Source organism: Pinus tabuliformis, chromosome 4_2, assembly GCF_031772625.1.
Source record: "Pinus tabuliformis cultivar Carrire ecotype Pingquan chromosome 4_2, CPIR1, whole genome shotgun sequence".
Classification (NCBI taxonomy): Eukaryota; Viridiplantae; Streptophyta; class Pinopsida; order Pinales; family Pinaceae; genus Pinus; species Pinus tabuliformis.
The window spans coordinates 293,871,349-294,015,527 of NC_142304.1; the positions used below are offsets into that span (position 1 = coordinate 293,871,349).

The window sequence follows — 144,179 nt, forward strand, 5'->3', positions numbered from 1 at the left end:
TTGACTGCAGAAAAAAAAAAAAAAAGGGCATCCAAGGGCCATCAAGATGCCCTTTATGCCGGCAAGCGGAAGAAAACATACAACATTTATTCCAAGAGCATGAATTTTCAAAGGAACGTTGGAAGCAGCTAATACAGCCATTGGAAATTAACTTAAACTTCGAAAAACCATTGCCGGAATTTCTTGGAACACTTGAGAAAGCTTACCCTTATGTAGCAAAAAAAAAAAGCCACGATTATAAGAATATGGAAATGTATACCAACAGTGCTATGTTGGCAAATATGGTTGGCTCGAAACAAGAGCATATTCAAAAATCAAAGCCCAAGAATTGGGAAAACTCTATCCAAAACTTGGGGAATGACTTTCGAAATTCTCAACGCAAAAGGAACTGCACCAACAGATTATAGCATTCTCCAACAAGAGGAAAGGGATTGGCTCAGCAAGGCCATAATAGACAACAATGGGTAGAAAGGTCAGAGAAAAGAAAATACAAAAAAAAATAAATGGAAATTAAGAATGACGGAAGAGGAGTTGGAAAGCTGGAAGAAAACTCAGAATAGACACTATATGTATTTTGATGGAGCCTCTAAGAACAATCCGGGAAAAGCTGGAGCTAGTGGAATAATTTATGATCCAAATGGGGGGAAATAACCACTTACGAGTGCGGATTGGGACAAATGTCAAATAATCAGGCAGAAGCATACAGTTTATTGATGGGAACAAGGCTGATTCAAAAAAAAGGAATTCAAAATCCTATCATTATAGGAGACTCAGCCATCATAGTTGAGATAATGGCTCGAAACAGGAACCCAAACAACAAGTTTATGAGCCAAATCATCCAAAGAACTAGAAGGAATTTAGCAGGATCTGGAAATGCAACCTTCAAACATGTCTTGAGGATGCATAATAAGCAAGCAGATCATCATGCAAATCAGGCTGTGGAGAAGGAAGAAGGAATTGTCAGAGAGAATCAGGAGGAATACTATCTCAGCGTGCCATAACTCCCATCGAAAAATGACAAGAATGAAGTTTTGGTATACAACAGGACAACGTAGAAGGAGTAAAGAGAAACATAAAGGAAGAGAATGTACAACACAACAAGGAATCCACAGCCATCGGGAAACCCAAAAAAACTCGGACAGTCAATGGAAAAATCATGACAGCGAGGAACAACACATGAAAGAGGTCAGTGATGGCAGCCCGGATCACAAGTTTCATGAGAAAAGCAGAGGCACTGGGAAAAATCGAGGCAGAAAATCTAGGGAGGACGATTGCCATCAAGTAGAATCCTCCAATTGCAGGCTCAGCAAAGGCGGAACGGGCTATAAAATAGCACAGGCTCAAGGGTCAGCAAGCAGCAACAGAAGGAAAGCTACAGCGGAAAAAATAAGAATCAAGGTGATAAGTATAGCAAGAGGAAAGAACAGTAAAATGGAGCTTAACCACATTGATAAGGCAGCAATGGACTATTATAAAAGCGAAGCCACCTGCAAACTGAAGGAACAATAAGAAGACGAATGAACAGCAGTATAAGGAACAACAACCAAAAGGAACAACAGCAGAATGAACAACAAGCAAAAAGAACATCAGCATAAGGAACAACAGCTGAAGGGACACTAGGCCGAAGGAACAACAGGCCGAAGGAACAACAACAGAAGGAACAACGCCAGAAGGAACAGCAAGCAAAAGGAACAACATGCTGAAGGAACAACAACAAGGAACAACAAGAAGAATGAACATCAGAAGAAGGAACAACAATAAGAAGGAACAACAGCATAAGGAACAACAGACGAAAGAAAAACAGACCAAAGGAACAGCAGGTCGATGGAACAATAGCAAGGAACATCAAGCAGAATGAACAACAGCACAAGGAACAACAAACTTACGGAACAACAAAATGCAAAACACAAGGAAAAGGCTATAGAATTGGTTCTCCCAGTTAACAAACCATAAATTTCTGTGAAATATGCTATGTAAATTTGTTTTCTTAGTGGGTCAATATGTTAAACAGTACTCTAGAATAGCTAAAAAAACTTCTGAACTTTTGATAACAAGCACAGGAGAAAGGTCTGTGTGCCTATCTTACTGCCCAGTCTATCATATCAGAACAACGGAATGTAAAAGGAGCTTGCTCCAAAACCTTTTTTTTTTGCTAATATAACAACTATCCGAACTTGTTAAAAAGAAAAAAAATGATCTCATCTTTTGTCAAAATGTACCTAGAAAACATAATAAAGGTCAATGGCTTCACCATAACCAATTGATGCATGGCAATCCCCTGCTTATCTAGCACCCAAAACTTATAAGTTTGACTGGCACAGGGTAGCACATAGCCCTACCAACAGTTTGACTCAACCCTGGGAATGTTGACTGTAACGGGTTTCAAAGATCATTTCATCTAGCAGTATGGAGTTCATTTGGCCCTCAAGAACTCTAGCTAAAGTCACCAATAAAGCCAAACTCATAACAGAGATGAGATAACCATTTTGATCAAGTTGATACTTGTAAAGTCAACACCCTTCTATGTTGTCGATATGGACTTCACGCATGTTTTAACCAAATGTCCGAATAAATTCAATTGAATTTAAATCGCATTATTCCTTGCTTGATTGAAGCAGACCTCAGCGCACTCTTGCTACAGAATATTGATCACTCAACAACCAATCAATCGCTTCACACTTACACGTCAAAACAATGTGCACTCCATCCATCAATACACAAAGTAATTTGATTGATATGGGTGACTCATCTCCCAAAAAAAAAGTCGACAACGATTATTTCGATCCTTGATTGGCTTTCGACGTGGCCACTCTGAATTAATTTCTACTATAATTGATCGAGCAATTATTTATGGGGAAATAGTCTTCAATAGAATTCAGCTCCTAGTTGTGAATAATGGGCTCCAATCTTTCCGTGGACTTCGTTAGATTGTGCCTTTGTACTTCTACAATTTTCTTGAACGTCAATAACTGAATTCTATTTGTGCACACGAACTTTGGAAATTTTTATTTTTGCCCCTTATAAATGTTGACGAAATATATTTATGCCGTAAAGCGTTTCCCTCTAAAATCAACTCCCCCATCTGCCTTTATGTCCTAATCCTAACCGTCATATCCATTTTTAGACGATTAAACAATGGTCTGTCATCTAATTTAATTAAAAAACCTTTTAAAACCCTTTAAGGTAAGATTATTTAATTAAAATTAATTTTCGTTACCCTACTCAGCCCGTTACCCTACGTAGGCCGTCCATCCTGTGTGCGAATAGCCGCGTTTGCTGCAGAGGAGGGCATTCTTTGCTACAGACGGGAAACCGCCCCTATCGCTTTGTCAGGGTAACAAATTTCCTTCACCTATGAATATTGGTCTGTGAGTCGACTTTTACCATGGCTTCTAATCAGTGATTTTCTTATTATTTCTTGCAGGGCATACAATAAGGTGGCCAAGGGTATGGTGTCCCTTCCTCTAGCCAGTCCAGGTCATGGCTCGCATCAAACTCTTAAAAGTAATGTACAGTTTGGGGTTTACGTGGTTCTTCCTTTTTGTTGTTCTATTCATTTTCTATTGTTTACGTATTGACCTCTAATCAAACCTTGTTTGGCCAGACTACTAGGTGCAGAGTAGGAGGCTTCTTGGAGATTGCTCAAGGTAAATTTTCAAAAATCGTCTTGATTAATTTTTGTGTTTCATTGGGGAATCTGTCTATCTTTTAATTTGAACCGAACCTAATTGAGTTTTTTTTTTATTGATTTCATACTCTTGTCCCCCGCAAATCCTCCTTCGGGCACCTGTAGCTTCAAGGCTAGGGTTCTTCACTTTGCAACTCGGTGTCAATGTCTTTCTACAGACCAAAAACTGTCCCTATCGCTTTGTTAGGGTAACGAATTTCCTTCACCTATTATGAAGATTGGTTTGTGAGTTGACTTTTACCATGGTTTCTAATCACTAATTTTGTTATTATTTCCCGTAAGGCATACAATAAGGTGGCCAAGGGTATGGCGTCCCTTCCTCTTTCCAGTCCAGGTCATGGCTCACATCAAACTCTTAAAGGTAATGTACAGTTTGGGGTTTACCTGGTTCTTCCTTTTTGTTGTTCTATTCATTTTTTACTTTTTACGTATTGTCCTCTAATCGAACCTCGTTTGGCTAGATTATTGTGTGCAGAGTAAGAGGCTTCTTGGAAATTGCTCAAGGTAAATTTTCAGAAATCGTCATGATTAATTTTTGTGTTTCATGGGGGAATCTGTCCATCTTTTAATTTGAACCGAACCTAATTGAGTTTTTTTTTTTTTGTAGATTGACTTCAGACTCCTGTCCCCTGTGAACCCTCTACTCTTGGTTCCTCTTGAAGCTCGTCTTCTAAATCTAACTTTTTCATTTATGCGTTATTCCCAAGCTCCAACTAAGCTTATATTTGTGTTTTCAATTAGTGACTACCGGGAAAGATTAATATAAGTTGTATTAGGGCTTTTAAATTTGTAATGCACATGGTAGGATAGATTATACTCGTGCCATCATAAGCGTATTGGCCCAATAGTTACTTTCGGTTAAGTCAGAAAAGTGACCTACCCTTGTACCCAGTTGCTCTTATAGAGATGTGCCAGTTGTGAACATGAAATAATAGGTTATTGGGGTAATGTTTTTCCAATTTGTTTATTGTTGTGACAATTTCATTTGTATGGGTCAAATCTTATTTGGCATTGGTATATATGTATAAGTGTGTTTTGAATAATTGTTTACAGAAATATTCCCTATTTTCCCCAATGGGACTGTTGTATCTAGTTATATATGATTGCATTTTATTTCTTGCCCTTTGGGACTATTGTATCTGGTTATATAGTAATGGGAAATTCTTTCTCCTCTTATTGAGTTGCCACTCCCATCGAGGCATTACCAATGTTCGTTAAACCAATAATTCTAAAATTGTACACCTTTATTCCACAAGCTAGTTTCCAAAACAAGTTTTGTTGCATCAAATCTGTAGGATCATGTGAGAATGATCATGACTGCGTGCCATAATTACTATTATTTTGATCTAGTTTTCTGGCAACTGAGAATTCTTCAAAGGCATTCATTTATCCATTTTTTCCTTTTGTCATATGAAAACTAGCCAAGCCTTATTTACCATTCTACAACTTTCGTAAATTTACCACCAGTTTTGCGGCATAAACTCAAACTTCATTTATATTTTATGTATTCGTTTCCCTTGCTGCCTTTATAAGTTGGTTGTAACTACAATCTTGTGCTATAATTTCTGAACGTAAACATGGCCTCCTCTTCATGATCATTCCTTGATTTCATGCCACTTAATTTTATTCTTTGCAATTTGTGGGGATCTCTCCTCGATTTGTTGTTTAGATTTGTATTGATTTGGTGATGTTTTTCCTCAGCAATTTTGTGTCACGATCATTGCCATCTTTTGTTTTTCACCCATCTTATAACACGATTCCTATGTTTTTTGTCAAACCATTTCAGGAGATATGTTGGCCTGGTCTCTGTTATCTCATGGCATTCCATCTCTACAATTTTAGGTACAACTACCCTTATGATCTCAGTTAATATCTTGTGAGCTTGGGCACTTTCTTATCACCGGCAGACCTATGTCATTTTTAGTTTCAATACCTATGGATTTTCATGTGATCTTGTGCTACCTTTTTACCTTGCAATCTGGTGCATATATGAATAACAGTAATATCATGATATTTGAGTAGGTATTCCTCTGTCATTGCCATTGAACCAGTGATTGGGATATCATCCTTATTTATTGGTTATTCGTGGTACTATTATTTCTGCAATCTTATTGATTTGTTGAGATTGTTTTTTATGTGTAATTTTATATCTATTACAAATTCCAAAAACATCCCAAAATTTGACAGTCAAAGAGATCAATATTGACCTCCTCCTCAAGATCAAATTCCAAGATATTCAGCAACAAAAGTTCAGCACTTTCGACCTGATCTCATAGCATACATGTCAATGCTTATGAGTTTCACCTAGGAAATCAATGGAAAAGTTTTCTTGGCTTGTAAAAGCAATACTAAGATATTCTTTAATGATTATAAACGATAGATTTAATAACATGCATTATGTCTTGTTTGTGTAAATGATTTGTATGTTTTATTTTATTACGCCGTAAGGCGTTTCCCTCTGGGAGAAACTCCCCCAGCTGCCCACCTGTCCTCACTGTGCACCATTCGATGTCTTGTTAGACGATTGAATTACACTCCTCCGTTGATTTGAAATACACCCACATCTGGCGATTGTGACCGGCTAGAAACTTGTGAAGACCACCGACGGTTGTAACTGCCTCTGGATTCATCTTGCCCAGCGGTTATAACTGGTTATGGATTCATCTTGCACAGCGGTGTTATGGATTCATCTTTCCCAATGATGATATAGTAGCAGCAAAGAAGCGAATCTGTTGTAAATTACAGTAACAAAAGAACGAGCGTCGTTCATGTCTCTACTCTTCAGGGATATATATGTATATATCTCTTTGTTGTCTTTTCTTGTGAATGCCCTCAGGTATATATCTGTATACACTATATATCTCTTTGTTGTCTTTTCTTGTGAATTCCCCCAATGAAGAAATGGCCCCTGGTAAATAGGCTGAAAGAAAAATTAAAATTACTAAGGAATCTGACCGGAGAGTTGGTTTGATTCAAGTAACCTCAAGCAATACTGAGGAATCTGACCGGAGAGATGGTTCGATTCAAGTAACGTCAAGCTTCCAATCTCACGATGAAGAGATCTTGATAGATGTTCCAGCTTAGATCTAACCCATATATTATGAGATTTTCTGTCAAGCTTTCACCACTCCAAAGAAATGGTCATGCTCAGTTTATTTCTGGCCAGGTATAGTTCACTGAATTGTCTGCAATTATGCTTCTTGTGAGTGCGTTTACACTCAAATTTAATTTCGCAACCGTCAGAAGGTGACCAATTTAATTTCGCAATCGTCAGAAGGTGACCAACAATAGCTGATATGCTTCCTTTGAACGACTTTCCGCTGAGATTTGAAACCTCCAAATTAATTAAATTTCCTATTTCTAGAGGAAGCGTTTCAATGAGATTATTTAGGCTCATATCCAGCTTTCCAAGTTTTCTCAACACTCTTATTTTGGGAAGAATCGCGCCGTAGAGATTATTGTCTGCAAGAAGGAGATTAGTAATCCAATGTGCAGAACTTAGAGATGTTATTTAGTATGAAGGTTGTGAAGAGGTTGTTCTGCAACCAGACGCATTGTAGTGAGACGCCTTCTTGTAGAAGGCGGGTGATGTTCCCCTCGAGCGATTGCCACTGTATTACCCCTAAGGAATGGATCCATTCAATCCGATGGAATACGATTCGAGATACTCTGCGAGAAGGCATAGGACTAGCGGTTGTTATTGCAGAAAAACAACATTGTCATATTGGGAACATGGCCAAGTCCAGTAGGCAGCCGACCTTCGAATTTTTTACTGGTGAGAAACAACACCAACGCCAATGACAACGCCAAATTGTGTTTTAAATTTGATTGACAGACTTTGTCTTGTGTTTTAAATTTGATTGACGGACTTTGTCATGTACTTGGATGTGGTTGTGTGCTTGCAAATTAAAATTGAGAAAGACGCAGTCATAGTCATTGGCTACCCAATCCCTTCTGCCACATATGATCGTGTCTTGATTGGATCTAATTGCGTCTCTCAACGAACCTGTCAACAATTTCGTGTTTCTTGAAGCGCAGACTTGGTCACTAAAACGAAATATTTTCATTTTGCCATTTTTGTCAGCGTTTTTAGTTGGAATCTTGTTGCATGTTCAATGTTTTAAAATGGTTCAAATCAACAATCTTAAATTATGGTTTTTAATTAAATATTATGGTTTTTATATTGAAAATTTGAATATGTTTTTTGGTTGGTAACATAATTTTTAAGATGACTAACAAGCTTCGTATTGAGTACTGGTTATTTTAAGTATCTAAATCGTCATTTTTTTCTTTTTATATAATATTTTTTAATTATTTAAAATTTAAGTAAGTTTTAAATTATTTAAAATTTAAGTAAGTTTTAAAAAAAATTGTAATTATAAATTTTTAAATATGTAAAATTTAATGGAAAATTTAAAACTTGTCTTTTTAAATGGTTGAATATGTAAAAATTTAAATATGATTTTTTTGAGTTGAAAATTTAAATTTAAATATGAATTTTATATAAAAGTAAATTTATTTTTTGTATTTAAAAATTAATATTTTTATTGATTATAACAGTTATATTTATTAATTAGTGTAGTTGTATAAATGTAATGGTTATTAAAGATGAAGACAATGAAAGAGGTGGTACACTAAGGGGATGAAAAGTATGATAAAATTTTACTTCCATTTGCTATGTCACTCTTTCCTACCCTCCCGATTTTATGGCATAAAAATATACTCAAATGTATATTATATTCTTTTTAATTATTTCAAACATTATAAAATTAATAAAAATATTATTATTACCTTTATATTATTATTATCTGTTTTTCACCTTCTCAATTCTATCACATTATTTATTACCTCTCTTTCACCTTCTCAATTCTATCACATTATTCAAAAATGTCTTCATCATTGAATTAAAGAATTAAATAGGATTAATATAAATTAAATAGAATTATAGTATTTTCAAACTTAAGAAAAATACCAGTTTTTCATTTTATAGTTTTTCAACATTTTTATTCTGAATACAAACTCTCATTGAGCATTTAATTTTCCATTTGATGCCCATACCAAATACAATTTTCACCATTTTTAATTTTCTAAAAATGGTAAGCCTAATCAATGTTGGATTCTTTCATTGGATTCTTTTTGTACCCCTGAAATGAAGTGATTGAATTCATTTAATGAAATAGATTCAATTCATTTAATGAAATAGATGGAATTATTTCCATCATCTTCTATGGGTTTTCTTTTCATAGATGGAATTATTTCCATCATCTTCTATGGATTTTCTTTTCTACTCCAGAAATGACCATCAAATTCATTTATGAAATAGATGGAATTATTTTTCTTTTCTACTCCAAAAATGACCATGAAATTCATTTAATGAAATAGTCATATTCATTTAATGAAATAGTTGCGATTATTTTTCAACCACCTTCTAAAGCTTCTAGGTTTTGCACAAATTCAATAGTGCTTGGCAACATTGAAAGCAATTGGTTGACCTAAATGCAGAAATTCAATAGTGCTTGGCAACATTGAAAGCAATTGGTTGACCTAAAACCCTTGGTGGCTGGGTTTCCTTTTGGAAGTTCTTTGTAGACATTTGAAGTCTATTGTAGAGTTTCGCAGAGGGCTTTTTTCTTATGTGTGGATTTAGAAGAAAATATCCTTATAAGAAATGAAATTTATGGCCACTTCGGGATATTCTTATTCTAGGTGATGATGATGATATTGAACCCCAACTAACACTGGAAAAAAAAATGGCATTCAAAGAGCCAGAAAAAGAACAAGCACATGTATCCCTTGTTCTAGCCAATGAAGCAGATTGCATTGAGAAAATTTTGTCCCGGTCTCCGACCAAGGAGGCAGACTTGAAAGACCAAGAAGATTGTGAATTTGATGGGGTATTAGGGTCTCCTGCAAAAGGAGAAACCTTTGATGTTCAAGATTGTCCTTGAGCACCCCTTAACTATAATCTTAAGTTGGACAAGACTGTAAAGAATCAAACTCGCATAAAAGAGAAAATGCATCTCCTTACTCTAGGATGGAGATTTGAGTTCAATTCTGGGTGTCATGATGTTCATTATATCTCCTGGTCAGAATTACTATTCTCTTTTACAAGCATGTTCGGCATGGAAGAAGCAACAAAAGATTCATAGAGTAATAGATGGAAATCATGACGGTGATGTGGAGGGGCTAACAATTCAAGAAAATGCTTTTGGGGGTGTTTCTTCATTTCCTCCTCTGTAGAAAAGTCGGGCATGGGCTGCAAGAAACATGTCTTCAAATTTTGTATGTCCAAAGAATTCAAGGAGAGTCTATAGTTCTAGGGAAGTAGTAAAACATGAAAACAACAATAATGAAATTGTTGTGGATGCTTTGAAACTGACACAAGACTAAAGCAATGGGTATTTAGGAGACAGAAGATGCATAGCTATGTCAATAAGAGGAAATTAAATTTCTGAGGTTTACTGGGCTCAAAGACTTCACTAATTTGTCTGGGACCTTCATTTTGCATGGTTTGGATGAATTGTTTGGTCCAAAGCTTGTGGTAATGATTATAATATATTGTTGTTGCAAAATGTGTGGAATTTGATCATTCACCTTTATTATACGCACAACTACGCTAGGGTATCTATTGCCTGTATGTGAACAAGGGAGTTTATTATCCTTCCTTTCTTCTTGTAATGTGAATCTACAACATATAGGAGGTTGTTTAGAGTATTTATGGTTGCTAACTAGAGTTTTGCCCTATTTTATTGAATTATGTCTACAATTCTTGTTACTTTACTCTGCAATTTTAAGGGAGACCTGCAATTTTAAGGGAGACTCGCTAGCTCAAGATTTTCTATATAATTATACATGAATTGAATTGGATGTGAGGATTGAAGTTTTTAGACCATTTTTTGTTTGATTATATGAGAAATTGCTTTGAGAAACATTGCCCGAGATAGGAAGTTGTGGTGTATAACATGAGCTATTTTGGCTTACACGTTAGGGGTTGTGGTGGAGAACATGAGTTGTATTTGGCTTATAAGTTGTGGTGTATAACCTGAGCTATTTTGGCTTACATGATAGGGGTTGTGGTGGAGAACATGAGTTGTATTTGGCTTATGTGCTGCATCAAAGGGGTTTCTATTATGTCAAAATCGTCCGGGACTTGCTCCTAGCTTCATCCCTTTTGAAATATGCCACTTTGGTTGAATTTTATATTGTTAATGTTAAAAACTCGGTGGAATTCACAGACCCTTCTGTGGATCTGATTCCTCATTACATCTTAAAATAAACATCGACACAAGAAAACCATCGCATTCAATCAAGGATCCATACCTACATTCACCAACAATCCATTTCCAAATTTTCAGGCTAGTCAATTTCCTAAAAGGGCATAAAACAAAACTAAAGTTGCAAGTACAATGTTGAAATTGCTAAGCATTCCCTCAATTGACATATTACAACCCAAATCAATAGGATAGTGAAAGAGGAGTTCACTTTACTTTTAACACCATGTTATTTCTCTCACTGGAATTGTAACATATCACATCTCTCTTCATCTATGCTCTTTCTCCATATGTTATTGCCTTACGACATTCCTTTGCAACATTTGGTGCAATTGCTAGTATGTTTTATTTTAATATGATATTTTATATGTTTTATCTTTATGTGTATATAGGGAGTGTGTAAATGGTTTGGGGCAATTATTTATTAAAGAATGTATAGATAGAATATTAAATGATTAAAATAATTTTTTTTTGCACCTCTATGTTTTTCACTACATCATCAAGGACTGCAGTTGCTTCATGCAACACACCATCTATAGGCAACATACTATCTTTATAGAAGGAATTCAACACATGTATATAAATATGAGTGCATTTCCCAGATGGCCTCCTCTTGATGATCATTCCTTGATTTCATGGCACTTAATTTTATTCTTTGCAATTTGTGGGGATCTCTCCTCAATTTGTTTTTGTTTAGATTTGTAATGATTTGGTGATGTTTTTCCTCATCAATTTTGTGTCATGATCATTGCCATCTTTTGTTTTTCACCCATCATATAACACGATTCCTATGTTTTTGTTAAACCGTCGCTGGAGATATGTTGGCCTAGTCTTTTTTATCTTGTGGTGTTCCATCTCTACAATTTTAGGTACACTACCCTTATGATCTCAGTTAATATCTCGTGAGCTTGGGCACTTTCTTATCACTCACAGACCTACGTCATTTTTAGTTTCAATACCTATGGATTTTCATGTGATATTGTGCTACCTTTTTACCTTGCAATCTAGTGCATATATGAATAACAATAATATCATGATATTTGAGCGGGTATTGCTCTGTCAATGCCATTGAACCAGTGATTGAGATATCATCCTTATTTATTGGTTATTCGTGGTACTATTTTTTCTGGAATCTTATTGATTTGTTGAGATTTCTTTTTATGAGTAATCTTATATCTATTACAAATTCCAAAAACATCCCAAAATTTGAGAGTCGAAGAGATCAATATTGACCACCTCAAGGTCAAAAGCCAAGATATTCAGCAACAAAAGTTCAGCACTTTCGACCTGATCTCATAGCATACATGTCAATGCTTATGAGTTTCACTTAGGAAATCAATGGAAAAGTTTTATTGGCTTGTAAAAACAATACCAAGATATTCTTTAATGATTATAAACGATAGATTTAATAACATATGTTATGTTTTATTTGTGTAAATGGTTTGTATGTTTTATTTTAATATGATATTTTATATGTTTTATCTTTATGTGTATATAGGGAGTGTGTAAATGCCAAATGGTTTGGGGAAATTATTTATAAAATAATGTATATATAGAATATTAAATGATTATTATTTTATTTTATTTTTTTTCAAATGGTGCAACTATTATGTATATGAGGAAATTGTAATAAAACAATAAGTTTTAGTGATATATATCAATGAAATTGTGATTGTTATGTAATTGCGGAAGACTTTTTATTTCAATTTAAGGTGGATGAGGATTTGTTTCCCTTTGGGACTATTGTATCTGGTTATGCAGAATACACAGATGGAGATTTCAATAATGTTGCGTTGTTTAGCATCAGCATGATTTAGGATTGTTTGTGCACCTCTCTGTTTTTCACTACATCATCAAGGACTGCAGTTGCTTCATGCAACATCCCCTATATAGGCAACATACTCTCTTTATATAGGGAATTCAACATGTGTATAGATAGCAATATGAGTGCATTTCCCACTTTGTACATTCCATCTAGGTGTTTTTAACAATAATCAGTGTACCAACAATACAAGATTTTTGAGAAACATTCAAACTGTGGAACTCAAAATGATTGCTTCTTAATATGTCTATATCATTTTCATGCCATGGATCTGATAATAAGAGTGAGCGATTGGGTCTCTGAAAATCTGATGTTGGTGTTGTTGGAATGCTCTGATGTGTACGAGAAAATCAAGGGAGAGAAGAGATTCCAATAGTGCCATCTATATGGAAGAGGCTTCGTGAGGAGATATTGGAGTTGGTCTTAGCCAGATTGCCACTAAAGAGCATCCTAAGATTGAAAACATAATCCTCTCTGTTTTTCACTACATCATCAAGCACTGCAATTGCTTCATGCAACATGCCCTATATAGGCAACATACTCTCTTTATAGAGGGAATTCAACATGTGTATAGATAGAAATATGAGTGCATTTCCCACTTTGTACATTCCATCCAGGTGTTTTTAACAATAATCAGTGTACCAACTATACAAGATTTTTTAGAAACATTCAAACTGTGGAACTCAAAATGCTTGCTTCTCAATATGTCTATATCATTTTCATGCCATGGATCTGATAAGAAGAGTGAGCGATTGGGTCTCCGAAAATCTGATGTTGGTGTTGTTGGAATGCTCTGATGTGTACAAGAAAATCAAGGGAGAGAAGAGATTCCAATGGTGCCATCTGTATGGGAGAGGCTTCGTGAGGAGATATTGGAGTTGGTCTTAGCCAGATTGTCACTGAAGAGCATCCTAAGATTGAAAACAGACTGTCACAAGTGGAACAAATTGCCATTGAGCAAGAGGTTTGCCAGACTTCATTCTATGTTCCAAGCCCCGAGTTTCAAGAAATGTGTTCTTGTTTGATGTCCTTGATGGTGAATGCAGAGCGAGCTGTTGATAATGGAAGCACCAAGAAAGGGGGAACCCATTCTTCATTTTATGCAAATCTGGCATCTGAAAGTAATGGAACAGGAAAGGGGAGCTCCAAATCTGACTAGGAACGTCGCAAGGGAATTCCATGGACCGAGGAAGAACACTGGTAAAAATTTAAGCCCTGGATGCCTTTTCTCTCTAATAATTTTATTTTCAGCAATAACTGTATAGACCAATGGTATTCACTTGGCTTCAGTCCATTCAACAGTTTGTTCCTCTATTTTTATCTAATATATCGATATATTAAATTACTGTGACAACTCTATATTGATTTGGGTTTGTGTTTTTTTGGGCTTTTTAGAGCTTCAAAGTTTATAGTTGTTTAGGATTCTTTATCATTAGTTTATTGATCTTACCTACAAATTTCCTCTAGGTTCTATTCTTGTGGGCCTGTTATTAGTATAAGGAAAAACATTTTGTTGCAGGTTTTCTACCTTTATTCTCTGTGAAAAGGAAATACAGATTTATATTCGTTTGGGTTTTGTTGATGTTATTGTTTTCTTTTCTTCTAAAAACACTATTTTTATTATGTTATAATTGAACCCTTATATTCACTTGAAGTTGGGTCTCTTTCACAATTTTTTTGACTGCCACTGTGGGTTTATGCCCTAGGGTCCTCTAAGGGTTGAGTATAGGAGAAGTTATTATTTATAAATTATAGTCCAATCGAGTTTTGGATTTTTCCTGCAAAGAGTGATTGCACGAGGCTTCGGCGGTGGGCTATTAATGAGAATATTTTTAATTGGCGGGATGTGGATATGAGCTTGATATCTTAATTGATTCCATTTCCGACATGAAAATAATCGATGGTTTTCCTTATGATGAATATTTTGAAACTTTTTAGAAGGCTAATGCTTCCGTTTCTCCTATCTGGTTAATTTCTTGAGGCCCCTTCCTACAAATTCAATAAACAAATTTCAGGCCACCTAACTTAGGTTGTGATAGCTGATAATTAAAATAAAAAATTGTTGCCAAAGTAAAGACTCTTAAAGTAGGTTTGAGGCACTCTAAGAGCCTGCATACATTAGCTGGAGTTGATCAAATGGCTCCTCACATATTGGCATTCCCCCAACCCATAAACTTGTGTGGTGAACATATTATTGCGCTAAGCAACCTTAAAGTTTCCCTTGAAACTTAATATAACAGTTAGTGGAAAATAATCCTTATCTACTTGAATATTTCATGTATCTCCATTTGGGAAATGAACATTGAGGGCTCGAGAGTTTTCTGTTATTGAGCTTAATGAATGCTTGAGAGTTGACATCCTCAATCTCACTAAATAGAGAATGAGAAGTAAAAGGAATCTGTGCAAAACCATGTATCCTAGCCACACCTAACACTGGGATCAACCCCCTGTTCCCCTGCTGCTAGGCATATAGTACAGGGTTGTCAGACATCTGTCAATGTTGTAATCCATTTTTTGTTTTCATTGATGTCTCCGGTGGTATTGGACTAGTGAGAAATGGTTCAAAAATGCTGACATATGAGAACTAGTTGAAATCGACTTTGTTTAAGATGGAGGAATGTTTGGGAAAAAGTAGGACATCAAATACTCTACCTTGGCTGATTTTAATGATAATGTGTGTATCTTTTCTGATGCAGGATGTTCTTGCTTGGTCTGGAAAAATTTGGCAAAGGTGACTAGAGGAGCATCTCAAGGAATTTTGTTATTTCTCGAACTCCCACACAGGTGGCTAGTCATGCACAAAAGTATTTTATTCGGTTGAATTCGATGAACAGGGACAAAAGACGATCTAGCATTCATGATATTACTAGTGTGAATGGGAGTGATGTATCATCACCACAAGGACCTATAACTGGTCAAGGAAATCAATCTTCAAGACAATCTGCTAATCATGCTTCTCAGCCAAGGCTTCCTAGTGTATATGGAGCTACTGTTGGTCAACCCATTGTTGGGCCTATGGTTTCCATTGTTGGCACTCCTGTAATGCTTCCTCCGGGACATGCTCCTTATGTTGTTCCAGTTGCTTACCCTATGCCACAACCAACTATGCATAGATAACTAGAGAGAAGGAGTTGAGCACTTTGGACTGCAAAGCTTCATTTGATAATATGTTTGTTGTCATCGTATCAATAGGAAATGATGCATGTCAACTGATTTGCTAAATGTTGATCAGTTGGTGTATCATTGCTCAATATGCACCTTTTCCTGTGTGGTATGAAAGAGATCATTTTCTTCCTCCACTAAGATTGTCAAAGTGGAGGATGTTAATTTTCTTGCAAAGAATGATTTTGATGGGGATACATGTAAGAAAAAACTCGAGTTGTTATTCTTTTATTATTTCCTTTCTTTAGTCAAAATCAGAAAAGAGAAAGCCTCTGGATACAACTAGCAATATTATATGATAACTGTTACAATTTGGCACAGAATACACAAAGATGGAGATTTCAATAATGTTGCTTTGTTTAGCATCAACATGATTTAGGATGCTTTGTGCACCTCTCTATTTTTCACTACATCATCAAGGATTGTAGTTGCTTCATGCAACATGCCCTCTACATGCAACATACTCTCTTTATAGAGGGAATTCAACATGTGTATAGATAGCAATATCAGTGCATTTCCCACTTTGTACATTCCATCCAGGTGTTTTTAACAACAATCATTGTACCAACTATAGAAGATTTCTGAGAAACATTCAATCTGTGGAACTCAAAATGCTTGCTTCTCAATCTATCTATATCATTTTCATTTTCCTCAACAAAGGCTTCATCAGAATCTTCTCTATTGTAGTATACTACCCTGGCAAGCACAACCAAATTTGTTTTTTTATCATCTAAGTCAGTAAGAAAAGCTCTCCATATTCACAAATTTGTAGCCAAATGACCAACCTAAATTCCAAAACATTTATCCTCTGTGTTTCTATTTTGGGGGCAAAATGGATGCATATCTGGAACATATGCTTTCATCTCCAACGTATTGCTATCCTCATTCTTACCATCTGTATCTTCACATCTAGAATACAAAATTCAATGAGAATGATGATGAGAATGTGGGTAGGTGCCTAATAAGCATGTGTTATGTTTGAGCTATGATCATCATTAGCTCAAAATAAAAAACAAATGTAGCCATACTGTAGAAGGCCAATATAGTTGTAGCACTATGAGCTTTTATGATATTGGGAGGTTCCTTTGCCAATTTGATATTATGTGTCCCTCAAAGACATCTTACAATTGATCATAAGCCTTGAAAACTGAGCTGGTGCAAACTTGTGCAAAATCCAAACATATATACAAGTGTCATTAGAAATATTACGACGTTTCCTTTGCAGCGTCTGATGCAAATGCTAGTAAATATTTAGTCTCAAATTTTTAATAAAAAATCTTACTTGTTGATGATTGTGCAAGCGACCCCTTACAAGTGAAGAATCACTGGCCCCATTGGAATTAATTTTAGTCTTAGAATTTTAAATTTCAATGTGGTCCTTTAATTTTAAATAATAGCTAGGTAATAAACTCTAGGCATAATAATATTATTTTGCCCACGCATCGCCAATGCAGACGCGTCGTTCCTAAGCTATGACCCCGGAGTCTCGACCTTCAAATTTGATAATACGATCCTTCCATACAACGTGGCCCTCAATTAAGCGGCTACATGAGATGCATGGCTCAACATGAAGCTTGACTTTCTTCTTCGTGGCACCTCTCGTCTTCGATTTTTGCAACCATTCCTTTTAGTAATCGACCTTTAAACATTACAAAAATAATTATTGGTCATATAAATTTATGCACCCCTTTCTATTTAATAATTTGTTCAAATATAATTCGGGCCCCATTTTTTTATAATTTGGTTAAGTAATAAAATGCGGACCCTTAGAAAATTTACGCTGGATGCGCTTCTACATTAGCCAAATTTCAAATCATTATAGTGCCTACAAGAATTTGCTCAAAAATTTGTAGGATATTTGTGAGACAAATTTGCAAACAATGGTGATTTTGATAAATCTGGCCATAAAAGGCTTCTTCAACAATGATCTGGCACTTTAAAACTCTTGGGCTTGTTTCTTTTGAAATTGTCCTCCAAATTAAAGCCTGAGACTGGTAGGAGAACCAACTTTGATACCACTGTAATATCCCAAATGAGAAAATTTTGACTAATTTTGTAGAAATACAACTCAACCAAATTTATCCATAAAATTACCATGCATTCAACAAAACAATGCCATATAAAAATACGATCACTAAAATACGACAAAAAAACAATAAGGTGAACAAGAACAATCTCAACTTTTATTTTAATAGATAAACTGTGGTTACATGCATATACAACCAAAATAGCTGAGATGAAAGTTGGCCTCCAAGATAATCTGCTACACTGCACCGACCCTCCAAAATGACATGAACTGCATTGCTAAGCTCTCTTGTGAATTCTGGATGAATTCACCAAGAGGAGATGGGTACTCACCTAATCTCATTGAATCACCTGGGGGATTCCGTCCTAGGGCCACACATGAAGGAGAAAATCGAGTTCTCAAACCTCTCATACAAGAAGAAGATTGAAACCAAGATGTCCTCTAATGGCCTCCTCCTCCTCTTTTTATAGATATAAAGGACCCCTCTAGAAGCTCCTATTTTATTATTATTTTACACATTGAGCACATTTCCTCCAACAAAAAGTATATTTTTTAATGTGGGAAAATGGTAAATTGGCCACCATGCCTCTCGAGGCCACTAAGAATCACTTCTAACAATCCCATCCTATAGATCTTCTTGTCCCAGATCCAACGAGCTATTGCACTAGGGTGTTTCATCAAGTATTCCTCTCAGAATGCCACCTTAAGCGCAATTAATTAAGTTAGGCAGAATAATAACCTCGTTTGATGGGAATCATTAGAATGCAATGGAATGTGAAACAAGTTGTGCAAAAGCAATCCCGATGATGGAATATGGTAAGTGAACTCCTCTAGACCCCATAAAACATCTCCAAAAACCCTTGGGTTCATTGATGACGTAAACTTGAACCTGTGAACTGGGTGCCTCCAACCTTGAAAGTCCACCCTAACCATGCCACAAGGAACACCAGAAAAAGGAACATCAAAGAGGGATAGAGAGAGAGCGAGAGGTGTTCAACTTTTCAAAGTTGGTTTCCTTTTCTCATCAAATGGTGTGCGTGTGTAAATGTTCCATGTTTTAGCCTTTTTGAACGAAATTTGGTGGTATTGAATTTTCAGTAGTTTAATTTGCATTTTTGAATGCTTAAATGGATTTACTACCCTAACAAACCTCAGAAGATTCATATTGCATAGAATCAATGATTCAAATATGCAATTTCATCAAAATATAGGTATATTTTGAGCAAAATTAATAAGGAAATGTGTCCATAAAAAAACCAAAACATAGAACATTTAGATCACTGTTATATATATAGATGTTTTTTATTTTTTTTGTTTTATCATTAAATGATACACATGTAAAAAAAATTGTAAACAAAAAGTGTTGACTTTTTTTAAGAAATATAATTATATGTTGTATATATCTACCAGCAAGAATATAACACATATCTAACCAATCAAATTGATTTAATGAACGAACTTAATTCATATTCAATAGTGATTAAGAAAGTATTTGACTTTGAAAGTTTATTTCCTTTAATTTCCTTTCCTCATTAATGACATGTGTGTGAAAGAAAAATAAGTCAAATTAAATTATCTCAAAAAATTTAAAGGTGTGACAAGACAAATTAATTAAGCAAAGTCTTTCGGTAGAAATCACATAAGAGATTTTTTTTGGCCGATATGTTTCGAACCAACAAGTGATGAGAAATTTTTTGGTCGATGCATTTCGAACCAACCAATGTGGTTCTGGCCAAAAAATTTCTCTTATGTGATTTCTACCGAAAGACTTTTGCTTAATTCATTATGGACCACAGAAGCGTGAATATAGAAAGTCAAATTAATTTAAGCATATGCTAATATTATACTTCATTTGAAGTGGAAATTTGTAAAATATTAATGAGGATTATGTATGCCTAAATTTTAGAAATTACATACTTTGTTTTGTTAATGACATTTATTTATTTTTAATTATATATAAATTAAATTAAATTATGTATTATTATTACTTTTTTTAATAGAATATATGAAAATCTGAAAATAGTTGTATTCTATTTGTTATACATTTTGGAGTTTTTTTTATAGATTTTCTGGTCGAATTTGCTTAGAATTTAGTAGGGATTTGTTGGAATCACGAGTTTGAGTTGTGAATTCCCTACAATAAGAGTGCCTCAAAGGTATTTTAAGGTGTTGAACCTATATATGCAGTAAAAATTGCATTTTAAATAACATAAGATCACGATTTGACAAAAAAAAATAAAAAAAAATAAAAATAAAAATAAAAATAAAAAAATCATTAGATTAGGGCCAAAAACTCCAAAATGTATAATAACTAGATAACATCTTGAAAATATGATCAAAACTAATTATTTTTGCCTCCATTTATTTATTTATTACAAATTGTGTGGTTATTGCACTGTTGATGTGGTCATACAAACAACAATATGGACTGGGCATGTGGTGTCATTACTACTCCTAAAAAATGTTTTTCAATAGTTGCCATGAGAATGTGTCAAAGTTTTGAATTAATGACTGATGGTCCTATCGACAATTTACTTGAGGATTAGTGCAATGTCAAAGGATTGCATTGATGGTTGATGGTTTCGTCCATGATTTACTCGAAGATTGGCACAATGTTAAAGGATTTCCTTGACCGTTGACGGTCATATGGGCAATTTACTTGAGGAGTGGCACCGTGTCAAAAGATTACGTTGATGGTTGATCATCACATCAACAATTCATTTGAGGGTGGGTGTAGTGTCAAAGGATTGTACAGATGATTAATGGTCACATTGATGATGTAGGGAAAGGTAATTATCCTATGCGGATGCTAACATAACATGATATAGATGCGATATGGGCATGTTGAGCTATCTCGTGGTTATGTGGCAAGAGAGAGAAGGCTCTCGGTGTAAAATTTGGAGTGCCATAACATTGTTCTGGTAAGTTGGAAGTTGACAAAATATGGAAAGCTCTTGATGAAATCAATATGAGTATGGGCTCCTAATTGAATTTAGAGCTACATTGAGGATGGAATCTTGACTGCCACATCTTCTTAATGCCACTTGGGGGATTCAATAGGTTATATACATCATCACAATGGTGTATACAAAAACCAAGGAGCCGTGGTAAAAGTCCATGCACATTTAGCAATGTTTAACCTAAGTAGTTTGAATTGTTGTGCTAATAGTGGTCAAGGAGGCCATGAGGTTAAATCTACCTAGGTTCTTAAGGTCATGCAAAGATGTCTATTGAGCACATTTATCTCATAGACCATCCAAGGAATGTGAGAAATTACACACACTTATGGGATATACATATAGGGAGTGGGTTTTAGTGTGTGTGTGTGTCTATGCAGGTTTTCTCATCAAAATGTGTGCATGCATGCATAGCCTAAATGTTGTATTTTTGTTTGTTTGTTTGTTTGTTTGTTTTGTTTTGTTTTTTGTTTTTGTTTTTGTTTTTTTTTTAATTAAAATCTCGTAGTACGCTTTTTGGTGAGATTACAATTTTCAGTTGTTTAACTTGCATATTTGAATGCATAAATAGATTCAATGCCCTAAAAAACCCCTAAGGTACTAAGGTTGCATAGAATTAACAACTCAAATCCGTAATTCTGATAAGTTATGAACAAATGTTGGATAAAATTGATTAGAAAATATCACTAGAAAAAAGGCCAAAATATAAGACATTTAGACTATATGTATGTATATATATATGTGTGTATCAAGTGTGTGAAGGAAAGTGTTTGACATATAAGAGTTTGAATTTTCTCTCTCATTAAATGAATGCATGCTAAAAAAAATTGTAGAAGGGAGAGTGTTACTTTTAGAAGTTAGTTTCCTTCTTTTATATTTTTTCCAAATACAATTATTCATATGTATATGTCAAAAAAACTTAACATATATCTAAAACATCACAATCATTAGAAAGCTTTTGATGAGCATAATATAAATATTACGTCATAATTGACTTTAGAGCTACATTGAGGACGTAATCCTAGCTATTGGTTCCTCTTGATGTCACTCAGGGGGTTTTGAAAGATATGGACATCATCACAATAAGGCATACAAAAACCAAAATGCCATGATAGAAGTACACCATCCACATTCACTAGTGGTTAACCTAAACAATTTTAATGATCATGCTAAAGTTATAATGGTCAAAGAGCTCATAAGGTTAAATCTACTTGGGTCCTTGAGGTAAGGCAAACATGTCTATTGATCACATTTATCCTAGAGACTATTTAAGAAATGTAAGAAATCAAAGACACTTATATATATATATAGGGAGAGAGAGAGGTGTTTCTCAAAGTTGGTTTCCTTTTCTCATCAAAGTGTGTTTGGTTGTAGGCAAAATCTAAATGTTGTGTGTGCGTTGGCCTTTTTCTTCAATGAAAATTTAATCATACAATTTTTGGTGAGAGCACAATTTGTTGTTGTTTAAATTGATTTTTTGGACGCATAAATGGATTCAATGCCCTAAAAAACCTTGGGTACTCGGATTGTATAGAATCAACAACTCAAATATGCAATTCCAACAAATTATGCACATATTTCAAGTAAAATTTGTTGAAAAGTGTGCAACAAGAAATGCTTGTTGAGAATGCAACAAGATGATGGAGCTTAGTGGAAAGGAGTCGCCTTCACTAAGTGGGTCCGCAGGCAAATTATGGCGCAAAGTCTATTTTTAGACTATGTCTATTTTTAGACATATGGATCATGGTCTATGAGTTGCAGGATGCTGTTTATGGATGATTGGTCATGTTCGGAAAAATAGATGGACTTCTATTTTTGGATCATAGCAGGAGTGAACAGAGTCTATTTTTAGACTGCTAGTCAAAAATAGAGAAGTCAAATATTATTGTCTCATAATAATATTTAGACTATAAAATTTATCTTATCCTCTTGGAGCACTTTAGTTTGAGCTACAAATGTGGCACATGCAGCTATCAGAAGGAAATACGCTTTCTTTGTGGGTCAGTTGAGCTATTGCATGCAGGACATCAGTTAGAACTCATGTGGTTGAGTTCTGTGGAGTTGGATGAGCAATTAATGGAGTTGTGTTCAGTTTGACTTAGTTGAACTAGTTGTATTTAGTCTAACTGGCCAATAGACTAAGTGATGAGTTGTGTGAATTAGTTATTAATTAATTCACTAATTATTAACTCATAATGCAACTGAAGAATACATCAGTTAACTCAGTGCATGTACAGTTCAGTGGAGACAGGTGTTAGAGGTTGAGATTGCTATCAGTTGTGACTATAGTTGTGCATGAGACTTTGCACAAGCAATGTATTGAGTATGCCCATGAGAATGCCCAGTGATATAGCTTGTGCTCATGTGATTTCCAATGTGAGTGATTTTCCCAAGGTAAATAGAACTTGGAACGAGTTTGGATTCATTCATTCTCTTGCAGGATTGTGCAGTGGAGGCAGGCAAGCAACGGGGGAGATTTGGAGATTAGATCTGAGCTGTATTGTGTGTAACAGGTGGAGATAGTACTGAGTACTTGTGAGGAGTATTGTACTACGTTTGTTACATATTCTCAATCATTAATATACAGATAGTGTGGGGTTTTCAACTGTATGCTTTCCCTGGGTTACATATTGTGTTAATGTGTGCATGCGATTGATGTTTCATTGTTTTTAATGCTGCTAAATTGATGATCAACGTAGAGGAGGTTATGTATTATGCATGTATTCCGCAATAGTGTATAATCGGGATAATCTTTGTGAATATGTGTCATATTATTCAAAATTTCTACAAAATTGATTAGACAATATGTCTAGAGAATGGCCAAAATATATAATGTTTTGACTATATATATATATATATATATACAACTTGAGTGAGCCTAACAATTAGGAGCATGTGTTTCCTCCTAAAAGATCATAGGTTCAAAACTAGAGGGGGTGTAATATGTATGTCTTCATAGGCTTTATTTTTTATTTTTTTAACAAAGTCGGTTGCTATATTAATGACTGAAAAAAGAGGAGTCAGTTCTCCTGGAGTACAATATATACTTCTAGTGATTTGGATCAAAGGAGTTACAAAATGGGATCTCTCCTTGATCCTTTTTCTGCTTATTTTACCTCTAAATTACATATTGAAATAACCAAAATTTGCATTTGCATAACATCTTTAATCTATTTCTATGTGGCTTATTTGCCTTGCTGTGGATTCCTCCGGATTTGAGTCCGTTTCTATCTATTTGGCACTAGAAGAGCTAGGTGTTGCCTGATTCTTTTTGTCCATCATATACTGCAATATTGCTATGGATTCCTCAGCATGGCTACATCGGTTCGACAGATTTCTAAACTGCTCATGAAGAGAGGCAACCCTATGCAGAAAAAGATCTATCTCTGCTCTGTATTTGTCATTGATGGTGCGGTTTTGATCTTCCATTCTGGTCTCCAGGATCCTTAGCTGGTTCTCTAAGATGCGCTGTTGCGCCCTGACTTCCTCTAGTTCAGCTTGCAAGTCCGCACAGTGTAGGCAGTCCTCGGAGCGAGCCATGCTTGCTTCAGGGTTCTTGCGGTCCAAAACGCCTGCAATAGAAGAAAAAACAGAACACGAAGGAACACGAGCTTTCTTGAGAGCGCAGATAGTCAAACGGGAGCGGGGAGGAGCTGTCCAGAGAATCTGATTGACGCAAATGGAGTAGGAACAATTTCTAAAGGAAGAGCAATAGGTCGTTGAAGAAGACAAGACACAGAGGCCCTCAGAGAACAGATGCTCTCGGAGGCAGCAAGGAACAGAGCAATGAAGATGGAGATGTGAGGGATAATAAATAGGAGAAGATTGCATAAAGAGAAGGTGGGAAGAGAGCATGCCGATCACGCTGTGGAGATGGTGAATCTGCAAAAAGGACTGGAAAAAATCCTGAAAGACTCGAGGATCGGGTCCGAATAGACGTTTACCGGCTGGGATGTTGAAACTTTCAAAGCCTTTGAGTGTTTTGCGAGTTTCATATCTGTCCCAAATCTTAATACCATAAGTTGTCCTGCTGACGGTCCATATCTCATGATTCATCTCGATTCTGTCAGTGGTGCAGTGCTTGACGCTAAGGGGATGTGACTGAATCATGGCAAGGGTTGGAAGGACTCGCTGGAGTTACAGCTCAGGATACCGATAGATCTTTCACATGCTCTGTTGGCACGCTCATCGGCCTTCTTATTCAATTTACGGAGAATATGATAATATTGGATATCTTCCATTGCCTGATGAAGGATTTGGTTGCGCCTGTTTATTTGCTGAAGGAGAGTGTTTGGTGTGTTCTGCTGATGCACCATAAGGCGAATGACAACTGAGGAGTCCCCGAATACCTTCGCCTTTTTTATTCCTAGCTTGCTTAACTGGATTAGGCCCTGGAACAGAGCTAATGCTTCAGCTCTGTTGTTAGAGATCTTCCCGAGACCCCATTCATAATGGAGAATACATTCTCCATTGGCATTACAGATCAGCCCTCCTGCTCCGGCTAGACCCGGGTTTGACTTGGATGCCCCGTCGAAAAATAAGTGGAAGATGTTACAGTTGCATATCCAGTTAGCAAATTCTTCTTCTTTTAATCTCAGTTTCCAAGTGCTGGCTTCTCCTTTAGTCTGAGCCTCCCTCCTGCGGGCTTCCTGAGCATTGGGATTGTTCTCCAAGATGTAACTGATTAAGTTTCGCTCCTCTGTGCTATAATTTGCTGCATCAATCTTGCCGGTGGTGTTAATTGAGATCGTTTCCAGTGCAAGTGTTTTAGCTTTGTGGCAAATTTTACGTATGCTTGAGCCTTTATCCTGGAAGACTTTATGGTTTCGAGCTAGCCAGATGCGCCAAAGTAGAGTGTGTGGGAGGGTGTTCCATACTCTCTTCACCAAACTACTTCTTTTTTCTTTCCAGGGGCAGTCTTTCCTCCATTTATATATTGTCTCTGCTATAGTGCGCTGGGGTTCCCAATTTATATTTCCTATTGAGGCCATTTTCCCCCAACAGCCAACGACAACCGGACATTCTATGAATAAATGGTGCATCGTTTCCTCTGATTTGCAACAGTTCGGGCATCTGGATGGGCCAATAATGCCTCTTCTTCTTAGATTTTCAGCTGTTAGTATTTTACCTTTCAGTAAGAGCCAGATGAAGAATTTTATTTTTGGAGGAGCCTCTGTTCGCCATACTATTTTCCAGTGATTCCATAGGCTTATTTGATAGATGCTATTACAGAGGTATTGATGACCGGCTTTAACTGTATAGCTTGTTCCAGATGCATCCCATCGAAAACCATCCATTTCGCCTTCTTGGATGGGAGCCTTACTGTGAAGGAGCATCTTCAGATAGTTGAGGCTAGGTTCTAAAGCATTGGGAAGCTCAGGAAAATTCCAGCCAATCCAAACATGGGAGAGGGAATCCCATCTTGAGATTTGAGACAAATGGTATAGTCCTCTATTGTTAAGGCAATTTATAACAGGAATGGCCTCTGCGTTCGTGACCAGAGGTTGCTGCCCCAGAATTTTGTCTGTTCCAAACTTTATGCTGGTTCCCCCGCCAGGGACTTTCGAAATGTTTTGTTTCATAAATGGAAGAGCCTTCTTGCATAGTCTCCAGATTTTTGTGGATTCTCTGTTAGGGATGTTGGTGTCTAAGAGTTGTTGTCTTGGACAACTCAAGTATTTTATCTCCAACACCTTTTTCCACCACAGTGTAGGCCCTGTTATTAATCTCCATACAATTTTTGTGCCAAAGGCCAGATTTAAGAGCTTTGGTGATCTGATGCCAAGCCCGCCTCTGTCTTGGGTTTGGATTACATGCTTCCAGCTAACTAAATTGAACTTGTTCTTATCAGTCTTCCCCCCTTGCCAGAGGAAATGTCTAAGAGTAACTTCCAGTTTATGATGAAAAATAGTTGGGGCTTGATATAAAGAAAAGCGATAGATGGGGAGTGAAGCGATACCTGATTTAAGAAGAATAAGCCTGCCTGCTGGATTGAGCCACATTGTACCCCATTGCTGCACTTTCCTCTTAATCTTGTAAATGATTCCATTCCAGGTTTCGGCCTTCAAAGGCCCCAAACTCACAGGCATACCTAAATAGGAGAAGTGGGTCCATTCCAGGTTGCATGTGATGCCGAATATGCTTGCAATGCTGTGTATAACATGATTTGCAGTATTCCACCCATAGATGCAGCTTTTGAGCTGATTGACCTTGCCTCCGGAATACTCCATAAATTGGTCAAGGAGTTTCTTGAATCGCCTTGCTATTGTGGTGGATGCTCCCCCAATTAGCAAGGTATCATCAGCAAACTGAGAATGGTTAATGTTTTTTGCTCCATTCCCAAATTTGATGCCAGTTATGAGCCCCACTCTACGATTGTAATCTAAAGCTTGACTAAAGGATTCAACCATGAGAATGAACAGGTATGGAGATAGGGGGCAGCCCTGTCTTAGCCCCCGAGAGGATTGGAAAGCTTCACAAGGCCTCCCGTTGATCAGTGGGCCCAGAAATGCAAGCTACAATCATGTTGATGAAGGATGGCTCGAAGCCCATTCTGTTTAAAACAACAAAAAGGAAGGAGTGTCTTACTCTGTCAAAGGCATTTGCTAGGTCCAACTTTAAGACAAATCCTTTTTCTTTCTTAGATAAGCTTGAATGAATGGCTTCTTGGACAAGGAGGATGGAGTCGGTGATATGCCTATTGGGAAGGAAACCTCCTTGATTTTCAGAAATCAAGGAGGGAAGAAGAGGTTTGAGCCTGGATGCTAAGCTTTTGGATATAATTTTATAGGACGAGTTACATAAAGAAATGGGTCGGAATCTAGAAAAGGAGGAGGGGCGGTTTTCCTTGGGTATGAGGGCAAGATAAGTGGAGTTAGTGAATCCTCCTAACTTTCCTTTTCTTAGCACCCAACGGATCATCTTTATCATGTCCTTTTTTATCATAGTCCAATACTCCCTAAAGAAGCAGATGGGGAACCCATCCGGTCCTGGCGCCTTGTCGGGATGCAAGCTCCAGATTGCTGCCTTGACTTCCTCTTCCTCTATTTCTTTGTTGAGCTTGTTGTTCATCTCTCTAGTAACTCCTTTGGGCAGATGCTGGAGCAAATCAGAATAATCTTCTGCCTCTTTACTTTTAGTTAGTAGGTCCCTGTAATGTTTAGTGGCAGCTTTCTTTATGGTTTCCTGAGTGCTGTACTGATTTCCTTCACTATCCATGATTATGCTTACAGTATTCCTGAGCTTTCTAACAGTAGCTTGTTTGTGGAAGTAGGTTGTATTTTTATCTCCTGCTTGAAGCCATAGTTGCCTAGATTTTAGGCGCCATTTTATTTCTTCCTCCCTGTTAATATGGCTTAGTTGTGCATATAAGTTACTTTCATGCTCTTTGTTTTGCTGTGATAGTCCTTGTTCTTCTATTCTTAGCTGAACATCTTCTAGCTCTCTTTTGACTTTCTTTTTGTTCTCTTCTGGTTCCTGATAGCTGTCCCTAGCCCAATCTTTTAGTGCCTGTTTGACTCTTTTTAGCTTTGATTCCCAAATAAAGCTTGGTGAGCCTTCGACATGCTGGCTCCATGTCGTTTGGACAACTTCTCTAGCTGCTGGCATCCGATTCCAAAGAGGGCTGTATTTAAAGGGGATGGGACCAAGAGGGCAGTGATTTTGCAGAGTCAAAGTAATGGGGTAATGATCGGAAGCCGATGTGTTGAGAATATTAGCATATCCCGCTGAGAAAGAGGAGAGGAAAGCAATATTGATTAGAAATCTGTCTAATCTTTCCATTATGTTACCAATGTCGATCCTACGATTGCTCCAGGTGTATTTACGATTTTTGGGAATAACGTCAACTAAATCGTGCTCTTGAATGATGGTTTCTAAACGGCCTCTCGAGGGATCTGGAGTGAAAGTTCCTCCTCTTTTTTCATTGGTGTGAAGAATCAGATTGAAATCACCTGCAACTATGAGATTATTGTTTTGTTCCCCTTCTATGCTTCCCTTCAAATCGTCCCAAGAGATTTCTTTTTCTTCATAGGCTTTATTAGTCATATATGTGGATGAAATGATTTTTAAGGATTTGACCACTGTAAAATTATATATATATATATATGTGTGTGTGTGTGTGACTTTTAAAAACTGATCTTCCTTTTTCAATAAAAAATTGTCAAAATAATATTTTCACTACCTTTTTGTGTGTGGGGTTAATTGTAAGGTTAATTGTAACTAAAATCCAGCATAGATTTTTAAAAACTTGAGATTAAGTTTTCTAATCTGTAGAATTTGAGTGCCCTAGAGGGTTTTTCACGGTGCTGAATCCATCTATGCATTTAAAAATGCATTTTAAATAACAAAAAATCACATTCTCTCTTGAAATTATTTTGTCTAATTCTAGTAAAAAAATCTATTTCATTTATAAATTAAACTTGACCTCTCTCTATATATATAACTGCATTAAAAAAATCCTTAACATATATAAAAAAAAATCAAATTATAAATTTAAGTGAAGGAACTTGATTCACATCCCTAAGTTGATTTGACTCTAAAAAAACTTAACAGATATGGCACAAATCGAATTATTACGCATTCAATTTTGTTTAGACTATGTATTAGTTTGCCTTTGAACAAACATTTCCGCCACCTATCCATAGTTTAACATTAGGAATTCATTTTTTCTTATTTATTATTACTATTTAAATTTATTTATTTGTATGGTGATTGGTTGAGGTCTTATTCTGGGCTCTTTAGTAACTTCTATTTCTATTAGTTACTAATTTTTTTTGTTTTGTTTTTTTTTTTCTCTATTATTTCTATTTTCAAGAATTATAGTTTTTTCTCCATATTTTTAATTTTATTAAATTCCCTGACAATCAACCACACTTGCTAGTTCAAAAATAAATTTTGATGTGATTATCCCTAAAACCCTTCTCAATAAAAAAATTAATAATATATATATATATAAACAATATTAATTAATTATCCTTTTTAATTTTTAATAAAACCTTTATCTTTATTTTTTTAGTTTAATTAAACTATATTTAAGCTAAATCAAAAATACTAACTACTATGTAACTGTTGTTATGACAAGACAAAAACAATTTAATTCATATTCAATAAATTAAATTGAATAAGAAAATATTGCCTTTGAAAATTCATTTCCTTTATTTGTTTTTTTCTCATTAAATTATTAAGATAAGTATAAAAAGTGAACAACTTAACGGATCATTTTACGAGTCAAATTAAATTATCTGGAAATACCTAATAGAAATTAAAATTATCAAAAAATCTAAACACATATCATATCGACAAATTAAATTAATTTAAATAAATATTAATATTATATTTATTTAATGTGGAAATTAAATTAATTTAAATAAGTACAAACATTATATTTTATTTAAAGTGGAAAAGTTTAAAATACTTAGGAAGATTAAGTAGCTCCGATTTAAAGTTTAAACAATTTATTTTATAAATGATATTTGTTTTCCAAAATCACTTATCAAATAACTTAAATTATTAACAACTTTCCTCAACAAATATTATAAGTTAAATTAACTGTTAACACATTTCCTAAAAATATAAGAAAATTTTAAAATATGGTGAGAGCCCATTGTTCTTACCTCCATTTCTTTATGTATTATTACTGAAAATCAAAATTAGAAAATTTAAAAATATGATTAGAGCACATTGTTCTTACGTCTATTTCTTTTTATTTATTATTTTTAAAAATTGTGTTGTTATTACCTCCACCCTAAACTCAAAAAGTGTCGCAGAAGGAAGAAGAGTACAACATCACAAAAGGCCAAAGAGCAGGTTGAGGCTGCTCCCACTGAAATCTTTCGCCATTCGACTGTTAGAAAGCACAACGAAGCAGTCGTCAGCTTTTGAATACCAATTCCGTGTGCGATCGGAATCCTACCTGCCCCTGCATCCTTTGGGCATCTCGCGGAATAACAAGCCTCTGCTGGTTTGGGGTTCTTGGATGCAGAATTAGAAGACAGCGCCATGGAAACGGGCGCTGCGGCAGTAGACGGTCACATACAGGGAATTCTGACCCATGGCGGTCAGTATGTGCAGTATAATATCTTTGGGAACCTCTTCGAGGTCTTCTCCAAGTACATCCCCCCCATACGACCTATCGGCCGCGGCGCATATGGCATTGTCTGGTAAGTAAGCTCCCCGTACAATTCTCGGATGCTGTTTTTAAGGTTCGTTTTTTTATTTAGTTCCCGAAATTAAATGCTTATCCCTGTTCTGTTTCTGTTTGCCGATACTTGAGGTCACGTATTTAATGCTGATCTTTCTTAGACATATCGTGGCAAAATAAACCCTATCTCAATTTTGGTGTGAATTGAACCCGCGACTGCTTGCTTCGTCTTTTTTTCCCTTCTTAATGTTAGGGTTCAAAGCTTCTGTACTGTAAATATATGTTGAATATTGGATAAGAACGGTAAAACTGTTTTCATTGTTCCTTAGAACGGAGAACAAAATCTTTAGCTAGGCATATGCCACTATGGTTTTTTTTTTTTTGGTAAGCTTGCAGTAGCTACGTAGGTGAACAGTATTATGTATTCGATTAGTTCATATTATTTTTTTAAGAATCCTTGAAGAATTGCTGTGTGAGCATATAAATTTCGGCAAGTCGAGCAAGCAAGCCGTTTGACTTATTACGGCAAGTCTTATTACTATGATCACAGGCAATTGAATTAAGTATGGTTAAGTTCTACACCTGAATCATCTAGCACGACTAATTTACTTGCTGTCTATATTACAGTTAAAGTAATCATATGCGATTATTAACATAAAGTGACACTCATCTTAAACTTGCTCCATCGTTCCATTAACAACGTCTTTGCATAATCTTCATTGCAACTGCTAATTGTTGTGTTTATGCAACTTCCCCCCTGTAATTGTTATGGTTAGAAACGCATATGTGACGACTGCCGCACATTAATAAGAGGGTTAGCGGACCACTGACGCTCGAACAGCCAATCCTTCACACAAGTTTACTTAATAAAAATATGGTGTCTCATGATCAATTTTATTGCAGCTTTTGTAGTTTTTAAAGAGTTTGCTTAAGCACAACTTGATTTTGTCACTATCATTGTTTTCATATAACTTCATTTTGTTGGTTTCGTTTACAGCTCGGCAGTGAACTCGGAGACAAATGAGGAAGTTGCAATTAAGAAAATTGGCAATGCTTTTGATAACAGAATTGATGCAAAGAGGACTCTTCGCGAAATTAAGCTTCTATGCCATATGGAACATGAAAATGTACTTTCTTTACACAATACCATTCTTTAAGGTTTTCTGGTTTCTAAGTGTTTGTGTGTGTTTCAACGTTCGGGGTGGGCATGTGGGCATCTTTATATTGAATGGGACTTTACAAAAAAGAGTAGCATAAAAAAAGGAACAAAAATGGTTGTTTGTCAATTTTCTAATTGTAGATGTGTATATTTGAATTTGTGCATCCTCTGCTAATATGTGATTTAAAGGGAATCCTTTACTTTAGTCCTTTCGTTAAACTTGTGATTTGACTGCCTGTGTGCATGTTATTTATTTTGTAACTTGGTTTTTATCCATTAGAAGAATAATCCTTTTATTACTGGTATAAAATGTACTGAATGATGTGGTTTGCTAGCAATGGAAATGTAGCACTGCTTCCTAAACATCCATTGGAATGATATATAGTATATACTTACACATGCATGGTAAGTAAAAGGTATATTTGTCAATAGGGTCTAGCCCAAGTGGTTGTGAGGAATGTTGTCCTCCTCCCCACCTAGGTTCAATTCCTGAAAGTGACATGTTGAGTTTTTAACAAGTATATTGTTGTAATGGTATTGAGCCCTGCATTGATAACATTTCAAGCTTCTGTAGAATCCAGGTTACCTTGGGTACCATCCTTGTAATGAGGGGAAGTGCCCAGCAGATTTCCCCATGGGAAAGAATGTAAAAGGCATATTTATATTTCTATGTATTTACAAAATATAAGGACAGAGGAGTAATAGATTTTGGACCCTCCAAATGAGTTTGAGGGTCACATATACTCAAAACTTGATTGACAGTATCTGCCACAATTTCCCTCAATAAAATGGGCATAATCAAAATTTAAAATTTTAGCTTGGTTACTATCCTACTAAAGTATCATACTTAATGGCAAGATTATAACAGAAGCTGTCTAAATGCTGAGTGACCATAGTAGCATCAAATGGTTCAAATCAGTGGCCTTCAAGGACGGGAGGGGAAGTGTCCAGCAGATTTCCCCATGAAGTGTATTTCATTGGAAAGAATGTAAAAGGCATATTTATATTTCTGTGTATTCACAAAATAAAAGGACAGAGGAGTAATAGATTTTGGACCTTCCAAATGAGTTTGAGGGTCACATATACTCAAAACTTGATCGACAGTATCTGCCACAATTTCCCTCAACAAAATGGGCATAACCAAAATTGAAACTTTTAGCTTGGTTACTATCCTACTAAAGTATCATACTTAATGGCAAGATTATAACAGAAGCTGTCTAAATGCTGAGTGACCATAGCATCAAACGGTTCAAATCAGTGGCCTTCAAGGACGGGAGGGAGGTGCCGTATGGCCACATCAAGTTTGCAGATGCATCATGAAGCTCCAAGATTTTACATCTACCCCTTTCCATCGTTTATTATAAAAATATGATGAACGTTTTGCAAAAGGAACACCTGATCATGACTAGCTTGATCTCCTCTGGTATTCTTTTCTTGATTGGCAAATAGAGAGTGGCTTGCCAGTGTTCCCTGCAGAGCACTGTCATATTGATGGCCCAAATAGTCTCTTCCAGACTACCAGCAATGACAGACGTTCTAAAGAGCCTCCCTTCTAAAGCCCAGAAGCCTCTTTGTTGCAAAAGCACACTTCTTCCTTAATAAGAACGACTGATGTTAATAAACTAATTGACATAAGTAATCTATCTGATGAGCTTATTGACCCTTTTCGTCAATCGTTTATTTGTTAGCCAAACTGATTGACATAATTAATCTGACTGTATGACTGACAGACTTAATGGATGGGTAATATTTTTTTACAACTGACTGATTGAGTACCTGCAATTATGTGCTCCTTATCCTTGATTATTGTAACAATCCTCTCTCCTTGAATTGCTTTATCCGTAAACAATTGTCGTGTTGGGTGTTGTAAGATATATGGGCCTTCTTATGTTTCCTCTTATGGTGGTAGATCTTTCCTCTATCTGGTGGCAGTCCATAGGGCAGATCTTGCAATACATCTGCAAAGTCATCAATTGTTAAAATTGGCAACTAGGGCCAAACTCCATGTGGGTCATCTTATTAATGGCAGCTGATATTTTTCTTGGATCCCTCTCATCGAGAGGTGTAGGATTGATCTAAAGATCATCCGATTCCAATAAGTATTCATGGAGATATGAATTTATTAGTGTTATGGGACAATTCGTCAAGGTCGGCCAGCAACCAAATAAACCCCACTTGTGCTCAACATTTTAGTATAAATAGGAGAGGTCTTCAAGTCATTTAATACTCATCTCCTGTGATCTCACTCTCCACTTGTTTGGGTTTTTGGTGGAAGGGGAGGTTTACAGGAGATGCCTTCTATGCAGCCCTAAAGGAGAAGTCTTGGACATGCCCTAGCTGCAGTCAAGAAGGGCAGTGAAGTGTAAGCCCTCAACGCAGCCAAGGAAAGACTCTCTAGTCTAAAGGAGCTTCAACGCAAATCTAAGGAATCCTAGAGGGAGCCCTAGCCACAGTAAAGGAGGCCTTCACACAGTTGAAGGTAAAGCCCTAATATGCTGTCCCAAATGCCCTAGCGGCAGGTCATGAAGGGACCCTAATTTGCTGTCTCAAGAGACCCTCAAATGCAGCAAGAAGAGAACCTTGATCTGGTGTCTATGGAGCTCCTAATCCGCAATCCTTAAAGGTTCTAATACGCTGTCATAATGGAGACCCTAGGAGAAGAGTCCTATATGCTGGAAGTGCAGTAAGGAGATCTGGCCGCAGGCAAAATGGAGATGAATTACGCTGTCATAATGAAGCCCTCAAACAGTTAGGAAGAAATCTAAATGTAGGGCTAAAGGGAGATGCCCTAACTGCTGTTTCAAAGCACAGTCATAAGCCCTAAACGCTGTCAAGAAGAGGTGACCTTAATACGCAGTGAAGGGTGACAAAGAAGCCCTTGTTCGCTGTAATAAGGTGTCTTAAATACGCTACCATTAAAGGCCGCAATTCGCAATTGAGGATGACTGTTCTAGGAAGCTCTTACTTGCTGTTTCACAGCTAGAGGTGATCGCAGCTTTAGGAGGATGGTCATAGGCAATACTAACAGTTGGTTGCTGTCCAAAAAGAAGCCTTACACAATCACCTAGCTGCTGTTGCTGAAGGTGACAACAGGGCCATGTTTGGGTATGATATGCTGGGCAAAAGTATCCAATGAGGAGGAACTATGAGGCTGCTGCTTGAAGGTTGATTGGATCATTGTATGAAGGGACAAGGTTACAGTCAACTGCTGGGCTAGGCCGCAGGCCATAGCCAACCGTTGGAGGCCTCCTTAAGTGTTGCGTTCAGACCCTATAAGGCAGGGTATTGTTGGAGTAAATATGTGCAGGGAAGCTGCAGTCAATAGATGGACTGCGGGGTTGATTTAGAATGCTGTAGCTCACAGTGTTTGTGCTCTATTCAGTTTCCAGGTCTGCTACGAAACGCTTCAGTCCTTTCAACTAACACAAGTTGCCAGATGAGCAGACTTGACATGATCATTGAAGCAGCAAAGGAGGAAGAGCGTTATAGAAAGAAAGCTTCAGTGTTCTGGGCAATTGGTTGAGTTGCTCTGGGCCTATCATCTATTGCATTGTGTTATCTTCATGGTGAAGATCTCTGATGTTTGATCTCTTATCTTGTCAAGTCAAAGTGTTGACTTTTGATGTATATGTACTATCTCTCTGCTGAACTATTGAAGAACATATAAGAAGAATTGATCAAGGGTTTCCCCACATTGGGGTTTGTCGTTAGCTAGCGCCACATCTTGTGTCCTCTTGGCTTGGCTTGTCTTCTGTGATTTATGTTTATGTTCTATTTGCAGTTTACTTTAATGCTGATGTGATTGCTAATCTCGAAAAGATATTGAGCTAACTGTGAAAATTGAAATAAATTGCTCTAAACATAGAACATACCTAAAATTAACATGGTATCAGAGCTGAGGTGATGACAAAGCCCAAGCAAGAGTGGAAGAGCAATCATCGAAGGCAGTTGGGAAAGGACAAAAGGATCAATGGATTCCTCATCCCTTTTCTAATTCACCAAGGGTGAAGTCGAAGCAAAGAATATTATCAGAATGGTGCAGCGGAAGTTTTTAATGGCCTACCTGAAGATCACTTCTATGGGAAGTCTGGATCTAAGGGAGGAAGAAAAGGCAGATGCCTTGGTTGAAATAAGTTCTGCCATTATGCGAAGGAGTGTCCGAATGGCAGGGACACATCACTTGATGATGATAACAATCATTCCAGGGACATCTTCAATGATCAGAGGAATGACAGTGCAGGTCATCAAGGAAACGACCGACTCTTCAGAGAAAGCAAGGAACCCCAGGTATGAAGAATCAAACGTTGTTTCCGAGAAGATAAAGAAGTGTTATCTTGTATTGGCCCTCTCCTTCAGATTCTTTGGGAATCTGGCTTATTGATTTTAGTGCTTCAAGGCACTCCATCGGATAGAAGGGTGCTCTCTCTCTAATTTGGTAGAGATGGAAACATTCGTGGGATCATACTTGGAGCCGATGCCACCTATCTCGGAAAGGGTGTTACCCCTCAATTGAATGAGGGTAACTCGATTCATTTACATAATCTCTTTTATGTACCTGATCGCAAGAAGAACCTGGTGTCCATTTCGGCAATGGAAGTCAAAGGTTTCAGGGTGGCATTCATCGATGGAAAGGTACGTGTTTGAAAATAGAATTTTCAAAGATGCTTTTACTCGTGGGTTCAGGGTTGGCAATTTGTATCAAATTGCAGAAAGTCCATTGGGGACCATGTCAGTTGACACATAGCACCGGAGGTCTGTGAGTCAGATGATGACAAAGATGCCTGAATTCAAAAGGAGCATGAAGGTACATGTTTGAGATGTACCGAAGGAAAATCTTACAAGGGGACCATTCCCCTCATATAGCAGGTCCACAGGTTTGGAACAACCCGAGGAGGTTTGAGATTCATGATCAGGAATCTCATGTGTGCAGGTGGAAGAAAGCCCTCTATGGCTTGAAGCAAATCACCTCGGGTTTGATATGAGAGGATTGATAGCTGTCAGATGAAGTTGAGATTCACTAAGAGTGAAGCCGATCCAAACCATTGTTTGAAGGTTATGGATGATAGACCTCTCATACCAACACCTTCTGAGAACGACCTATTTCTGGCAGGTGCAAACCCTCTCACTTGCAGAAGTAAGAGGGAGTTGGATTTCGGATATGGAATGGTAAACTACAAGCCTGTGACTACCTTGAGGATCTTAACTTTCAGAAGTTATATGATGGTGATGCTGGACTAGATTTGGGACATGCCTCTGAGTTTCATAAACTCATTTGCATTGATGTTCTTGGTGAACTTCCGTTCGGATATATGTTTTGCAGCTAGCATGGTGAGCTCATATTTGGTTGAGCCTCACTGAATTGGTCCCGAGAATCTTCTGAGATATCTTCGGGGCACAATCTCTCATGGATTGAGATACACTGCCTAAAATATGAAGCTGCATGATTATTCGAATGCTGACTAGGCTAGCAGTGTGGAGGATCATTAGAGCACTTCCTAGTGCGGGTTCTTTTTGGGTTCTGCTTCGATATCATGGATGAGCAGGAAGCAGAAGTTGGTTGCTAGAAGCACCACCGAGACCAAATACATAGCCACGAGTATGATCTCGTATGAAGCTACTTGGTTGTGGAAGCTCTTCAGTGAGCTGTTTTTACACATGATGAATACCACCGTGATCCTCTGTGACAACCAAGGGGGGATTCGATTGTTGAGGAATCCCGTATTCGATGATTGCTCCAGCATATAGACATCAGATACTACCTTATCTGGGATATGGTAAGTCGATGAGCGAGGAGGCTCCATCGCATTGAGACTGATGTACAGGTTGCAGACATTTTGTCAAAGCCTTGGGGAAAGGTCAAATCTGTGACTTTCCTGAACGACTTGGAGTCGTTGAGAGACCTTCGTATAAGGGTCCTGCATGTTGCATGCATTGAGCTCTAGGAGCTCTGGGGGGCTTGGAGTAATTATTGGAGCAGCACACGACCATAGGGCGACTCACCCCTCCCCTAATGGTGCGCTGTGTACAGGTTGAATAGCTCAACCTTTCCTTGTGATACCCCGAGCGACTTTGGGACAGGATGATTTGTTCTCGTGTGAGCCAGGATGATTAGTTCTCCTGTAGGACAGAATGATTAGTTCTCCTGTCGAGGCATCCTACCCATGCAGTCTGAGACTCATGGGAAGTACCTCTCATCTGATCAATGAGTAGGGAAATGGGGTTAGGGACCATTAGTAGTACTATCGATGGACACATTGTTGTATCTACCGTACTCCTCATGCTAGGATGACCTCCATTGATCTGGGATCAGTATGAGTGGTTTGAGACACTCTCTTGTGATATTGATCTGGGATAAACGGAACTGACTTCGGGTCAGTAAGAGTGGCATGACACACTCTCCTCATATGAAACTGACTTCGGGTCAATATAGAATGGTATGAGACATTCTTTCTCAATTCTTCTTCTTCATGGTTCAGCAGAGCAGAGCTCAACAGAGCAGAGTTCAGCAGAGCAGAGCAGAGCAGTGCAAGGTACTGATAGCAGAGATAATACAATCAGACATATGGATCAGCTGATGGAGTTCTCCCTAGTTGAGAGGGAGTGTTAAAATTGGCAACTAGGGCCAAACTCCATGTGGGTCATCTTATTAATGGCAGCTGATTTTTTTCTTGGATCCCTCTCATCGAGAGGTGTAGGATTGATCTAAAGATCATCTGATTCCGATAAGTATTCATGGAGATATGAATTTATTAGTGTTATGGGACAATTCGTCAAGGTCAGCCAACAACCAAATAAACCCCACTTGTGCTCAACGTTTTAGTATAAATAGGAGAGGTCTTCAAGTCATTTAATACTCATCTCATGTGATCTCACTCTCCACTTGTTTGGGTTTTTGGTGGAAGGGGAGGTCTAGAGGAGATGCCTTCTATGCAGCCCAGCAACCAAATAAACCCCACTTGTGCTCAACGTTTTAGTATAAATAGGAGAGGTCTTCAAGTCATTTAATACTCATCTCTTGTGATCTCACTCTCCACTTGTTTGGGTTTTTGGTGGAAGGGGAGGTCTAGAGGAGATGACTTCTACGCAGCCCTAAAGGAGAAGTCTTGGACATGCCCTAGCCGCAGTCAAGAAGGGCAGTGAAGTGTAAGCCCTCAACGCAGCCAAGGAAAGGCTCTCTAGTCTAAGGGAGCTTCAACGCAAATCTAAGGAATCCTAGAGGGAGCCCTAGCCGCAGTAAAAGAGGCCTTCACACAGCTGAAGGTAAAGCCCTCATATGCTGTCCCAAATGCCCTAGCCGCAGGTCATGAAGGGACCCTAATTTGCTGTCTCAAGAGACCCTCAAACGCAGCAAGAAGAGAACCTTGATCTGGTGTCTATGGAGCTCCTAATCCGCAATCCTTAAAGGTTCTAATATGCTGTCATAATGGAGACTCTAGGAGAAGAGTCCTATACGCTGGAAGTGCAGTGAGGAGATCTGGCCGCAGGCAAAAGGGAGATGAATTACACTGTCATAATGAAGCCCTCAAACATTTAGGAAGAAATCTAAACATAGGGCTAAAGGGAGATGCCCTAACTGCTGTTTCAAAGCACAGTCATAAGCCCTAAACGCTGTCAAGAAGAGGTGACCTTAATACGCAGTGAAGGGTGACAAAGAAGCCCTTGTTCGCTGTAATAAGGTGTCTTAAATACGCTATCATTAAAGGCCTCAATCCGCAATTGAGGATGACTGTTCTAGGAAGCCCTTGTTGTTTCACAGCTAGAGATGATCCACGGCGTTAGGAGGATGGTCATAGGAAATACTAACAGTTGGTTGCTGTTCAGAAAGAAGCCTTACACAGTCACCTAGCTGCTGTTGCTGAAGGTGACAACAGGGCCATGTTTGGGTATGATATGCTGGGCAAAAGTATCCAATGAGGAGGAACTATGAGGCTGCTGCTTGAAGGCTGATTGGATCATTGTATGAAGGGACAAGGTTACAGTCAACTGCTGGGCTAGGCCGCAGGCCATAGCCAACAGTTGGAGGCCTTCTTAAGTGCTGCGTTCAGACCCTATAAGGCAGGGTATCGTTGGAGTAAATATGTGCAGGCAAGCTGCAGTCAATAGATGGACTGTGGGGTTGATTTAGAATGCTGTAGCTCACAGTGTTTGTGCTCTATTCAGTGTCCAGGTCTGCTATGAAATGCTTCAGTCCTTTCGACTTACACAAGTTGCCCGATGGGCAGACTTGACATGATCAGTGAAGCAACAAAGGAGGAAGAGTGTTATAGAAAGAAAGCTTCAGTATTCTGGGCAATTGGTTGAGTTGCTGCAGGCCTATCATCTGTTGCATTGTGTTATCTTCATGGTGAAGATCTTTGATGTCTGATCTCTTATCTTGTCATGTCAAAGTGTTGATTTCTGATGTATATGTACTATCTCCATCTGCTGAACTATTGAAGAACATATAAGAAGAATTGATCAAGGGTTTCCCCACATTGGGGTTTGTCCCTGGCTAGCGCCACATCTTGTGTCCTCTTGTCTTGGCTTGCCTTCTGCGATTTATGTTTATGTTCTATCTGCAGTTTACTTTAATGCCGATGTGATTGCTAATCTTGAAAAGATATTGAGCTAGCTGTGAAAATTGAAATAAATTGCTCTAAGCATAGAACATACCTAAAATTAACATCAATCCTCTGTTGCATTTCTTTTTCTATTTCTGTTTGCTGAATCTTAAACTTACCATCCAAGGCCTTCAAGGAATTACAGTTGAAAATGAAACATAGTTTGTTCTTAGCAAACTGTTTGGACATTTTGTTTGCTGAAATCAGTTTATAATAAGCTGCTGCCCTGCGTCAAATATTAGTGATGGATCCCTCAGATTCATGCAGAATTCATCCAGGGTCTTTACTCATTGAGCTCCTATGACCATATCTGCCCCTATTAAAGCCACAACATAAAAGTCAAAGCTTAACTAATAGCTGTCTAACTGCAAGTTCATCCCTTTTGTTCATCTCTTTGCGCTTCATACTTTCATTGCCCACTGATACTTGGAAATTTTGTAATGGGTCAACTTTTATGCCCATGGATGTCACCAATTTTGCCTCTATGAAGTTACGAGTGTTGCCTGAATCAATGGGGGTCACTACAGCTATACCCTTCACTTTTTTTTTTTTCCCCTCAGCATGGTATTGAGTTGTTGAAAATTGGCAGCTATGGGATGAATTTCCTTGAATAAAATTTCATTTCTGACATTTCTAAAGCGACTTTCTAAAAATAGAAAGTCATGTCTATATTTGCAATCATGACTTTTCCAAAATAGTAAATCACCTTCCATTAATTCGTAATCATGTATATGATGGAAAATCACTTGTCCTCAATCAATCTCAATTATTTAATTTTTAACTTAATCATCAATATTGTTATTATTATTACTATTATCCTCTTTATGATATTATTATATTATTATTAAAAGGAAATTCAAGTCTCTCAATCGTGTCATATGTAACTCCTCTTAATGAATGCATATGTTACTCTCTCTCTTTTAATGGATTCGTTCATCTCTTTCTTTAATGCTCTTATGCACCTTTTACAATCTCTTACACACTATAATGACTCGTCATAAAAAGATTCCTCTTACACCTCTTTAATGCATAAGTTACACTTCTCTTCTAAATGCATAAGTTACGCTCCTCTCCTTTAGGGCATAAGTTACACTCCTATTTTGGCATATGTAACTCCTCTGGAAGGCATAGGAGTTGTTCCCTCGTGAATTCAACCTTCTTGCTTTTCATATATGTTTGTGCCTCTCATCCTCACTTGATACACTTACTTGTGCTTGTGAAAGGAGAATTCAAACTTGAGGAAAAGAGAGTTTGAGAGTCTAGAAAGAGAGAGAGAGAGAGTCTTGAAGAGCAAGAACAAATCTTGGAGAGCCAAAGTGATTCAGTGTTTGCATCAGTTACTGCTATCAGAGATCTTTTTCAGATTTGGGTGAAATTCTTCATTCTCTCATTTTACTTTGTATCTTTGCTGAAAAATTGATTTCTAATAGAAGAAGAATCTGGTTGGGTTTTTCCCTTGTGGGTTTTGCCCTGATCATTGACTTAACTTCTCTGCATCCCATTGAGTTCTTGGTTGTCTTCCATTGTGCATATGGTTTATATCATTTATGTTCTATCTACAATTACTTAACTTATTTTGTAGCATAAAAAGGTTATGGATTTAAGTGATTGTAACAACATAGAACATCATAATTTCAACATGAGTAATTCCAAACATGGCAGCCAGAGAGATGGTGTTTTTCCTGGTCTTCTTCATCCACAATATTCTCTTCCATGGCTGTTAATTCCTCTTGATTGCTGTCAACTGCTTCATTTTCTTTTTCATTAACAATCTCAATCATATGAATCTATTTGGATGCCTTTGCATTTCTGTCTGCCCCAGTGTTGCGGGGGAGCGCCCCCCCCCTCGAATCCGCTCCCGAAGCGTGCTCCGGGTGGGAGCGGCTCGGGAGCGTGCTCCCTTAAAAAAATTTGCGCTCCCTGGTCTGTTAGGGAGTGACGCAGGGAGCGATCGCTCCGGCGCTCCCGGAGCGATTTTTAATGCCCGAGAGCGATCTCTCCCTGATCGCTCCCGGACATTAAAAATCGCGTGAGCGACTCGAGCCGGGCCGGGAGCGGTTCGGCGGAAAAAAATCCGCCGGACCCGAAAAAACAAAAAAATTTAGAATTTTTTTTTAGTTTTATAAGCCCAATGGGCCAAAAAAAATTCATTATAACTTCATTGAGCTTGAGTTTGGAGCTGGAGCAAGAGCAAAGGAGTGAAGAGCAAGTGCTGAGGAGCGAGGAGCAAGTGCCAAGGAGCGAGGAGCAAGCCTGCAGAGGTAAGTAACTTAGTAATTTAGTTAGTTTAGCTGGTTAGGTAGTTAATTTAGTTAATTTAATTTAGTTGTTTGAGTTTAAAGATCATGTATTTAAATTAAATTAATAAATTAAATTAATTAATCCCAATAAATTAAATTAATTTGCAGATTCAAGAATCAAAACCATACAAACATCAAACACCATGGACCTGGCGATATTTATTGGCATTTTCCTCTTCCTGGTCCCTTTTATGGTTATTATGGTGCTGGAGAGTAGGAAACGGAGGGGGCCCCAAACTGAAGAGGGGGGTGAAGAAGCCGAAGAAAGTCAAATGGGTGAAAACCCCGATGAGGAGGAGGTGGAGGAGGGTGAACATGACCCTCAAAAAACTAAACAAGACCAAACTCCATTGTGGAAATATGTTCACAGGGCTGAAACAGGGAGAGGGGTTGGAACCACTAAATTTCATTGCCCCCATTGCAACACTGATTACACAGGTTCATACACCCGTGCTAGAAGACACCTCTGCGGGAAAAGGCCATGGGATGGAGAGAAACAAATAGGAATCAAAACTTGTGCCGCGGTGTCAACAGCAGATAGAGCCAAATACATAAGGGAAGAGGAGGAAGCCCAATACAGAACAAAAAAATCAAGGGGTTTCTTTGAACCAAGCTCACAATCACAAAGAACTCCTTCAACATCCTCCCAAGGCAGTGGATATGGACATGGAGGCACAGGGTCATCATCTTTAAGGCGTAGAACCATATCAGATTTCCTTGATGAGGGGTGTAGGAATGATGTGGATTCAAAAGTTTACAGGTTTCTCTATGCATGTGGGATACCATTCAATGTTCTACGCTCACCTTATTGGCACGAAATGGTTTCTGCCATAAATGATGCTCCTAAAGGATACAAGAGCCCTGGGTATGACAAGGCAAGAATTGTTGGCCTTGATCATGAAAAAGCAAAAATATCACATTCTTTGAATAAAATGACAAGTTCTTGGACTGACAATGGGGTGTCCATTGTATCTGATGGATGGACAAATGTAAAAGGCAAGCCATTGATAAGTGTTCTTGCTGTGTCTGTTAGTGGTCCCATCTTTCTAGCTGCACATGATTACTCAGACAAGTTCAAAACCGCCATCAACATTGCAGAAGCATTACTTGAAACAATTGAGCGTATTGGTCCATACAATGTCATCCAAGTCATCACTGATAATGCTCCTAATTGTAAGGCAGCGGGAGCAATTATTGAGGATAAATACCCGAACATATTTTGGTCTGGATGTTTGGTTCACACATTGAACCTTTTGTTGCATGATATTGTCAAAAACAAAAATGAACAATACCAATGGATTGGTAATTTGTACAAGAAAGGAAAACAAATGATAAAATTTATTACAAATCATAGCAATACCCATGGCCTTTTCCGCAGTCACTCGAGATTGGAGTTGCTGAAGATTGCGAGGACTAGATTTGGTAGCTATTACCTCACCTTCAGGCGCCTTTTGAAGGTAAGAGAGGCATTAGCTAGCGTGGTATCAAGTCCACATTGGCAGGTGTTAAAGGAAAGGGCTACAAATGTAGCTGACATGGCAGGTTTTGAAATGGTGGAGGAGGCCGCTCTTGATGGGCAGTTTTGGACAACTGTGAGGCAGGTATTGGATTTCACCAAGCCAATTTATCACATGATTCGGTTTGCAGATACAGACAAACCAGTGATTGGCGAGGTGTATGAGCAAATGGATACCATGTTGGGGGAAATAAAAGACATTGTTCATAATAGAGATCCCAACTTGTACAAACTGATTCATGATTGTGTGTGTGAACGGTGGAATAGGCTTAACCTTCCACTACATTGCTTGGCGTATATCCTTACGCCAAAATACTACTCTACATCTTGGTTGGGCCAACCTGCAGCAGGGGGTGGGGTTAGGACCAAACCCCATTTAGATCAAGAGGTAACTAAAGGATATCTGGAAGCATTAGAAAAGTTGGTACCTGACAGGGAGGAATGTGCAGCTGTGCGCCTTGAAATAGGCAGATACTTCAGTGGCACTGGTTTGTATGGTAACTTCCATGCAATGGACGACAAAGATAAATTTGATTCTCTCACATGGTGGGAAACATATGGCGGCCACAGACTTCTGCCAAAAATGGCAAAAAAACTTCTTTCATAGGTTGTAAATTCTTCTTCTGCAGAGAGGTGTTGGAGCACCTACAGTTATATACATAATGTGAAAAGAAACAGACTCAATGAAAACCGAGCAGAAAGCTTGGTTTATGTGCACTACAACTTGAGGTTGTTGAGTCATTACTGTGATCGGGCTAATGAGGATCCCACATATAAAATTTGGGACAATCACCCAGAGGATGACAATTTGGAGGATGGCATTGTACATATTGAAGAACTAGAAGAGGAACTTGTAAGGGATGAAAATGAAGCAGCAGCCATGCCACCTCCACCTCCACCTCCACCATCCAGTAGCAGTGCTCGAGGTCCGAGTCTTGTTCCTTTGCTGTCGCCACCTCCATCTACACTCTCGCGTGGAGGTTCTAGTTCTGGTCGTCGGTCCGTGCGGGAGACTCCTAGAAGACCACCACGACCTGCTTATACTCCTGGAGACTCTCGTGGCAAGGGCCACATGTAGATTTACAGTTTACTTGTCTTTTTTAGTTTCTATTAGACTTTAGTTTTCATAACTGTTGAGTTTTGAGTCCTTGACTCTTGACTCTTGACTCTTTCATATCATTATGATATTTTTTGTAAACATTATATCTCTGTGACAATGAAAATATGAAGTTTGAAGTTGGGCCTTGGCAATTATAACTCATTGGTAATGATTGTGAATTATGAATATGATGCTTTGTGAAAGACTAAAGTTGTTTCATTTCATCTCATTATTCATGTTTCATTTTATAAGTTTTTAACATTTCATATCATGTTAACAGTTAGAAGTTAGGACTTAGAAATATCTTCGATATTACTTCTTGTAATGGTTAAACTTAGCTTACAAGTACAACTTTGGTGATCAATGATGATAAATGTTATTGAATTTTCAATTCTGAAAGCTTGAAGTTGAAACTTTAATATTGAATTTGATGAATCATGATTTATAAGACTCAATATGTTGCAGTTGTAATATGTATTTTACTAACTTGTGGACATGGTTGATGACGATTATAATTTCTAGATGATTGATGTGATATGGTTCAATGATCAATCTATGTTTTTTTATGTTTTTTATGTCTAATTCATCATTCTACATGTTTTTGTTGACATATATGTATCAAAAATTAAAAAATATAAAAAATATATATATTTTTAAAAAATCGCTCCCGGATTCGCTCCCAAACTGGGAGCTTTTGAAAATGGTCACTCCCCCTCCCGTTTTCGCTCCCGCTCCCGCTCCCGCTCCCCGCTCCCGCTCTCGCTCCCAAGTAACATGGGTCTGCCCCAAGGACCAGTTTTCTCTGCAAGTGCAGTAGAGCCCTTTTGAATGTAAATCATCAAGAAGATTAGGGCCCAAAAATTTGGCTTTTGATGGGCGAATATTTAACATTAGAGAGGAGTTGGGTTTTTCATTACATTTAGAGTCAACTTCTGCTGCTAAACTAGTTGTAAATGTAGCAATTTCTGTTTTCCCACCCCGGTTTTCAGTTTCTCCTTATTTCTCCCATATAGTTAAATGCCCTTTCCCATAACCATACATTTAACATGCTGGAAAAAATAAATATTGCTGAAAACACAAATTTTGGAAATTTTACAGAATGCTGGGAATTGCAGAAATAAAAATCAGCAGTAATAAACAGCCATTAAAACACATTTAAACACTGAGATTTTTGGTCAATGTGACCCTGGAAAAACCCCCTACAACTCTTGGGGAAAACCAGTTTGAGAGCTCTTCTTTATTTCTGAAAATTGCCTTTTTACAGTGAGAAATATTCAGCAAAAAATCAGCAAGCAAATTTACAACTTATCTCTTTTCCCATGCCTCAGCAAACTGGAAATTATAGCAAACAGGAGAGCAATAAATGCTGTACGGCCTCCTCGATTTTCGTGCCCACTTTCAGCATTAAATGCTGCTGTACGGACCTCGTTTTGCGTGCAAAAAAACAGAAAACTGCTCATTGATTTTTGTGCAAACCACTCCTCAAAAATCGTGCCAAAATCTGCCTTTCACTGTGTGCTGAATCGGCTGTACAAATCTGCTCAACTGCTGCCTTGGAATGTGTGCCAAGCTGCTGTCTCCTTCTCCTCCCTGCTCAGAAATCTCTCTTGCTCTCCTTCTCCCAATCTGCTCATGAAAGAATGAATGACCTTTTCCTCATTTTCTTCCTTTAATCTAATCCCAAGTGGCTTTTGGGTGATCCCTAAATCCAATTGCTGAAATAGATTGAGATCTAAGGCTGAGATTAAATGCTCATTTAAATCTCACTTTTTATTTTTTAATTCACCTCACTTTAATAAAGACCCACTTAGTCATTTATTTCCAAAGTCACTTTTCTTTTCTAATTTTTCATTGACTTTATAAAAGCCACTTTAAAATTAGACTTAGTAACTTTATCACTTAAAGTCACTTTTAAATTAGATTTAACTTTATAAAAATTATAAAGTTACTTTAGGAGAAAAATTAAATTCTTTTGGACACTTTTCCCTAGGCCAAAGATCAAAGCCTAAGGGAACCACCTGTCCTCCGGTACCAAATTTCAACAGTAAATTGATTGCTAACTTCTGAATAGGTCTCTGCCTGTTGAAGGGCCTCCTCCAAGGTAATAGGCTTCAAAGCCTTAACATACCCCTTAATGGACACCTTCAATCCATTGATATACACATGCTTGGGCGAAATTTTTTCTGCCAGCAAGCTGGTTTGATGAAATTCCGAGTAATATTCCACTAGGCCTTGACATTCCATGTTCTTGGAGGCTAAGAAGTAGTCTTCTTGGTTACAAGCCTTAAAATTATGATAAAACGTGGTCACAGGTTGGTCCCAGTTGGTTATTTTGGTTGGCCATCAACTTGCCTTCCATGCCCTCGTAGCTTTGTTACAGGCATCCAACCTAGGAATGGGAATCTTGTCCATCAGCCTCTGATTTATGTGAAGCCCTCTTTGGTTCATTTGATTGCCTTGGTTGTCTCCTCGTCTGCTATAATTATTAATTTCCTGCAAAAGGGTTTTCCTCATGATTGTGATGTCTAGCTTCATTCCTTTGATTACGAGATATTGTTCAATTATCTTCTTCACTGCTCCATTTCCTTCTTCCCTTCTGTCCAATATCAGGGTTTTCAGCGTTTGATTTATACACTTCATAATGTTCTTTAAATTCTCCAAGGGAGTTCATAGGACTTCTTCGCCAATAATATAATTTCTGGTTTCAGGCCAGCTGCGCATCAACAGCAATCTGACCATGCTATAACACATCCATGATGTGTCTTAAGCCTTCCAAAATTTCTCTTGAAACCCCTCAGACATGGATACCTTAGAACCTGTATTGTAAATCCTGTATAACTGACAGTTCTGGTGATTAACCAATACTGAAGCTTGGATGATCAGCTGGTGGTAAACAACAGTTGTCAAGGGATCCGTGGGCAAAACACATGCTTCCAATCTTGTCTTTTCAAGAACTTCTTGTAAGTATCTTGCCATAGTCCGCAGTCTCTGGCCCTTAATGATTTGATGGAGGATTCCTTCATACAAAAACATAGCAATTGCTCATATTCTAATTGCACAGCTACCATGTATGTACTGGATCACATGCTAGATCATATATCAAGTCTTTTGGAAGTGGTTTGCCCTGCATGTTTAAACCTTCAGGACCATGGATAATGAATACTGTATATTGTTGGAGTACTTTGTTCCTCATTGACCAGCAATGATGGTCCATGCTACAGCTCCACATCACCTTCACAAGCATTTTTGGGGATGAATTTTGGTGGCAAGTGTCCTTATGGGAAGTTGAGAATCCTAGAATCTCTGGGTTTGCAGACCCCTTTGCTTCCTTCAATACATCATAGCTAAAGTAAAGTCTGTAATGCAATGTAGCCATCTCAAAATTTTGAAGGTGCAATGCCCTCCACCTCTGTGTTTCACCATCATCCAAAAGAGGGATATGTCAATACCAGATTATTTATATGAAGAAAACTTTGTCAAAGGTATTTTAAACCACCGGTCTTCTTTTCCATATGCATCCCTCTGGCACTTCCTCTGCAGTGTGTAAGACTGATGTTACCTCCAACACAAATCTTCAGGTAATGTTTGAAATCAACAGCATCTTTGACCTCCATATTCAAGAGATTCTCCTCCATAATTAACAGATTAACTTTAAACTGAAAAAACAATAAAACTCTGCATTTCTGAGTGATTTTTTTGGAAAATTAAGCATTGCATTCTGTTCTGTGGTCCAAAAGTATTGCAGACATCTGCAAAATAAAGGGTGAAAAGCCACCTTCCAAAATCCTTGCATAAGGGGTAGTATGCTTGGTCTCGACTCTCCATCATTGAATGATTACAAAGTTCTGGGATGCTTAACCTGTTTATAGTATAAGCTGATAGCAATTTTGTTAAATTATGGTATGTTCTATGCTTAGAGCAGTGTACTTCTTTTCTTCTTATTAGCGACAGATTAGCAATCACATATACATTAAGTAAAGTGCAGATAGAACATTAAACGATCAACAGAAAACAAGCCAAGACAAGAGACACAAGATGTGGCGGCTAGCCATGGACAAACCCCAATGCGGAGAAACCCTTTGATCAAATCTTCTTTTATCTTCAATAGTTCAGCAGAGAGAAAATAGTACAAAATCAGAATTCTGTAATTTTATATCAGCAGCAACAAACCTTAGATTAGCAAAGTCAAACTTGGTCAAGCGAGTTGAAATTGACCTCCAATATGCTTTGTCAATTTCCGGTCAACTAGCCCTTGAACAGCCCCAAAGACATAGTCAAACCGCTGTTGACTGAAGTCAACCTGCTGCCTAAAACTAGGGCAGTCAACGCAAGTGAAACCGGTGGATGGATTGCCTCGATTTTTGTGCCAAAATCTGCTGCCTGCCTAGGAGAGGCAGCCACACCAAAACTGCACCCTTGATGAGTCAACGCTTGGTCAACACAGGTCAAAGAGACCTTCAGCAACTTCTGCGTCCTCCTTGCCCTAATGCGTCCTCCTTCTTCCCACGTGTGAGCTGCTCCTTGTATAACCCAAAGCTAAGGGGAGAGAGAGAGAAGAATGAGTGAGATGAGATGATGAGAAAATGAATCAACCTCTCTTGTATTTATATGATTCACTGGGCATGTGTGCCACACATTTAACTGCTGGCCGACCTTGACAATTTGTCAAGTAAATACAAATAAATTCATATCTCCATAAATACTTGTCGGAATCGGATGATCTTTAGATCAATCCTACACCTCTCGACAAGAGGAATCTAGGAAAAATATCAGCTGCCATAAATGAGGTGACCCACATGGAGTTTGGCCCTAGTTGCCAATTTTAACATGTTCCGCAAAGGATGCGCCATGCCCACACAATCTCAACTAAATTCCAGCCACACACATAAAGTCTGTGTACCAAAAATTTGGATGCTGAAGCAGCCCCAAAGATCCCAATTCTCGACACCCACAGAATTTCAGGCTGAGTTTCTCCTTGCAGCATTGATTGTGCACTCTTTTTTACAATTTGGGAATTCTCATTCTGATCACAACTATCATGGGGGTGCATATCCTCAGATCTGCCAATTGCAACTTGGCCTGTTGGGGCAGCGTTCCTGTCTTCACATAATAAGTCATTCTGACTGTCTACGACAGTGGAGGAGATCACATTGCCCTTGTATTCAACACCCAGTTCTCATTCTGTTCCAATCTGAAATCAAATTATCATTCAAATTTGATCCAGAGAAATCCCCTTGGGTGTAAGCTTTATCACAATCACTATATATACCTGCATCAAACTTGTGAGAGGGTCAAATTCAGACTTTTCTTTCTGGTGGTCATCATCAAACTGTGGTGGTCGATCAAAACATAGGAGATATGATCTGCCTCTATTCTGTGCAAAGAATAAATCTAGATCAAGTTGTTCATCTAGGCTGTTATTACATTGCTCCTCTGGACCTGCAATTCCTGTGCTATCTTTGTTGTGATCAACAGTGCCAACAGCAGTAGCATCATCCTTTGAATTGTCTTCTTGGAATGGAGCACTGCTGTTTTGAAAAAGGTCTAGAGGATCTTCCTTTTGAGCAGCATAACCATCACACTCTGGATGCTCAACCTGAAAACCTTCAGAGCTTTCTTCTTAGTCCAAAACTCTGGCGCCATCACCATTAGTTTCACTTCCTTCAAAAATACTAAGAAGCCCTTCCTTGCCTTTGTCATAGTGAGGGTGGGAATTGAATTGAAAGTTGTAAGACCTGTGACCAGTCTGTATCCCATCCAATGATAAATCCATTTTTTCCACAAGGATGCTAAGCCTGAGCTGTCCCTTGTGGGCAGCAATTACCCCCCACGCCCTTTGATGATAGGTGGAAAAATTGGATGTTTTTATTTCAAAATTCACATCAGGCATATCATTAGATCTGTGCAACCTTCTTCAAATTTAGAGCTCTCCTTATGGTGATATCAATCTCATCATGGCTGTCACAAGTCTGCTCTAAGACTGCATATGTATTACCGCATGATTCTTTTTCAATAGGGACAATGTGACATTCTTCAAATTCCTGCCCCAAAACATCACTGATAATAGCAAAGATATCATCATGAGTTGGAGTACCATCCTCTTGAAGGAGGTTAGGGGTGTTAGACTTTCCAAAACCCAACACCCGGTAATTAGTTCCTAGCAATTATTAACTGAACGAATACATGGCTAAGTTTCTAACCAAAATATTTAGCAGAAGCAAAATTACTCGATCTGAATCACACACATAAACAAATTTCTGCCCAATCAATAGTTCTTCATTAATAAATTAATCACAAAACTTACTTGGGATTATGTCCCCAGATAATGGCTCAACTGAGAAAATACAAAACTGATTTCCAGCCTCACTGCACTCTGTCCGGCCCAACACATGCTTATTGAGAAGCCTCTCTCAATCTTGTGCTGCTATTGTGTCTTAGCCTCAACACTTAGTCTCAATTCATAACTTTCATAAGCTATGATTGACAACCAAAATTAGCTTGTCAAGTTAATTGAAGAAGAGTGACTTTACTTTAGTTAACTCTCCTATCTTTAGCTTTCTCTACTTTAATTCAAGTACACGTCATAAATTTAGCTTGCTTTACGTGTACATCTCATGCATGTCACATGTAACACATTTGCATGTGTGCAACTCACTTGCACATTCGACATGTCACATGCAAGCTCCTGAAGAGGCAAATCAAGGTCCTTCTAGTCAAGACACAAGACTAAAAGTACCTTCCGAGTTACAAACTCAACATTCCCTTCTAGTGAGGGAGGTACTTCTGGAAGAACCTCCTCCACTTGGATTTGTCTCCAACACCACCACGTCATCCATTGTTGTAGTTGCTCCCTCTAAACTAGAAGACTTCCCTGTTACCTGCTACGGAAGTTGATTTGAAGACTTGTTCCTTCCAACCATGCTCCTGCTCTTGAGTGTCTAACAATGTCATATCATACCAGCTGAGACTCCTGACAATACTTGAAGAATCACTCTTCCTCGCCGCCTGTTCCCTCTCAGTAATTGACACCGTTCTTGTATCCAAGATCTCCTCAGATATACCCACAGGGTGTCCCAACAACCTGTGTGATTGCGCCTGTCTACTGCCAAGCACTACAGTTGCATCTGAGGTTGCTCCCTCTGAATATAGAAGCACCTTTCCATCTTGAAACAAAACTCTATATCCAACATCCTTTAAGGTTGATACTGAGAGCATGTGTACCATCAACCCTGAAACAAACAACATCCTTGTCACCCTTAGAAATCCTCTTGACTCTAGCTAGAATTTGAGACATTCAACCCCCTTCACTGCATGCATGTTACTGGTCCCACTAAACACATTGTAGTCTGAGCTTGTCTCTGAAATATTGTGGAGCACTGGCCTCATCCTTATCATGTGACTGGATGCTCTACTGTCCACTAGCCATAACCCACTATCCTCATACACAACCCTACTACAGTTAGAATCACAGGCTATTGGAGAAAATTCCTTCTCAAATTTCTTCATAAAGTCATCAATCTCAGTTGATGTTGATGTAGCCACTTGATCCTTCTTCTTCTTCTCAGATGGACACTGGCTCACATAGTGACCGATCTTGTGACACACAAAGCACTTTACTTTGCTGATGTTATTCACGGAAGTAGATCCCCCACTTCCCTTCACTTTACTTTTGCCCTTTATAGCAAGAGCAAAATTCTCCTCATCATCCTTACCATCATGTTGGTCTGCAGCGTTAGAATGTCTCGTTGTCTCTTCCTGTACGAAGTCATCTCACAATCTATCCCAACTGGGCAAATTCTCTAGTGCGACGATCCTATCAACAAAGACATTCCATTTTAGAGGAAAACCACCCAAGGCTGATCTGACCAACTATTCACTATCAATAATTTCCCCCACTGCTGCCATGTTATCTGAGTGATATTGGTTAGGTATGATGCTGTGTTAGTTTAAGATATCTTGGCGTTTCTTAGTTTCTACTTCAATGCCATATTTCTGTTTTGGTTTATACTCTAGTACAAATAGGTGAAGGATGCCCATATCCCAAAGACATACTTCTTCCCTGTCACATGAGGTATAACATGGTCTTTGATGGAGTCTAGGATTATTCTCTTGGCCTTTACGTTCTTCTTATTAAACTCAGCTAACAAAGTAGGATCTGTGGGAATTTGGACGATCTTCTCCACAATGTCACACAACTCTTGCTCATATAATAGAACTATCCGCTCCTTCCATGGGCTTAAATTTCTTGCCCCATCCAACTTGTCTTCGTAACATAGCCTAATAGTCATCTCAACCCCACTGACCAATAGTAATTTTCACCTTTTTTTATTATTATTTTTAAATGGGCCCTCTTTTTTCCTCTTTTCCCTTTTTTTTTGAATTGTTCCCCTTTTTCTCGACTCAAAAATTGCCCGTAAAAAAAGAAAATTCCTCTCGGCCCCTTAAATTGTGGTTTAGGTGGGGCATAGGGTCAGTTGAGGGTGAGTTTAGGGAAAGGGAGGATGAGGTTAAAAGGCCTCTTCCCCCTCCCTTTTACTCATTCTTGCATGTTTGGCTTGAGCTTGGAGAAGAGAGGAGACCTTGGAGAGGCCTTCGAGACTTTAGTGTTGTGAATTCAAAATTTTCAATCTTCCTTGTTCAGTGTACATTTGGTGGTGGACAGGCGGCCTATTTGGTAAACATTATTATTTGGTCATGTTGACAATTGCTAACTTGCTAGATAAGTTATTTGAATGTTTTATCTTCTAAATGTCTACTTTCTATTATATGCTTAAAGTTTTGATACTTCTACCTTCTATTATCTGTGATATGCCTAAAAATTTGATGTCTGTTTGTAGTTGCTAGAATCTAGATGGTTGATGCTCGAATAATTAATCATTGATGTACTATGGATGCCATATCTATCTTGATTTATGAACAAATATGCATGTTTTCATATTTTTTGTAATTAATTTGGTATTTTGGATGTGTTTTTTTTGGATATATATATATATATATATATATATATATATATATATGCTACCGAGATGCTTTGCTTTTGAAGAGAAGATATAGTCTTTAGACTACAATAATTATTGAGCCAACCAACTAGGCTCTTGTCTTGAAGAAAAAATGAACATTCTCATCATGGGGGATAACAGCAAAATGGTCCCCTTCAAACTTAGGAAGCTCCTCATAAAATTCTGGAGGAGGCCTATTTAGGTATCTCGAGATATTCTAAATGTCCAATGCATGAAACAATACATGATAATCCCAAGGAGCCATATTTTGGCCATGTAAATCCAAAATACGATTTTGTACCTTTTCACAATGAAGTTGCTAAGGTGAGATGTCAAATGCATTCAAATGGTGCTTGTCTCACCTTACAAGCACCAAGTCCTCAAAATTTTAAATGAACGGGGACTTCGTTCTTCGTGTGGAGTTGCTTGGATGGATAAATCTTTAAGGTTGAACTTTATCCACTACCATATTTTGAGAATGGACATTAAGCTCCTTGTATATATTGGTAAACGATATCAGTGTGAAATTGATCTCCATGAACTTTACTTGGGTAATCAAAGGTTTCAAAATCAAATTCTACAAACTTATGTTACCTTTTATGTGCTCAATGACAAGCTTGGGGTCTACAAAGACCTAGAGTTGTGATCAACATTTTTCTATGGCAATATTCATAACTAGTTATAAAACATTCCATTTAGCCAAATTGCTTGATCTTGCACCAATTATATTCTCGAAGCAAAGCTTATTGATATCTGTTACCCCTTGACCCTCAAGGGGTAACTACATTAGAGGCACCCCCATAATGTGTGTATGATACTGATTTTTTCAAGGTTTCTTGCTCAGGCTCTCCATATGCAGACAATTTTTTTTCATTTTCTCCTCCAAATAAATGCTTGTGCAAGCTTAGATATGGTATATCAGACACTCCATGTTAGTTTTTTCCATTTGGTAGCATCGGATGTGCTCTAGCCATGAAAATTGGTGGAGAGGCTAAGGCACATGAGTTCTAAAGAACCCAGAAACCGTTTGGTGAAATTCCACCCGGATTGTATTTTATTAATATAAATAATATTTTTAATGGGGTTCCTAAAGTCTAAACTTAGGAAAATTAAAGTATTAATGGGTATTAATCAAAATATGGGTGAGAATGTTCTAGATAGCAGATCAAGTCAAGTTTTAATCTTAGCCGTTGATTAGAGACTTAATTTCGACCGTTGAAGTCTCAACGAGAAAAGTATAAGGAGGAGGCTTGGGGTTCATTCCAAAATACACAAAGTGTAGATCAGTCAGTTCGATATTCCTAGGGTAGGGTTGGCTAAGGAATTCGAACTAGTGAGGATCAGAGGTAGTATTGGAAGGAAGTGATTTCCTGTTCCAGTGAATATACTTAAGAGAAGACAGTGAAGGATTAGAGAGGCAACGCAGTGCCAAGGAGGGGCAGTGCAACATCTGGAGGTGATTGACGCAGAACTGCTGGGGGAATCGCAGAGATCAGTGTTAGGAATTACTGTGGGTAATTGACAGAAGAAATCTCGATTTCTCAGCAACATACGCAATGACAACAAGGGTGACGCAATTAGAGGGAGTCTCCATGCAGAATCCATGCGGTGATAACGTGATTGTGTAGGCTCACGCAGAGACTGCGCAGTGGGTCATCCAGAAGCTGGGGCCAGTGCAAAATCTCTAGATTTAGTGTGAGAAAATTCTCACTATCTTTCTATCAATTATCTTCTCTGAGTGGATTGCCATTTCTCTGGGGCGTCTAGTTTGTATTCAGAAATTTACTGCCAATAATAAAAACCCTCAGATCTGCTGCACCATTTTTCCCGCATTGGGTTTTTCGGAGACTTTTGTCCAAAAACAAGTGTGTCAATGTGATTGTTCATGTGCTGGTGTTTCTCTTGCTTTTCTCATAATTTGTGAAGTCTGCAACTGAATTTATTTTGATATTTACTGAAGCATTGGTAGATAACTTATTATTGTAAATAAATAGGAGATATAAATCAATCACTGCAACATAATTTTCACACGGTATCGGAGCAAAGATTAGGCAGGATGGCAGTGATTTTGCAATATAGGGTGGTGGTGCCACATTGGCAACAAATCAATATCCAAAAGATTCACGTAGTCCCTTGCAGAAATTACCAATAGAGAGAAATAGCATGGAGATCATAACATTTCAGAATTAGCTTCCAAGTTGGAAGAGGAATTTGCTTGTGTATCGAGTTCTGCATCAACGGAGGATTGGTACATTGATAGCGGGGCTTCAACTCATATGACTGGAAAATGAAAATATTTTTTGAGCTATCGGGAGGAACATATGAACTTCCAAATCACAATGGGTAACACGATGAAATGCAGCCTAGTAGGAAAGGGAACCATTACCTTCCAGACAGTAGCAGGAGATAGTCTTCGGGCCACTAACGTACTACATGTGCCAGGTATGGGAATGAATTTGATTTCAGTATCTCAATTACAAGATAAAGGATATGATGTATACTTCATTGGTAATAAAGTATATGTCAAGCATCCTAAGTGGAAAAGGAGGGCCTAGATTGGAACTCGAAGCAACAGGTTACATAAGTTGCAGCTTGAGTCTCCTATGGCACTGATAAGCAATAATGTCAGTGGAGAGAAAGACTTGAATGAACTGTGGCATAGGAGGATGGGTAACTTACATCATGGGGCATTATGGATGCTCAAGGAAACTGTTACAGGAGTTTCAATGCTTATTACCAAGCATGATGTACATGCAGAGGCTGCATGCTAGACAAGTATGCCAAATCGGCTTATTCCAGAAGCAACAGGAGAGCTCAGAGTGTATTGGGTTTAATTCACTCAGATATCTGCGGTCCAATGTCTACAAGGGCCATCAGTGGTGTTGAGTATATTGTCACCTTCATAGATGACCATTCCAAGAAAACTTGGATTTATTTCTTAAAAACCAAGGATGAGGTCTTTGATCGGTTTAAGGAGTTTAAGGATCTAGTAGAAAACTTGACAAGAAGGATGATCAAAATACTGCGCTTAGATAATGGTGGGGAATACACAGTTAAAAACTCCACAGATTTCTGCGCAAGAGAAGGGATCATAAGAGAATGGACAACACCTTAAAATCTAGAGCAGAATGGAGTTGCAGAAAGGAAGAGCATAACTGTTGTTGAAGCGACAAAGGTGATGTTATATGATCAGAATCTACCCAAGTTTTTATGGGCAGAAGCATGCAACACGACTATATACATTCAGAACAGGACCCCTCACAGGGCTTTAGGAAAGAAGACGTTGGAAGGTGTTTTCATGGAAAAGAAGCCAGAAGTGAGTCACCTCATGATATTTGGAAGTGTGGCTTATTGTCATATTCTAGATGAGAAGCGGAGCAAGTTAGAGAAGACAACTGAAGTTGGATATCTCGTGGGTTACAACGAGACTTCAAAGGCATACCGAATCTACATTCCAAGCAATAGGAAGATTGTAGTAAGGCGGGATGTAAAGTTCATGGAAGATAGAGCTTTTAAGAAATATCGAGAGATGCCTTTTCAAGAACAGGGTGAGGATGTTCCTCTTGTCCAACAATAGAGAACAAATCTAGAAAGAAGATAGGTATCTGGTTCGAGCACTGTAACCAGTACTAGCATCTCCTCAAGAGAAGAGGAACCAGGAGTGTCACAGCAAGTACAACAACTGGAAGAGGAACAAATGGAACCTCCTACCACCAGTGGAAGGACTAGTGGAAAGGAAGAACAAAATTGTTGTTGGAGAGGCAAAGGTGGTGTTATATGATCAGAATCTACCCAAGTTTTTATGGGCATAAGCATGCAACATAACTGTATACATTCAGAACAGGATCCCTCACAGGGCTTTAGGAAAGAAGGCGTTGGAGAGTGTTTTCACGGAAAGGAAGCTAGAAGTGAGTCACCCCAGGATATTTGGAAGTGTGGCTTATCATCATATTCCAGAGGAGAAGCGGAGCAAGTTAGAGTAGACAGCTGAAGTTGGATATCTCATGGGTTACAACGAAACTCCAAAGGCATACCGAATCTACATTCCAAGTAGTAGGAAGATTGTAGTAAGGCGGGATGTAAAGTTCATGGAATATAAAGCTTTCAAGAAATCTCGAGAGATGCCTTTTGAAGAACAGGGTGAGGATGTTCCTCTTGTCCAACAATAGGGAATAGATATAGCAAGAAGACAGGTATTTGGTTCGAGCACTGTAACCAGTACTAGCATCTCCTCAAGAGAAGAGGAACCAGGAGTATCACAACATGTACAACAACTGGAAGAGGAATAGATGGAACCTCCCACCACCAGTGGAAGGACTAGCTGAGAAGTACGATAGACTTTGAGGGACGCAGAAGAATTTGTTGGGACTCCTAGAGTCGAGAAAAGGCAACGTAGACAACCTGACAGGTACCAAGCATTGGTAGCTCAGGTCGAAAAACCCTCTAGTTTTCATGAAGTCGTACAACACCAAGTGTGGGTGGATGCCATGGTAGAAGACTATAGTTCCATTATGACAAATGATGTCTGCGAAATTGTACCAAGACCAGCGAACATATCAGTTGTGGGTTCAAGATGGATCTACAAGATCAAGTATGTTGCAGATGGCAGCATAGACAAGTATAAGGCTAGGTTCGTCGCGAAAGGATATGCACAAAAGGAAGGAATAGACTATGAAGAAACCTTTGCCCTAGTAGCTCGATATACCTCTATCAGATCCATTATATCCCTTGTAGCACAGATGGGATGGGAGATTCACCAAATGGATATCAAGACAACGTTCTTAAATGGGGTGATAGAAGAAGAGGTATATATCGAACAACTGGAAGGTTTCGAAACACATAAAAAAGAGAACTCATGTGTGTAGATTGAAGAAAGCCTTGTATGGGCTGAAAAAAGCTCCCAGAGCTTGGTATGGTCGAATTGACAACTACTTACAACTATTGGGATTCATCAAGAGCGATGCCGATCCCAATCTTTATTATCTGTTAGTAGAAGATGAGTCGTTCATTCTGGTATTATGTGTGGATGATCTATTTTTGACAGATCATCCAAACTCATAGAGGATTGCAAGAAGAACTTGGAAACATAATTGGGCATGAAGGATTTGGGGCTAATGCACTATTTTATGGGATTGGATGTTTGGCAGCAGGATGGTGAGATCTTCCTTGGCCAAGGTAGATATCCGACAAAAATCTAAAAAGTTCAGAATGCAGGATTGTCGACCTATGGCTACACCTATGATTACCAATTGGAAGAAAATAGATGCATCCGGAGACAAGGAAGTGGACCCCACCTTATATAGACAACTCATTGGTTCGCTTATGTATCTAGTCAACACCAGGCCAGACATATGTTATGCTGTCAACACCCTTAGTCAGTTCATGGTGCAACCAAAAAGGGCGCATTGGGTAGTAGCAAAGCACATTTTTAGGTATGTGCGAGGAACAATCAATTTTGGATTAAGATACACCAAGGGCGATGATATCGAATTGAGTGGATTCACTAATGCAGATTGGGCAGGAAGTTCAGTAGATAGGAAAAGTACCTCTGGGTATTGCTTCAGTATTGGATCTGGGATGACCTCCTGGTGCAATAAGAAGCAGAAGTCTGTAGCACTGAGCTCGGTTGAAGCTGAGTATATGGAAGCTAGCATAGTGACATGTGAAGCTATATGGCTCAGGAAACTGCTTGTAAATCTATTCAAGAAGAGGAAGAAAGCTACAAAAATCTTCTGTGATAATCAGAGTTGTATCAAGCTCTCTGTAAATCTAGTGTTTCATGATCGCTCCAAGCACATCGATATTTGGTGTCACTTTATCAGGGACTGTGTTTAGCGTGGGGCTATACAGTTGGAGTATACTCCCATAGGAAATCAGGTGGCAGATGTACTCACGAAGGCTCTAGGAAGAACAAAGTTTGTTCAATTCCGAGAACAAATGGGTATGTTGGAAAATCCCTTTCAATAGCGTGATGCAACATTTGAGAGGGAGTTGTAGTACAAATGTAGCAATGACAATGGTAGTGTCATGGGCAACAATACAGTAGCAGCAACAGCGTAGTGTTGGTGCCAACAACAGTACGGAAATGAGATGCTTCAGAAACAGAGCAACATGCAGTTGGACTTTGTTGCTTGAACACTTTCCTCGCTAAGAGGGAGTGTTGGTTTTTGGTAGCATTGGATGTGCTCTAGCCATGAAAATTGGTGGAGAGGCTAAGGCACATGAGTTCTAAAGAACCCAGAAACCGTTTGGTGAAATTCCACCTGGATTGTATATTGTTAAAATAATTAATATTTTTAATGGGGTTCCTAAGTTTAAACTTAGGAAAGTTAAAGTATTAATGGGTATTTATCAAAATATGGGTGAGAATGTTCTAGATAGCAGATCAAGTCAAGTTTTAATCTTAGCTGTTGATTAGAGACTTAATTTTGATCGTTGAAGTCTCAACGAGAAAAGTATAAGGAGGAGGCTTGGGGTTCATTCCACAATACACAGAGAGTTGATCAGTTAGTTCGATATTCCTAGGGCAGGGTTGGCTAAGGAATTTGAACCAGTGATCAAGCAGTGAGGATTAGAGGTAGTATTGGAAGGAAGTGATTTCTTGTTCTAGTGAATATACTTAAGAGAAGACAGTGAAGAATTAGAGAAGCAATGCAGTGCCAAGGAGGGGGCAGTGCAGCAGCTGGAGGTGATTGACGCAGAATTGCTGGGGGAATCACAGAGATCAGTGTCAGGAATTACTGTGGGTAATTGACAGAAGAAATCTCGATTTCTCAGCAACAGACGCATCAACAGCAAGGGTGACGCAGTCAGAGGGAGTCTCCATGTAGAAGCCATGCGGTGACTGCGTAGGCTCACGCAGAGACTGCGCAGTGGGTTATCCAAAAGCTGGGGCCATAGCAAAATCTCGAGATTTAGTGTGAGAAAATTCTCACTATCTTTCTATTAGTTATCTTCTCTGAGTGGATTTCCAATTCTTTGGGGCATCTAGTTTGTATTCAGAAATATACTGCCAATAATAAAAACCCTCAGATCTGTTGCACCGGTTTTCCTGCATTGGGTTTTTTCGGGGACTTTTGTCCAAAAACAAGTGTGTCAATGTGATTGCTCATGTGTTGGTGTTTCTCTTGCTTTTCTCATAATTGGTGAAGTGTGCAACGGAATTTATATTGATATTTACTGGAGCATTGGTAGATAACTTATTATTTTAAATAAGTAGGAGAGGTAAATCAATCACTGCAGCATAATTTTCACACTCCACCCCCACATTGCAGTTTATGGATGCACTTATGGGTGGTATAGTTTGATATTGCATGCATTGGTTGTCTTTCTTGGTTTTGGTGTTATAACTTGTCTGATCTTGCTTTGAAATTGGTAAACTCTAATGAAATTACATAGTGCTTCATAACATATTGTTTTATTCTTTGCCTCATTATACCATGTAGGACATTGTTTTCTTTTAAAAGTGTTGTCATTTCTTGGGTCAACTTGTACTATTGGGAAACTAGTTAAAAGAACATTTTACACATCCCTAACGAAATTGACACCTTTCGTTGAACCCCTTCATTCCATTCCAACCACAAAAAGGACTTACTCCTTTCATGTTTGACTTGTCAAATATTATAAAAAAGTTTAGATGAAGAAAATTGTACGTCGTTTAAGCTAAATTGGCTAAGAGATTGGAGGATATAAAAAATTAAAGCTAGAAAAGTAAAGTTGAGCAAATGCCATCTCACCTCGAGGCCATTGCCCCTAGTCCCTAGGTTGTCTATGAATATTTAAAGAAAAGGGACTTGTTCAATGAAACAAACACTTAAGAAAAAGGCAAAAAGGTAGAAAAAAACATTGTCGAGCAAAGTTAGCTCAATGCTCAATGCCCTCTTTAAAGGCTTATATATATAAAATGCCTAGCTCATGAACACTGGATGATCATAAATCACATCACCTATCTTTTACGTAGGGACTTGGAAAACACACTTTGTCCTGAGACTTGACACACTTATAAGGGTTAAATACTGTTCTCCCATGGTAATACCTAGGCAAATTATGAAACTAACCTCTGTTATGTTCTGTTTAATGAAATCACCAAGGGTATTCCACCTAATAGCACATCAAGAATTTGGACTTACCACGCCAAGTGAGTGCCTTGCATTGTGATTTGTGTACTTGTTTTGGATCATATCTATTGACATTGGGATTGTGCCATTTTCTTGGGATGTGTCATTGCATTGGGGCTAGTGACAATGTATTATGCAATGATGAGGATGCCACATGGACCACACAAACAAGACTCCTTGCCTAATTGGATGCATTGCTCACACATTGGCATGGTTATTCTCCATTGGACCACACATGGGGGTTTATCGAGACATTGGAGGACTTCTAAGAGATTGTTGTAGGTGGTTATGGTGGTTACGGGTTGTTATTTTGGTTGCATGATGACTTGGCATTAATCACAATGTCTTATTTTGAGGAATTCCCTAGATGAGGAGCCTTATGTGCCATGCCATATTGGATACTTTGATGGGATATCCCACACGTGTGAGTGATGTCACAATTCTAGGAGATAGTTATTGCATGATTTTTCCACTTTCTTCATTTGTGGGAGTTTGTTAGGGGGGGAACTTTGATCCTTGGGCTCTTGGTTGACTCCTTCAATTATTTCATGGATTTGACTACATTTGGAGGAGTGCGCCCTTCCTAGCTCCTTTGGACCACATATGTGGCCGTAGTTAGTTGCATTTTGGAATTTTTTGAGGAGCGCTCTTGTATTGGAGATAGTGGAGGGTCATTTGTGCCCAATTATTGTATTATTCCTATTATTTTGACTTGGGCCACTTGAATTTGCCCACTATTTGAGTTAAGAACATTGTATTACATCTTTCTTTGTGGAGGTTCTCCATCTATATAAGGAAGAGACCTCTCTCATTTTTATTTGTTGGAGATTAATGAGAAAACTTGCGATTAAAGCTATTGAGCATCTAATATTGTCGAAGTGATTTTTGGATTGTTTGCTGATAGACGAACCTACATCAAGGCCAAAGAGAGGCAACATGCTTCACAATGCTAAGTATAGATCTCTTACTTTCACCTTAGACCATTAGAGTTTTTGTATCATTGCATTAAGGTAGGATTTCTAGTGGCTCTTTCCTTCTGCCTTGACCATTCTTTAAGATCACCTTGTTGTACTTGAAGAGGATTCTTCATGGACCAATCCCCCCATCCATCCCTTTAGAAGACCTAGTAACCTTGGATAGCATTTGAGGGGCAATCCTGCCATCAACGCTATCTCATCTAAAGCCCTAGAATTCACATGGATCTTTGCTTAGAGATTCCATAGTCCACATGGCATTGGTCTATCATTCTTCTTCAATAAAAAACCCAAAAAATTCATCATCATTTTCCTTTTTTTAATTTGTTTTACAACCTAGGGGTTTTAATGATTAATCTTTAAGCTAGGTGGCTAGATCTAATGTGTGGCATTGCTATATCTTCACTTATATCTTCTTTATGCAAATGAGAATTTTCAAGGTTATCATTCAAGGCTAGCATAACTAGGGTTTTATATGAGTTCATTGTAAATCTTTGGATCTAACCTAGAAATATTTTACAACCCTAGAAGTTCAATTCATATTTACAATAAATTGGTAATGCTTGGAAATATAGGCCTGATTTTGCTCACACACCCACATATAGGGGTTTCATGCTAGTGTTATTTTCAACTCTTCTCTATAGTGCCTTATTATGTAGAGGTTCTAAGACAACGTTGAGGCTTACTTGTGTTGAATTCTTTCTTATTTTTAGATCTTGGTAATTATTGCCTTATGACTAATAATTATACACTTGAAAAATTCTCAACCTTAATTTCGTTTTTATGATTGAGTAAACATTATTAGATTGATATAAGATATATGAGATATTTTATTAATATCTGATTACAATTGATATATATATATATATATATATATATATTTGGGGTGTCTTTTCATTAATAGACATGTCTTTTCAATAAGACGTTTTTTTCTTTTCTTTATTATTAATTAATTATCGATTATTTATATTTATATCTTATATTATATTATATTATATACAGTATATAAATATATATTGTTGTACATAATATAATATATATTATATATTATACACACACACACACACACACACACACACACATATATATATATAGATATAAAACATCAACAACTTGTGGGTCATTAGTCCTATTAAGGTGAAATGATTATGCAAATGCTTGAACATTTTGCTTATGACCAACAACTCGCACTTTGGATCATTTATTTTCTGTCTTTTGAACCTGATGTCTAAGGCTTTACAATCATAACTTCAGACTGGAATCATTTACAACATGGTGGATATCTCTTGAGGCATGATAACACTCGCTTAAATATAGACGATCTCTGGTCAATCTTTCGAGTATTAGTAACAAAAACTTGCAAGTCTGCATAATAACTCATGCTTGATCTTGAATAAGTTAAATTGTGGGCAGTGTTTGGGCACTCGACACATTTGAAATATGCTTTTTATTGAAGCAATGCAAAGATAACCCAATGATCTCATGAACAACACAAAACATCGTTCTAGGTTTGTTCTCTTTTTTTGAGGGTTTCATTATTGGAATCTCAAGGTGAAATTGAGAAGGTAACTCTAGCAAAAACAAAATTTATCATATGGATTTTATAAAGTGATGGGTGGACAAAGACTAGTGTCATTGTTGAAGCTTATAGTATCTTTGGATGGACTTCTACACAGGGTTGGTGTCTTAGCATGTGGAAGATGATTTATTGCCTCTCTAGGGGCTTGCTTGGTGGAATGAGTGATTTATGTCATCTTTCCCAAGTCTAACTTAGGAAAAGTACAATAATTAACGTCAATTAATTATTGTGGACTATTAAGTCATTTTCTAAGGATAAATAATTAATTATTTAAAGGACTTATAAATGATCTCAATTATTGATCTCCAAGATCATTGAGAAAGGAGATTTGGGTTAGAGATCTGGGCTTAATGAAGAATATAAAAAGAAGCTTAAGGAAGAGGTGAAGATATAGGAGAGGAGACACAACAAGAGAAAGCGATTTTCTCTAGAGTGAGTGGTTTAGTAGACTGAAGCATAGTGGGGGAAGAGTACAGGAGCATTCGATGGCGTATCCAGCAGGCCAAATTGTTGGAGATTGCCAGGTCGAGTTGCTGAAGAGAGAGGGAGGTTGATTTGATTGGAGAAGCCAATTTGCCAGGGCCAAATTTCTTGAGGCGTAGTGGCAGCTCGAAGGGAAGGCACAACGTCAATCTATTGGCAAATTGTTGGGCCGCAATTCTCCAGGTTGACTTCCTTGAAAGGTTGATTTCTAAGAGGCCGAATTCATCTAGTGGGGGCCTCGTTACAGGTTCTAGTAAATGTATTTTTCCTTGTAATTCTCCGTGGGTCGAAAAACCTGATTTTCCAAATTAATGAATAACAAAGAATTGTTGTGGGTATTTATCTATTGTAATATGTGATTGATCTCTACTATTGTAATACCCATGATTTTATTTTTTGGCAATTCAGAATTTATTTGGTTATTTAAATAAATTACCGGGAGAAAATAAATTTGGGTTGGTATTAGGGGATTTAACATGGTATTTGAGCTTTCTAGATAACTCTGAGAGAGAGACCCAAGATTAGTCGGGCTTGTAGTAGTGAGTTTCTTCTTACGACAACATAATTATTTTTAGATTTTGTAGCTGGGGTTTTGTGGCCAAGGTTGATTTGTGAATATGACATCATTGAGTAGTTTGCGATATGAAGATAGGTTGGATGGAGTTGCTAACTTAAGTCCATTGTTTAAAAAATGGTCGAGTCGACTCTGACTCGTCCGAGTCAGACTGAGCCAATCCCTGGCCGGGTCAGCTAGGTGGCCGAAACGAAACGATTGACTGGGTTGTTACCGAGCCAGTAATTGACTCGGTCGATTCGGTAACAACTTGGTTGGCTCGGTAAAGACTCGTCCGGCTTGGTAATGACTCGGCCAGCTCGGTAACAACTCGTCTGGCTCGGCTCTTTGACAAGAATCCAGAAGCACATGTGTCAAAAGTTGTTCCACCTCCTACATATCAATGGTTGGGTTGTTTATTGCATATTTATAGCCCTAAAGTAATCCATCACTGTGAGAAATTTTTGAAAATTAGAAGGCTGAAGTATGGTTATCCTAGTGGCATGAATTAGAAAATGAAACAATGCATTGAGCCATACAATATTTTTAAAAAGACAAACGCTCTGGCAATGGACTAATAAATACATATTTACCTCTGATTGTTCTGGAGCTTGACCAAAATTAAATCAAGGGTTTTGAGACTTCATTAAGGGAGATGAAGGACCTAGGAATGATGCACTACTTCTTAGGGTTGGAGCTTTGGCAAAAGCCAGGAGAAATTTTCCTATCGCAAGGAAAATATGTTGTGAAGATATTGTAAAGGTTTGGGATGGTGAACTGCAAGCTTGTGACTACCTCGATGGAGCTTAACTTTAAGAAGTTATGCGATAGTGCTGCCGGACCTAAATTGGGAAATGCTCTGAGTATCATCAACTCATAGGATCACTGATGTTCTTGGTGAACTCCTGTCCAAATATATGTTTTGCAGTTAATACGTTGAGCCAATATATGGTTGAGCCTCATCACATACACTGGATCGGTGCCAAGAATCTTTTGAGATATATTTGGGGTACAATCACTCGTGGACTGAGACACATTGCCGAAGATGTGAGGCTACATGGTTATTCTGATGTTGATTGGGCTGGCAGTGTGGTGGATCGCAAGAGCACTTCTGGGTGCTGTTTCGTGTTGGGTTCTGCTTCGATATCCTGGATGAGCAGGAAGCAGAAGTCGGTTGCTTTGAGCACCACTGAGGCCGAATACATAGTTGCAAGTATGGCCTCTTGTGAAGTTGTCTGGTTGAGGAAGCTTTTTAGTGAGCTGTTTGGATACATGCTAGATACCATCGTGATCCTCTGCGACAACCAGAGTGGGATTTGATTATCAGAGAATCCCGTATTTCATGATCGCTCCAAGCACATGGACATCAGGTACCACTTTATTCGAGATATTGTACAACGAGGAGCAATAAGGCTCCATCACATTGGGACTGATGAGCAGGTCGCCGATATTCTGACAAAGCCCCTAGGAAAGGTCAAATTCTTGACTTTCCGAGAAGGACTAAGAGTCATGGAGAGACCCTCTCTTGAGGGTCTTGTATGATATGGATATTGAGCTCTGGGAGCTTTAGGGGGGCTTGGGGTACTTCTTGGAGCGATGAGAAACCATAGGGTGAGTGGTTCGGCCTTCCCCTAGTGGTTTGCTATGTAGGCAGGTTGAGTGGTTCATCCTTCTCCTGCTGAGACACAATCATAGGGTGAGTGGTCCAACCTTCTGGTAGTGATCTGTTGTGTATAAGGTGAGTGACGAGTCGTTCAACCTTCCCTTGTGATACCCCATGGCGACATGTAGGCAGGATGAGTGGTTCATCCTTCTCCTGCTGAGACATCCTACCCATGCAGTTTGGGACTCATGGGAAGTACCTCTCATCTGGCCAATGAGTAGGGAAATGAGGATAGGGACCATAGTACTACCGATGGGCGCATCGTGTACTACTGTACTCCCTATGCTAGGATGATATTGATCTGGGATCAATTGGAACTGACTTTGGGTCAATAAGAGTGGTATGAGACACTCTCTTTTATCTGGGACTGACTTCGGGTCAATAAAGAATGGTCTCGATCACTTCTTCTTCATGGTTCAACAAAGCAGAGCAGTGCATTGTTGATAGAGATAGTACGTCTGACGGATGGATTAGCAGATGGAGTTCTCCCTAGTTGAGAGGGAGTGCTAAAATTGGAAACTAGGGCCCAACTCCATATGGGTCACCTTATTTATGACAACTGATATTTTTCTTGGATTCCTCTCTCTGAGAGGTGTAGGATTGATCTAAAGATCATTCGATTCCGTCATGTATTTATGGAGATATGAATTTATTTGTATTATGGACAATTTGTCAAGGTCGCCCAACAAGCAAAACAAACACTTTTACCCCCAGCTCATCCTCAACGTTCCATTTAAATAGAGGAGACCGCAAGTCATTTTAGAAGATATCATCTCAAGATCTCTCTCTCCACTTGTTTGGGTATGTCTTCTCACAAGGAGGACGTGGTGGAAAGAAAGATCTGATACCCTAGCCGCAACAAAAGAAGGAGCCCTAGCCACAGCGAGAAGAGGCAATTTAGCGTGGGTGAAATAAGGTTGTTTTGAAGCCATTTCAGGAAGACTCAAGGGCTGGAAGGAGGTTGAATATCTTGCTAGAAGGTTGAGGAGAAAGGGAGCTGTTTGAGGGCTCGTAGAGGGTGAAACAATCCTCCTGAAAGGCTGCTGCATGCCTGTTCTAAGGGTTGTAGGATGCCATTGTAATGAGAGGAGGGCAGAGCCATTGTTAAGGGCTAGAAGGCTGCCCAGAATTATAGCGAAGGGGACAACCTTCCCTTGGAGGACAACCACATTAATTAAAGGCAATCTGGGCAGATTTTGGGGCTGATAGGAGACTGTGTTTTGTGCCCTAATCAGGCCTAGACTTGTTGAGCTAGGCCGCAGGCCATAACACACCGCTGGAGGTTGTGTTAAGGTTGTCAAGGGTGGACAACACCTTTAGAAGGAAGCGTGGCATGAGAGAAGGGTCTCCAAGGTAAACCACAATCCTAAAAGGTCTTGTCTCCTGACTGTGTGGTGGAACCATGGCTACAGGACGTGCCCTAACCAGTAATGCAGCAAACCACAGTGCCAACATGTTGCAACAGTGCTTTGTGAAGGGCTACTAGATTGATGATCTCTTTAAGGGTATGCCACAACACTCTTAGGGACTGTTTGAAGACTGTTATAAGAGTTTAGGGTTGCATCAAGTGCCCTAACTAGAACAATAATCATTAGCGGAATGAAATCAGTATTATGAGCAACATTTGGGCTGATTGAGCTAACTGTTGGAGGCTGAAGTTGACTGGGCTTGACCAAGCCACTTAGAGAAATATTTCCATCCAGTTTGACCAGCATTGACTTCTCTGGTCAAGGCTTTTATTGCTGTCATAAAATATCAGATTTGTACATTTGTACTATCTCTATTTCTCTGCTGAACTATTGAAGAATATAAGAAGAATTGATCAAGGGTTTCCCCACATTAGGGTTTTTCCTTGGCTGGTGCCACATCTTGTGTCCTCTTGTCTTCTATTGTTTATGTTTATGTTCTATCTGCATTTTACTATCATGCTGATGTGATTGCTAATCTGGATATTGATATTGGGCTAATAAGAAAATTGAAGTAAATTGCTCTTAAGCATAGAACATACCAAAAATTAACACTTACACTCTCTCTTAAAAGCATAAGTTACAAAGACGTGTACCTCCTTAATGGAATGAGTTCCATTTCATAAATGGGCATGAGTTACACTCCTCTTGGCATGCGAGTTGCTTCTCCTTTATGGCATGGATTTGTTGCTCCTCCTATGTATATGTGCCTTATTCTTTCTCCCCTCACTACTTGTGCATTGTGAAAGAAGAATTCAAATTTGAGAAAGAGTTGAAGAAGATTGTGAGAGCGAGACATGGAAAGTAAGAGCAGAACTTGGTGAGCCAAGGTTGATTCAGTGTTTCATTGTTGATTCAGCTGAAGGGAAGGTTGATTTGGTGTGTGCATCTCATGCTGCTCTCAATGATCTTCATGCTACAGCTTGTTGGAAAATCTGGAGACTTGCATATTATAACTTATTTTCCTTAGTTTGATAATTACTTGTGATGTTATATGTTCTTTTATTACTAATTTTATTATGTTCATCAAGCAATTACCAAAACAAGAAGATCACAAAGAGACAAAGTACACAAGATATAGGCTCCAAGCTAGGGCAAAACCCCTCTAAGGGGAAAACCCAAAAAATGCTTCTCTTCTTTAGAATTTGCTTACAAAAGAGACTTCCAAGACCCAAAGATCCAAGCCAACAAACCCTCCAAGACCCATGTTAGCCCCCAACTTCCAGTACTTCAATACTGCTACATTGCTACTGCAACTTCGACCCCAGCTATAAAATTTCGGCCCTGCAACTTCAACCCCTTGCAATTACTTTTAGAATTTCGGTTTCTTGTAGCTGGTAGCTTCACAAACCCTACCGAGATAGATAGAGAAAGATAACCTTTGACAAACTTCGACCTCTACTCCTCTTCTTCATCCTCTAGCTACTCTTCTTCATCTTTGCTATTGCAGATCGAATTTGCTTGAGTGAGTGTCCAAATGTGGTTGATCTCCCTTCTATTTATAGCCTTTCTTGAGGGTCGAATAACCCTTTGTTAGGTCAACTTGTCCTTGCTCTTGGGCTTATCCATGACTTCTACATGATAAAATAAATATTTTTCTTCAGTACAATGAGTATGAATGAGACTTTGACACATGACCAATATTATTCTTTATCCTAGAAAGACATAGAAGACCTAAAAGCACAAAGAACATGCTTTTGACTTAAACTTGAGTATGAAATCCATACTCCAAAATAAAAATATAATTTCTCTTTCTTTATAAAGAATATACAATGTCATGATAACAATTACATCATAATGAAGACCGAACCTAGTTACAATTTTCAACACAACTTGTTCAGATTTGGGTGAACTTAGTCATTCTCATGATCTCTCATTGTACTCTGTAGCTTTGCTGAACAATTGATTTCTAATAGAAGAAGACTCTGGTTGGCGTTTACCCTTGTGGGTTTTGCCCCTGTCATTGGACCTAAATTCTTCGTGTCTCATTTTGTTCTTGGTTGTCCTCTATTTTGCATTTGATTTATGTTCTATCTACAATTGATTATCTAATATTGTAGCTTAAAAAAGTTTTGTAGTAAGTGATTGTTACAACATAGAACATAAAAAATTTCAACATGACTTAGGTGGTGTCATGGAGATGAATGAAGTGTTGTTTGTATTGGGGTTGGAGAATTATCTCCTTTAAGTTTCGGCCATAGAGATAGAAGAATAGAAGTTAGCTTCATGGAGGTGAAGTGGTTGTTAGATTGAAAGGAACTGATCCTAGCAAGAAGCGAGTAATTGGGAGGACGAAGAAGAATCTCTATATGTTGAGAGGACAACCCGTGAAGGCTCTCATACATGAGAGTGACAACTAGAGTGAGATTTGACACAGGAGGATGGGACACCCACACCAAAGGGTTTTTCCTATGTTAAGGAAATGGTTACATGTTATCTAGAGATTAGAGTGGAGCAGGATGGAGTGTGCAAAGGGTATGCACTTGGCAAGTAGGCCAAGGCCTCGTTTCCTCACAGTGAGACTGGGTCTAAGGGAGTGCTAGACTTGTTGCACTCAGACATTTGTGGTCCTATGTCTGTGGAGTCAATCACAGGGTCTTTTTACTTTGCGACATTCATAGATGATTTTTCCAACAAGATTTGGATCTACTTCTAGAAGACCAAGTTTGAAGTCTTTGATCGGTTTCAAGAGTTCAAAGCTCTTGTGGAGAACTAGACCGAGAAGAAGATTAAGGTGCTGAGATCAAATAATGGGGGCGAGTATACCTCCAACGAGTTCCAGGATTTGTGTAGGGAAACAAGAATTAAGGAGTTCATGGTACCCTACAACCCTTAGAAGAATAGGGTTGTCGAGAGGAAGAATGGGACCATAATGGAGGTAGCGAGAGCAATGATCTATGACCAAGAATTGCATATGTTTTTGTGAGCAAAAGTTTGCAATATAATTGTTTATGTGTAGAATAAGAGTGCGCACAAGATATTGGGTGACATGACTCAGGAGTAGATGTTTACAGGGGTGAAATTGGATGTCAGCCATTTGCGCATCTTTGGTAGTCCACAGTATGTCCACGTTCTCACAGAAAAGAGGATTAAGTTGGAGCCCCTAATAGAGAAGGGGATATTTGTGGGCTACTGTGATTTCTCAAAGGCCTACCGAGTCTACATTCTAAGATAGAGGAAAGTAATAATCAGTTGGGATGTTTGATTTCACGAGGGCAGGACCTTTACAAGGTCTCATGAGAGAGAGCTAATAGGAGTACAAGATCGGAAGCGAGAGGCACCTAATGCTGAGAAGGGACCAACGACAGGGACATAACCTATAGATCTGGAGGAGGAGCGAGATGTTCCTTTGAGCTCTACTAGGAGGAGGCCGAGATGGGCCTGATAGACCTTGAGGGACACTGAGGGGCATGTGGAGGCTCCTAGCAGCACTTTTAGACAGTGCATTCTACCAACATTATTTTCTAGTTATTTGGCCTTGTTAAGCAGCATTAGTGAGTCTGAGCCTTCCACTTTTGAGGAGGTTGTGTTGGAAATATGGTAGCCATGGTCGGTATTTTCATCATGAAGAAATTGAAAAATTTGAATTTTTATTTTGCCTCCTAAAATTGATCAAGTTGGTCTCCTATTATTAAAGTCAGTTGGGTCCCTTAGAGGCACCCTTTTGACCCCCTTGAAAGGCTATAAATGGGAGATCATCGATTTGTGTCTTGGTTATATCTGATCTAGTGAAGGAAGAAGTAGAAAAGGAGGGCTGAATTTTAGGAGGGCTTGGTACTTGATTTTGTTCTTGGTTATTGGTTTGGCTATTATCTTGATATGGTTGTCTCTGATGTATTGATGAATCTTGATCTCTTTTTCTCCAATACATAAAGTTTTTTGGGTTTCCACTTGTGAGTTTTGCCCTGGCCTCAGACCTAATTTTTGTCTCTTGTCTCATTGCTATTTTCTACTGCTCTTTCATGTTTAATGGTTGATTTTTTTTTTGGTTGTGTAAATTCTTTCCTTCTGTTAACTACTTAATGATATTGAATGAATACTATGTGGAATTAATGCTGATTGATCATTGGAAGTGGTTATCATGTTGAATAAAATTTATTCTAGCTTGTGCCCTAGATATATCAACATGGTATCAGAGGTTGGTTCGTTGAGCAGTTGAGAAAATTCGAAGCATCTATGTATCATCTCTAAGGCCTCTGTTCTCCTTTGTGGCTTGACCGAGTTCCCTTGGAAGGTTTAATTATATTTTGTTCTGTAACTTGTCTTTGTGGAAAAGATCAATGTTTTGAGCATGAGCCCTCATCGAAGCCTAGTGAAGAAGTACTGTGTTATGAAGAGGAGTTCCAAAATTCTGAAGTATATCATAGTCCAATCCTCTGAAGTTGTGATCCATATAAGAAGGGCCAAAAAATTTCTAACTATTGAAAGATGGTCGATACTCCCTTAAGGCCCTATACATAAGGTTGAGAGGGCTTGTATGCTAAAGAAGATTTGAAGAGCGTTTTGATCCTCCTCAACACTCTGCCCCATGTCCCCGATGCGAAGTTCTGTGGAAGGATCAGTAACTCAAATTGAAGTTCGAACCTATGAAGATAAGGGCCAAGTAAATTCGAGTAGCTTTTGTAATCAAAGTCACCAATACTCTTGCGGACCTAAGGCATTGATTCTCTGTGTTATGTGAGCTCATGTGGTATGTGAGATTTTGTCTTATGCGAGCATCTCTGTGACACTTATGCAAGTTTCTTGTGGCATGTATTATTTGTTATGCGAGCCTCTCTGTAGCATGGTATGCGAGCTCCTTTGAGGCACATTGCACTATGGAAAACAGTGCGGACTTGAGGCTTTGACTCTCTGTGATATCTATACGAACTAGAGGCACTATATCTCTGAGAAAGGACTGTGGACTTTGTTATATATCTATGGAATGATGCGAATTGTGTGTACTAGTCTAAGCTATGCAAAGAAGATCCAAGCCTTTCTCTTACAAAAGTCCCTATCCGAGTTACAGTGGTACCATTATCTCTATGATATTGCTATTTTACAGATGCTATCCAAGGTGATCCGAGCTTAGTAATCCAATTTGTTGTGATGACAATTCAAACTATCTCTGGTTTTATTTATTTTTCTAAAGCACTTAGGAGCGAAAGTCTATTCAAAGTATCTGGGTTACAATTAAATTTAGATGATTCAAAGTCTAAATAAATATGAGCCTTCTCTTTGTGGCATGGTAATTCGAGTTACTTAGAGCAAAATTTGGTGAAGGAGACTAATCCAAACAAGATGATTGTTGAAGATGCACAGTGATATGGCCAGCATTCCAAAGCTAAATCTCTGTGGAAGATTCAGATCCATGTTGTGACCATGATAATGATAGAAGAATTCGTGACTATAAAAGGAGTTGAATCCTTGATTCAAAAGTTTGATGTCTACTTTGAGAAGTCCTCTGTTCCATTCATAATAGAAGGACAAACTGCTTCAATGAGAGACGACCTAATTGATTTCAAGCTGACTCTCATAAGTTTAAGAACTCAAGACCATGTTACCCGGAAAATCTATTATCTATTTTTGGAAGCAATGCTCCTATAATATGATCATGATTATTGCAACTTCACTAATGATCTTCCTTTGAGTTTTTGCTCAAACCCATTAGAGCTTTCAATCAGTGATGGATGGCGCAGTATTCCAGCGTTAGAACCATTAATGAGATGAACAAGTTGCAAGTTTGCAAGTGAAAGAATTGGTGTCATGACATTGTTTTGGAATCTCATGATTAAACCAAGGTTGGAAACTTTTAAAGGTCTGCTAAGTTTAAAGATGTCACCTACCTTGAAGAACAATATCTCTCTTGATGAATTCCCAAGTAGTGGCATGAATATTTGAGAATAAGCCTTGAGGTTGAAATTTATTGCAAAATTAATACAACTGATACATTGTGATCTAAAGCATGTAGCTTTGGACATTGGAAATAAATGCAAGGATGACAAGATTAGTCCATTCGCTAAGCATGATTCCCTTCTAAGCTTGAAGTTTGATCAAAATATTGCCTAGGATTTGAGACTTGATGAAATTGCAAGAACTAGGATTTGAAAGTCTGATTGTCTGACTAGACTCTAGGAATGTTTTGGGTTTGCAAAACTCTAACAAGGTTTTGAACAAGAAAGCCCTAAGGTTTGTGAAACCCTAGGATTGATGATGTTGAAAATGAATACAAGGACGCTGATATTGAAATTGAGAATGATGAAGTTAAGCATTACTCATCTAGGGATTGTAAACCCTAGATTGGACCTAAAGAATTCTTAGGATTTGAAGTCAAAACCCTAGCTATACAAATTGCAAACCCTAACTAAACAATTATTAACCTTATCTAGACAAAAAGGGTTGGGAAAAACCTTGGGTTTATTGATTGATCGCTTCTGCTTAAAATAAAGAAGAAACCCTAGCTCCTAGAAGATTTGACGTCTTGATGATGAGGGTGATTTGCAATTTGAATGCAAGAAGACCAAAGATTAAGAGGGAGCTGACATGTTCTCGAAAGATAAGTATCTTGTATTTCTTTTATTTTTTAAATCGTTATCGATGATGTGGATTATGTATGTCAATGTGGACTCCTTGATGATGATATAGACTCCTTGATAATGTGGACTTCTTGATGATGATATGGACTCCTTGATGATGTGGATTTCTTGATGATGATATGGACTCCTTGATGATGTGGATTCTTTGATGATGTGGATGAGATTAACTCCTTGATGAGTTGAATGAGGTTGACTGGACCCAAGAAGACTAAGATCAAGAGGGAGCTGACACATTCTCAAGAGATAAGTACTTTCTTGATTGTTTCTATTGTTGTTTCATTATGAGTCTCTTGTCTTTGTATATCTTGCTTGGATGTATTTGTTCTTCCATGGCCTCCTAGTGAGGATTGCAGGTACATAATGAAGACTGCCAAGGTGTGGCAATTGCTGGAAATGGATGGAAGAACAATGTGACAAGAAGACTTGTGATTGGATGAGCTTTGGACTCAAACAAAGCAAACAAGATCAACCTAATTGAAGCATGTTTTGTTCCATGATGTAAAGAAGTCAGCTGTGGGTTCCAATATGAAGATGATTCGAGTGACTCTGATCCAAATCTGTTGAAGATGAGCTTGTGACTTTTTTTTGCTGTGTTTCTAATAAGGGCTGAGGACCTCCTCAGTGTAAAAGGGAGCTGATTGAAGAATTGTAGGATTGAAAGTGTGTTACGAGCTTTGTGAAATCGTTGCTAAGGTTGTGGCATGATGGACTGTGAGTCCATGGACACTTGCTTGATGAAAAAATTGAAGAAGCTGCAAGAATCTGTTGCTGACTTGGTTGATTCTTTGATTGGCTCATTGAACCACTTGATGCATGAAATTACTGACTGTATTTGGATAAGATGTATTAAAGAAAGAAAGAACACTTTTGGGTGTTGTGTTGGTCTAAAATTGAATAACATGGATGTTTCTAGTATTCTACTACATTTAGCTTGATTGAAGCTGAAAATGTAGAAGCAGTTTGGCTTCGGAAGCTATTTGCTGATCCGTTTGATCTTGTTGTTGAAAATTGGCAGCTTAGGAATGAATTTCCTTAAATAAAATCTCATTTCTGACAATTATGTAGTGACTTTCTAAAAATCGAAAGTCATTTCTAGCATCTTAAGTATGACTTTCCAAAAATAGTAAATCACCTTGCATCAATTGGTAATCAAGTATAGTTGAAGGAAAATCACTTAACTTATCATTAATCAATCCTAATAGTTCAATCTCGACTTAAACATCAATATTATTAATAATATTATCCTTTATGATACTATGATATTATTATTAAAAGGAATTACAAGTCACGTTACCTTTATCACCTAAATCACTTTGCACCTCTCCTTGATGAATCACATGGCTGGATTGACAACCCACAAACAGCCCTATTTTTCTGTTTACTAATACAGAAAATAATTTGTGAAAACCTAAATTGAGAAGAGATTCCCGACATGCACAAGGGTGTATTTATCAATACAGAATGCAAATGGCAGCCAGTTCTTAATTAGGAATAGAAATACTCATTGACATTTCCAGCAATAAACACAGTTTTAAAAGGGGAATCAATCACAATTAAAGTTTTCTAAAGAAAGGAACAAGGTGACCCATATTCAGCGCTTCATTGCACATTTGATGCAAGCGAGTTCCTGCATTAGTTTTCAGCAATATTGAATCCAAACACATATGCCAAAAAAGAAAATCCTTACATTCATTGCCTTCAAATTATTCAATTAAACTCGAAGGGGAATCTCCCCAAATCCAAGCATGCCAGGAATGAAGAATTCAAGAAAGCAAGTCCTTATATAGATTTGAGCTCAATCTCCTCATACAATAAAATATTATTAGTGGAATATAGATCCACTTTGTTCTCCAAAATACTAAAAATAAGACATCAAAGAAGCTCTCTAAAGCAAAATGAGAATAATAAAATAGTGTGGCTACTTCCTAATATGAAAATATGTAATGTCCATGACTATCATGGTCTCTCGGTGCATTCTACTGAATGAGGGAGATGTCTAATGCCCATGCCTAACACTGATATGACACGTTGCACAAGCCGACCTAAATATAATATCTAATAAGTTCAAAAAATAACAACCCAATATGGTTTCAAGGTTTGTACATTTTCTTAACTCAGACTTTTTAAAGTACACAAGGATTGGCATCTCAATTTCTTTTTGATCCCCCTTGGGGCTTAATAGATCCAGAGATTAAGATGGATCTATTCTGGTTTTTATATATTTGCTGTCAACATTCCCTTTTAGCCTGGAAATTGGAAAGGTACCTTTCAGCCATCCCCAAAACTCGTCTCTTTGTTCCTTTGTTCCGAAATACCTTAAAAGTTCAGTCTCCTACCATGTCTCTAAATTATTTTTGTTTTTCCCTTCAATTTTATTTTTTCTATAAATTTAACTTTGTAATTTTAATTTCCATTGAGTTATTTGTCTATGCTTCTTTTAGTGGTGAACTGTATATGTAAATTTCTCTGTGGAACTCTGTGACTACTGTCATTTTGCAAGTTGTCCACTGCAGTTTGTCTAATTCTGAAGGACTTCCATTCCTACTTATGGTAGGTCAATTTCACGTTTGTATGTAAATGAATAAGCTTATTGTTTGTTCAACTGGAGTGATATTTCAAAGATCTTATATTTCAAAGATCTTACCCAAAATTGTATTCATGGTAGAAACTGATATTTTTTCATAACATTTCTTCAGAATGATGTTAATGACAATTTCTTTTATTGTGGTACAGATCATTGCAATTAAAGACATCATTCGGCCACCTCAGAGAGAAAATTTTAATGATGTTTATATTGTATATGAGCTCATGGATACAGATCTCTACCAGATTATACGCTCCACTCAACCATTAACAGAGGATCACTGTCAGGTTTGCTGCATTTTATGGTCGTGAAGAGAATTATTTATGTGACTTTTCCGAAAGTGGATATTTTATTTTAAATCATGTTTTGAAAGAGTGGAAACAGAACTGGAAAAAAAAAACTGTGCAGATGAAGTTAGTACTGGAAACATGTGAAATTTTAAACCAATGTTCCGTCTACCACTAATCTGTCACATTCACATCATTGAACTGCATTAATACCAAATCCTTTGGACAGTGCAAACAATCTCTCTTTGCATTTTCTCTTCAGATGCATAGTTAGATTATTAATCCCAACTTATACCCTCTCCGTAGGTTAAAGTAAGCAACTTCTACAACTTATGTGTCAGATCATATCAATGATTTAGGCTTCAGGCAATAGCCTCCTTATAGTTCAATTGTGGAGGTGCTATGAATTAGGTTAATTTCCACGGTAAAAATGCTTATCAGGGTAAACATACTTAATCTTTTTAAGTGACAATGAAAGCGGTGGTGAAGCATTATCTGCACCAAAAGCTTTGCCAATCCGGAAAGTGGCTTTGGAGTGTAAGTCCTTAGCTGGATGTGCTAGTGTCCTCCCTCATTGTGGTATTAACATCAGTGGCAGTATCGATGTCTAACATCATGCCTTGTGGGCTCTCTCTGGCTTGTGGTTATTATCTCTGTGATGATTTACAAGCTATTACTCCAGTAGCATCCCTATGATGGGGATTTGTTCCACATTTATAAGTACTCTATTCAACTGAAGTCTGAAACAAACTAGTTAAACATGTAAAATTTAAATACATAGGCATTACTTGCACCAAAAGCTTTGCCAATCTGGGAGCTGGCTTTGGGGTGTAAATCCTTGGATTGATGTGATAGCATCCTCCCTCACCATGTTATTGGTTACCACAAAATCTAGCAGCCAAGTGCAAAGCCTCACTAGGAAACCTAGGTCTTATGGCAACAAATAGATCAGCCACCATTGTCACCTCAATGGCGACTCTCCTGCTGTTTTGTGGTGATATTATCCCCGCAAGTGAGGCTTCCCTAGCAAGAATTAAAGTATTGTAGTGGACCATATTCAATTCTTAGGGCACAAAATTTCTTCACACAAACCTTGCCTTCAAATGTCTTTCTAGCTGATGATTTATAAGCAAAGCTACCACACTTGTGTTGTGGATGTTTGTAGCTCAGGTAGGTACTTTTGCATAGGCCTAAATGTAACTTAGCGTAAGTTTAAACTTTGGAAAAACACATAATTATTATGTTGGCTAATTGAGTTAAATAAACTCATGAAAAGTGAAGTAAATTACTATAGTGATTATGTTTTAATCTCAGTCATTGATCTCAAGTGAGGCAAGATCGAATCTTGGCCTCAACTACTTTGGAGATTATGGTTATGGATTTAGCTCAATATAAATTTATAAAAGCAAGGCTAAAGAGAAAAGAAGACTGCCAACTGAAATCTTCTGTGTTGCTATTTGCCCACTGAAATTCTAAGTTTTTTCATTTTCTTCAGTGATTAGGACCAGAATCCAGTTATTTGGAAAGTTTGTTGTCCAATTGTCAATTGGAAGTTGTAGACTTAGGGATCTAGCTTGCTAAATTCACAGGGAACCTGTACCACCCACAATTGAGAAAATGAAAATTGCACTAATTATTTCCGCTAAACATTCAAGCTGGTACACTCCATTTTTGGTTTGGCACTTCTGTTAGAAGGTTAGTAAACTGAGTTGTATGCCATAATTATCAATCCAGCTTGTCCTGAGATGTTGCTTAATGACTTTTCAGCTGGCAGAGTCACTCATATTTCAACCAAAGCAAATTCAGTGCACCAAGGCTTACATTTTAGCTTATCATTTGTCAGCAGTCCACTTTCTCTTGTGAAGCTATCTTTGCTTTATCAGTATTTCAATATTTGGCTGCTCTGGATAAGTACAATATATTTGCAGTTGCTTCATATTGAAGTGGTTAAGGGTCTTCACTATTAGCCATGGGGTGTTGGTAGGAACATTATCTAATAGGAAGTTAGGGAAATATCCATTACAACTTGTCAACTACATTATCTGTCAATAATAAGCATGGTTATGCATCTTGACATGGATGTCCTTTTGCAGTTTTTCCTATATCAACTATTGAGAGGGCTGAAGTACATACACTCAACAAATATTCTGCATAGAGATTTAAAGCCCAGTAATTTGCTTCTAAATGCAAACTGTGACCGAAAAAATGTGATTTTGGGATTGCACAGACTACTTCAGAAACAGACTTTATGACAGAGTATGTTGTTACTCGCTGGTATCATGCACTAGAAATACTATTGAAATGTCCTGGGTATACAGCAGTCATTGATATCTGGTCAGTGGGCTGCATTTTTGTGGAGAACTAAAGCAGGTGCCCTTGTTTCCTGGTAAAGATTATGTTCAACAATTAAGGCTCATCACTGAGGTAAATGCTTATTCATTCTTTTTTTTTACGAAGATGGGCAAGTCTATGCTTAAAACATAAATGATTTGATGTCAATGATAACAATTGAGATACAAATTGAAATGGGCTGCTTTACCTATCTTAAATCATCAGATGCTGATTTCTTCTGTGTTTGGTTTCTTAACAGTTAATTGGTTCACCAGATGACTCTGATCTTGGCTTTTTACTGAGTGACAATGCTAGAAGATACATCAGGCAACTTCCACAGTTTCCTAAGCAACCTTTTTCTCAGAAATTCCCTAACATGGCTCTAGCAGCTGTAGATTTACTTGAAAAAATGCTTGTATTTGATCCAAGAAAACACATTACATGTATTTTACTTGTTTCTCTTATAATTGGCTAGTTATTATTATTTTCAGATGTGTTGTGATAGCATCAGGTTTTTTGCCCCAGAGAAGGGAAGTTCTACACTGAAGATGTGCAATATGATTTTAGTTTTTCTTATCTCATCTTCAACTGAATCATGTTATATGTTATTATTGTGTTGCCTTTTAGTTCAAGAGGCCTTGAGTCACCCTTACTTGCCAAGTCTGCATGACATCAATGATGAAACCAGCTGCCCCAGTCCTTTCAACTTTGATTTGAGCAGCCCTCGTTCACTGAGGAACATATAAAAGAGCTCATTTGGAGGGAATCTCTTAACTTCAACCCAGGCATGATGCAATAGCTGGAGCAGACAGACTTGATATTTATCTTGCAATCCCTCTTTACTAGTTATGTTATTATGTTTCTGCAAGGAAATCCTTCTCTTGGTTTGTTATTGCCTTCTGAAGGTTTGCAGAACATTGTGTAGGTGTGCAAACTTGTTTTATTAGAGTCAGGTTTGCTTTTATTCTTTGAAGGTCTGGTAAAAGAAAAGGAATTGATGGATATGCTTACAGATCGATTGTGGAAATTGTGTATTCCTAATCTGAGCCAGCTATTGGCCTCTACTTTATTATCATTGGACATTAAAATGTAATTGGGAAACTTAATAATCTAAAGTAAACACCAAAGGAATTTGTAAGTTTTGTCTTGCAAACATGATTTCATACATTTGGATTTCCAAGTGTGACAGATTACTTGGAAATGGTGCCATCTTTGGTACTAATAACATTGCTTGGTATTTTGTACACAACACTCTTGAAAAATTATATAATCTGGGAGTTATATCCATAACTGGAAATTTGGAATAGGGAGTTGGTCGTATGGCTGAAAATTTTAATAATATTTGATTTGGGAGTTGGTCGCAGGAGTTAGAGGTCACTTTATTGTGCTCTTCTTTATTGCAATGTATACCTTGGTCTTGATGTCCTGTAATTAATTCCTTAACCAATGTCTGATTTATGGTGTAGAATTCTCAGTTAATTGGTGGAAATGAACAAAGAAGATTGTTTATGAAAGATATGCCAACACATTTTTAATGGTTTTGATTGTTTAGAACAGTTTTAGTACTACTGTAATGGGAAGGCAAGGAAATTTAGGGTCCTTGGTGGTTTATGTCAACGAAGTTCATGAAACTGAGAAAGTATGAAAAAGTTGAGGTCATCATTGATAGTGTTACAAAAAAACCAGGATCTCAACATGCCAACTCAGATGAAAATATTTATAAAAGCAGGGAAATCATGGAAAAACACATAAATAATGAATTTGTGCTATTAAAATGCCACTGGAGGTGCTTGTAAAATGAAGTAAGATTTTCTGAAAGTTATTTACTTTGTACAAACTGTCTACTTTTAACAGTATGGATTGTGTTGATAAAATGTAGTGTAGATCCTATATTTGTTCACCAATCTAAGATTTTGATGCTGGTGCTGGTTATTGAAGTACTGAAAGGATGCTTCAAGTGAGAATCTTGAATTTTCAACAAGGGATTATAGAGCATTTGAGGGTGTGCAGTCACTCTCTGTCTTGTGTGTACAATGCGCATTCATTGGAACAACCTAAGATGAGTATACATGTGAAATCTTCATGAGTGGAGATTACAGATTACTTTGAAGTCAGTAGAGCACAGACCTCTGACTTTATTGATGTGTTAAACAATCAAGATTTGCATCAACTTATTTTCTAAATCTGAAATTGGCAGTGGTGGATTCCTATTTGAAGTCATACAAAACATGGCAAAATGGTATTTTGTAGTGAAGTACAGATACTGTTTTGGGTAAGTAGTTATTGGGACTACCTAAGAGTTCTTCACAAGTCCAAAATCAACATTTTTTTGAAGTGGTAAAGAAAATTGTGGTGTCACCAACATGTTGAAGGCAATTATCTTGTACCTATGAGGTCATGTTTTGTATGAATATCCTTTATTGGTATATAGTGAAGACAATTCTTTTGCTGTTTTGTACCACTGTTTTAAGAATCGGCCGGCTCGGAACCGATTCGGCCAAGTTGGTCCAAGTCAAGCCCTCACCGGGTCGACTCGGCCATCAAACTGGTTTGGCCAGCTTGGTGACAGTGGCCCAAAAACTCAAAAAAACAACGATTTTTTTTTACTCACTTTTTGGTGAAGAGATTTGTGTTAAACACTGGTGGACACATGAATTCCACATTCGCTGACTGTTTTCATAGGTTGTTTACTTGTTCACACGGCTTCCTGTGGCATGAATTGTTTAGTGCTTGAAAATAGAAAGTGATGAGTCTGGTGCTGACCATTTGATAGAATTTATTGTTGTGAACTTTTTGCCAAGAACAAGAAATCTTCTGTAAGAATGGAGCACGACATCTGTTGCCTTCATTGTATAAAATTCCTCAAGGGACTATGTGAATTTCTAAGTAAACAATGATACTATCTGAGAACCATGTAAGAAAGAGGGCACATGAAATTGAAATTCTGATCAGACATGTGATCCTAGTTAGAATGTTTATAGGTGCAATTCTCTTTTGGAAGATGGCAGTTTATCTTTATACATATTACAAAGTTGATGGGAACAAACTTGAAGTTGCCCCAACGGATCCTAAAACTAGAGAATAACCACAAAATATTTTATGGGGTGTAGATGGGTCTATCATGACTGCATGTAGATGTGGATGCAGAAGTTTTGGCGTTAGGGATCCTATTTCTTGATCTGTGTTACATACAAATTGCTTTTGTAGCTCTTCTCATGAATACATCTATTAATATCCATCTTAGTGAGATGGTCTAAGATGATTGATGAGGGTACAAGATTAAAAATGAGTTACAAACTATGAAGCATGTAGATATGCTACTAGTGGTTGATCCAGATGATCTTGGCTCCTCTAGCAGTAGCCACTAGCCAGTGGTACTGGTCACAATGTACTTTTGTTGTAGAGACCATTTCTAGCCTCTTTGGTTATGCGTTTTTGTTTTCATCTCTATATCATCATCATGTATGTATTGGACAGTGCACTGGGTGCCATTTTGATATAATGGATATATTCATGAGCCTACTTTGATCATATGTTGTCTTTTATCTATATTATAACGTTGTGTATTTGGAAACATGAATGAAAATCTTTAAAATTATGTTTTTTTATAAATAAAAAAATATTTAATGTGTTTTTTACAATGACCGAGTCGTTGAAATCGAGCTGGCCGAGTCCATACCGAGTCTGAGTCAAAGTCAACCCTCGGCCGAGTCGGAGTCGAAGTCAGAGTGAACCATGGTAATGGATGAATCTTTATATAGATCACCTTGCCAGATCACCTTGCCACTTAAACACAAGAATGGAGGAATGAAAACATAAGAAAATATAAAGTGATGCTAAATTATTAGTGAAAAATATTTAATGAATAATAATTGCTATTTGAGGTTCTGAATTCGGATATTCCACAATCTTCATTTTTACATTGTCAACATTTCAGAGTCTAGAACAAGACTCTTCACCAGGATTGATTTACAAAGAAGAGAAAATGAGAGATATAATCATGACAATGCTTGAGGAAGGCTAGATCGGATTCCCTTCTTGTATCTTACCCCTATTTTCTCGAGATCACGGACCTCCTTCCAGGTTTTCCCTTCGTATAGAGTAACAATAACAGTTTGCAGATTTCTGTGGTGTGGTATTTGAGGTTTTTACGTTGTCGTGGACGTTACTCAAACCTAAGCACATGATTTGATTTCTGTACCAATAGTGTTAGTTCTCACTCATCATAGCAAAAGACATGAAATTCAATCCTGTGACAGCTTTTGCGTTCAAATGACAACAAACTCCAATCGATCATAAGGACACTATTAAGAACATTCATACCGACTCTGAGTCAATAGTAATTCTGACTTGCCTTTCTGCCCTTAAATAGATGAGTATGCACTAGAAATAACTTTCGAGGTTTCTTATGAATCACAACAGTAAGCACCTATAACAATTTGCATTGCAGCCTTAATTAAATCAAAGGTTTCATACTGTGGTTACGTACTTGCTTCTCAGTCCTACTTCAGAGAAGAAAACAACCCTATCTTGGGCTCAAATGCATCCTTACTTTTGTGGCTTGACTTCGTCCTCTTACAGGCCGAATCTTCCTCCCTTGCAACTGCTACCCCCTATTGATGGAGCGGGGCAAGGAAGAAGAACTCTTTGGTGCCTTGTTGCAATCCCCCTCGGTTGTTAAAGCCCTTATAACAAAACTTTTCCCAAGATCTAAACAATCCTAAATCAGACCTGGAAACTTTTCAAACGCTGCTGTAATATCTTCTTAGATAAATACATTAACAGGCCTTAAATTTAGCCTTAAACATGCCCAAGGCTTGGCCTTGAGGCTTAGACACCCCGAAGTTTTCCATAGAGAGGGACCTTAGACAGCCCGAGATTAGCCTCAGGAGAGATTTCTGTCCAGCAAAAATGATTAGACAATCAGACAAGCCCACAAAATAGTCTGAATTCAACCTTGAATTTCATTGTAACCTTGCCTCAGAAGTCCGAACTCTATCTCAAAAGAAGAGGCCGATTTATGATTCAAAATTGCGGAGCAACCGATATATGCCACAAAGGATGCGAGTTAGGCCACAAAACGAGCCATTAATCCATACTTAGGTAGCCTCAGACTAGCTTTCAGAGAAACGGAAGTTCCACCTCAAAAGATGAAACAATCAAATTCAATTACCCTTAAAAACTTGCCCTTCCACAGATTGGCGTGACTACTCTTAGCCTCAGACGAATTTCAGAGCAAATTTATAAGATAAAGTAAGTGAAAAAGATGCTTCTTGGAGGAGAACTGAGCCCTCTCTATATACTGAACCAAGGGGGTTCTAGAAGGGGCCAACTTTCCCTTAAAGCAAGGAGCCGACCCGAGTAAACCTCAAAATTTAAATGTTTGAATTCAATATTTAAATTAGCTGATTCGATCTCCAATAAATTCGAGATTTCTTGAAGGAACCGACTTCCTTTGCAACAATATACATAATGTTTTGAGGGTCTTAAAAATCCTTTTGATATCAATTAAGAATTCTTTTTTGAGGACAACTTGGTTGCTCAAAACCCACCAGAGTTATTCAATATTTTCTCAAATATAATTTCCAATAATTGATCAATTATAAAGCTGATTTTATATCATTCATTTGGGGGCATTTTAACCATACTTTCAAGGCTCCAAATTTGATAGGGCATATCTCCTCAAGCGTGAAGAGTTATGTGGCATGCCATTTATCGTTAGAAATGACACTGAGATTTATCATCCTATGATGGCTTTGCTTTCAAGTTCATTGATTTTTCCATTCAATTTCTTCATGAAATACGGGGCATCATGACCATACCATAAGAGCTTCTAAACTTTCGGACTTCCTTCAAGGGTTTTTTTTGTCCATTCGAGCTTCCAATTAATACAATCCAATGATGTATATTAAGAGTGTTCAAAAACTGACATTGGCATCAATGACAAAACCATTCAACAATAGATAATATAAGATGACATAGATTATATAAATAATTCAAATTATTATACATATTTCACAATATATTAAAATATTAAAGTGATACTAATTAGAGGATATTAACAATGTCTTAATACACAAGTTATAATAGAAATAACTTTTATTGAGCCTAACACAATGCAACAAATTAGGTTTATGTAAATAAAATGAACAATGCTTTTTCTATGAGTTAAAGTATCACTATATTGATGGCCTAAAATCTCCAACCCAATAATTTCCCTAAGAGGTGTTATTCACACTTCTAGTCTCATTAGGAGTTAATTGACATTTTCCTTTTTATTTAACCAATCTCCTTCATCTTTCTTGATAACCTTTAATAGACATAGTTCATTTTTACTATTTTGTACTATAGCTTAATAACTCTCCAAATGTTATATCAATTAGGAATATTCCACTTACATTATTTTAAATCATTAATTAACATTTAAAATTAATATTTTTATTAACACAATTATTATCATAGTTCATAGCAATAAATATTTTAAAATTCAAGCATTCTATATACGCACTTTTAATAATACAATAGTTCATCACAACTTTGTTAAATAAAAAAAATTAAGGTTGAAGTGAATTATAATATGGTAAAAAATTTCAAAGTTGAAGTGTATTATAATAAGGTCAATTTTTATAAGGAATATTGGTTTAGAAATATCCATATTTATGCATTAGTTGTGTTTTATTTAGATATTTATACTAAACATTTTATCAAATACATTTTTAAAGACACTGGTTATTGGTCTCATCTTATTTTATTTGGTAAATTAATTCAATGTTAATATGTTAATGTTATTTATTTTTCTTAACAAGAATCAATATGTTGTGTTAATTCTGAAAAAGGAGTGAGGCTTGGAAGCTTGAGTACATAGATGCAAAAGAAGAAGATAGATTCTAAGATAGAGTTGTCACTTGACTACTATTTACTTTTTACTAGAATCTGATTCTACTATACTGAGACAACACAAGTACATATTTGCATTTCATAACTAGAACCAAAATTGTTTTAAGAACTGATTATGCATTCTTTGCTTTTTGTTTGTTCACCCTCATTTGGCCTGGTTGATGGACTTATCTTCTCCCGCAACATGATATTGATATCTGTTGTTTGATTCACTCGCATTTTTGGTCTTCTGTTCCAACAAAGAAATTTTATGTTCTAAGGAAGCAATTTGACTATGATGTGCAAAGACAATTTCTTGCAGCGAAGAGATTGCCTTCTCAAGATGCCTATAATGCTGATTATTCCTATTGGGCGCCTCCCTGAGTATGGATGATTTTGCTTGCAAGCTTCCCAATTTATGAGATAAAGGCTTCTTCACATTGGGCGTTCCATTTCTACTGAAGGTCTTTGGTTCAATCCAACTCTATGTGGAGGCCTTCACATTATTTGCAAGAGGAGTCCAAGGATCTAGAGGGATCCATTTCAAAGGGAAAATGAACAAGAGTGAGCTTGGGAGCGAGGAGCGGTTAGGGGGAGCAGAGTGAATGGTGAGAAGGTGACTGGGGATAGTGTTTTAAGATTTCGCCGGCTTGGAACCGACTCGGCCGAGTTGGTCCGAGTCAAGGCCTCACCGAGTTGACTTGACCAGTGAACCGGTTCGGCTGGCCGGGTTATTACTGAGCCGACTGAGTTGTCTAACAACTCGGCCGGCTCTGTAATAACCCTACCGGCTCGGTCGAGTCTGAGCCTACTCCGCCGGGTTGGATGACAGTGGCTCATGAACTAAAAAACGATGTCTTTTATTTTTTATTTTTTTGCTTTTGGGGGACTCCAAAGTTTTCACTATGATACTTTAATGGATTTTTGTCCCTAAATAAGTTTATCGCGCTTGATATTGAGAGGTTTGTTTAGGTGGTATCACATATGTAGTAGAGATTCCTTAAGGGATAGCTTCGTTCTTCTTCAAAACCTTCCAATAGGTTCTTTGTTTCTTTCTTAAAGCAAAATTAATTTGTGGCCCCCACCTTGGCCCTCCAAAGATGAGCATCGAGCCTTGAGTTGATTCCACGTGATGCTACACCCTTTGATGAGCCTCCAAATGCTAAAACACTAATCTTAAAAGTTTGGACATTTAACTATTTGATGATATGCCCAAATGGATTAAAGATGCCCCCTGGCTGGCCTTGACCTTGTTTTGGTGGATGGTGCCTTCTTCCAAAGCACAAATGATGATGGTTATCAGTAAGATGACTTAGGAGGGCTAGCACATCTCTCTTTGATGTCAATGCTTACCCTTAGGGGTGCCATGTCATTCACATGCTTGAAAAGGGTGACATAGGGTCTCTCCTAGATGACATCATGGTGGAGGATGCACCTTTTGAAAATGTACACATGCACTTTGGGACTTTCTTGGAGTGAGGAACACTCTTGGACCCTTGTATTAGTTCCTTGATGACTTACGATCTATTTTGGAGGATAACACCATTTCTAGCCTCCTTGGTTATGTGTTTTTGTTTTGATTTCTATATCATCATCAAGTATGTATTGCACAGTGCACTGGGTGCCATTTTGATATAATGGATATATTCATGAGCCTACTTTGATCATATGTTGTCTTCTATCTATATTATAATGCCGTGTCTTTGGAAACATAAATGAAAATCTTTAAAATTATGTTTTTTTTATAGAATTTTTATTATTATTTAATGTATTTTTTACAACGACCGAGTCATTGGAATCGAGTCGATCGAGTCGATACCGAGTCGGAGTCAGAGTCAGAGTCGATGCTCGGTCGAGTCAGAGTCGGAGTCAGAGTTGATGCTTGGTCGAGTCAGAGTCGGAGCTGGAGTTTTAAAACATTGACTGGGGAAGGCGAGATATGTAGCTCAACTTGATCTACTTGTGTGTGAAGTGCAGGAGGCTCAAGAAATTGTGATCACAATTCAAGATGACGTGAATTAGGGAGGAGGATTTCCTTGGTGATTTGATATGAGAATATCGCCCTTTTGAATTTTTTGAGAGGAGAGATTTTGGACTCCTAAACATCCTTTCCTGAGGGTGAAGCCTGCGGATGCCAGATATGGATGTGACAATGTTGGGACTTGGTAAAGATAGAACATGTTCCAACATAATGTTGGTGTCGAATCTCATGATCATGGGATAGGAATGAACCCTATTTCAACGTTGATCCGATCTTTGCCTTGAATTTTTTGGCATGCTCTATTTTTCCGTCTATCTGCAACTTTTTTTTGCCCTCTTAAGACATGATAAAGGGAGACCCCATCCAATCGTTATAGGTGGTATTAGTATTTTCTCTATCTCTGCATTGTTAGGACTAGATCCTTTGACTAATTGAATTATAAGAAGGAATGAATCACCTTGAATTATGGGGCGGACTATATGTTGTTCTCGAAGGATTATGACACCCAGAAGAAGGGCATAAGCCTCTGCACAGTTGTTGTTGTTTGTTTCTTTCCTAAGACCCCACTTAAAGGAAATTTCTTCTCCTCCAAAATTGGTGATGATATCCCCTGCGCCAACCTTCCGTGTGTTATTTTTGGATGCTCTATCAAAGAAGAGGTAAGTATACTTTACGCTTTGATCAAGTTCTATAAGTCTTGTTCTTTCAACCAAATTTTCCACTTTGGTAGAGTAGAAAATTCCTTTGGTTGACTGAGAATGTCGTGGCTGGTTTTTGGAAAGTGGAACCAATGTAGCTCTATTTCTCAAAGGATTTTTTGGTCCAATTTATTGTTCCCTTTTGATAGTATAGATTCTGCTGTTAGGCCCCAATATTTGGCCATGATTTTTCTTTGTTTTAGCTTTCTTGACTCAAATATACTCTTGTTCCTTGCTAGGAAAATTTACCAACAAAGGGTTGCAGGAAGGGTATGCCAGAAACGTCTAATAATAATCTTCTTTTGAAAGGGTAGGGATCATAGATGATGTTCCATTGGGTGAAGAATTGAGGTAAAGGAAGGATAAATTTTAGATGGACTGGAAGGGGATGGATTAAATATTTCCAACAATCTTGAGAGAAGGGGCATATGAGGAATACGCGTTATAATGATTCTCCAGAGTTCATGCAAAGGGGTTATCTTGAGGGGCCTTGAATGCTACGCTTCCTTAAATTTAAAACAATCAAGATTTCCCCCCAAGGAGAGTCCAAATGAATGCAAAGGGGTCATCTTGAGGGGCCATTGAATGTTGCATTTCCTTAAATTTACAATAGTCAGGATTTCCCCTTGAGGAGAATCCAAATGAAGACTTTGATATTAGGTAAGCTTTCTGATTTCCACACTGTTTTCCAGGATGGTTAGGCTAGTTGTTGGATCTGCTCCTCTTGTAGCACCTCGTATTCACTTTTGACAATGTAGTCTTTCTGTGATAAATTCCACTTGAACCCAACCTTTTCAGTGTTTGAGGTTGGGGCAACACCCTTTATGATTTCTATGAGTAATATCCAAAGATGTGATAATCCAGCTGGAATGGGGGGAGGGGGGACGGTTCAGGCCTTCAAAATGGCTCCATATTGCTCCCAAAGAGAAATTTGTGCTAAGTGAGAGATACCTTTGGTAGCACACCAAATCCTAAGAGGCTGAAGGGTAGGAAGGGTGGAAAATATATGCTTACCTAGAATAATTTCTGTTGGTGTCCAAGTGTGAATGCTGTGATTCAACCCTTTACCACATTAATATGTCAATCCGGGTGCGCACACTTTTCAAGGTAACATGCAAGGTATATGCAGGAGCAAGGTTACAATCTTACATTGACCAAGGGTTCGTGACTAAGAAATTAAAGTATCGATGTAACAATAACAGAAATGGATTGCAAAACTTAAAAAGGCATTCACAACAATCTATGTAATATGCAACAACAATAAAGAAAATACAAGTAAAAAATATACATAAAAATGACACATGCATAACACCTGATCAAAGGAGTGGGCCCAACTCCTTGGTCAAGGATGTGCTTAACTCACATATTGAGAAAAATATCAGAAGGCTGAAAATTTCATTAACAAGAGTTTCACTGTTACAAGGCTCAATTCTTACATCAGCTAGCCCCCCTTTCTCTCTGGATTGTGTCTTTTAAATATACAAACATCCAAAGGAAACTTACAACAAACTGATCTCAATATTCAAGATGAGATATGAGAGATCTATTCATCATGATTCAGCTGGAACAAGTCGAATTTGGTTATTACAATTGAGAAATTCTGGAAAACGCCCGCAACAACAAATATGCAAATATGTCATTGGAAGAACCTTGATTTTCTCCCAATACAAACCGAATTTCTTGAAACTGCTCATTGGGAAACTGATTTGGTCCGTTCTGAACAAAGCCCATGTTTCAGATTTTCCAAATTCGCTTTCATTTGCCCAAAACGTCGAACACAAAACTGTCACTTCTTATGCCAACGAATTTCTGAGTTGGAATATCTAATTATCTATTGAAGACCAAATCTGCAATCTGAAAGAGATCTTGGAGGCTAAAATCATGAGTGAGGGTATAACGAATGAATAAACCAAAATCATGCATAATAGTAATTAATTATTAAAAATAAATGAGATCAGATATTATTTGTCCACAAGAGCATAAATAATTATGAAATGAAATTATATAATAAATTATGGTAAATAATGTGATAAAAGAATAGTGGAAATAGATGAAATGAATGTTAAGAAGTGGTAATAATAATGACAAATTAAGAGCCCAACATTCAACCAAATTGAATATGTTGCATGCCCACACGCAACCCAATGCCTTTGTATAAAGTAGAGAAAATAATGGTTTGAAAAATGAGTGAATAATGCTCAGTCTGTGGTTTTTTCTATGACATTCTCCTAAATTTTTAATAAATCAAACACTCATGTTATTTCACCTCAATTTTTGCTTTCAACAAAATAACGTGGAATGACATTTATGGATTAACATTTGTTGAAGCTAATATAGATTAAGCTTGTGTAAGTGATACGAAAGGTGGAAGCCATGCAAACTCAAAGAAAGTAATCAAAAAGTGTAGCAGGATTTCCTTCCCCCAAACTGGTTAGTTTCCCTGTCATCAAGATTTCTATAGCACATCTCATGAGTATCCTCAATTAGTAATTCATCAGGATTCAAAATCAAAATTAGGCCTCTTCATCCTTCCCCAAAATAATAGTAGTGTTGTTAAGCTATGATTAAATAGAGATTGATTGGGTAAAGCAACTATTTTTGGTTAAAGATATGAAACTTGTAGAATAAATGGATGATAGATTAAATGATACAAAATGTCAAATATCAGATATCCTAAAAGTTTTATCCCTAACATGTAAAGTAAATATTTGTAACTCAATAATAGATATAAACCATAACCATCATTATCTGCGGACTGATTAAATATTACCCCATGAACCATGAGTTCTAGCAAACCTTATATATGCAACAATGACTTTATCGGCAGTTAGTTTCGAGAAAACAAGGTAACCAAGTAGATCATAGTATTGAATTAACTTCTATACCATAGGCATGGCCACTGCTGCCAGTAGGCGTCCATAGCCTTGACAGGGATGCCTTTTTAACCCATTGAGATGCCAGTGTCCCATCTATTAGAAATAAGTACATAGTTACAAAAGCATTTCAATTTACTTAGATGTCTACTGAAGATCATTGTTTTGGCTTGGTAACCAGTTAATAACAATGCCATTCACGGGAACTAACAAAAGTGAACAAGTCGGCTCGTGATGAGACCTCTTGTCCTTCAGTTTTATGACCGAAGGCCATTACCCCGGCTTGGTGACCAGTAGTGGTAATGTCACTCTATTAGGACCTATGATCATGGTAGGTCAGCTCGTGATGAGACCTCCTATCCTCCAGTTGACTATTTATGTTTAAAATTTAACTATGGTTATTGTTAATCAACAAAAGATCACTTAATAGATGGGGTGGCAAGCTAGCTCCTTAAGAGCTAGGGATGGCGTAAAACGTTTTATAGTAACTATTTTCAACTCGCGTAATTTTGCTTCTCAAATACTAATAACCTTCAAATGACTGTTGATAAATATTGTTTGCTTTGTTAAGATTAGGGTTTGAGGAATAATTCATTAGATAGTGATGGAAAGATTTAAGTACAATTTTGTGGTCATCACCATAAATTTTACAAAATCAGGGATTTGAAAAATTAGGAAAGTTAAAAGTTGCCATGATGAAATCATCTTTTCATAATTATTCCTTAAAAATAAAATTATGTTTATAGATAAACAAAGATAAACTGACTACCTAGTCATTATGTCAAAGAGGACCTAGAAAATTAAATGTATTTCCCCATTCACCAAGTTAATGTCGTCGTGCATGATTCAAGTTCCAATGCGTGTGGATAAGTGGGGGTTACAGATTGTTATGGATTATGGTGGTAATAATCATGAGATGTATGAGTTGATGTGAAATTTTAATAGCAATGATGACATGAAATCATTGATATTAAATATAATACATATTCTATCAAATGCAACACCTCCCCCCAATTAAGATATGATCGTCCTTGGTCATAATTGAAACATCAATCAAATACACAGAGTTGATTAGGGAGGTACTTAAGACTTACCTTGGCGGAATGTCAACATGGGTAGAGTAACAACATTGGGTATTTGGAAAAAATTTCACCACGGAGTAGCAACACCAGAGGAGTAACATTACCGAAAGATTAACAACACCGAAGGAATAACAATACGGGGTATTCAGAAAAATTTCAGGAGTAACATTATCGGCGGAGTAACAGCAATAATGGAGTAACAACACTGGCGGAGTAACAACACGGGCGGAGTAACAGCACTGGCTGAGTAATAGCAGCATCAGAGTAACAACACTGGCTGAGTAACAACACCGACGGAGTAACAACACTGGTGGAGTAACAACAGTGGCGGAGTAACAACACTGATGGAGTAACATCAGCGACGGAGTAACAACACTGGCTGAGTAACATCAACGGCGGAGTAACAGTAGTAGCAGAGTAACATCAGTGGCGGAGTTACAACACCGGCGGAGTAACAACATCCAAGGAGTAATAACATCCGACACTTAGAAAATTTTCGGGAGTAATAGCAACGACGGAGTAACAACACCCAAGGAGTAACAACATCGGCAGAGTAACAACATCCGACACTTAGAAAATTTTCAGGAGTAACAGCAACAACGGAGTAATCTCACCCAAAGAGTAACAACATCCAAGGAGTAACATCGTCCGACATTTAGAAAATTTTCGGGAGTAACAACAGTGATAGAGTAACAACACCCAATGGATCTGAGGAAACCATACACTGATAAGACTGAGGAACAAATGGATAAAGATGGACCAACATCATGAAACTTTAGAACTTCCTTTTATTTTGATGAAGGAACAAAATTAGTGACTTTGAACACATGAAAAAAACATAAGAGGAATAAGAAAAGAAACAACAATTTTATTGAAAAACAATAAATAAATAAATAACTTAAGTTGCAACGGCTATGATTTTGACTGCAGCAATGTTGTTTCCTAAGGGAATATCAATCTGTTTCCAGAAACAACAATCTATCAATGGTAAATGAATGGAAAAATGTTTTGGTGAAAATGAATTGGATCTTCAAATGGAAATCAATTCTCCATTTCTCCTGTTATGAATCCATTAGGTAATGAAAAAGTCTTCTTGTTGTTGGTGAGAAATAACAAGAATAATTTGTAACAAACTCTTATGATCAATTTCCATGGCACCTTGAAAGAATCAAAATTATATGGTATTGAATTTCTTAATAGATGCTGGGATGAAAATCTATTATTTCATTATCAATGCCTTCAATAATCACTCGTTCAAAAAAAATTGACCTCCTTTATTTTCTTGGGACTTGCAAAAAAACGAGTGTCTATCTGCAATAAAACATATAATCAAGGAAGAAGAGAGGTGACCGGGTTCTCTAAATCCAATAAATATGAAAAAAATAAGTAGTTACTCTATAAAACAAATCCACAGAAGAATAAACAAAGAAAAATTTATTTGTCACCTGCAGGAGAGCAATGGTCGACTATACTAACCAGCAATGTTTTAATCATAACTCTTTTGTTTTTCATATGATTTGAGTGATTCCAAAGCCAACTGAGAGATATTTCAAAGGTATATCACTAATAGAAATAGGTTTTGAAAATTCCATAGTATGATATGTCAATTTTACTTAGAACAATCTGCATAAAAGAGTCATTTTCGATTTCCCAACTTAAACCAACAGTTGATATTTTAAGCATAAATTTTTCGTTTGATGACGGATTGAACCGATTCAAATTGGAGATTAAAGTAGATTCATGTAAATATATCCAATAGAAACAATTTTTAAAATCATGAAGAATTGATGGGTCAAATGTGCGCAGGAACAATCGGAAAAACAAAATTTTAAAGGCGCTGATTTACGATAGACAATGAGTATTTTGGTTATAACTTTCTTATACGATATCGAAATTGGGTGATTCAAATTGCATTGTAAACTAGATTAATATATGAATATACCATAGAAACATGTTTCTAAAATCTAGTCATTTAGGCCTCCAAAAGCTGACTATCCCAACTCTGTTCCTGAGTTGCCTACTAGGCATACTGTTAATGTTTTAGTCATAACGTTTTCGTTTCAAATCCAAATTGAGTGATTCAAATTGGATTAGAAAGTAGAAATAAAGTGCTACTTAGGATAGAAACAAGTTTTGAAAATATGCCCATTTTGTCCCTCAAAACATGACTGTACCGACTGTGATTTCAGTGGTTTTATCAAGCCCACACGCCCTAAGATATGATAATCAAGCAATTTTTTTTTTTTTAAATGATGATGAGTTTTTGTAGAAATCTATTTTTCAATATAATACATCTACATACACAATTAAATTCAAATATTTACCATTGATATTGATATACTCAACAAGTTGTAGCAAACACAACTCTTTCTACATATAAAGAAATTTATTTATATACTTATTTATTCTATTTTCTACACTAGCTTATTCTACCTTGAAAAATAAAACATACTTACGTATAAGAGTACTTCCAATGGAGCCATTTTAGAAATAAGGCTTCAAGTGTATACACACCCGAATTTGAGAAATGTATCAATAATTAGTAGGGTATGAGAGACCAACTTCCCTTGAAAATATGGCGTCAAAAATTGCTGAAGTATGGAGTGACGCTGCAAACAACTGATGGAGTGAAACCAATCTTCAATATATCATTTACTTTCTTGATTTCCCATAGTTGCCATATCATGAAGTTCTTAAGTTTCTAAAACAACTTGTTGAAGCAGACTAGAAGAAACCTTATTTTCTTCCATAACTTTTACAATTTTTGGATTTGAAACATTTCCAATCTCAATATAAGTTTTCTGCAATTGTGTATGTGAGATAGATTGGGTGGGAAGGGTAGATAAATTTTTCAATTCAACACTGTAAACATGTTGTACTGTTTTATTATGGTGAGGGTGTGGAATGAGTTGAGCAAGATATTGTGTAGGGCATGGAGGATTTTGATGATGTAGTTGGTTGGGATGTGTGGATGATTTTGATACGCAAGCAAGGTGTTCTTGAAAAGATGACAAAGAATATGGATGATATTTTTTTGCTACAAGATGAGGGAGAGTAGTCATGTAATCATAGGATGAACCATGCCAAACTTGTGGACAAGATTGATGGGGGTTATAATGAGATTGGCATGGCTGCCCTAACACATGAGTATTCCATAATAGATTATGCAAGTAAGACAATGGAGAGGAAGTGTTTTGAAATATACATGTAGGCCAAGGTTTCAATGGTTGTGAAATTATTGAAGCTTCTCCATCTCTTGGAAATGTTGTTTTCATCCCAGGTAAGAAAGAGAAACTATCCATGGGATGCTCCTTTCGGCATTGAGGAAAAACCACTTCTTCAAATTCTGCTTGACTTTTTTTAAACTTGCAAAACATGCAATTGTGAATTTAGAGAGCTAATAAAATCAACTTTAAAATGTTCACATAAATCATTGATTTCAACTCTTATATCTTCTGTTCTTGTAGCAGATTTGGAAAGGAAAAAAGAAAATTCTCTAGAATTCTTACCAGCCTTTGATATTCCTCTTGAATACCTTATGCATAAATCACAAACATCATCATATGATAACTGAAAAACGTCACATTTTCCTATCAGATTTAAGATTTCTAAAATTCCATCTTTGATTCCTTTAAGAACGAGTGTTTTTAAGATCTCTTTTTCCAAATGCTTATGCTTTGATTTTTGAAGGTTGTATTTAAATCGCTCCAAATAGTCCTCCAAGCTTTCATCTTCCCCTTGTATCATATTGAAAATGTCTTCATTGACCTTGCAATAGTCTTGGTACTTCTCTAAGAATACATTCTTCATGTCCTCCCATGTTTTGATGCAGTTTCCACCAAGGCTCATGAACCATCGGAGAGCTGCTCCTTTTAGAGTAAGAGGAAACAGTTTCAACCTTTGATCATTAGTACAATAATCATATCCTCTACAAAGTACTTCAAACTCAAATAATAATGTATCTGGGTCCTCTTTATCCAAACCATGAAAATTTGGTAGAGAAGATAGAGGAATTATGTGCATTTGTGTGACTCCTCCTAGATCGCTGATAGGGAATTCAAAAGTAACAATGTGAGCCATTTCTTACCATAATAGAAGATGTTCTTCATGTGCTGCTTTGAGGTTTCTCCTTCAAATATTCCTGTCAATTTGTTAGTGGAATGGGTGGTGCTTACATCACCACTTGAGTGAAATGATAAGATTTCTTCAAATTTCTACCTTTTTCTTCCTAGTTATTCAAAAAACAATTTGAAAGGAAATCTAAAGCTCAAGACTTGGAGCAAGGTGTCAAAAGACCCTTCCCTCCCCAGGACAAGAAACCAAACAAGAAAAGAATGCACACAAGGAAATCTAAAGCTCGGGACTTGGAGCAGGGCGTCAAAGGACCATTCCCTCCCCAGGACGAGAGATTAGTTTTTCCAAAATCAAAACAAACAAAAATGCAGGAAAAATTTAAGCTCAGGACCTGGAGCAGGGCATCAAAAGACCATTCCCTCCCTAAGATGAGAGATTGGGCCTAAAGATAAAAACGGGAAAAAAACGAAAGAGAAACAACAAAACAAAGAAATGACTACGCTCAGGACCTGGAGAAGAGTGAGAAAACTCCTTCTCTCCCTAGGACGAGAGATTGAACCTCTGGTCGATACAGATCGTGTCTTGCACCTTGTTAGCCTTCCCCGACAACGACGCCAAAATATTGGTGTCCAAGTGTGAATGCTGTGATTCAACCCTTTACCACATTAATATGTCAATCTGGGTGCGTACACTTTTCAAGGTAACACGCAAGGTATATGCAGGAGCAAGGTTACAATCTTACATTGACCAAGGGTTTGTGACTAAGAAATTAAAGCATCGTTGTAACAATAACAGAAATGGATTCCAGAACTTCAAAAGGAATTCACAACAATCTATGTAATATGCAACAACAATAAATAAAATACAACAAGTAAAAAATATACATAAAAAGGACACACACACAGCGCCTGATTAGAAGAGTGGGCCCAACTCCCTGATCAGGGCTGTGCTTAACTCACATATTGAGAAAAATATCAGAAGGCTAGAAATTTCATTAACAAGAGTTCCACTGTTACAAGGCTCAATTCTTATATCGGCTAGCCCCCTTTCTCTTTGAATTGTGTATTTTAAATATACAAACGTCCAAAGGAAACTTACAACAAAATGATCTCAATATTCAAGATGAGATTTGAGAGATCTGTCAATCATGATTCAACTGAAACAAGTCAAATTTGGTTATTACAATTGGGTAATTCTGGAAAACGACCGCAACAGTGAATATGCAAATATGTCCTTCAAAGAACTTTGATTTTGTCCCAATACAAATTGAATTTCTGAAAACTGCTCGCAAGAAAACTGCTTTGGTCCGTTCTGAACAAAACCCATGTCTCAGATTTTCCAGATTCGCTTTCATTTGCCCAAAACGTCCAACACAAAACTATCACTTCTTATGCCAGCGAATTCCTGAGTTGGAATATCTAATTATCTGTTGAAGACCAAATCTGCAATTTGGAAGAGATCTTGGAGGCTAAAATCATGAGTGAGGTTATAACGAATGAATAAACCAAAATCATGCATAATAATCATTAATTATTAAAAATAAATGAGATAAGATATTATTTATCTACAAGAGCATAAGTGATTATGAAATGGAATTATATAATAAATTATGGTAAATAATGTGATAAAAGAATAGTGGAAATAGATGAAATGAATGTTAAGAAGTGGTAATAATAATGACAAATTAAGAGCCCAACAATTTCTTCCCAGAAGTCTATATTAATTCCATTCCCAAGGATATAGGTGTATGATATTTTATAAGGGGAAGTACCTTTTTACAAAGTTTTTGGATTGATGAGCAATTACAAAGGGTAATAGGAGAGTTAAGAAGACGTTGGCAAGAGGTGGAGAGATATTTACCTTCCAGGACCTATTTCCACCCAGCTGATCCCTCTGTAATGAATCTCCAGAGTATTTTTGTTCCTAGAGCTATATTCATGTGTTGAAGAATGTGTAGCTATGGTCGGTCTTCATAATTATCATTATACTTGAGAAAAAAATAATTATAGTTGTTTCTAACATGTTCTTCATCTGGTCAAAATGTATTTTTGGAAAGAAGAAAATTATTATTTATTTGTATTTCCAGTGGCTCCACAAGTGCTAACTCAGGTCAAATGATGGCTAGTTGGATTTCCTTGAAACTCACTCATTCATATCACATAATGGCTAGTTGGCTTGCCTTGAAACTCCATCACTCAGATCACATGACACTGGTTGGCTTGCCTAGAAACTCACTCATTCAGATCACATGATGGCTATATAGAGAGGTTAATTCACTCTCCTTTGTATGCTATTGGAACACACATACCTTACTCATATGCTCTCCTATGTGAAGTGGTATGAGATCTATAGATCTTCTCATTACTTTTATGATATGAAATCAACGATTAGAGATTTGCTCATTATATTTATGATATGAAGTCAGAGGTTCGATATCTGCTCATTATACTTATGATTTGAAGTCAGAGGTTTGAGATTTTCTCATTATACTTATGATATGAAGTCATAGGTTCAAGATCTGCTCATTATACTTATGATATGATGTCAGAGGTTTGAGATTTTATTATTATAATTGTGATCTAAGTATGGTATCCGAGATCTGCTTATTATTATAGCGATATGAAGTTTGGATATGAGATTTGAGTTCTAATCTGAATATCTTTTGTAATATCATGAGAGGATCAACCTCTCCATGGTGATATTTGTTGGACATTTAGTTTTGGAGACTTAACATTTGTGGAAGCCTTCTTGGATCAGTATAATCCTTGTCTTGATGTATTGTTGAAGGATCTCTCTAAGAAAGACTTGGTTGGGTTTTCCCCTTGTGGGTTTTTTCCTTGGTCTTTGACCTAATTTTGGCGTCTCTTGTTATTGTGCATTGTGATCTATTTTTTCTCCTTACTATTCCATTAAATTTTTGAAGGGTAATTATTTGATGAATTGAAATAAATTGGAAAGAATATTTAATACCCACAAATAATTATCAATAGTTCAAAAATTCTATTGTACTTGGTTTCTCAACATGGAATGAGAGCAAGAGTAAAGGAAGAAAGTTGTGGATCACCTCTTAGGAGATACCCTTGAAATAAGCTCCTGGAAAGTCCTTGAGAAAATCCTGAAAGTTATGGTTTCTACCTTATCTTGAGGATGCTTTCATTATACTACCCACTATTGCAAAGTCAAATCTCCATCCATCCTCTGTTGACCAAGGTTATTGTCTTTAAGAATTCAATTTTCAAATGTATACTACATGAAGATCTGAAGATTTGAAATGAATCTACATCCGTTTATACAGCTCTGTATCTGCTTGAATGTTGCATTAGCGTATTCACAAATCTCTTGAGAAGATTGTGGTGATTTATTCATTCTCACTGTTTAGTACTTGGCTAAAGGAATTCTGTATTCAAATATGTCTCCATACATAAAAGGTAACATCTGTCAAATTCCGAGCAAGATTAAGGAATAATTCAAAATATGTTTCGAAGAAGGAAATTCACCTCTCAAGCATATTCATTCTACTCCGAAGGAGAAATATCTTCTCTTTATTCTCGCTGAAGTCTACATCATATTGTTATCTCTGTGGTATCTATCTGAGCACCTATCAAAAGTTTTACATATAGTTCCGAGTTCAATGAAGGTATGATTCGAATTCTGTAGCATTTATATGTATTTTGCAGCAAATGTTTGAGATCATCAGTGATTAGACAAGTTAATGGTATTTTTATCTCAGATCTGAATTTTGTAGCAACAAATTTTAGTTCCTTATTAGTAGATCGAAGATTGGTGGTGACAGATCTAAACTTTATGACATAGATTGAGTTCCTTATTGGCAGATCCAAAATTTGTGGTGTCAAATCTAAATTCTATTACATAGATATGAGTTCCTTGGTAGCAGATCCTAGCTCAGTGGTATCAAATTCAAGTTCTGTGACATTATTCTATGTTTTGTGTTGGAATATCCCAGCTATGTGGTAGCAAATCTAAATTCTGTAACATAAATCCAAAAAAAATGTGATAGATATGAGCTTTATGAGGACAAATCCGAACTATGTGGTGGTAGCTTTGATCTCTCTAACATTGATTCTAGTCAATGGTGACAAATCTGAATTGTTTCTCTTTTAGATTTATTATTGGTTAAGGTTGGATCTTAAGGAAGGATTGTCAGCCTTGGGACAAGGATATATTCAACATGGACATTACATGGAGGCACTTGCATGCTATGAACAAATGCAAAAGGAAGGCACAAAGCTCGATGACGTCACAATTATTGCATTCTTATGGATGTAGTCTTGTAGGTAAACTTGATGACGACTCAAGGTACTTTGATCTCATGAGTGAACAATATGCCCTCTGTACCTAGTTCTGTTGTTTGGAAATATTGCTTGGTTGTTGCAAAATCCATAACTATACAGAGTTAGGAATATGGGCATCAAAATCTCTTATCGACTTGGAACCACATAATTCTGCTACATATATGACATTGTCTAACATCTATGTTGCTACTAGCATGTGGGAAGAGGTAGAGCCAGGACATCGGTGGATTGAGATCAAGAAAAAAGTGCATTTTTTTATGATGGTGACAAATCTTACTTGCAGGATATGCAAGTTTTATAAATTAATGTGTATATTCTAAACTGCTCATTAAATTTATAAATCACAAGACTAGAAGCTACTCTAATGATCTGCGGAAGTAAATTCATGATCGAGAACATAAATCATTAACATGCATCAAGATTTAACACACATGCACAAAGATTTATCTATGGGAAAGCAACTGCTCAAAACCCCTTACTATCTGTATTGCATTAATGAAAGAATCTGGATGAATACAATATGCTCTGCTCAAGCTTGAGCTCAACCTGCACCTGTATCTTCTATCCTCTACTAGAGTGACTGACCTTGGCCAATACTTAGCCAAAATTTCGACCCTCCAAGCCCCTATTTCCTTGCGATGTAACCTTGGGAATTAGGCCCCTATTAATTAGGAAATTCCTCATTGATAATTGCGCAATTCTTTTAGGCCCTTCTTTGACTGCATGCACCACCTGTATAACTTGAACTAGTTTAAAACTGATGGTACACTACCCTTGAACTCCAACCACAAATGGGTAACTAAAATTATCTATATGCATGAGTTAATTTAGGTGGATTGATCAGTTAACTAGATGATTACTTAGTGTGAAAAAAGTTACACACCCTTAACTTGACCTCGACTAGTTCTACTAAAAGTGAGAACTAGTTACACTGACAATAACTAAAATTAACTTAAATAGATTGCTACAAATTAGCAATCAATCATGTAGAACTGAACTCAAGTGTATCCAACTCGAATTTACTGAGTTAATTGAGTGACAAGAGCCATGTCATATCAATTAACTACCTCCATGTATTCTGCTGGAATTGAAATTGAAATTTCTCCTAATTTAATCAAGGGAAAATTAAATTAGGGATTTCTTGCTGCATTTTCAACAATTGATGCCAAGATGAAGGAAAGAAAACCCTGTACAACGACAAAAATTGAAACATATTGATATCCTGCATCTTCTATGAAGAGTAAAAAGTCATGAGGATATTTGAGCAAAAATTATTGGACAACCTTGTTCGATTGATGTGAAAAGGGTTCTAATATTTGAATGCATAAGGGCATCTTGATTTGAAAGAGATCAAGGAGTCAAGTTCTCCAAGTTCTCAACCAGTCAAAAGGGTTGGATAAAATATAGGATGGATTTATCACATTGAAATGAGAAACTCTAACTCCCTGATGATGATGAGGATGAAAGCATACCAAGATCAAGAGGGAGTTGATATACTCTCAAGAGATAAGTATTTTCCTGATTATTTCTATTGTTGTTTTTTTTTTAGTGTCTTATCTTGGTTTATCTTGCTTGGTTGTATTTTTTCTTCCTTGACCTCTAAATGAGAATTGTAGGTACAAAATAAGGATTTCCCTTGTCTCTCCAATCGATGGAAGAATAGGATGGCAAGAATACTTTTAATTGATGAGCATTGGACTCAGATGGAGCAAGCATAATAAAATTTTTTAAACTTTGTACTCTACTATGACTTCCATAATATGCATAAGATTTCTGAAGAATGTTGTTGAAGATGAGCCTTCTATGAGCTCATGACCTAACTCTGTTAAGAGTTGGATTTATAATCTTGGTTATACTTGGTGGACTAGATGTCCATGGACATCTGCATGATGAGGAACCTGAAGAAGCTCTGCTACTGAATTGATGAAATCCACTGATTGGATCATACAATTATTTACTGCTTATCTAACAAGGCTCAGTGATGCGAGTTCCAATCTTTATGTCAATATTGTGAAGGATGAACCCATTGCTTTGCTTCTTTGTATGGATGACCTTTTTCTGTCATGTTATGAAGATCTTATTTTTCAATATAAGAGGGTGTTGGCTTCTGAATGAAGGATCATGGCATTACTATTTAAGACTGAAAGTCTTGAGAAACATTATGTTGTTTCCCTTGGGCAAGGGAAGGATGTTATCAAGATCCTACAAAAGTTTGGATAGATGAAATGCTAACCCATGACAACTCCTATTGTAATGAACACGAGGAAGAGGAAATAATATGATTCCATGTTATGTCCAAGAAGCTAATTGATTCATTACTGGTCTTTGTCAATATTGGATTTGACTTTTGCTTTGTAGTAAACACCTCGAGTTAGATGGAACCCAAACATGATATTTGGGTTATAGCAAAACATGTGGTTAGATGCCTTTGTGGTATTGTTGACTACTGGTTGAAGTATGCCGCTGATGGTAAGATTCAGTTACTAAGATTCTCTCACTATGCCAGAAGTAACGATGATAATAAATGAACAACCATAGGTTGTTTGGGATTTCCTATAATGAGCATAAAGCAATATTTTTTGGCACGAAGTTCTGCTGAGGCAGGATGTATGGTAGCATGTGTAGTGACTCATGAAGCAATCTGGCTTTAAAAGTTTCTTATTGATTTGTTTGGCATGATTCTGAATACCACAACGATATTATGTGAAGCAGTATAAAAATTTAGTGTATCATGGAAGTCAACGCATGATGGAACCTAGTATCACTACTTTCATGACATGGTACAAAACGGATCAGTGAAGCTCTAGTATATCTCCATTTATGCAAAAACAGTTGAAAACATTTCCCCAGAGGAATGCTTGTGTATTTCAGAGATGAGATGTGAATTGTGGAGATTTCCTCTTTGGCTAAAAGGGAGTAGCGATCTTAGATCATGTTGTTCTTCTTGTGTCACAATGACCTGGATAGGGTTGTAGTCCTTGTGTCAATGTGAAATGTATAGAAAGAATAATTTGATACAATGATCAACATCATGGACATTCATTTTCCATGTGTCTTGTACTATGAACTGTATAGGGTTATTACCCAATGTCTTGTACACTGACTTGTATAGGGAGAATGGTCCTATGTGCATCTTTCTGTGTCTTGTACTTCGACTTGTATAGGGCTTAACATCCCCGTGTCAAGTACACTGACCTGTATAGAAAGATGGGCATATTCCTGAGTCATGTATTTGACCTGTATAAGGCTTAACATCCCTATGTCAATACATATACCTAGATAGGAAGATGTACATTTTCTTGTTATTGGCACTATGACCAGTGACTTAAAGGAAAATAACCATTCTCCCGAGTCTTGTACTATGACCTAGATAGGGCTATAGTCCCCGAGTCAAATACGTGACATAGATAGGAGAATGGTGTTAGAGGCTATCGGGTTGGATAAGAGCCTCCGAGCTTATGATTACCATGCATGGATAAGGCAACACTCTAGTTCCGTAGTACTAGCTAATTGATTTATATGGTACCATGGATATGAAATTATGAGACACTAATTGATTATTGTCTCTTGGGGAGAGTATGCATGAAGAGTACCATGGTGATTTTCTACTAGGTAGTGAGGCTGGTAATCCTTTAATGATTCTGATCTAATCTTGGTCCTTTCTTAGAGTACCTTTTCAACTTGTATGTCATCTTGACTATGATTATGAATATCTCACTAGCTAAGAGGGAGTGTTGAAGAATATGTAGCTATGGCCAATCTTCATAATTATTATTGTACTTGAGAAGAACGAAATTATTGTTGTTTCTAGCATGTTCATCATTTGGTCAAAATGTACTTTTGGAAAGAAGACAATTATTATTTTATTTATATTTTCAAGTGGCTCCACAAGTGCTAAGTCGGATCACATGATGGCTAGTTGGCTTGCCTTGAAACTCTCTCATTCAGATCACATGATGGCTAATTGGCTTTCTTTACTCTCTCATTCAGATCACATGATGGCTAGTTGGATTTTCTTGAAACTCTCTCATTTGGATCACATGGTGGATAGTTGGCTTGCCTTGAAACTCTCTCATTCAGATCACATAATGGCTAGTTGGATTTCCTATAAATTCACTCATTTAGATCACATGATGGCTATATAGAGAGGTTAATTTCATCTCCTTTTAATGATTTTGGAAAACATATACATTACTCATCTACATTCCTATGTGAAGTGGTCCGAGATTTGTATATTTTCTCATTACATTTATGACTTGAAATCAATGATTAGGGATCTGCTCATTATACTTACAATATGAAGTAAGAGGTTTGAGATCTGCTCATTATACGTATGATCTAAAGTTAGAGGTTCTATATCTTCTCATTATACTTATGATATGAAGTCATAGGTTCAAGATTTGCTCATTATACTTATGATCTGATTTCATAGGTTCAAGATTTTCTTTATAATTGTGATGTGAAGTTTGGTATCCAAGATCTGCTTATTATTATAGTGATATGAAATTTGGATATGAGATCTGAGCCTAGATCCAAGTTCTAATTTGACCGTCTTCAATAATATGATGAGAGGATCAACCTCTCCTTGGTGGTCTTTACTGGATATTTAGTTTGGAGACTTAGCACTTGTGGAATCCTTCTTGGGTGAGTATAGTCCTTGTCTGATGTAATGTTGAAGGATCTCTCTAAGAAATATTTGGTTGGGTTTTCCCCTGGTCTTTGACCTAATTTTGGTGTCTCTTGTTATTGTGCATTGTGATCTCTTATTTGTCCTTATTGTTCGATTAAAAATCTGAAGTGCAATTATTTGGTGAATTGAAATAATTTGGGAAGAAGATCTAATACTCTCACAAATTATTATCAGTAGTTCATAAGTTCTCTTGTACTTGGGTTCTCAACAATAGGTGCAGGCTACCTTATTCTAGTGCCTCCTTTTTCACAGGGAGCTATAACCGTATTCCAACTAAGGAGGTGAATTGTTTTTGTTTCTAAATTCCCCCCCTTGACATAGGCATTTTGTAATGAGGATTTCAATTTTTTTATTATTCCAGTTGGCGCTTGAAGGATTGTGCATTGATAGAGGGGGAGAGATGTTAAGGATGATTTAATTAAGATGGTGTGACATACTATATTTAGCCATTGTGTCCCTCAATTTTTCATTTTTCTCATTTTTTCCAATATTTCTATCCAGACCTCTGATTTCATAACTTGCTTAAATATTGGCATTCCCAAGTACTTGAAGTGAGTCCACTCTAATGGTAAGGAATTCAAAGGTTTGGGATATTCTTCTTAGGGTTATGGGGGAAATGTTCCATCCAAATATGGCTCTTTTTATTTTACTGAGGAGTCCTCCTGATGCTTTGAGGAAGAGATCGAGAATTTTTTTGGTTCCTCACACCACTGTTGGCGAGGGCCCTCCAATCATGAGAGTATCATCGAAAAATTATGAGTGGTTTATACCTTTTATTCTCCTATTGAATTGAATGCCTGTGATTATTCCTCTGTCTTTCTTGCTCCAATTTTCTACTAAGAGCATATGCCATTAAGACATATAACAAGGGAGAGATATGACAACCTTGCCTTGTCTCTTTATTCTTTGGAAGAACTGGCCAAAATTTCCATTTACTAATACTACTACCAATGGCTTGCTGATACAGGATTTAATCAAGCCAATGAATTCATTAGAAAAACTAAATATTTTAAAGAAAATAAAGAGAAGGCAGTGTCTTACCTTGTCAAAGGAATTTTCCATATCTAGTTTGAGGATGAAGCCTTGTTCTTCTCTAGAAAGTATGGAATGTATTTCTTCTTGGACAAGGAAAATGTTGTCCACAATCTGTCTATGATGGATGGACCCACCTTGTTTTTTGGATATCAAGAACGGTAGAAAGGTTTTGAGGTGGTTTGCAAGAATTTTGTAAGAGGAAATGCATAAAGAGATTGTTTAGAAGCGATTGAAAGAGGAAGGCCTGGTATCTTTAGGGATTAAGGCTAGAAAGGTTGAGTTGGTGCCACCTCCAACTTTGAGTTTCTTCTAGGAGTATTCGATTATTTTTAGGAGGTCCTTCTTGATGAGCCCCCAAATGGATCTATAAAAGAATATAGATAATCCATCAGGACCTGGTGCCTTTTCAGGACGTAGCCCCATATTATTTTTTGCAACTATTCCCCCATGATTGGCTTGAGTAAAATTGCATTTTTCTCTGCCTTTACTATTTTTAGAATTGAGCTCAATATTTCCTCATAATCAACTAGCTTGGGATCAACTATCAGGATCTTTTTAAAATGCTGATATGATTCCTGTTTGACCTCCTCCATCAATTCAAATAGAATATTCCCTTCTTTGTAGGTAAAATGGACACTATTTTTGTTCCTTCGAGCCTTTGTTTCTCTCTAAAAAAAGGTTGTGTTTTTGTCCCCTGCCCGGAGCCAAAGACTCCTTGATTTGATTCTCCAATCATCCTCTTTTATTATTATTTGGTAGATTTTCTAGAAAATCTCATTTTCTTGGGCTTGGAGTTATTTTCAACTCTGTTTCATTCTCCAATCTTAATTGCATTGCTTCAAGTTCCCTTTGGATGGCACTATTTTCCTGGGTGTGTTCCTATAGTCATTATTTGCCTAGATCTTGAGAGCAAACTTAACAAGATTAAGTTTTGACTCCTAGATAAAGCATGGGGATCCATATATTCTTTTGTGCCAGAATTGTTCAACCAAAAACTTGTTGTAGCTGCTACAATCCCCTCCAAATTTTTTCCTCTATCTAAATTTTGGAACCCCTTAACGTCATGTGAACTGTTATTCTAATTCATTGAGGTCATCCTTGGTCATACTTTGCTAAGTGTTCAATTCCTCTTCAAGAGATCCTAATTGTCGCAACTACTTTCTTTCACATGCCTAGCTCTTGATACCTTCATAGCACACTTATTTTAAGCAATCATAGTACACTCCCGATTGACCGTCAATGCACACTCTTGGAATACAAGTAAACACACCCCTTGTTGATAGATACAATGCAGTTCCCAAAGACAGTCATTCTGCAGTTCCCGAATGCAGTGACTGCACACTCTTTGTTGACAAATGATGCACAATTGTTTTTGACAGTGGGAGCACACTTATTCAAGTTAGTGCTGTCACACTTCTTAGTGGCAGCGAAATCACTCTTGACTCCTAGTTTCCTGACATGAATTGAGCAAACTCACAAACCCTAACCATAATTTCATTTATGCTCTCCCTATATAAAGAGTCTAGCCCAAAGCTCATTTCACACTTATCTTTCGCTTTTGAGCTCTGCGTACTTTTGGAACAAAACGAGCATCTCTCACTATTGTGTTGATTTGGGGTAGCATTGGATGTGATCTAGCCACGAAATTTGGTGGAGAGGTTGGGGCACATGAGATCTCCAATACCCAGAAAGGGTTTGGGTAAATTATAAACAGATAAGGAGATATTAAAATAATTAATATTTTTAATGGAGTCCCTAAGTCTAAACTTAGGGAAAATACAATATTAATGCGTATTAATATGAATATGTGTTAGAATGGTCCAAAAGACATGGATCAAGCCAGATCTAATCTTAGCCATTGATTAGGGACTTAATCTCGGTTGCTGAGATGTCAACAAGAAAAGTATAAGAGGAGGCTTGAGGGTCACTTGGAGGATACACCAGAGTGATCTGTCATTCTATTCTCTGAGCGGGGTTTGCTAAGAGAGATAGAATCAGTGATCGAGAGAGCAGATGAGGGGCATTGAGTAAAGAGAAAGAGAGAAGGCAAATATTGTTCCAGGAGAGTAGCGCAACAGCCAAGGAGAGTGACGTAGAGCTGGCAAGAGCTCACGTCGGGCCACGCAGAGGCAGCCAAGTGTTGCACAGAGCACTAGAGAGGCCAGTGTGTATGACGCAGAGGCCCAGGAAGCTGACACATGGCCTCCTGGGGCTAACGAAGGGCCAACGTGAGACAGAGAGGGCTGACGTAGTCCAGATTGGGCAGACGCTGGGGTTGTAGAGCAGTTTTGTGCTGAGGAGCTGCCGAAAGGATTTTTCCGGGGTTTCAGCCAAGATATTTCTCTCAAACTGTGAGGTATAGCTGCTAAGGAAATTCTTTGTTGGGTAGGCTAGTTTTGGCACCCAAATTGTACTCTGATATTGCTTAATAAGAAAACCCTCAGGTAGCTGCACCATTTCCCCGCATTGGGTTTTTCCGGGGACATTGGTCCAAAATAATGGTGTCATGTGGTGTGTTTGTTCTTGTTTCTTTTAGTTGCTGATCTGTAATATGTTGAGCATGCACTAGTGTTTATTTTCAGTATTTACTTTGTAAATAACATGTTAAAGAAAATTAACAAGTAGGTAGGAATAAATCAGAAAACTGCATGAAGGGTTTCTAAATTAAGTAAACTTAGAAACTTCAACATGGTATCAGAGCATGATTGTAGATCACAGGGGGACTAAAATACATTAGTCGAGTGGAGCAATAGCAGCAGAAAACAACTGTCCCAAGGTGACAAAAGCTATTTATAGCAGTGTGGAAGCCAAGAAGTGTGACGCAGAGCCAGCTAGAGCCACGCAGAAGAAGCTGGGAGCTGCGCAGAGCCTCAAAGAGGCCAGCGTTGCTGACACAGAGGGCCAGAGGGCTGACGCAGACCCATCTGGGATGATGCAGAGCTAGCGTGAGGCAGAGAGGGGCTCACATAGTTCACAGAGAGGCAGTTGATGGAGTCTAGAAGGTTGCAGAAATATTGCAGAGTGGAGCTGGTGAGGTACTATAGTCTGAACAGTACCTGACAGAGAAGGGCCAGAGGAGTTGTTATTGAGGGTTTCTAGTCGAGGAACTTGGATCAGTAGTGTAGTTGCACAAGACGATCAGAGTAGGGGGCATCTCGACAAGTGACAGAAGGATTTCCAAGAGGGAAATCAGGACTCAGAGGGAGTCCAGAAGAGAACTTCCAGACAGGAAGTAGAGACTCAGAGGAGTCGAACAAAGAACTTCCAGGAGGAAAGTAGAGGAGCATCATGGCGCTACACAGGGTAAGAGACCAGGATAGACTGGACAGAGCATCGAACTTTGCAGTCTGGAAGGCCAGAATCTTATCAGTGCTTGACAGGAATCATGTCAAGAACTTCGCCTTGAAGGTTATAGCTATCCCAATTGACCCCAATGATAATGACAAATACGAAGAGGTGATGGCGAGGGCCAAGTGAATTATCCTTGATGAGGTCAAGGATCATGTGGTACCACAAATAACTGAGAAGGAAATGATAGTTTAGATGTGGGAGGCTCTCAAGAACCTGTACCAGCATACTTCTGTGTAGAGAATAATGTTGCTCGAGAACCAGATGAGGTCGTATTAGATGAAGAAGGGTCAATCGATTGACACCTTCCTAGGAGGACTGAATGAGATCCGAGACGAGTTGATTGCTATAGGAGCGAGACCGGATCATGAGCTTATGGTGAGGACAATCCTGAATGTTGTCTTAGAAGATTGGGAAGTGTTTTTCCAGAGTATCCATGGGCAGAGGAACTCTCCTACCTTGGGACGAGATGTGGGTAGCTCTTCACTAGGAAGAGATCAGACGGTAGTCAAAGATAGGTAGCAGCAGCAAAGGGGTCAAAGTTCAGCAGGAGGAGGAGGATTTGGCCCTAGCATCTGAGGGAAAGCAGGAGAAGCAGAAGAAGAAAGATCTCTCCAATATCAAGTGCTTCCACTGTGGGGAGCTGGGTCATTATGCGATCCAATGTTTGAGGAAGAAGAGTAAGGGGGAGTCTTTCGAGACTAAGGCAACTACATCACGGGCAAAGAAGGAAGTTTTGACAGACGATGACTGTGCCATGAGTGCACATGCACAACTTGAGCGGAAGTGGGGAGACATCGAGCTGTAGTCAGGTGGATTACAAGCGATGAGGGGCAAGATCCTCGAGGTACCCAGCCTCTTGGATTAGACCTTGCTACGGGAGCCCCGACGAGGAGTAGCAGGACTGGCTGAGTGGGTAGAGACGGATACAGATGGAGCGGCAGAGAGAGCTATAGTATAGGAGTCCCAAGACAATGTAGAGATAGCACACTGCAATAGTGCGAGAGGCACAAGAGTGTCGCACCAGTGCAGAAAGGCATAGAGAGGTGTGCAACGGTGCGAGATGCAGGGAGGTGTTGTAGCCGCGTAGAGGTCAGAGAGAGGGAGCACTTGTTAGCGGCAGAGGGAGCTTCAACATCAGTGGGTGTTTCTAGCCCAACAAGGAGGTCAGTTGGGAGATCAATTACTTACTTATTAGTAACTAAGTTTCAGTGCATTAGTGGGCAGCACGATGCAACATGATGAGAGGAGGTGCAGTGCAGATGTAGTGCTGGGAGGAAGGACCAGCAACAACACAGATTTAGAGGGAGCTGTCGTACAAATGAAGTAGTGGCAGTGGCAGAACCATGGGTAACAATACATGAGGCAGCAATGCAAAGGATGTTGGGCAGGAAGGCCTAGCATTAGCACAAGTACCGATGCCGGATGATCAGAGTAATACTCAGTGAGGAATATTGCTAGAGCACAATCCTTGCTAAGAGGGAGTGTTGATTTGGGGTAGCATCGGATGTGATCTAGCCACGAAATTTGGTGGAGAGGTTGGGGCACATGAGATATCCAATACCCAGAAAGGGTTTGGGTAGATTATAAACAAAACAGGAGATATTAAAAAAATTAATATTTTTAATGGATTTTGTAAGTCTAAACTTAGGGAAAATAAAATATTAATGTGTATTAATATGAATTTGTGTTAAAATGGTCCAAAATACATGGATCAAGCCAGATCTAATCTTAGCCGTTGATTAGGGACTTAACCTCAGTTGTTGAGATGTCAAAAGAAAAAGTATAAGAGGAGGCTTGAGGGTCACTTGGAGGATACACCAGAGTGATCAATCATTCTATTCTCTAGAGCAGGGTTTGCTAAGATGCAGAGGGAGCTGTCGTACAGATGTAGTAGTGGCAGTGGCAGAACCATAGGAAAAAATATAGGAGGAAGCGTTGCAGAGGATGTTGGGCAGGAAGGCCTAGCATCAGCATAGGTACCAATGTCAGATGATCAGAGTAATACTCAGTGAGGAGTATTGCTAGAGCACAATCCTTGCTAAGAGGGAGTGTTGATTTGGGGTAGCATCGAATGTGCTCTAGCCACGAAATTTGGTGGAGAGGTTGGGGCACATGAGATCTCCAATAATCAGAAAGAGTTTGGGAAAATTATAAACAGATTAGGAGATATTAAAATAATTAATATTTTAATGGAGTCCTTAAGTCTAAACTTAGGGAAAATAAAATATTAATGTGTATTAATACAAATCTATGTTAGAATGGTCCAAAAGACATGGATCAAGCCAGATCTAATCTTAGAAGTTGATTAGGGACTTAATCTTGGCCGTTGAGATGTCAACAAGAAAAGTATAAGAGGAGGCTTGAGGGTCACTTGGAGGATACACTAGAGTGATCATTCATTCTATTCTCTAGAGTGGGGTTTGCTAAGAGAGATAGAATCAGTGATCAAGAGAGAAACTGAGGGACATTGAGTACAGAGAAATAGAGAAGGCAAAGATTGTGTTGGGAGAGTAGCGCAGCAGCCAAGGAGAGTGACACAGAGCTAGCAAGGGCTCACGCAGGGCCATGTAGAGGCAGCCAAGTGCTGCGCAGAGCACTAGAGAGGCCATCGTGTTTGACGCAGAGGCCCAGGAAGATGACGCAAGGCCTCTTGGGGCTGACGTAGGGCCAACGTGAGACAGGGAGGGGCTGATGCAGTCTAGATTGGGCACACGCTGAGGTTGCAGAGCAATTTTGTGCTGAGGAGCTGCCAGAAGGATTTTCCGGGGTTTTAGCTAGGAGATTTCTCTCAAACTGTGAGGCATAGCTGCTAAAGAAATTCTTTGTTGGGTAGGCCAGTTTCGGCACCCAGATTGTACTCTAATATTGCTTAATAAGAAAACCCTTAGATAGCTGCACTGTTTTCCCGCATTGGGTTTTTCCGGGGTCGTTGGTCCAAAATAATGGTGTCATGTGGTGTGTTTTTTCTTGCATCTTTTAGTTGCTGATTTGTAATATTTTGAGCATGCACTGGTATTTATTTTCAATATTTACTTTGTAAATAACTTGTTAAATAAAATTAACAAGTAGGTAGGAATAAATCATAAAAGTGCATGAAGGGTTTCTAAACTAAGTAAACTTAGAAACTTCAACATATTGATTGCAAATGTGCTATATACCAGGTGAGTTTCTCAACTATCGCTTTTGCTTTTACACATGTCAATTTTTCTTGCTTTCACTCTTGCATGTGTTGCTTTCGCTTTCTTTAACATATCTTGTTAAAAACACCTTGGCACACCTTTTAGAGGAAACTCTAGTGCACTCCCTTGCATTGTTTGATACTATATATCAAAAGAACCTGCATTAGACACGTTCCCATGGCATATGCACTTCCTAATTGCAGTCCACACTTGTGTCGTAAAGTCTTGCATCCCAGTTGTTGCCTATCGAAATAAATGCCGCTTTGTTGTCGTTTCAATATATACATGTTGGTTTTGGGTACTGTGTGTATTTTTGTCATGTGTTTAGTTGTGTATATGTCTATGATCATGTTCAGGACCTATTTGTATGCTCTTATTCTCTCTCTTTCATCCTATTGATCTTATACTTAGCCAATTTTTGGGTTCTTCCTTGACTCACATCATGTACAAGTCACGAGCACATTTCAACTTTCAACCAAGTGATTAGCGCATTGTGCAACTCCAAGTCTCAGTGTGAGACCCTTGTCTCTTGAACCTGCACCCATCTTGAAGTCAACTCCCTTCACAAGCACATTGCACATCTCCAGAGCATAGTCACTCAAACCTTGCTGCTTACACTTTCCCACTGCACAAAGCCTTGATCAACCTTGAATTGTGTTGTACATTTTGCACACCTAGTGGACAATAAGGTCATCTCAAGCCCCTTGCAGTGGAAACCTATGCTTAACCTAGATGATCCCTCTTAGTCATTGCGCACTATGCATCCTCAAGCATCAAGTTCCTAGCTACTGTCTCTTGGACTTTCCCTCTGTGCCCAAGCCTTGATTCTCACTCTTGCCATTGTGAAATGCACATTCCTAGTGCCCATAAATACACCACTTTTCCCCCTGGCTCTGCAATATGTGCCCAAGAAGGTCTCTCTCTCAGTCCTTGCGCACTATCCCATCACACTTAACATCTTACATGAGAAAACAAGTTAGAATAGGTGATTTTGAGACTGATATTTCCTTTTCATGAGTGAACTTCATTTGTAGGTGCTATCATCCTAACATGACAAGATGATTTTCAAGGAGGTCATTAAGGAAAGGTTTAAAAAAGTCACTTGTGGAGATGAGTCACAAATATGCTATGATGTAGGGGTAAAGGAATCTTGGACCACGACAGAGAGATGGAAACTCATGTTAACTTAGAAGGTTCCAATACTTATCCAGACCCTTTGGAGGGTGAAGATGAAGCACATCTCATATCAATCATGAAGAGTTGAAGACATAGCAATAAAGAAAATAACTTGGAATTGATACATTACAATGAAGTCTCATGTCATAGTCGCCACATTACAACTTCACAATGTGAACACAAAAGTGTTATTTTGTTCTACTTATTTTCACCACATTATTGGTGGAATGTAATTATGTAATTCAAAAATTGGAAAATGTAAAATGTGTGGAAGCCCAAGGGTCACACATGGAATGTGAAAAGTCACTAGGAAGTCAAAGAGTCATTTAGGAGCTCAAAAGTCATATGGGAGCTCAAGATTCATGAGGGAGGTCAAGAGTCACATGGGATGTGAAAGGTCACCTCATTTGTTATAAATAAACCCTCATAACTCAAACAAAGGAATTTTAGCCTTGGCTTCTTAATCTTGGCATAGGAGAGAATATCATTCTTTTGAGGAGCAAGTGGTGGCTTAATTTTCCACTGTTGGGGCTAGTGATGCATCATTGTAATTGTGTATTTTGGAACTTTCACTTAATGTTTTGAAGTTCTTAGAGCCAACACACTTTCATGCATTTATCGTGAATGTTGTAAGACTACCCTTTCATGTTTGAAATGTATGTTTATGTTTCATATTCACCAAAGAAAATGACGTATTTCCTTTGCTTTAGTATACATCTTTGAATTGTGCATCCTTACTTTCTTTCATAATCAGTTTTACTTTGTGAACTATTTTGTAGGTTAATTAACAATTCTTTCTATATACATGTCTGTGTATTTATTAGGATAGTACTATTAATTTTATTCTAAAGGCTCATTCTCTATTTTCTTGTCTATGGAAGTACCTTATATACATTGTGATTGTATGCTTCACAAGGTTAACTTAATTGCTTATCTCAAATTATATGTGTGCTCTCTTATGTGTTAATTGCAGTCAAGGAAAATCCATAAGAATAAATGGTATTCAGGCCTTTTTTCTGGATGGGGATCCTATCCTAAACGACGTGAGGTCTAATTGGGACTTCATATCATGGAGACCCCCTAATATTGGCAATATCTTGCACCGCCAATAGATTTGGCACTAGAAGGACGATCAAATGACAAGATGAGCCCATCGAGTATGTTTCATATCTTTATCTTGAAATGGATCACCCCCAAACAATAATCTTGGGATGTTTTTCTAAAGCAGTAGATCTCACCATCCTAGTGGAAATAATTCATAACTTGTCATGTTTGAATTTTGATGGTAAGGGTCAAACAAATTGTTAATTTTCCAGTGTTCTATGCTTAGCACAATCACTTATTCCAATTCTTCTTCAATTAGAAATCAATTTCCAATAAAATTCAATCTTCTAGTGAAAACGAGAAATTGTAGATAGAACAATAAATAAAATTCACAATAGAAGTCAACCAAGAACAATAGAGACACAATATGTGGTCAAAGGCCAGGGAAAAACCCCACAAGGGGGAAACCCTTTCCAAATTCTTCTTCTATTAAATTGTCATCAAATTTTCAATAGAGAGACACAATATCCAAGTGCATCAACAATGAGTCAAAGGTCAAATTCTTGACTAGAAAAATTCACCATCCAATATCCAATAAAAAATGACCCCAAAAAGTCAACTTTGGTCAAAGGTCAAATATGCAAATTATGGTCCAAGTAAACAACATTATCAGTAACCCTAATGAGTCCTGGTTGATGGTCAAATCATCCTCCAAAAGGTTCGTTCAAGGTAGCAGAAAACTCAACCTCTTTAGATTAGTCAAATTAAGTCAAAACAGTCCCAACATATGCTTATGAAATTGGTCAACGTTAAGGTCAACCTTGTGGTCAAAGAGACACTTTAGGCATTCGGTTAAACATGGTCAAAGTTCCTAGAATTTTTTTCCTCCTTGCTCCTGAATTCGGCCTCCAAAATAGATCCAAAAATCCCAAGTCAAACCAAGTCAATGATTTCCAAAATCCCAAAATTCAATGCTAGTCAAAGGCCTGAAACATAAGTCAAATTTGGTCAACAAATTCTCTCTTTGTCCTACTCGAACCTGTGAACTCGACTTGAAAATTCATAGATGTACAAACCAATCAAGAGAAGGTGTGATGTGTGAATGATGCCTCCAAGTGATGTGACATGAGGTCTATTTATATGTGGTTGATGAGGTGGATTTTCCTTGCCGAGGATGACTTGTAAGCTTATGCAGAAATGGGTTTCACATTAAAAATAATATAATTCCTTGTTCAAATTAAATTATTCCAAGGACATAAGGGGTCTTATTAGGGTGAGGAAGGCTTCCCAAAGGAGGGAATTTATCCTTGAGCTTCCAAATTTCAACACTCCGTCTCAGCGAGCGAGGAATTAATAACTGCATCATAAGTCCCATCTCAATTGTCTCATCATCATCGTCACTATACCATATCATATCTTGTCTCTACTCATCTTCTCATCTCTGCTCATCTTCTTGAACACTCTCAAATATAAAGAAGAAGAATCATCACGGGAGATAAATTTTCTACCTTATGTCCAATGACAATAGGCAAGATACTACTTACCATGAAAGGTAAGGATCACACACTATCCTATTGTTCGCTCATATTCCCACCTTGGTCCTCAAGAACCAAGTGTTAGAACACCTGCATCCCATCACTTGAGAGAGATACTACTTACCATAAATGGTAAGGATCAAACCCTATCTCAAGTCTCCTCACCCATTGGTCAGATGGGTGGAAATCTCAACAAGCCCAACTTATGGGTAGGATGCATACTGGGGTATACTTTTTGAAGTCCCAGACTTAATGGTAGGGGGAGATACGAAATTGTCATAAATGAAAAGGATCACACACATGCCCTATAGTGACAATAGGTGAGATACACTTACTGCACTGGGTAAGGATCATTCCCTATCCTATGGTCTAGATTTCCCTCAACCCCAGGAGCTCTCTGGCTTAATTCATTTCCCCGTGAGCTCAAATAGGGGGGAAGAGCATAGCTCAATGTCCTCAGTGAGATCTGACCCTTTCTCAAGAGGGTCACATCCATTAGTCCAAGTTTCTCTTTGAAGACCAAGAACTTCCCTTTCGACATAGCATTGGTAAGAATATTTGTTATCTAGTCGTCAGTTGAAATGTGATGGAGTCTCGCTGCTCCTCTTTGTATCATATCTCAGATGTAGTGGTATCTAACATTAATGTTCTTGGACTTTTTGTGGAACATGAGATGCTCTTCCAGTCGAATCCCATTCTCGTTTTTGCAATATATCATGATTATATATAGAATTTTCTCAAATAACTCTCCAAAGAGATTCTTCAACCATACTGCCTCACAACTAGCCATGTTAGCAACAATATAATCTGCTTCAACTGTGCTAAGGGCAACAGAATTATGTTTCTTGCTCATCCAAGATATCATGGTAGATCCCAAGATTAAAAAACACCTTGATGTTCTCTTCTTGTCAATAACGTTTCCGGCCCAATCAACATTAGTGTATCCATGTAACCTCACATCTTTGACAATATATCTCAGTATAATATTAATCGTCCCAAGTAAATATCTCATCACATGCTTAGCAGCAACCCAATGTTCATGTAAAGGCTCAGTCATAAACTGATTCAAAGTGTTAACTGCAAAATATATGTCCGGTCGGGTGTTCACAAGGAACATTTGTGCCCCAATAAATTGTCGATACTCAGAGGGATTTTCCAAATAAGGTCCAACAATTTCTCCACATAACTTCTTGAATTTCATTTCCATTGGTATGGAAATGAACTTACATTCTACTATTTCAATTATTTCCAAAAGTTTCACAACACATTCCCCGTGCGAAAGGAAAATCCCACCAGGCCTCTGCCACACCTCTAAGCCTAGGGAATAGTCCATCAATCCAAGGTATTTTATCTCAAATTCAGATGCTAGCTCTCTCTTACACGTGAAAATAAAAGGCTCTCTAGATGTAAAAAATAAGTCATCAACATCTAAAACCAAAATTAGGGGCATACCTTGGACAACTTTGAAGTAGAGGTTCAGGTTGGCATTTCTTCTCGTAAAACCAAGATTCATGAGGTAACTATCAATTACAGGAATACCAAGCCCTAGGGGCTTGCTTCAATCCATAAAGTGCCTTGTTTGGCCTACACACATGAGTCTTCCTATCATGTACTTCAAATCCCCATGGTTTCTCAACATATACGTCTTCCTAGAGTATGCCATGTAGAAATAGAGTCTTCACATGTATTTGGTCAAGAGTCCATTCTTCACTAGCAGCAAGGGAAACACTAGATTGAATAGTAGTGTAGGAGGAAACTAGTATAAATATATCATCATAGTCCTCTCCCTCTTTCGGGGATAAACCTCTAGCCACGAACCTCAACTTATATTTCTCGATACTTTCATCCGCTCCGTGCTTGATCTTGTATAACCATTTTGAAGTCACAACAGACTTTCCTTTGGGTCTCAGAATCATTTCCCACACACAATTTTTCATGAAAAATTCATATCCTCTTGTCATAGTTTCCTTCTATACCAGGTCTTTTACTACTTCTTCAAAGGTGTGTTGTTCAACATGTATGATGTTTCTCATAGCTACAACATATCCATGATATCGACATGGCTTCTTACTTTCCCTGAATTCTCCTCTAGAAGTAACACGTCTCTCAACATCTTGTAAGGTGTCTCAAAGCCACAATGGTCTCTTCATGGAGGGGGATCCAAGGGGTATATAGGTTCTATGGGATCATCACCAACATCAAGCTTATGCCCAAGCACATAAGGGTATGCTATAATATCCATGGAATCATCCTTCTTTTTAATATTGGCAGGGGGAGGAGTGTCCCTAGATTTCCCAAGGGAAACATCTTCATCAAATGTTACATCCCTGCTAAACTCTATATTCCTTATGCCAGGTACATATATTCTAAAAAGTTTAGAATTTTCACAATATCCAATAAACATACCTATTTTTCCCTGAGGCTTCAATCTTGTTCCTCTTTTCCATCAACACATGAAAGTATATGGGGTAGCCAAAGATACTTAAGTTTCCAACATCGTGCTTCACACTTGTGAATAATTCTTTGGGGGTTTTGTCACCCAAGTCTTGATGAGGGGTCCTGTTTTGAACATAGACCACAGTGTTAGAAACTTATCCCCATAGAAACTTAGACAACTTTTGATAATGCAACGTGGCTTGGGAATCTTCCATGCTGGCCTTGTTCTTTTTTTTTTCAGCCACTCCATTTTTCTCGGGGTTGTAAGGTATGATAGTTTCCTTATTGATTCCTGTTCTCTTGCAAAAGTCAATGAAATCATTTGAAATGAATTCTCCACCATTATTAGACCTTAAGACTTGGATTATTTTCCTTGTTTGATTTTCTATCAGCACCTTGAAGTCCTTGAACATATCAAATGCCTCATCCTTGTGCTTCAAGAAGAATATCCAAGTTTTGCGAGAGAAGCCATCCAAAAATATTATGTAGTATAAATAACCCCCAAGATTTTCAATGACATGGGTCCACATAAATCAAAATGTATGAGTTGAAGAATACCACTGGTCCTGTTCCTTCTAGAAGGGAATTTTCCCTTGGTCTTCTTTCCACTTGCACATCCTAGACAAACCCCATCATGATTTGCTTGAATTTCAGGCATTTTAGAAACCATCCTTCTTACCTTGGGTAAATCATCATAATGAAGGTGAACGTATCTATGGTGCCATAGTTCACAGTGACGATTACAATCATTGACCAAAACTTGGGATTGGTGTCCCATTGACTTTATAGAGGCCTTCAATTCGTGATCCCAAAGTGAAGGTATCCCTCAACATAGCCCTCCTTGGCCAAGTAAGAACTTCTCCATTTATAAAAGAAACCTTCATTCCTTTGTCCTCCAAGGAAGTATAGTTATAAGATTTTTTTTCAATCCAAGTACATACAAAACATCATGAAGGTGTATAGTTTAACCATGATCCAAATGAAATGAAATAGAACCAAACCCCTTTATCAAATAAGTAAATTTGTCTCCAAGAATGATCTTCAATTTTGTCTCCCTCTCAACTAGGTTTGAGAGAATTTCATGATACCCAGTGAAGTGAGTCTAGAGGCCCCACTATATACCAACCAACTATCAAACGAATTCAGAGGAGAGGAAGCAGAAAGAGAAGAAATAAGAAAATATTCAAATTAAGTAATAACTACATTATTTCCATACCTTGAGTTCTTGTATCTGTTTTGAGGACGATGGCCTTCTTCATGGTCATCAAAGAATATCTTCTTCTTATATCTTTGAAATCATCTCTTCTTCTTATATCCTTGAAACTATTGTTGTTGTAGCCACGATTGTTGTTGTAGTTGGACCTTGGAGCATTTCTCTTTTCTGGACAATCTTGGGCATAGTGACCATGCTTGTAGCAATTGAATTATTCAATTCTCCTTAATATTCTATTGGAGTCCTTGGATTTTGGGGCAAGATTTCTTGAATTAGATGGTCTCCCTCTTCCTTTGTTCTTCTTGTCTTGAGTAGAAAATGTAGTGGGATCCCCTTCTTAATGATTTTGAATTCTTCCTCTATATATCATCCTGGTCTCTTCTTGAGTTCACTTTCCAATGATCCCATCAAATGTTGAGAACCTATCATTATTGATAATAGTTGTAATAAATATCTCCCAAATAGGTGGAAGGCCTCCAAGGGAAATTAGAACCGGCTCTATATCAGAAGTAACTTCTCCAACATACAACAATTGATCCTTAAGTTGGGATATCCCCATGAAATTTCACTGCACAATTTCCCCCTTGTTCATCTTGATGTCCTTGAGTTGATTATTCAAGGATTGAATGTGATTCAAATTATTGAATTCGTACATCCTAACCAACTTATCATACATTTCCTTTGACTTCTTCAACTTTGAAATATAAACAATCAAATGATATCTTAATGAATCAATAATATTCTTCTTTGCTTTGATCTCACCTTTCTTGTACTTGGTTTTGATTTCAGAAAAAAAAATTCTTAGGAGGCTCAAGTGCCTTTCCTTCAACATATTACAAGACATCATTTTCATCCAAATTCACATCCAACTTGGTTCTCCAAATTGCATAGTTAGATGAGTCATTCAAATTATCTTCAATCTTGAAGAAATAGGTAGTCATATTGACCAAGTCAAATAAGCTCCTTCAAATCAGATTCCTTCAAAGGTGATTGCTCTTGTCTCCTTGGGCTTGTCTTCACCTCAACTTTCATACCATGTTAATTTCTAGTGTTCTATGATTAATGCAATCACTTATTCCAATTCTTCTTCAATTAGCAATCAATTTCCAATATAATTCAATCTTCCAACAATAATAAGAAATTGTAGATAGAAAAATAAATCAAATGCACAATAAAACACAACCAAGAACAATACAGACAATATTTGCTCAAAGACTACGGAAAAATCTCACAAGGGGGAAAACCCTTTCCAAATTCTTCTTCTATTAGATTGTCATCAAATGTTCAACAAAGATATACAATATCCAAGTACATCAACAATGAATCAAAGGTCATTGCCTTGAATAGACAAATTCACCATCCAATATCTAATCAAATATGAGCCCAAAAAGTCAACTCTGGTCAAAATTCAAATTTATATATTATGGTCAAATTCAACAATAGTAGCAACAACCCTAACTTATCCTAGTCAATAGTCAAATCAACCTCCAAAAGGTTTGGTCAAGGAAACATAAAACTAGGCCTCTTTAGCTCAGTCAAACTTAGTCAAAATAGTCCCAAAATATGCCTATGAAATTGGTCAACGTCAAGGTCAATGCGTGGTCAAAGAGTATCTTCAGGTTTGCAGTCAAACATGGTGAAAGTGCCCAAATTTTTTTTCCTCCTTGCTCCTAAATTCAACCTCCAAAACAGATTCAGAATCCCAAGTCAAACCATACCCAAAATCCCAAAATTCAATGCTAGTCAAAGGCCTGAAACATAAGTAAAATTTAGTTAACAAGTTCTCTCTCTCTCCTACTCACACACGTGAACTCGAACCTACAACTTCATATCTGTATGAGCCAACATGAGGTCTATTTATATGTGGTTGATGAGGTGGATTTTCCTTGCCTTGGCCGATTTTTAGTTTTGTGCAAAAGTGGGTTTCAAATTAAAAATAATATATTTCCTTGTGAAAATTAAATTCTTCCAAGGAAAGTTGGGGTATTCTTAGGGCAAGGAGGGCTTCCCAAAGGAGGGAATTTCTCCCTGAGCTACCAACTTTCAACACATCTGTCTTAAAACATATACTTCAATTTATTCAATTCTGTTGCTCTAATGGAATACATTGTAAATATGTTATCGCTAGGGTTTTTACCCTTACGTTGGAAAGTTGTGTCAAGCATTAGTTTACCAACTGCTTCTATCCATTCATTTGAGAAACTTGTCATGGAGCTTTGTGAAGCTTTTGATAGGTACAATTATAAATATGTATATAGAAGGATCAATCAATTTAGAATGAAACCCGATGAATCACTAGAGGCTTTTGTTGATAGATTTCTTTACCTTTGCTATGAATTTTCCAAAGAAGATGTGGATTGAGATTTCCTGGGTGGAAATTTTCACTATTTGGTTCAAATATCTTTAAAAAAATTTGAATCTAAATTCCCTATCGATAATGGGTCATCTTATAATGATAATAATATTCAAATAAAAAATCAAACAACTCTCATCCCAAGTTATGTTCTTCCAACTTTTCTTAGTCATGAGATACCTCAAATATCAGAGGAGGTTTCTACCACCTGTTTTGTCCCTTCTCTTCCTTATTTTTCATTATCAAATAAGGTGGTATCTCATGCTGATGTTGGAGTTGGGAAATCTAAAAATAGAATTTATGATCCACTTATATTATCAAAATTTCATCTTGTAAAACTTTGAATGTTCATATAAATTCATGGAGATTGAGGCAAAGACTGATCCCTTGATTCCTCGAGATGACATTAATGTGCATAATCTAAATATTGAGTTTGATACAATAATAAGTAATGTTTCTTGAAGGGATATTTTTCATCCTCTATCATCTACATCTCATGGCTCTCTTACCTGGATTTGCTTGATCAATCGCTTCACCAAAAATTGCTTCAGATACTCTTGATTCTCAATTTGTTGATCCAAATGGTAATTATGTGCAAGGTGGTCATATCTAATAGGTACAGGATCATAATGATGAATACACATTCTATCTCTCTTCCATCTTTCAAATTCCTTCGTGTCCAGATGATGCTTCCACATTCTCTGTTGGTCAAGAATATTGTGACCCCGTTAATTAGTCAAATGAAATCAATATGGTTCATCAATTCAACTGCTCAGATGATCATCATCTTGCCACTAATGACTCATTTGATATAGATAGTAATGAGTATCCATGTACATCTGTCAATCTCTTGAATTTGCAAAGATTAGATCTAGAATCTGATTTGATCAAAGGAAGAATTTCTTATCGAAGTTTCTTCCTCATCTCACTACCCTTTGTGTCTTGATGCATCTAATGAATCGATTGATGATGAAAATATCCCATGTTCTTCAAATTCACAATCTAATGAATTAGATTCGAAGTTGACACAAGGGGGTAAGGTCACCCATGGTGAATAAGAAGATAATGTAATCATTGAAAATATTTCTTATAGTTTGCAATTTCTCGTTCTGGATGGGGTTAATTCATTTGTTTAGGTTGTTCATGAGACCCTTCTAGTCTGTGCATCTTTATTTATAAATCCTAAAGAATCTTATGACTTAAGGTGATCTATTTGGTGGCATTGAAACATCCAGTGAAATTGTTAATTCTAACAGTTGCCACTTGATTAATAATGATATTATTGAAAGAATTGGTGATAGCTGTCTTCACATGAATGTTGATCTGACCATGCTTTAAAAATTTAATCTTCCAATATTGAAAGTTCAGGGACTTGAGGAACTTCAAATTTCACTGATGGTTATGTCAGGTTCTCACAATCCTAATGAGGTTACCAACTAGGGTAGATCTAGATATTATCACATAATTCCTTTCTCAACATTGTTTCACTAGATGTAAGCTTGCTCTTGAAGGATTTTTAATGCTTTCAGGTTAATTATCTTAGTCCTCATCATAGAGTTTCTAATTAGATAGAATATTCTTGTTTGGTTGATTTGTCTCCATGAAAATTTCTTGTATCATACCCAGGGTTGGAGTGAATATCTCTCACAGATGCACACAACTTTGAAACTTGTCTTTCAAATTATCACTAGTTGAAATATTTCTCCTTATCAAAATCTCTCGTAAATGATCAACTTCTTATCTTCCTAGTGTATGTTATGAATTTAATCATTTTTATAGCATAATTAATCCTCTTGAGTGTTAGTTAATGCTTGAATCATCTGGCAGAGCAAAGCCCGTGTGTTGACAAACTAATTCGCCACATTGATATGAATATTGGATTTGATTTGACACATGCTTCTAATATTTTGTCAGTGTGGTTGTGCTAACTAGTTTCCCATATTTAGAATTCCAACAATTGTTTTTAATCCCCTAATCTCTCATATTGTTGGTCTAGTATGTAATCAGATACAAGGGGAACCGATGGAAAATAGAAAATCTTATATGCCAATCCACCAATCTAATCATAACACTAGTTCTAACAAATATCACTCAATTAATCATTTTCCCATAGGTACATATCATGATAGTTGTTTTACATTGGTTGATCTTATCAAGCCCGTTGATCTTTATGATTCATCATCTAAATGTTCAGATAACTATCAAGAAGTTGAGGAACTTCATATTTTGATGATGGTTATGTTAGTTCCTCACGATCTTGACACAGTTTCTAAACGAGGTCAGATCAAATTTCCCCTGCAAGATTATCTTTATAATTTGATAGCACTAATTGAAAGTTTATTTTCCCAAGAGTTTCAAGGCTTTCAAATAGGTTGTTTTGAATATTAGGACTGAATCATTGATTGGATAGAGGAATCTTATTTGGCAAGTTTCGTTGTTAATAATAAGTTCTAATCTTATCTGATGTTTGCTAAGAATGAAAATGCAGATGAATGTACATGTGCGGGACACTTTCAAGATTCATATGTTCATTGTCTTATCCAATGAGGTAAAATTGTAGGTTGGTTAAAGGAAAACTTTATGGCACACCTTTCTGTCTGTGGGAAAGACCTTCAAATTCTTGTGTAGGTTGTTCAGGTAAACATGTTTATTTGTACACATTGTTTCGTCTTGGCATTAACTGCTTATCTTTTTTTAACTTGTAGTTCGGGATCAAACCTTGTGGCTACATTGGAAATTTGATTTCACACGATCCTGACCTTCTAGTTAGTTAGATTAGGATTTAGGTTTAGTCATGATCATTTATTAAAGGAGTTATACTTCCTTGCATTGTTTGTATATGATTTCCATACCTCTGTTTTGCAACCTACATTTATTTCCTTGCATTTTTCATATTCTTTTATGTGAGTTTTGTCTTTCGCAACCTCTTTTCAAGTTTGTACATAAATAAGATTTTGTGTGAAATCCATCTCTTTTGGCTCTGAAGAGATGCCGCAAAAGTTTAAAAAGGCACTATGACAACTGACAAGGATTGGTTCACTTTTGGTCCCCTTCTTTGTTTGGGCCTAAATATTTTTAAGAAGTCCATGATTATTGAACTGAGACTTCTGTGATCCATATCAATTTTTATGAAGAATCTTCGGCGAAAATCACATAGAAAAACTTATGTCGACGCGTTTTGAACCTTCCAGTGCGGTTCATCATCAAGACAAGTTGAATGAGCAGATCTCATTTAGCACATTAAATAGACAGGGCAGAGAATCCATGACACAACGGCTAAAAAATAACGGCTAGAAAATGATAACGGTTAGTTTGACCGAGATAAATGGAAATTAATAATAATGATAATAATATTATTAAAAATATTTTCTTTTAAAATAAAATTGATAATAAGTAAATCAAAATTAATAATTTTAAATATGTTGAAAAAATTAAAATGAATTAAATTATATAAAATGAATCACTTTCTAAAATTTTAATAGTTAGTTATACATAACAAACCTATTATTATTATTATTATTAATATTTTCTTTTAAAATTAAAATTACTAATAAGAAAATCAATAAATTCAAATATGTTGAAAAAATAAAATGAATTAAATTAAAATTTCTTAAAAAAAAAAAAAAAAAAAAAAAAAAATTATAGTTAGTTATAAACGTCAAACATGGTGTAAAAAAATAAAAATAAATAAATAAATAAATAAAGTAAAATAAAAAAAAATAAAAAATAAAAAATAAAAAATAAAAAATAAAAAATAAAAAATAAAAAATAAAAAATAAAAAATAAAAAATAAAAAATAAAAAATAAAAAATAAAAAATAAACATAAAAAATAAAAAATAAAAATATTTCAAATTAATTTTATTGAAAAAGGACAATAAAATAAAATAAAATTATTACAGTAATACCAATTCATTTAAGGAACCAAAAGTATATTAGTTTTAAATTAAATTTAGATTAATTTTAAAATTAATTTTTATAAATTAAAATAAAATTAATACGTAAAGAAAATACATAATTATAAATAAAACTAAATATATTAAGAACCATTAATAGTTTAAATAAATTAACTAATATGAAATTAATTTTAGTGAATAAATTATAATTAAATCAAAATTGAAACACAAAGTTAAAAAATAATAATAATAATAATAAATAAATATAATAATAATAAATAGTAATAATAATAATAATAAAAATAAACAAATAAATTGATAGAAATTGCAAACAATAAAAACAAATACTAAGGGAGAGAAAGAAGGCAAACAATTAGGAGGAGAGGGCTGGGACCCAGCAACTACTAATCTTCCAGCCATCCTCTCTATTCAGATTGATCGGCCTTTTTTCAATCTCAAGGGCTTCCCTAAATTTCCGGTGATGGAATTGAGACACTCTAGCAATCACACTAGCTTCCTCGATGCAGACATGATGATTGGTTTTCTCTACATGTTCTGCTAACGCGGAAGATTTAGTTCTCATATGCTTTAGGTCAGCCGCGTGCTCACTAATCCTTTGATTAATGGAGCGACCAGTCTCACCAATATAGGGGGTCCCACAAGAGCAAGGAATAATATAAACCCCTTTCATGTCTTTGGGGTCGATGGGATCCTTTACAGATCTTAGGGAATTACGAATGGTGTTAAGAGGTCTAAACGTTGCGGGGATATTATGCCTCCTAAGAACCCTCGCAATCTTATCTGTGGTCCCATGAACATACGGAAGATGGACTCCAGGAATTCTCTCTTTAGGCTCCTTCCTGGTACACGAGTTCTTAGCTGCTTTGAGGAAAGCCTTTTGTCCCAAGTATCTACTATATCCATTCTCAACAAAGACATTAAGAAGATGGGATTTTTCCTCATCGAAGCTATTTTTGTCAGAAATCCTTAAGGCACGAGTTGCAAGGGTGTTGAGAACCCCCAACTTCTGGGCCGGGAAATGATGGGAACTAGCATGAAGATACTGCTCCGTATGAGTTTTCTTGCGAAAAACTCGGTGGGAAAGGGAACCATCCTCATTCTTAGAGATAAGAATATCAAGGAAAGGGAGGCAACCATCGACCTCTTGTTCCTTAGTGAACTTAATAGCCGAGGATTGACTATTGAGATGATCGAAGAAGAGGTCCAACTCCTCTTGGCCATGAGGCCAGATGACATTCGTGTCGTCTACATACCTTTTCCAGAGCTTGGGTAGGAGACGGGCTGAGTTCAGAGCCTTATATTCAAAATCCTCCATAAAAATATTAGCAACAATAGGGGATAGGGGTGAGCCCATGGCAACCCCACAAGTTTGCTCAAAGAACTCCCCTTCAAAACTGAAAAAGGTAGAGGTGAGGCAGATCTCAACTAACCGAGCGGTATCAGGATCAGTTAGACGATAGATCACGTCCATGGCCTCATTAATAGGGATGCAAGTATAGAGAGAAACAACATCAAAACTGACCAGAATGTCACAAGAGTCAAGCTTGATGTCCTTGAGCTCCTCAATAAAGGAAGCCGAGTCTTTAACGAAGGACGGAGAATGACCAACTAAGGGCTTAAGCTTCAAGGAAAGAAACTTAGCAAGAAGATAGGTAGGACCTCCAATGGTGTTGACGATAGGCCTAAGGGGAGCTCCTTCCTTATGGATTTTAGGGAGTCCATAGATTCTAGGCGTGATAGGATTGCTCTCAATGAGTTTATGGTGCAGGGGACCCACTGAGTCACAGGTTTTAATGGCATGGGCCACAATAAGTCCATGATTCTTAGACGGAAAATACAAGTCATTCCGAGCGAAAGCCTTAGTGTATATATAATGCTCATATCTATAATGGGATCTTCTTTTCTTGAATAGGATTTTATATTGGTTGGTTTTAACGTGTCGACTCATTCAAGTAGAGAAGGGAAAGGAGAAAACTTAAGTGATTGAACTAATTTCAGAGGTACATATAGGCATCCCTGCCAAAAAAGGAACAAACTCTCTATCTAAAAGAATAATTCAAGATCCCTTTTCTTCCTATGGAGATATAAATGCCAATAAAATTCTAATGAGCATAATTTAATAAAATAAGTATAGGGTGAAAGAAGAGAAAGGCTTCCGAAACGGATAGGTGAAGCAAGAAAATTCACCAGGGTACTGAACAAGCCTGTTGGAAATGTAGCATTGCTTGTTATTCCTTGGAGTGACTCCTTCAGGTACTGAACAAGCCTACTAGTAGCAAAGAAACACCATAAATGACACTAAAAACTCTGTACATCTTAAACTCACAAATTTTCATACTCCTTTTCCCTAATTGAAACCATTGAAGTTTGACTAGATTTATGAGGAGTGTTAAGTTGACAAGAGGAGCATGAGATATTACATCTATAACCGTGATATGTAAATAAGATAGGGTGATATACAAGGCGTGACAATACTTCTCGAAGGCTATATCTTGTGCATAAATATTGAACTAAACAGAGAAGCTGAGGTTCTTCTAGTGAATCACAAAGTGTTGTAGCTATTACAACCCCCTCCAAAATTTTCCCTATATATAAATTTTGTAGCCCCTTATTGTCATGTGAACTATCATTTTAAGTCATTGAGGTCATCCTTGGTCATACTTCGCTAAGTGTTCAAGTCTTCTTCAAGAGATCCTAAGTGTCACAACTATATACTTTCACATTCTTATCTCTTGAATCTTGATACCTTCATAGCGCACTTATTCTAAGCGAGCCTAGAAAACTCCCTGTTGACAGTTCGTGTGCACTCTTGGAACACAAGAAAGTGCACCTCTTGCTGATAGAAAAAACACAATACCTAGAGATAGTCATTTTGCAATTCCCATAGATAGTGACTATGCACTCCTTTTTGATAGACAATGCACAATTTTTGTTGACAGTGAGAACACACTTCTTCAAGTCAATGATGTCACACTTCTTAGTGGCAGTCAACTCACTCTTGAATCCCAGTTTCTCGACATGCAGTGCACACTCTCACAAACCGTAACCCTAATTTCATGTATGATCTCCTTATATAAAGAGTCTAGCCCAAATCTCATTTCACACTTATCTTTCACTTTTGAGCTTTGTGCACTTTTCGAGCAGGAGGAGCATCCCTCACTCTTGGTTGCAAATTCACCATACTCGGGTGAGTTTCAAACTATCACTTTTGCTTGCTTTGGCCTTCGCATGTGTCAGTTTTGCTTGCTTTCACATATCTTGTTAAGAACACCTTGGTTCACCCTCTAGAGGTAGATCTAGTGCAGTCCCTTGCATTAGTTGATCCTATCTATCATAAGAACATGTGTTGGACACACTCCCATGCATAGTGTACTTCCTAATTGCCGTCAACACTTGTGTCATAAATTCTTGCATTCTAACTGTCGTATTTGGAAATGTGTCACTTTATTGTTGTTTCAATATATACATGTTGGTTTTGGGTAATGTGCATATTATTTTGATGTGTTTGGTTGTGTATATGTGTGTGATCATGTTCAAGACCTGTTTGTATGCTCTTATTCTCTCTCTTTCGTCCTACTGATCTTATACTTATCCAATTTTGGTGTTCTTACTTGACTTCACATCATGCAAAAGTCATGACCACATTTCAACTTTCAGCCAAGTGATGAGTTCATTGCGCACCTCCAAGCCTTAGTATGAGAACCTTGTCTCCTAAACCTGCGCCCATATTGAATTCAACTCCCTTCACATGCACATTGTGCATCTTTAGAGCATAGTCACTCAACCCTTGCTACTTACATTTTCCCACTCTTAAAATCATTGATCAACCATGAATTATGTTGCGCACTGTGCACTCCTAGTGGATAATAAGGTCATCTCAAGCCCCTTGCAATGGAAACCTGTTCTTAACCTATAGGCTTCCTTTGAGTCATTGCACATCCTCAGGCATCAAGCTCTTAGCTTCTGTCTCTTAGAATTTCCATCTGTGCCCATGCCTTACCTCTCACTCTTTCCATTGTGTAGTGCACAATCCCAGTGCATATATCTCCACCCCTTTGCCTCCTGACTCTATGCTCTATGCCCAAAAATGCCTCTCTCTCAATCCTTGCACACTATCCCATCACAATAAGAATATTACATGAGAGAATAAGATAAAATAGGTGATTTTTGGATTGATATTGTCTTGTCATGAGTGAACTTCATTTGCAGGTGCTATCATCCTAACATGGTAATATGATTTTCAAGGAGGTAATTAGGGAGAGGTTTCAAGAATACACTTGTGGAGATGAGACTCTAAGATGCTATCATGTAGGGGTAAAGGAGTATGTTGTAGCGGCAGCAACACCCTCCAAAATTTTGGCCTGCATCCAATTTTAGAGCCTTCCTTGGGGTTTTCCTTGATGTTTGCAAGCACTCGGGCTCATCTCGGGAGCTCGTGTTGAGTCTTTGCACCCTCCTCGCTCGACCGTTCAATGGATTTTTTTTTGCATGTTGGTCACAATGTCACGCTTGCAACCATGTTATATCCATGCACAAGGTCTCGCTTCATGTGTACAAGTTGTATGCACTCTGTAAACATCTGTCGCACTCACACACAAAGTTGTATGCACTGTCGCACAAGTGTCATCGCGATCGTTAAACGACCTATCACAAGTGTCGCGCTTATCACTCACACCGTCGGTTAGTCACACTGAGTATATGTTGTCTTGATGGTCTTAGGCGTCTTGTTGTCGAGTCAAATTGAGTGTGTATTTGCAAAGTCGCGTATGCACAAGTTCACTCGCTCACACACTTAGCCATTTTGCTGAAGTTCTGATGACCAGATCACCCTCCAACAGTCGGACCCTTGCTAAGCTGCATTGCGCAATTTCAACCCTCAAGGAACATGTACTGCTGCCCATAATTGCACAGAACTTGAGGATGTCTCCTAGGTAGCCTGCACTTCGCAATCCTTGAATCAACCGGATCGACTGTCATTGAGAACAACGCAAAAGTTTCTCAGCAAGCCATATCAATCTGCGCTGCTCGCAAGTGACTCAACCAACCCTCCAGCTGGTCAATCTGAGAGTTTGACCGAGAAGTGACCCAGTGAATCAATCCCCCAAAAAATTGCGCAAAATTTGCAAAGCATGGCTGTTCCACTAACTAAAGAAATTTCTCAAACATGCTGGATAGGCACCCTATGTACTTCACTGTCTCCCTAAAATAAATGTGCAATTTTTCCATACAGGCACATCGATAGTCGACCTATTGCTTGCCTGGAAAAATGCGCAGTTTTCATGAGTATTCACCTAGCTTCCCAACATCCCGCTCAAATCAGAAACTGTACAAGGATGTTCAGCAGGCCAGTGTACCAACAATTGCACATTCTTTTCCAGCAGAACTCCTGCATCCCGCTGACAGCTCGCTGAAAAAAATGCCCATTTATTCCCGGCAAGCCTCATGCAGCCCGCTGTCAGCTCCCTGGAGGAATTGCACAGTTTTTGCTAACAATCCCCTCTCCTACCTGGACTACTTCCCTAAAAAAATTGTGCAGATCTGCCCACCAGCTGAGCAAGATCTCGTAGACAGTCACTGCTGATTTGGATTGTCCATATCAGTCTCCCAATGAATTCTGTGCAATTTTCACTAACAATGCCTAGAGGCCGCATCCCAGCTTGAAATCTGCCTTGCACAGTTTCAAGAGCCTTGTCCTCTCTCCCGGTCACCTGCATCCGAAGGCAAAAGATAACGCATCATGGTAGACTAGGAGATTTATGGATTTGATGTCGTCTCTTCATGAATGATTGCAGATACAGGTACATGGATGAGTCATGACGTGACAACAAACGAGATGAACACGGAGAGCACATGCGAGAAGATTTATTCGCGAACGAATGAACGAAGAATGGATGTGAGAAGATTTTTTCGTGAACAGACAATACATGTGAGGAGATTTTTTCACGAACGAACAATGCATCCGAAGAGATTTTTTTGCGAAAGAACGAACACATGAAGCATGCCAAAGTACAAGTGAAGGAGTGGTGTACACATGCAACATCAAGCGAACACCAAGAACATCGAAGACTCTGCACACCTTGCCATGCAGAGGTGAAGCTATGATACACCAAGAGCACATCCATCACTCAGCCTCTCTGCAAATCGACATGGACACCACCAAAAACATGAACATACCAACATTGTTGTGTCATGAGTCATGTCGGCCACATCACTACTGTGGGCCATACTGTTGTAAATCAATGTAATGGAACGTGGAATTCCAAGAGACCCACATGTGATTTGAAGAGTCATGTAAAGTTGAAAATTCATGAAAGACAAACAATCACAAGGACCATTTTTACCCTTAGCTATAAATACCCCTCATTTGTACATTCAAAATACTTTCACTTTGGCTCCTCCCACATAGCCTTGAGAGTTTGTAATATTTTCTTTGAGGAGCGAGTAGTGGCTCCAACACTTCGATTATGGGGTTAGTGATGTACGATGTACCAATGTGTCGTGGAAATTTCGCTTAATTCAGAAGCCTGATAATAGGCCAACACATTTTCACACATGTATTGTAACTGTTTGTAAGACTAATCTTGGAACACTTGTAATGCATGTTGCTTTAAACTGTGTTAAAACAATTGAACTATTTCGGTTGCTCTAATATATATGTTTATGAAAATGTGTTGTATAATTTGTTAACATTATCTTGCCCATGTGGGCTCCCTTGCCAGACACTAGACAAAACCTTTCCCAAAAACTTGTTATAACGACCGTCGCACTTGCGCGAACTGCTCCACTGGGTGTTGTATGCGTTATTCCTTCATTGTGTGTTTGTGACTGCCACATCTATGTGGACTACTAGGCTGTAAGCTGCACATGTCTTGTTGTGTTGTGTGTCTTTGACAAAGTTAGGACTCTTCCCTTTCAACTAGAGACTCACTTCGACCCTCTCCCTCCGCAGTGAAAGAACCTTGACACAAGTAACACTAGCACTCACCAAGCACGCGAACCGCGCTGTTCAAAGACAAAGAAAACCACTATCACGTGCTCACAAGCAAGAGCTAAGGAATATCTTTAAGATAATGGAAACTGGACATCATACCGAATGGGACTGCTACACCAAATGATGTGAGGTCTAGTTGGGACTTCATACTAGGGAGATCCCTTGAATGTTGGTGGGTCTAGAAACGTTAACATTTTGGCACTAGAAGGAGGGCTAGAAGACAAGTTGAGGCTGTTACATCTGGCTTGAATCTCTTACCAAATGGATCATACACAATTCGTGCTCCCAGGGTGTTTCTCTCATTTCTCCCTTAATCAAATATCAATCCCCGATGAGCTTCTCGATCACTTGTCCTTGTTAAAGTTTGATGGTGAGGACATAACGCCCGTAAATGAGCACATTTCTAATTTTATTCATTTCTGCGAATCTCATGAAATCGATAGTGATGAGATTGTTTGCATACTTTTCCTCCTCAGCCTTGAAGGTCGTGCTAATCGGTGGTTTCATACCCTGCCACCTGCTTTCGTTCATTCCCTTCTCATTCTCCTCAAGGAGCTCCATCAAGCTTTTGATAAGTGCAACCACCAAGATGTCTATGAAAGAATATCTCATTTAAGAATGAAGCTTGGCAAATGAGTTGAGGAATTTTCTACCCGCTTCCTTCACCTCTGTCACGAAATTCCTGAACATTTTGTGGACCTTGAATTCATGAGCCAAGAGATGAAACACTTGGTTCATGTCTCCCAAAACAACGAACTTCTTGATTTAACTCCTTCCTTGACTCTTGCGGATCATGAGACCCCTCATTTTACTGAGGAGCAGCCCAACACCCTGTTTATTCCTTGTTCTCCTCCCTTTTCGATCTTGAAGAGGGTACCCCCTCGCAGCGGCTGCAAAGCTGAGAAATCTATGCAACATGTTCCCAACTCGTCTTATTAGCTGTCTCCCGATCAAACGAAGGAAATTCCAGAATAGCTTAGTAGGCCTATGGCGAAGACTCATTCCTCCACTCCGCAAGAAGACATCACCGTTCATAACCCAAGTCTCAAGTCTAATCTACATCTCTGATATCCTCCACCATATATAAGCCATGACTCCTTGTACCATGACTCGCTTGATCAACCCGCTTCACAAGCTAGTTGCACACATTCTCTTGATTCTCAAGTTGCTGGCTCAAGTTGCGGTCATGTGAAAGGCAGTCTCATTATACAGGTTGAGGAGCAGGAAGGTGAAGACACAATCAATTTCTCTTCCATGTTTCAAAATGGTTCACATTAAGACATCGAGCTTCCATTCTTGACCGATTCTCAATCCGCGAATCTTGGTGAAACATCATGCACAATTAATTCTTTCAATTAGCCTCCAGCCTTGGGCTGCCGTCACTCCTAGGATTCCGTATGTTGTGATGAACACCCAAGCACATCATGTGATATGTTTTTCTCTCATGTACACTCTAACTTAGATCTGGAATACACACTGGTCAAAGTAGACGTTCCTATCAAAACTTCCTTTGCACCTCACTTGCCCATGTGTCCTACCATTCACAACGCATCTACATGTGATGAAGATACCCCATGTTCTCTTGCTTCTTCATCTAATGAGTTATCTCCTCGATTGACACAAGGCAATGAGGCTTGCCCATGATGAAAACAGTCTCAACGCACATGACTCTTTCCACTTGTCATCATCTTGTGTGTTGCATGAAGACAACTCATCAAATCAGCTTGCTGAAGCTGAAAAATTTGATAAAGCCCATGACAGAGATGGATGTTATTCTATGAGCACTTTTGAAATCAACAACAAGATCCATCCTTAAGCCATGCATGATCTGGTTCACATCTCAAAATGCAATTTTTCAATTCTAGAAAGTTTCAGGACGTGCCAGGGAGTCGAGGCACTTCAACATCCGTTGATGGTTATGTCAGGACCTCACGACTTTGGCAAGCCCCTTGAACCAAATCAGATCTCATTTCTCATACACAATCTGTCTATCTGCATGGTTTCACTCGACGTGGATCCCCATGTAAAGAATATTTACTATTCTGGGTGTGATATTTCGAAATTTGAAATTTTCACTAATGACTGAATCCACGGGTCTGTTACAACATTTCTGTCTTCATGCACTTCTCTTACATCCCATTGGGATTGGGAGTGTCCATCCCTCATATAATCATGGAACAATGGAGTTGATCATCTCAAAGACTATCTTTGTCTGGAATCATACTTATCGTGTGTTCTCTCTCGTGATCAATACCTCGGTCTTCTTGCGAATTTTTCACGTCAGATCTGCCCACTCATCACACCAACAATATCCTTGTGTGATGATGAGTGCACAACCTATAACGCGAATCAAGTTACTCTCATTTCACCATAACCCAACTAGATTCACACTGCTGGCATCCTTTCTATATTTCTGTGATGACCATAATCCCTGCGCAATTTTTCACCAGTTGCAGGTGGGTGTTCTGTCATATCTAGCACACAACGAACTTGGTTGCCTCATTTAGAGCGTTCGCAAGATTTTTCAAAAAATTTCTTTGTTCATGTCAAAATGGGAATCTGGCATCTCGACCAACTGGTCTGATTTTTCTTCTATCTTGGGTGTATTTCATGTAGTTTATCATTTTCCCAACAATACATCCATAATAGTCGCTTCACGCACTATGATCTTCACCGCGTAACATCTTTCTCCTTAGACTTATGTCAAGCAGGTGAGGCACTTCAGCCTACATTGATGGCTATGGCAGGCCCTCACTGTCTTGACATGACCATGTAGAATGATGAGATCTATTTATTTGTACCAGATTCTCATCGTGATCCCCTCTCTCGAATCAGGAATCCATCTTTTCAAAGATAACGAGTCTTTCAAAACAACCACCACGATATTTTTGATCCAATCGCTGAATGGATGGAACAATCTTACTTGGCAAGTCATGTTGCAGGTAACTAGATTCTATCCTTCCTCACACTCGCTAAGAAACTCGGTGTAGAAGAAAATACACTCGCAAGAGGCCTCCTAGGTTTGTTGAAAATTGATAGTCACCGAAGAGGTAAGAATGTGCGTTGGGTGGTTGTGACACATCTTTCCACCCAGAGGCGAGACCTTCTTTCTCGTGTGCAAGTTTGTCAAGTTTTTGTATTCTTTGTTGCACGTTATTTTTTATCTGTTTTAATCTCTTGTATCTTTGTGGTTGCACGTTAGGTGCGCCTATGGTGGCTTCACTGGAAATTTCATTTCACATAACCCCGACCGTTTAGCGTAGCAGTAGGATTAGTGTTTTCTTTCTCGCTTGTCTTTGCTTGCTATTTTGCATGTTTGTTTTCTTGCTGACTTGGTTTAGTTTGTTTTCTTGCTTGCTTGTTGTCCTTTCACTGACTATGTTTGCTTTGATTTGTTTTTGTTTTTGTTTTTGTTTTTTTTTTGTTTTGTTTTGTTTTTTTTTTTTGTTTTTGTTTGTTTGTTTGTTTTTTGTTTGTTTGTTTGTTTTTTGTTTGTTTGTTTGTTTTTTTGTTTGTTTGTTTGTTTGTTTGTTTTTTTTTTTTGTTTTTTGTTTTTGTTTTTTGTTTTTTGTTTGTTTTGTTTGTTTGTTTGTTTTTTTTTGTTTGTTTTTGTTTGTTTTTTTGTTTTTTGTTTTTTGTTTTTTGTTTGTTTTTTTTTTTGTTTGTTTGTTTTTTGTTTTTGTTTTTTGTTTTGTTTTTTGTTTTGTTTTTTGTTTTTTTTGTTTTGTTTTGTTTTGTTTTGTTTTGTTTTGTTTTTGTTTTTTTGTTTTTGTTTTGTTTTGTTTTGTTTTTTGTTTTGTTTTTTTGTTTTTTTTTTTTTGTTTTTTTTGTTTTTTTCGCTTAATACCATGCTATTTTTGGGTATTGTCAATAAGTGCTACCCTCTACTCATTTCATGTAACCCTGACCATTTAGCGTAGCAGTAGGATTAGTGTTTGCTTTCTCGCTTGTCTTCGCTTGTTGGTTTGCATGTTTGTTTTCTTGCTGACTTGGTTTAGTTTGTTTTCTTGCTTGCTTATTGTCCTTTCACTGACTATGTTTGCTTTTTTTTTTTTTTTTTTTTCGCTTAATACCATGCTATTTTTGGGTGTTGTCAATAAGTGCTACCCTCTATGAGTTTTGGCTTTTGAATGAGTATGTGGCTGAGATCGAAAGAGTCTTGGCCAATCCTGTGTCCATCTTCTCTGTGCTTGGTTATAACCTTCAACTGATGAAGTCTTGACAGAAAATACAAGCTGTCTGCAAGGGAAGCTTCGGTCCAACCATGAACCTGTGTCCACACTGGGAAACCCCATGCCTGTACTCAGGCTTCTACTTTGTGCGTTCATGCTCATCCAACTAGTAGAAATGGAGAAGGGGAAATCTCGATTAGGGCTTTGAAGTCTCGAAACCAAGGGAACACTTCATCCTTCTTTTTCAAGAAGTATATCCGGGTCTTTCGAGAATAGTCATCTGTTAAAGTGAGATAATATGAATATCCTCCCAAGGAGTTCACAGGCATCATACCTGATATATCTGAGTGAACTAGTTGTAATATATCGGAGGTCTTGCTTTGACTTGAAGGGAATGGTCCCCTTTTGAGCTTTCCTTCGGCACATCCCAGACATACACCTTCTTGCTCTACTTGGAATTCGGGCATCCCTGTTACCATCTATCTTACATCGGGTGGAGCTTTGTAATGAAGGTGAGCAAACCTCCGATGCCAAAGTTCAGACTGAAGAGTTGTGTCACAAGACATGACACCTAGCAGACTTCCACCAACCTGATATAAAGAATCAACTCGAAACCCAAGAGTGAAAGCATCTTTAACATTATTTTTCCATGTACGTACCTTACCATCGCTAAAGGTTACCTTGTAGCCTTTGTCTTCCATTGATGAGATGGATACCAGGTTCTTTTTGAGATCAGGTACATATAATACATTAAGTGAATCGTATTACCTTGATTCAATTTGAGAGAAACATTGCCTACACCTTTCACTAGGTATTTCATGTCGTCTCCAAGGAGAATTTCCAGGTTAGTTTCTTTCTCTACCAGATTATGGAGTACTTCTTTGTAACCAGTGAAGTGTCTTGAGGCACCACTATCAATGAGCCAAATTCCCATTGAGACCGAAGGAGCGGAGGTAGATAGAGCAATTGGTAAATAATATTCAGCCTGCTTATTGTCAACAGTGTTAGATTCATACCTAGAATTTCTAGCCTTCTTGAATGGTTTCCATCTTCCTTGATTTCCAGCATTCCTTTTACTTTTGCTGTTGAATTTTCCATTCCTTCGATTACCATGAGAGGGATTTTGATCATCATCACGGTGAGAGTCCTTTCTATCAGGGCATTCCCTTGCATAGTGACCTGCTTTATTGCAAATGAAACATCGTCCTTTTCTTCCACCCTTAGATCCAACCTTTCTTTTCGATTTAGACCCAAAATTATTTCTTTTCTTAGCATGAGAAGAAAAAGCAGCAGGAGGACCTTTAGGCAAGGGCATTTCCTGCTCTTCTACCCTTGTTTCTTCTTGAATGCATCTAGCCATTAATTCCTCGAAACCAGGAATTACATTATTGTTCAGAAGAGTAGTCCTGAACACATACCATTTGGATGGTAATCCTCCAAGAGTTGTGAGTTCCATTTCTCTGTTAGTAATAGTTTCCCCAATAGATAGGAGATCGTTCTTGATCTCGATGATTCTTAAGAAGTATGCTTGCATACTCTCATATTTACCCTTCTTGATTTCCCTCAGCTTATTTCTAAGAAACAAAACTTGATTTGCATCATTAACTTTAAATAAACTCACCAGTTTATCATAGATTTCCTTGGAGGTGTCTAGATCAGAGATGTAGGCCACCCAACGCTTGTCGATAGAGTCCCGGATGATCTTCTTCACTTTAATTTCTCTGTTCTTCCATTTGTTCCTGGCAGCAAGAGGTGCATTTGATGGAGGCTCAACAATATTGCCTCTCACGTGACCCAACACTCCTTGATCCTCCAGGGTTAGATCGATAGACATATTCCATCTTTGATAGTCAGCTTTCTCACGGAGTTTATCTTCAGCAGGAAAGAGTGTTGAGGACCCCATCATTCTTTTAGGATAGCTTTTCCAATCTTCTCTTTTGTGATTGCTCTTGCTCTTGCTTGGGCTTTGTCTTCACCTCACCTCTGATACCATGTTAAGTTATGGTATGTTCTATGCTTATAACAATTTGCTTCTTTTTCTTATTATATTCTAGAGATTAGCAATCACATGTACATAAAGTAAAGTGTAGATAAAACATTTAAATGATCGACAAAAAACAAGCCAAGACAAGAGACACAAGATGTGGCGGCTAGCCAGGGACAAACCCCACAATGTGTGGGGAAACCCTTTGATCAAATCTTCTTTTATCTTCAACAATTCAGTAAAGAGAAATAGTACAATAAATCTGATTCATATCAGCAGTAGCAAACCCTAGATCAACAACATCAACATTAGCGGCTTCATTATCAAACTAGGGCAGACGATATCTCACAAACCGACCGTTGGATCGGCTTGATTCCACCACCAAAAGTTGCAGCTTCCAGAGGAGGTTCAAATTAACCTACAACGTAGTTCATATGAGGATATCTTCTAGTCCACGCAGGTCGATCTTTACTTCAGCAGTTGCAACTTCAGTTTCAGCAGTTTTCGGCTTCAAACTAGGCCAGTTGATATCTTGCAAACCGTTCGTCGGATTGACTTCATTCCACCACCAAAAGTTGCGGATTTCAGAGGAGATCCAGATGGACCTACAATGCAATTCTGAAGAGGAGATCTGATGGTGCACGTAGGTCAAACTTTGGATCTGCAGTTGCAGCTTCAGGTTCAACAGCTTCCAGCTTCACATGTGTGAGAGAGAGACCCTTTTCTGCGCAGTAGAGAAGAGACTCATTTCTGCGCAGTAGAGAGAGAGAGATGTGATGAGATGAGTGAGTCCAGATGAGAAAAAGTCCTCTTATATTTATACACAACATTGGTGTTTGAATGGATGCAACTGTTGGGCTTCTGAGCCTACATGAGTTGTAGGTCGGCTTGATAATAATACCATAATCAAAATAAATTCATATCTCCATGAATACTTATCGGAGTCGGATGATCTTTATATCAATCCTACACCTATCGATGAAAGGAATCTAATAAAAATATTATCATCCATGAATAAGATGACCCACATGAAGTTTTTCCCTAGTTTCCAATTTTAACAAGAACATTGAAGACTCCACACACTTTGCCATGCTTAGGTGAAAGTATGATACACCAAGAGTACATCCATCACTAAGTAGCACTGCAGCTTGACATGGACACCACCAGCAACATGAACATACCGAAACTGTCCTGTCAATTCATGTCATCAGTCATGTCGGCCACATCACTACCATGGGCCATACTGTTGTAAAGCAATGCAATGTAACGTGGAAGTCCAAGAGACCCACATGTAATTTGAAGAGTCATGTAAAGTTGAAAAGTCATGAAAGACGAACAGTCACAAGGGCCAGTTTTACCCTTGGTTATAAATACCCCTCATTTGTACATGCAAAAGACTTTTCACGTTGGCTCCTCCCACATATCCTTGAGAGTTTGTAATGTTTTCTTTGAGGAGCGAGTAGTGGCTCCAACGCCCCAATTATGGGGTTAGTGATGTATGGTGTACCGATGTGTCTTGGAACTTTCGCTTAATTCAGAGGCTTGATAACAGGCCAACACGTTTTCACACATGTATTGTAACTATTTGTAAGACTAATCTTGGATCACTTGTAATGCATGTTGCTTTAATCTGTGTTAAAAAAATTGAACTATTTCGGTTGCTCTAATACATATGTTTATGAAAATGTGTTGTATAAGTTGCTAACGTTGTCTCACCCATGTGGGCTGCCTTGCCGGACACTAGAAAAAACCTTTCCCATAAACTTTTTATAATGACCATCGCACTTACACGGACTGCTCCGCTGGATGTTGTACGTGCTATTCCTTCATTGTGTGTTTGTGACTGCCGCATCCGT

The 144,179-nt window shown here is 37.8% G+C and overlaps 1 protein-coding gene and 2 pseudogenes across 2 annotated transcripts; 2 read left to right on the plus strand and 1 right to left on the minus strand.

Moving 5' to 3' along the window:
* LOC149169145 (transcription factor MYBS1 pseudogene) overlaps positions 1-15,898 on the plus strand; it is a 158,379-nt pseudogene extending 142,481 nt beyond the window's left edge.
* Positions 15,899-24,157: 8,259 nt separating this feature from the next.
* On the minus strand, positions 24,158-28,972 carry LOC149169146 (uncharacterized). Its single transcript, XM_089425096.1, has 3 exons — positions 27,906-28,972; positions 25,080-27,319; positions 24,158-24,498 (listed from the first exon to the last, which is right to left on the minus strand). The coding sequence occupies exons 1-3, from the start codon at positions 28,970-28,972 to the stop codon at positions 24,158-24,160; spliced, it is 3,648 nt and encodes a 1,215-aa protein (XP_089281222.1).
* Positions 28,973-30,670: 1,698 nt separating this feature from the next.
* LOC149169147 (mitogen-activated protein kinase 4b-like) lies at positions 30,671-82,151 on the plus strand (annotated as a pseudogene). Its single transcript, XR_016259778.1, has 6 exons — positions 30,671-31,086; positions 32,065-32,194; positions 78,884-79,021; positions 81,115-81,445; positions 81,612-81,795; positions 81,980-82,151. The product of XR_016259778.1 is annotated as a mitogen-activated protein kinase 4b-like (transcript).
* The last annotated feature ends 62,028 nt before the right edge of the window (positions 82,152-144,179 follow it).

Bases quoted from the DNA above. Each gene is read 5' to 3' on its own strand.
- LOC149169146 (XM_089425096.1), bottom strand. From the start codon at position 28,972: ATGACTAATAAAGCCTATGAAGAAAAAGAAATCTCTTGGGACGATTTG. The intron at 27,320-27,905 runs GTTCCCCATCTG...TGAATCCTTTAG, and splicing joins AAGGCGCCAGGACCGGATGG to TCAAGCTTTAGATTACAATC. The intron at 24,499-25,079 runs GTATCCTGAGCT...CTTCTATTGCAG, and splicing joins AGCATGTGAAAGATCTATCG to GCGTTTTGGACCGCAAGAAC.